General features: G+C 40.7%; 1 protein-coding gene across 2 annotated transcripts; it reads left to right on the top strand.

Annotated features, from left to right (window-relative positions):
• The first annotated feature begins 47184 nt into the window (after positions 1–47184).
• Positions 47185–132654, top strand: PAPSS1 (3'-phosphoadenosine 5'-phosphosulfate synthase 1). 2 transcript variants are annotated; one of them, XM_067568270.1, is made up of 13 exons: positions 47413–47445; positions 47580–47670; positions 59131–59245; positions 61380–61615; positions 63418–63556; positions 65193–65311; positions 91400–91513; positions 93387–93498; positions 98378–98583; positions 100837–100972; positions 104196–104464; positions 120520–120749; positions 131955–132654. In XM_067568270.1, exons 3-13 carry the CDS (start codon positions 59134–59136, stop codon positions 132091–132093), a joined length of 1812 nt encoding a protein of 603 aa, XP_067424371.1. In that variant the 5' UTR covers positions 47413–47445; positions 47580–47670; positions 59131–59133; the 3' UTR covers positions 132094–132654. The 2 variants fall into 2 exon arrangements, with proteins under 2 accessions (XP_067424370.1, XP_067424371.1); XM_067568269.1 differs by lacking the exon at positions 47580–47670 and having other exon boundaries at positions 47185–47445.
• Positions 132655–143273: the final 10619 nt, after the last annotated feature.

Raw genomic sequence — 143273 nt, 5'->3', positions numbered from 1 at the left:
CAGTTTTCTAAATATTACTTAATTATTTTTGTCAGTGGGATAAATCAAATAGTGTTAAATGCTAAACTAACTCTAACACTAATCCTAACTCTTATAGAGAAGAACTATGGGTAATAGGCAGATATTGCTATGTTCCGTCTTGCTCCCACAGGCAGAAAAGGAACTGAGTGGTGTCTGAGCCCACTCTGCCCTTTATGCCCTCAGGTGGAGGGATCTGAAAGACAGGCAGGGTGCAGGTGCAGCCCCATGGACAATGCTGGCTAAAAGAATCTGACCTTGGGTGCAAGAGGTGCATATGTTCCCTGGCTTAATTTAACAGTCTGTGAAGAAGTGTTGTGGTTTTATAAATCTATTTTAAAATTTGATGTCTTCTGGTTTCAAGTACCCTTTTCTTTTTTTCATTAAAGTATTATCATTCTTGGGAGGGACGGGGATTTTGGAGCAAGAACAGAAACACGTCCTATAATATATATTTTTAGAAAGGAGTAATTGAGTCATCAACACTTTTATGAGAAAATGAGGAAAGAGAGTAGATAGGCTTCATACACAGGCCCTTGGGTTTAAGAGTCTTTGCAGGATAGTGGAAACCACACATGAACCAGATCACTTATTCTTAACAGAATCAGTGTACAACTTTATAAAGGACCTTAAGAGGTTTAGAATATAACAGATGAGAAAGAAGTTCTAAAAAAACTCTTCCTTACTTTTTTTGCCACTTGACATATCAAGTAGTAGTCACATAATGTAGGTATAAACTATGGACAGAAATGAACACTTCAGCACCAGAGAAAATGACAACAAACATGGACTAAATCTTATGCTTCAGTACTGTGGATTTAGTCAGAGCCTTTTCCCACAGCTCTAATTTCAGCTGCTCAATTAATTTTGCAATACTTACATAATTTGGTGAGATCTTGCATCCCCTCTGCACCAATAACTCCTGATCTCAAAACCATAAATCTTTGCATTTGAATAACCCTCTACTTACTGAAATATAAAGGGATACTCTTTAAACTTCTGCAGTTCATCCCCAATTGATTACAACAGCCTCAGGGATGATGATAAACTAATTTACTTTGCTTTTGAGGGCCCTGGGAGAGAGAGATAAAACAAGAACACAGAATGCTCCAGCCATGCCTCTACCCTGGCCTGCACTCACCCTCTCCATTCCTGGACCTCTGATAGACCCTCTTTGGGGACTGGAGGGGCTGGCAACTCTGTGCTGGTTCAGGAGCCCCCTTACACAAAGGGTATTTCCTGGGAAAGTGGCCTTGGTGAAACAAAGTATCAGTCCCTGTAACTGTATTAGTGAATTCACATTAGTGAATGTGACTCCCCTCCCACCATGATGCTTTTCACATTACTGGAAAGATGAGGGGATGCATGTTAATTTTGATGATGATGACTGTCCAGAGCACCTTAAAGGAAAACTCTATTGTGTTTAGTGGGTTCAAGCCTCCATTACTGGAAGAAGACTGGATGCCAATTTCGTTCATTCATTCTACTTACCTAAATTTTCTCCCAAAGTTTGTGTTCTTTTTTGCTTCCTCTCCTGTCCTACTGTTAAACAGCTGCCACATTTCATCCCAGAGAGAGAAATCAATTTACCACCCACTATGGCACTATCTTTATGATATGCATGATCAATTATTTAAGTTCGTAAAGCATTTAGGGAGCTATTTGAATTAAAAGATGACACAGTAAGTATAAACTCATTATTATTCAAATATTTTTTTCAGCATGTATCAGTTAATGATGGGCACTTGATTTTCTTCCATCTCTTCCTGCTGAGTTAGAAATCACATGTACACTGCAGGAAAAGAAGAACACTTTGATTTGACAACTGAGCAAGTTCATGACATTCTACAGTACATGAACAGGGTCACTGGCAAAAAAGCACAAATTCTGCCACTCCAGGATGATGTACAATATTTTGCTTATGGATTTACTCCTTTACAGCAAAAAGAGAATGTGTTTCCCACCTGGGGATGATGAGCTGGTCATGGGATGGTTTGTAACTACCCTCTCTTTCTGTATTAAAGGGTGTTTCCAAAACCATGAAGAAGGAGGTCCTGAAACAATTTTCTGTTATAACATGGAGTCACAGTATGGAAAGGGTTGAGAATTGCTGCCTGCAACTTTGTAGCAAAATAGAGCTCTTTATACTTTAGGAGTCATAATATGGTTGTTCTAGACTAATTATTTTTAGCTAAAATGGAACTTTATTCTCACATTCATTTTTTACCAATGTAGATTAATTTGATAAATATTTTATTCTTACACCAGTTTTTGTATAGCAAGCAGGGCAATCAAATATGAAAAGATCAAAATAAATGGGAACAAAGGATCCCAGTCTCAAGAGAATGGAAGGGACATTACTTTGCGTAAGTTGTTACTTTGCCTGATAATAAACTATTTCACTATTTTTCTTTCATGTAGCACAAATTTTTAAAAATTGGAAATTTGAGTAATCTCCAACTCTGAAGTAATATTATTCTTACATATTATGATGCTTAAATATCACATTATTAAGGTCTATAGAAATATTAGAGAAAGATCATTTATTTATTTTGAGATGCTATAATAAATTGTAAGGAATATAACATAGTTATAGTCTGAATAGTATCTTCAGGTGTCTATCTACTCTTCAAAAATATTTGCCACTGTGTCAGTAGAAAAATAAAAAAACAGTAGTCTTCATCTTGGTGTGACATACCAAAAAGAAGGGCAAATTCCATTAGGACCCTTCAGAAAGCAGGTCCCAAAACTGCATACTTTTCTGCTGTCAGTGTAAACTGTAAGTGAAGATGAATGGTCCACAGAGAAGTGAACAGAGTTTCTATCCAATATAAATATATCCAATATATATCCAATAAATCCAATATAAAGTTGGTATTTGGCAATTCAAAAATAACATGATACAAGAGTTTCATGGAGATTGTAAAGCTTTCAAGAATATCACAAGAAATGACAATTAGGTATATTAATGGATCACAGCAATAGCCTTTCATCTCTAACAGGGTAGGTTCTAGGACCCTGCATAGGAATGCAAGATCCTTCTGCAGTTACTGTAATACCACATGCAAGAATCCTGTATAAAGATGCAGTTGTTTCTCATGCCTCACAAAGTTGGTCATATGAGTTCTAGTCATGAATACGAGAGATGTTTAAGAGTTTTTCTGGTGCAGAGGGAATAATAGAGTCTGGTTTGAAAAAACAGTAGGGGCTAGGTCCACAAGAGGATTTAGGCATCTGGGTTCAACATTTAGGAGTATAACATAGGTTCAACATTTAGGCACCACTGAGATTCCCAAAATGCCTGCTAAGGTGCCACCTAACTCTGTAGGTGCCTAAAGTCTTGTTAGGTACTGTTAAAGTACCCTAGAAACCTAAGTTTTTGCTAGTAAGTATGCACACAGCTGCCTCAGTCTAGGCATGTATCCCATATGTAAACCCCAGTGGGACCCTCAAACTAGGCATTCCTGTGTGGGATCTGATCAAGTAGACATTCTCAATGTATACCTAAACCTACACAGAACAGCCAGAGGAAGAGGAGGCCGGTTTCCACACTGCTTTTTAACCCAGTAGTTAGAGCATTTACCCATGGGGGATTTTAAGTTCTCCCCACCCCTGGTGTGTGTCCTAACTACTGGACTACAGAGTATTGTTGGGCAGGTCCCTCCCATTGAAACTGTTTTCTTCTGTGTAAATAATTAAATGTTCATTGGAGTAGAGTGTCTGTACCCTGAGCCTCCAGTTTCCCAGGTGAGTACCCTAACCTCTGGGCTAAAGAGTCATTCTCTCTCTCTGGCCCAATTTTGGCAAAATTTGTGATACTGGTTTAACTGTATGCAGAAATGTATGTAGGCTAAATTTTTAACTTCTCCCTGATTAAAATGGCTTTAAGAAACATCAATTTGCTTGCTTTTTTCCACAACCAGACAAATCTTGGTTACAGTATTATAGTGTAACTGATGGGCAGGGAACTCTCCACATATGCACTGTGCCATAAATTTCTGAGGTTTAAGTAGAAAGCCACAGCTAAACCCATTAATGCTGGGTGTGTTGTATAAGAAATACATTTTCAGAACATGCTGCTATTTGCAGATACTAACCACTTTAGGTCTGTCATCATCCTAACGTTGGGATTTTTTGGTATTAAACATATGCCATTTAGACAGTAGACTTTAATTCAAAGCTTTATTTACACATTGGTGACTCACAGCACTTGTGGAACAAATTTAGATTTGTCCTGCATTCTGTTGCTTATATTGATTGCTTAAGTTGCTTGACTTATGTGTCTCAGCCTTAAAAAATAACTTCTGAATCTGTCCCAAATGATTTAAGACAGGACTGCATAGCCCCATTCATACTAATGCTGACTTTGAACCCTATTTGTGACAATACAAGAGCTGGTTTTATTTTTTAAATGTGTTTTACCAAAAAAAAATAAATAAATAATAAAAAAAAATATTAAATGCATTTGAGTGAGCATCTATGTGCAATTACCCAAGTTGCATATCTACCTCTGGATAGTAGGGCATCTAACTACTTGCACTAAAAATATCCAATTTTCAAACGCACTTCTGAGTATTGAGTGCACAAATGTGTTGCTGTGGTAATGCACATGTAAAATACCTTGCCAACCTCCATTTTGAAAAATCGGGCTCTAACTGTCAACATTGTTACCCATTTCATTGCTGATCTTTTTGCCAGAAACATGCAGCTCTCCGGAATTATGGGCACAGTTAGAGAAAGTGAATTAATGGCTCTTGAGAAGAGCATATCCATTCTTTATATTTGTCTAATCATAGAATCATAGGGCTGGAAGGGACCTCAAGAGGTCATCTAGTCCAGTCCCCTGCACTCATGGCAGGACTAAGTAATATCTAGACCATCCCTGACAGGTGTTTGTCTAACCTGCTCTTCAAAATCTCCAATGATGGAAATTGCACAACCTCCTGAGGCAATTTATTCCAGTGATTAACCACACTGACAATTAGGAAGTTTTTCCTAATATCCAACTTAAACCTCCTTTGCTGCAGTTTAAGCCCATTGCTTCTTGTCCTGTCCTCAGAGATTAAGAACAAAAATTTTTCTCCCTCCTTCTTGTAACAACCTTTTACAAACTTGAAAGCTGTTATCATGTCCCCTCTCAGCCTTCTCTTCTCTAGACTAACCAAACCCAGTTCTTTCAGTCTTGCCTCATAGGTCATGTTTTCTAGACCTTTAATCATTTTTGTTGCTCTTCTCTGGACTTTCTCCAATTTGTCCACATCTTTCCTGAAATGTGGCACCCAGAACTGGACACAATATTCCAGTTGAGGCCTAATCAGCACAAAGTAGAGTGGAAGAATTATTATGCGTGTCTTACTTTACAACACTCCTACTAATACATCCCAGAATCATGTTTGCTTTTTTTTTGCAACAACATTACACTGTTGATTCATATTTGCACTATGACCCCCAGATCCCTTTCTGCAGTACTCTTTCCTAGGCAGTCATTTCCTATTTTGTATGTGTGCAACTAATTGCTCCTTCCTAAGTGGAGTATTTTGCATTTGTCGTTATTGAATTTCATCCTATTTACCTCAGACCAATTCTCCAGTTTGTCCAGATCATTCTGAATTATAATCCTATCCTCCAAAGCACTTGCAACCCTCCCAGCTTGGTATCGTCAGCAAACTTAATAAGTGTACTCTCAATGCCATTATCTAAATCATTGATGAAAATATTGAACAGAACCAGACCTCATCCCTTCAGAACCCCACTCATTATGCCCTTCTAGCATGACTGTGAACCATTGATAACTACTCTCTGGGAATGGTTTTCCAACCAGTTTTCCACCCACCTTATAGTAGCTCCATCTAGGTTGTATTTCCCTAATTTGTTTAAGAGAAGGTCATGCAGGACAGTATCAAAAGCCTTACTAAAGTCAAGATATACCACATCTACTGCCTCCCCACACCCACAAGGCCTGTTACCCTGTCAAAGAAACTATCCGGTTGGTTTGACATGATTTGTTCTTGACAAATCCATACCGACTGTTACTTATCACCATATTATCTTCTAGATGTTTGCATATTGATTACTTAATTATTTGCTCCATTATCTTTCTGGGTACAGAAGTTAAGCTGACTGCTCTGTAATTCCCTGGGTTGTCCTTATTTCCCTTTTTGTAGATGGACACTATATTTGCCCTTTTCCAGTCTTCTGGAATCTCTCCTGACTTCAAAGACTTGTCAAAGATAATCACTAATGGCTCAGATATCTCCTCAGTCTGCTCCTTAAGTATTCTAGGATGCATTTCATCAAGCCCTGGTGCCTTGAAGACATCTAAATTGTCTAAGTAATTTTTAACTTGTTCTTTCCCTATTTTAGCTTCTGATCCTGCCTCATTTTCACTGGCATTCACTATGTTAGACGTCCAATTGCCACCAACCTTCTTGGTGAAAACCAAAACAAAGAAGTCATTTAGCACTCCTGCCATTTCCGCATTTTCTATTGTTTTTCCCCCTTCATTGAGTAACGGGCCTACCCTGTCCTTGATCTTCCTCTTGCTTCTAATGTATTTGTAGAATGTTTTTTGCTACCCTTCATGTCTCTAGCTAGTTTAATCTCATTTTGTGCCTTGGGCTTTCTAATTTTGTCCCTCCATACTTGTGTTATTTGTTTATATTCATCCTTTGTAATTTGACCTAGTACCCACTTTTTGTAGGGCTCTTTTTTTACTTTTAGATCACTTAAGATCTCCTGGTTAAGCCAGAGTGGTCTCTTGCCATACTTCCTATCTTTCTTACACAATGGGATAGTTTGCTCTTGTGCCCTTAATTATGACTCTTTGAAAAACTGCCAACTGTCTTCAATTGTTTTTCCTCTTAGACTAGCTTCTCATGGGATCTTACCTACCAACTCTCTAAGTTTGCTAACATCTGCCTTCTTGAAATCCATTGTCTTTATTTTGCTGTTCCCCCTCCTACCATTCCTTAGAATCATGAACTCTATCATTTCGTGATTGCTTTCGCCCAAGCTACATTCCACTTTCAAATTTCAAATTTCAAACCAGTTCCTCCCTGTTTGTCAAAATCAAATCTAGAACAGCCTGTTCCCGAGTAGCTTTCTCCACCTTCTGAAATAAAAAATTGTCTCCAATGCATTCCAAGAACTTGTTGGATAGTCTGTGCCCTGCTGTGTTATTTTCCCAACAGATATCTGAGTAGCTGAAGTCCCCCATCACCACCAAGTCCTGTGCTTTGGATGATTTTGTTAGTTGTCTAAAAAAAACTTCATCCATTTCTTCTTCCTGGTTTGGTGGTCTGTATTAGACTCCTACCATAACATCACTTTCATTTTTTACCTCTTTTATCCTTACCCAGAGACTTTCAACAAATCTGTCTCCTATTTCTATCTTAACCTCAGTCCAAGTGTATACATTTTTAATACATAAGGCAACATCCCCTCCCTTTTTTCCCTGCCTATTCTTCCTGAGCAAGCTGTACCCTTCTATACCAATATTCCAGTCATGCATATTATCCCACCAAGTTTCTGTGATGCCAACTATGTCATACTAGTGTTTATTTACTAGCATCTCAAGTTCTTCTGCCCATTGATAAGCCACATCTTTATTCTTTCTTGTTACCTGACAGTGTAATTAGGAGAAATTTATTAGAACTAACAGTCTTTACATTCATTAATTGGTGATGTACGTATGGATAGCCCTTTCCTTAGCACAGTCATGAATTTCAGTTAGAGTTTGCATAATTTAAGGAAAAAAATCTGTATTCAATCTATATTAATGTTTGTAGTTCATTCTGGGAAAAGAACAGCATGGCATTTTGCAATAGCTGTTGTTTAGGCATTCACAGTAGTTGATATATTTTATATCTGCATTGATCCTTGATGGTGTTTTGTAAAAGAAGTCTATAAATTATGCATATCTAAGACAAATAAGGTACTTGAAGAGGACCTTACTGCAATCCATGTTAAGAGCATCAGAACTGTAAAGTCAGCTGGCTTATCTATAGTGATTTCTGACAACCATTTAGTTACTAATAATACTCCACCATCATGTCAAAAGCTATTAAACATTGAAAAATAAAGCTATTGATGCATAATGAGTACAACTGGACAAATAGTGAGAATTTTTTTCCTGAATATTTTTGTGATTTGTGAATCATTTTTCATTTTGCCACGTTTGCACTCCTTTGTCTTCATATTATCAAGAACACTTGTGTGGGTGGATTTTTGCTCACGTTAATGCTGAGAAAAGCCTGTTCGTGCAAATGCCTATATTTACATACTTGGGTATTTGTGTGCACATATGGGTATTCACTATTTGTGCTGAAAGTGCTGGCCCTGTTTATGTCTCAGGGACCAGAAACAATACCACATGGGCATGTGACTTAAATAATTAATCACATAGGGCCTGATTCTGTCATTCTTAATCACATTGAGTAGTACCTTACTCTGTAGCAGTCCCACTGAATGGGATTATGGGCCTAATCAACCCTTAAGGGGAATTGGATCAGGTTCTAAGTTTGTTGTAGGGTACTATTCAGGGTAAAGAAGGGTGGCAGAACTGGGAAAACATTGAATAAGAAGTAGCAAATAGTTTAAAACCTAGTTAGACAAGATTTTCAAAAGTGACTAGTGATTTTGGGTTCCTCAATTTTTGGGTATCCAGCTTGAGATATCTTAAAGAGCCCTAATTTTCAGAGGGTGGATGCTTAGCCAGAGCTGAATTTAGGGGCAGGTGACTTGGGAGATGCTTGGGGTGCTGGGCTGGGGGGGCACTGGGCTTGGAGGGCACCAAAGTTGAGATGTTGTTTTTATTGTTAGCGACAAAAGGGAAAATAGAACATTAGAAGTAAAATGTTTCAGGTACTATATTCCATATGTGGATTCATTTTTCACTAACCTCCTAGAATGTTCTGGACCTTTGAAGAATCTACTGGAACCTTCCAACTTCCTGAGAACTACATTTTCCTCAAACCTCCTAGAATCTTGTCAGCAATACCCTTGTGGGTATATAAGGCGTGGGATGTCACCAGTCAGTCAGTGAGATATAGGAATGAACTGAAGTGAAGTGAGAGCCCAGCTACAATATTGTGAACCTTGTTTTATTGTGTAATTGTGAAAGTGTACTTGAAGAGTGTAAGTAGCGACTAATAAAGTACATATTTAATGAGATGCCAGAGATATCTGTCGAATCCCTATTTACGCAACACTATAAAATAAATACTGTTACTTCTCTTGCCGTGCTTAACAGGTAATGTTTGATGACTTTTTAAGACTGCAGAACATAGACTTTTGCTCTCCCTAATACTGCCTGTCTGGTCCAACCAATGTTGGTGCACAGTTCAATTTCTTTGTTAGTACATTTTAGTTATTCTTAAAATTAAAAAGTTTCTATAAGCTTAGAGGAAATTAATTTTTAAAATTTTTTATATATGGCATGAATAAAAACAGATTCACAGATCCTAGCATGCAAATTTATCGTCTTATATGACAGGGATAAATCATGCATGCAAATCATGCATCAGAGTCATAAAATGGGCTACAAATGCTACAAAATATAAGGCATTCAAAAGTTTAACAAATGGAGGGTGGAGGGCACCATTTGGTCTAGGGCTGGACCAGTGCTCAGCACTTGCTGAAAATCAGGCCCCTTTAAGTTGTCTGAAACTGGGTACACAAAAATGGAGGCAGCTAAAATCACTTGTCTCTTTTGCAAGTCTTGGTCGAATTGAATAGTTCATGAACAATGCATAGGTTGAAATAAGTTTACTTTGTACCAAATCCAAATATTTATATCTTTACTCACCCTTCATTTTAGTGCAGCAGGTCTGGAAAAATCTGTAAAAAGGGAGGAAACCAATAAAATGCTGTTAATATTTTCTTATGCCCATTATGGAGTTATCCTTTCTAATTATTTAGTATTAGAAATCTGTCATCAAAAGCATTATTAATTATTACCCTGCCCCTCAGATATCACATAATTTGTCATTTATTCAAATGGGTCTCTCTACATATCAGTTTATTTCAATGGGAGATGTGTGTGTGCATGTGGACAACTGTTGCAGGTTCAAACTCCTCTTGATGCTCTGGGAATGCAAGGCATGGATCCAATAACGTGTAGCAAGTAAAAAGTATAAAATGCTCCCTATTAAGAAAATGAAGTGGACTGATATTCTTGTAATAACTAGGAATAGCTTGAAATTGGTAGCTATAAATATATCTTGTTGTCAGGCTATTTGCTCCAGAAATCTCAGAGCTGGATCCTGTAATCTAAAAAGATGACAGGTAGATATTATTTGCTTTTTCCATTTTGAAAGGACAGTTATTGAGGTATTACTTAAAGTTAAAATAACTCAGTGGTAGCTGGAAAATCTCTCCTTTTAATTTACTCCAACTGGCTTTCCCTTCAATCTGAACACCCACTAAAATGTTGGTGTAGGGTGGGGTTTCTTAGGAATTCTGGATTGCTACCACTGACTTGGCGATTCCTGGGGGAGAAAATGTCAGAGCATTTGTCTTGAGTATTTGTAAATGGCATAGTCTGCAGCTATACCATTTTATGTTATGATCTCACTGGATTTTAAGCCAAGCAGGTTTCAGTCTGGGGCAGTACTTGGAGGTGTTTTATGTAAGAGTGATAAGAATGTAGGCGTGCGCAGCACATTTCATTAGGGTGTGCACATTTTCATTAGGGTGCACTCAGGTAATCAGGGCTCTCAAACTCTACTTCGCCGGTGGGCAACATTTGAATTACCCGTCGGTGGAATTCTCGGAACATACTAGTCTCCGCCAAGAAACGACACGAGACAGGGTATTTCAGCGGCAGATAGCTCCGTCCGCTGAGAAACAACGCACCCGCCGCAATTTCAGCGGCGGCCTGAAACTCAGAGATGACGACACAGGTGACATACAATGTGTCCCTGGCACGGATACAAAAGGTATCTATGATTCCCCTGCATTAGGGTGTGCTTGGGCATACCCGGCACACCCTGTGCGCATGCCTATGGATAAGAAATCACAGAAAAGCCACTGTCTTCAAGTATGCAACAAGGAATTTTATCCGATATGAGACAATATTGTCCTGGAAGTTATTTTTTCTCTCCACTTCAGTTGTACCAGTGCATTCTGGAATGCCTGGAGTATCCATCTATTAGCACAACAGCATACCTATCTAGCACTTGGTTTTTGGGTAATTTCTAAATTCATGGTACTGTATTGTGTGATGGAGTTAGAAGGACTAGCTGCACTGAGACAACAACGGGGCTTCTGGCTTCCTGTTCACATTGGGGAGAAATTATTGTAGATTACACAACTTTACACAGACCTGAGCTAAAGACCTCATCAGAAGCTCTGAACCACCTGGTACAACCAACAGTTGTCAATAAGCATGATTGCATTTGTGTGTGGACATATAGGATCGTATAGCATTGCAGGCCCAAGGTGTTTCAACCAATGGTTTGTTTCAGTTGCTTTTTACAGCTTCTAAGTTGGCCTTTCTATTTATGATTCAGAATCATCAGCCTTCCCTGAAAGGCTCAATACATCTTTATAACTGAATTATTTTTCATAGCTGATGTAAGATGTGTGGTTGTTTTTTTGTTTGTTTGTTTTTGTGTTTTGGGTAGTAACTGTAAATTAGTTAATTGGCTAATAGGATATTTTACTACTGTGTTCCCAATAACGTTCCATTGACGTGCTGTCACTGCAATATTTTAATGAAGGGCTGCCACATACATTTTTCATTTTAGCTTTTGATAAACCCCATGCAGTCAGGGGTACATGTGCTTGCTGACATGAGAGGCAAGAACTGGAGAATCTATTCATATGTTTTACCATCTAAACTAAAAAGGCTTTCTCATATCCATAACTAAGGAGGGAGACTGCACCACCTGGCAAACAATTATATGAAGTGCCCTTTTGCTTGCAAAAAAATGTACCCTTTGGTCTTGAACATAATACATCCTGGTCTTCAATCATCACTTATATGAGTAATTCTTATGCATACAAGTACACTGCATGAGTAAACATTACTTGTGAGTAAATATTTCAGGACCTGGCTCATATATACTAAGTGTATTGATAGTACTATAGAGTTACACACTATTCAGCTTGTGTATTGTGAAGTGAGGGGTGCAGCTTGAGGCAGGGTGATGACCCTGTAAAGGAATGGGGATTGGGTGTATTCTATCACAGAAAAAAGTTTAAAATATTGTTGCTCTTCTGAAATATTTTTACGAGCTCCAGCAGTAAAAACTGTCTCAAGAAGGCATGATTCAGTAGAATCCAGAGTGTGGTGAATCCCACCAATGGAAGGGAAATTTCCCCAATCCATAACATTTTTATTACATCTATTGGTTATTAAAAATGCCATACACCAAGTGCTGCCTTCCTTATATTCATGCAAGTATAAGGAACAAACTATATAAAAATAAAATTCAATACTACAGGATCCATTCTCTTCCAGGTTAAAGCATCACAATATTAGCACTTTTTTCTCTTCGAAATGGAGACTATATAAACCTTACATCAATCTGTGAAGTAGGTAAATATTTCTCCCATTTAAGAGAGAGGGAAATGGTGTCGGCAAGGTGAGTAAACTTGTCACAGAAGAAGACAATTGAGCTATACTTAGAACTCTGGAAGTTCCTGGAACTTCCAGTGCTCTGACCTCTAACCCCCATATGTGTTTGGAACCAGCCCTGGTAGTTGGCTCCAGGAATTGGTAATTGATAGGCTGTAGACCTATGAATACCTCTAGGTTACTAGTTCTAATACATCACAGTTTGAAAGGGACCAAAATGCCTTACTGAGTCCTGTATTGATTTAGTTGGTGTTCAACGTCCAGTTTCTAGTGGACAACTGTTTACATCACAAACTATCACTGTGATTATGACTATTTGCAATGGTTAAAGTACACAAAAAGAAGGGAGAGGCTCTCACTGCACCAGCCAAGAAGAAAGGGAGCACTGCTTACCCTAGCTAAGGAGAGAAGAGGGAGCTGACCTATTGCTTTTAACAGGGGAAGTGGATGGGCACTCTCCATTAATTTAACCCTTGAGATTTGGAATAAATGTTGACAGTCTCAGAAGTTAGGCCAAGTTAAAAATGGACATGGAGATTGAGTTGCCCTCTCACCACGAAGATGAAACAGGTTAGGAATGAGCCACAGTTGTGAGGCAATGCAGGAACCTTGCAAGTTTTCAAGAAAACTACATTCACTAAAATAATTAAAATAATAGTAAATAAATCTGAAGCACAGATTAAGAATTAAATAAATGGAACATAGCATCATTAAATACAGTACAATGACTGTAAAATAAATATTTTTTTAAGGCCCTACCTTTGGAGCCTCTTTTCAGATGTATTTATAATGTGTGGGCCCTGATTCCCTCTCTCTTATACTGGAGTAATTCTACTGAAAACACTTAGTTACTCTACAGTATATAAAAAAACTTTCATCAATACGATTAAAAATCTATGTAGTTACGCCTCTGAATATCCTTAATAGAGATGCATTTAAACCAGTTTAAGCTGGTGTAAGCACAATTTAAATCTTTTTAAGTGCATCTACATTGTGGGCTGCATCATTGTAACTGGATCAATTTTAGGTTCAATCATGCAAGTTTTCTAACAGACAAAACCTAGGTGAAAGGAGAATTAGATCAATGAAGTTCTATCAGGGCTGTTGTCTAGTTCCTTACTCTGGGTGGCTTTAGTAATATCCACTAATTACTAGTTGTTAAAATCTTTGCATGTTCAACACCACAACACTGGGTAGAATAGCAACAGAGGAGTTTCAAATGTGTTGAGCCTAAATTCTGTCTCCCTTTGTATTTTTCTTTGTTTGTTTGTGTAGGAAGGCGCAGTGGCCTTCCTCTGAGCTGGGGCCAGAAAAAGGGCCACAAGCGCAGGGTTGGACAGGAAAAGGGCAGGTCGCCCAGTCTGCCCGGCAACCGGGAGGCCGGCTAGTGATAAGTCCTGCCGGCTGACCAATCCAGCACCAGAGGGGCGGAGCCTCAGCCAGGGCTGATGCTATAAGAGGCAGGCCCCACAGCTCAGAAGAGAACAAGTTGCCATCGGAGGCAGATGTGCGGCCCCGTCGGCTACAGCTGAAGCCTGAACTGGGCCAGGCCGCTGACACAAGCGAGCGCCTCCCGGGGCAAAGACCCAGGAGTGGCCCAAGAGACCAACCGCTAAGGGTTGCATAGGGCCCCTGGACCTCCTAGACTGGCCAAGGCCTACAGGCCCCCAGGACTGGGCCAAGCCCGTAGGCCCTAGTGATTGGACTGAGTCCCCTGAGCCGGAGGGCTGGGAGACCCCCCCAAAGGCCAGACCTGACTTAGAGGAGCTGCCTGAGGCCGAGCCATCCCCCAAGACGGGACAGGACCTAGAGGAGCTGCCAGAGGCCGAGCCATCCCCCGAGCCCTGGGACCCGAAGGAGCTGCCCCTTGCCGAGGAGCTTCCCGCCTTGCCGCCTGTGGACGCCGAGGGACTGGCGAGCCTGCCGTGGGCGGTCTACCCCAGTGACAACGAGGATCCTGCAGATGCAGGTACCTGGGGATACAGGGGAGAAGTAGCTCAGGGACAGCCATAGACAGTGGTTGAGTCTGGGTCAACCCTGTCAGTGTGTTGCGGTAGGAGCCCCGCCGACTCAGTGGCAACACCTTTGCCACTGCTAGGGCCCTGGGCTGGGACGCAGTGGAGTTGGGTGGTCCTGCGTCCCCCTTCCCTCCCCCTTATCCTTGCCACCCAGAGAGTGAGTACCGTCCCCTACACTCCTGACTCAAGGACACTGCTTACTCGCCCGCCCTGCCTGAGGGCCGGGGCGAAAGACGGCTTGCCCGCCCGCCCTGCCTCAGGGCCGGGGCGAAAGACGGCTTGCCCGCCCGCCCTGCCTCAGGGCCGGGGCGAAAGACGGCTTGCCCGCCCGCCCTGCCTGAGGGCCGGGGCGAAAGACGGCTTGCCCGCCCGCCCTGCCTCAGGGCCGGGGCGAAAGACGGCTTGCCCGCCCGCCCGCCCTGCCTCAGCTAACATTCCCCTTGTAGGAAGGTGCAGTGGCCTTCCTCCGAGCCGGGGCCTGAAGAAGGGCCACAACCGTGGGGTCGGACCAGACCCCGTGCTACAGTTTGTTTTTGTTTTTTCCCTGCTGGGCTTGAACATACTGGTATCCAAGGTTGTTAATTTAAAGAAAAAAAGTGTTCCTGTTTGACATTATAGGGGAAGGAAAAACATTCAATGGGAGGAAAATTCCTAAGCAGATAGTGTGTGTATGTGCATGTGTGCCTGGTGGGAGGATAAAAAGTTATTGAAAAGGTTTCCTTTTTCTCGCGTGAGATTAAAGCAAGGCTTGATTTATAATTGAAGTGTAAGTGAAAGGCATATTGTCAGTTTTAATTTTCTTTCACTCTACGCTTTTGTAATACTCTTCAGAACTTGAAAATACAGCTGCCTTTAACAGCATTATCTTTTTCTGTGTAGAAAACAATGCGTTTAAAAAGAGCTCAGTGATAGAGTGGAAGATGGCTAACTATGTACACTCAAATCCCAAAGCTTCACCAAGATGGTCATATTAAGGCCAGGAAAAGCAAATGCTGGGCTTGGAAACCGTGACAATATTTCAAAGTTCTGGACAGATTTCTCCTTATTACTGGTTTAGGGTATAGTTGTTTGGGACACTGTAAATGTTGTCTTTTGCTATTTATTTTACATCCCAGTGTACACATTTGTGGCTGGGAGGGAGGAGAGAGGGAATCTTCCTGTGCATTTATAATCTCCTGGTTATAAAACTTATCCCTAAACAAAACATTTTTAATCGCCCCTCCCCACTCTTGGGAGCGCTGGTGCACTGCAGTCATCAGTCCCCCACTGCGTGTCAGGCACCATGCCGAGGCAAGTGCTGTAGGGCTTTCAGTGGCTAGACAGGCACCTGGCAGGCCCCAGGCAGAACTCTGCCCAGTGCCTCCTGCCACCACTCAAGGGTCCCCAGGCACCCTGCCTCACCCCAGCTGCCACCCTGCTCCCACCAGGGCCCCAAGCACCCTGCCCCCCCACCTGCTCACCAACTGCCTTCCAACTGCCATGGCATCTTCCCCGCCTAGCGACCTGTATCTCTGCTGAGTAGAAATAAAAGAGCAGCAGCAGATTCACCCCTAGCAGATTCACCACACCCTGCTGGCACACTAATGCTCAGCCAGTTTATCCCAGTTTAGAGCCTGATCCACACCTGGCATCACTCCCATTGACTATGGTAGCCTCTGGCCATTAGTCACTTTTTGATAACACTTTTGTTCCAGATAAAACTGGTTTAAAAAAACCTAACCACTCTTACGCCTTTTCAACACTACAAAAGACAGGTTGCTGACCACAGGTGTCCCACAAGGACACACTGTATTCAGCACCACTTCAGAAACACTGATTTAAAAACTAGGTCTGAAATCTGTGCTGAACCTCCTGGAGGCACAGCACAGCGAGGCATAGACCAGGGGAAGAGGTGGCAAAGGTGGATTTATATCATCTTTATACTTATCTGATTCAGGCTGCTCTGGAAACCAAATCAGTCCCCAGCATAAAGCAGAGCATCCAGGAGCTGCCTTAAGTTATCCACCTTCCCCCTGCTGCCTATGGGCTGCTGCACAGCAGTGAAGAACTCCACAGCTACACACAGTAAGGGTGAAAAGGGAATTCTCATGACAAGCCCCCCATGCCAGGGCTTATAAGAATGCCTGTGCTGGCTAAGGGGCTTTCATAGTATTGTTCAGGAGCCGTAGTAGCAGTTAGTCTTTATCACAATGAAGGCAAACTCTTAGTTGCCTTAGTGGGAGCAAAAGCATAATTGCCAAAATGGAGGGACACACACTCAACCACAGTAGTGGTTTAGGAAAATGTTACAGTAGTGCAGCTCTTGGAACTGTTGAGAATGCTATTTATTATAGAGAAAAGAGACTAAACATGTTCTCTAAAACTTGAAATTGAGCCCTCACAGTTGTCGAGAACTGTTTGAAAATGTGACCCAAGTGCACCTGAAAGGTTCAAGAAACAGAAGTCCAAATGTATTAATTTGTTAAAATCCCATAATTTTTAGTGTGAGAGTTAACCCTGCTGGGACAGCATAATTTCCACAGATTCCACAATGCTAATGGGTGAGAGGTGATAAGTCTCTGCTTTCAAAGGACAGAGGTGTTAAATATCTTTCTGTACATCTGTGTGTGTAGTAGGAAGGCCAAAACCTCATGACCCTTCTAATTAATTGTGATGGTGTCAGTATTGCCTACCTAAGTGTTAAAAAATCATGAAACAGGTCCCACCAGTTGACCCAACAATGCAACTGGCCCTTTAAACATCTGCTTTTTAGGAAAACAAGCCCCCTTTAGAGATCTGCCTGCTGAAAGCATGGCCCTTGGGTCTGGCCTTCACCAGAGGCCATTTCCTCTGCTAATTGGCTTTGTGAAACAGCTCTTCCCTGAGCTGCCAGTTACTCTACTGCCTCTGTGAGCATCCCCGTCAGCTCTTAGTTGGCTTCCTGGTTCTTCAGGGCTACTTCCTCTAATGCCCTGCTCCTGAAGATTCATTTCTGTTCCCTCTGTGCTGACCTCCATGTTTTTGGTTTCCTGGAACACTAGTCTTGTCCCCAAATGCTCATCATGGAATCACAGAAATGTAAGGCTGGAAGGGACATTGAGAAGTCGAGGATGAACCAAGTATATCTAGACCATCCTTGGCAGGTGTTTGTCCAACCTGTTCTTAAAAAACCTCCCTTAGAGCTAAACTATCCCTATAGTTAAACAGATTTTCCTAATATCTAACCTAAATCTCCCTTGCTGCATGTTAAGCCTATTACGTCTTGTCCTAACATCAGTGGACAAGGAGAACAATTGATCACTATCCTCTTTATAACAGACCTTAACTTATTTGAATATTATTATCAGATCCTCCTACTTCTCTCAAGATGGAACATGCCCAGTTTTTTTAACCTTTCCTCATGGGTCAGGTTTTCTAAACCTTTTGTCATTTTTGTGGCTCTCTCTTTCTCTCTCTCCAGCCCTTTGCACAAGGGCTTCCTCATTACTCAAGAGTGGACTTTGTGCCCTGATAGCGTCAAAGCATTTTAAATCTGAATGGATAAGGCACTTCAAACATGTACTATACACTCTCAAGTATCGTTAATGGGGAAGCTCCAGGATGACTACGAGATTTGAAGAAAGTAGCACCTGGATGCACCACAAGAAATTGCCAAACATCTAATGCTCTAATGGGGCCCTGAAAGTTAGGGGGCTGGAAGGAGGAAAGATGTAGTGGGGTCAGGGTGACTGACCTGAACCTGAACCTGAAGAAGATTTAGATTCTATTCAGTATGAATTCAGGGGTTGTCCATCCCATTTTCTAGTCCAATGAGAGAGGTTGATTTCGTGGGTCACCTTGGGGCAAGACCTTGACCTTCCTGTACTTCAACCTAGCCTGCTGTAAATTTAACTAAGCAGCAAGCCACTGAAAACCAAATGCTGAATCTGAGCTAAACTTTCCTGAACAAATAACTTTAAAAGGGAGATGGATGGGAGGTGGAGGGAAGGTGGGAAGGCCTGGAAAGCCTATGAAGAAAAGCTTGTTTGTACCTTATACATTGGACAAAGTGTTCCTCTGTGTGAAAGCGTGACCCGTGCTATGCTGCCAACGGTCACCGTGACTTGCGCTATCTGGTGAGTTAGTACCTGTCATCTGAGTTAGTACCTGTCATACCAGATAAAGCTGCCTTTATAGTCTTAGTCTGGTTTAGATTTGTAGCTTCAGCTGCTCCCTCCCCAAGGTTTCAAAGAAGACTACATATAATTTGCTTATTTTGGCTTGCTCGACCCCCTTTTCTACTTTTCTCCTCCCTATTTTTTGACAGGCAACCCCTCCCCTGCTTACTTACATCTCTGGGAAATGTCCCAATTCTCAAAGGAAGAATGCATTCCCAGAGCCGAGATACATCAATGGGTGTTTTTAAAACTTTAAATTACACAGAAAAGCTATGGTGGACACAGTCATATGTCAAATCAAAATAATGTTTTATAGGCCGCTGTATAAATAGACATAGATGGGTTTGATGTGGTTTCCCACACTAGTTGCACTAGGCTCTCATCTGTTGTAATTTTCACTGACTGGGTTCATGCTGCTGCCATAACTACAGGTTCTAGGAAAATCCCTCTGTTCATTTTTAGCTCTTTATAAAGCCAAAAAAGGTTAGAACAAAGAGTCACAGTAGCCATAAAACAACCTTAAAAAGAATCCTTGGTAACTTCATAAGACTTTATAAAGTGACCAGATGTCCTGTTTTGTCCAGGACAGTCCTAATTTTTCAGGATTTTGTCCCAGAATATGGAGCAAGTCTTCCATTGCTGTGCTCAGTAGCTCCGTTTGTTCTTCTTCCAAAGCATGGGGTGTTGCTGTGGGCCCTTGGAAGCCATTCTTCCCAGCCATGTGGGGAGATTCTCTTCTATACAGGGCCTGATCCTGCCCATCTGACAAATATCACCCATTTGCCTTCCCACCCTCTACCCTGAGGGGCAGATGTGTTTTTTATTTGGAGAATTTTCTTCACTTTATATTGAGGAGGGAGTCGGGCCAGCCTGTTCCATGAAGTAGATTGTACTGTGGTAATATTTTTACATTTACAATAGCATCCTTTAGCTCAAAACACTTTACAAATTATGCCCCAGATCATCCTCTGTCAATCCACACCTGGAGGACTCTTTTCTTGTCAGGATTTCTGAATTTCCACAGAATAGTGAGTGGAGAGCTGACTCTATGGCCCATCTTTCCTTTCTCTGGTTCTGAGCAGATGTCCTCTACTCTCCTCCAAGAATTCCCCCATGCTCTGTGGATGCCTGGGAGCAGGAAGGATAGGAGGAGATACCAGTATGTGAACCACCATTTCTTCCTTTTTATGTAGATTTCCATGTAGAAATCTAGCCAAAAAGCTACTTCAACTTGGAGTTGTATCTGGGTCCCCTCTGCAGCTGTCACTGAGCAGATTTCTGAAACTAAAGGGGACAAATACCCAGCATCTTTGTTGCAGAGAGCTAAATCACATCTTAATTTGATAACTGTTCATGTAAAGAGAGATCCATAATGATAAGGACTGATTATCATGAAATACTTCATAAAAAAAGTGTTTTGTTAAAGAGGTAGTTAAATGAAGGGAGAGAGCGAGGGAGGTGTCTTAGTGCACAAGGAGACTGATATTGTTCCAGGCACATGAATTAGCATGAAATGTGAGTGGAAGAAAGATGTGAAGTAATTTTATAATATCGTGCAGTTTAACCAGATCAAAGGTGTTGGAGACAGATGCTCAGTATCACAGGGAGAGGAACTGTACCCAGTATAAACAATGGCTGGTGGCTAGCCAGCTGTTCACACTAAACTCTTAAAAGCAAGATCAGTCGCAAGCTAAATAAGGAAAAATATCCCCATACTTACCAAACTAGGGGGACAGAAATCAGTAAGAGTAGGAACAAACAAAAATCAAAACAGTGAATTTTATATGAAAATACTGCACCTGAATCAAGCAATTTAGAACATTGAGAGACGGAAAAGAATATTTAACTGCAAGCAGAAATGAAATGATTGATTTGGCGAGAACTTCTTTTCCAGTTCTCCCTGAGCTGCGCTTTGAGTTACCTTGATTAGAAGAGTTTGATATCTAAATTGTTTTTTGTTTGTTACCTATTATCTTCTTTGTCATAGTGGTTCCCATGATCATCACAGTTTATCATCTTCTGGTTTTGAAATTCTCCAAGGCAAAAAAAGAGTGTGTGGGAAATATACAGAGATAGATAAAATATCCCTTTAATATTTTACCCCACTCCATAGTCCAACAGCACACTTTGCATCCTACCCCACCCTCTGCTTAGCAAAACAATTTTTAAAAGTTTAGACTTTTTTTTAAAAAAAAGAAAACACATCAACACAAACTGTGCAGCCAGTCTTCTGATTTAGCCAGATTGCTGCTTGTCACGAGTGCAAGTCCGCCCATGAATGTATTACTACAGGAAGTATAGCTTGCTACAGAACCTTTTGTGCCCATTTGTTACACATTTTACAATATATACTTTGTATATGCTACAAAATGTATGCATAATTTTCCAGTCATCATTTGGGGCAGGGTGTGTGCATGTGCTTGTACACAAGTCAATACTATTGGTTTCAACACTGCTTAAATTAGGCTTATATGGAAGAAATCTTATATGTGAGTGTATATAACTTCCTGCCCCATTTCTATAGCACCATGCCTCTGAGGATCTCAAAGTGATTTACAAATTTTATTTAAATAGTATTTATATTGTTATGAAATATAAGTACTAGCTGTGGTATTAACAAGTGTGTGTTTCCAACATAATGGATATCTGTGCTCTTATCAGAAATAATAGAAAGTAGGCAATTATCTGCTAAAGGTGATTTGCAAAAGATTTTGTAATAGATACAGCTGCTCAGTATTGTGGTACACTAAACCTCTTATGCTTCTCCATAGCATCAGCTGTACCACAGGTTGGGGGCGTATTGCCAATAGAGAGGAAGACTGCAATATCATATAAGAAGATTTGAATGACATTGACAACTGGAGTAATAGAAATGGGATGAAATTTAATAGTGCAAAGCCCAAGGTCATTCACTTAAGGACTAACAACAAGAGTTTTTGCTATAAGCTAGGGATGTATCAGTTGGAAACAACAGAGGAGGAGAAAGATCTGGGTGTATTGGTCAATCACCGGATGACTATGAGCCACTAATTTAATGTGGCCATGAAAAAGGCTAATGCAATCCTAGAAAGCATCAGGAGAGGTATTTCCAGTAGAGATAAGGAAGTGTTATTACTATTGTACCAGGCACTAGTGAGACCTTATCTGGAATAGTATGTGCAATTCCAATCTCCCTTGTTTAAGAAAGATGAATTCAGTTGGAACAGGTGCAGAGATGATCAGTGGGATGGAGAACCTACCTTAATGAGAGGAGACTCAAGGAGCTTGACTTGTTTAGTCTAACCAAACAAAGGCTGAGGGGAGATATGACTGCTCTCTATAAATATATCAGGGGGATAAACACCAGGAAAGGAGAGAAGTTATTAACTTAAGGGCTGATGCTGGCACAAGAAAAAATGGATATAAACTGGCCATTAACAAGTTTAGGCTTGAAATTAGATGAAGGTTTCTAACCATCAGAGGAGTGAAGTTCTGGAAAAACCTTCCAAAGGGAGTAATGGGAGCAACAAACCTAACATGTTTCAAGGCTGAGCTTGATATAGAGGGGATGGCATCATGAGGTTGCCTACAATGGCAAATGGCCCATCTACTACTGCTGTTAGCAAATATCTCCAATGGCCAGAGATGGGATACTAGAGGAGAAGGGCTCTAAGTTAAAACAGAGAATTCTTTGCCAGGTGTCTGGCTTGTAGGTCTCACCCACATGCTCAGAGTTTAACTGATCACCATATGTGGGGTTGTGAAGGAATTTTCTCCCAGTCAGATTGGCATAGAGCCTGGGGATTTTTTGCTTCCTATGCAGCAAGGGACATGGGTCACTTGCTGGCTTGAGCTAGAGTAAATGGTAGATGCTCTGTAATGTGAAGTCTTTAAATCAAGATTTGAGGACTTTGGTAACTCAGCCAGAGATCATGGGCCTATTATAGTGGTGGGTGGATGAAGTTCTGTGGCCTGCAAAGTGCAGGTGGTCAGACTAGATGATCATGATGGTCCCTTCTGGCCTTAAAGCCTGAATCCTAAATCAGATGTCAGTTTTTTAGCATTGCAAGTGTTGTAATGATGCTTATGGATCACTGCCAGTTGTCTCTAAAATTTACTCAGGAAGAGCAATTTTATTAAGGGAGTAATGCTTGGTCTGCATAGTTTTACATTTCAAGCAGTTTTATCCTGATGAACTGCCCGAATGCCGAGACTAAGAGCAGATTGTGATGAGAGGGAGTGTGGAGGGGAAAATCTGAATCTGAATATGTTGATGATTCTGCTGGAGTTACACTTAGCTTTAAGAGTCAAAGCTTTCTTTGTTTTCTCCCTCTTTAGCTTTTAGCAGCTTCTTCTTTTGTGCCAGTTTGTCCTTCCTATCCAGATGCTCTCTTTTTATAAAGTACTGGGAGCTTTATTTTTCATTTTCTCCTAACATCTTGAAATGTGATTCTATGGCATAATTCACTTGAGAACAAAAACTCACTATTAAAATGTTCTTTTCCCTGCCTGGCCATACTGTACATCACTGCAATTCAATTCTGAGTCATAATTTTGATATGAAAAATTATCCACTGAGAAAAGAGAATTTCAAGGGTGCACAGTAAAATCTCTAATTTTTTTCTGGCCTAATTCAACTCTCTCAGGGCTGGTGTGGGGAGTACACCCTATCACAGCATGGCTCAAGTCTGACTATACTGCGGCACAGTACTTCACAGCTGATTAACAAAGGGTGAGACTGGTTGCTCAGAGTATTTTGCGGTCAGCCCCCCATCTCATGTTGGCTTGTTTCTGGAGTACACAATTCCTGGAGTACACTTTCCTTTTCAACTTCTAGATGAATATCAGTGATCCTCAGGTACACCAGATGTTCATAGTGCCCAGGGATTAGTACTGTCCTGCAATATCTGGAATTTTTGCTTGGCCTGATGGTGTTTCAGATGGAAGGCGCATGCTTCTGTCTTGATAGGGTTGGCATTCAGGGATTATGTATTTTCCAAGTATACTCAGGAAGACACTTAAAATGTGCTCAGTGTCCTCAAATCTTTTCAGCTGTTAGTGATGCAAAGATCATCTGCTTAAATTAATATTTGCACGTTGGAGAATTCTGGTTGGTCATTTGTGCGGACATTAAACAGCAAGAGTGATAGCACTGATCCTAGGGGAATTCTTTTGACTTTTCTGAAATTCCATCTTGATAAAGAAACATCCATTTTTTTTGAGCAGGGCAGAGAGGACCTGTATCATTTTGCTATTTTTTAAAATTCTTGCCAATGTCAGTAAACATGTACGATGGTTCATTGTTGTAAAAAACGAGCAGATCAGCAAACACATCCCTTGTAATTTTGCAGGTTTTGAAGCTATCTTTCATATACTGAGTTAAGTTTGCAACTTGGCTGCAGCTTGAACGTCCTGGGCAGAAACCAGCTTGGTCATCAGTCAGCTGCCCTTCCACTATTGCTGTTGTTCTACCCCTCCTCATCCACTGAGATAACTTGTGGATTGAGCTAAGTAATGACACTGGGTGGTAACTATGAAAAGAGTTAGGGTCTTTAAGTGGCTGGAGTAGTGCAACCACTTTGATCTGTCTTCATGGCCTGGACATCTGGGTTGTCTCTGTGCAAGAGTTGAAGTCAAGCAGCCACTTCTGTGCTCTCATCCTGAAGTGCAGTAATAGTCCATTAGATAGACCATCAGGTCCTGCTGCCTTTCCACATTTCAGGGTTCTCATGGCTATTGTCATCTCCGTAATGTTGAGTTGTTCATTGTGGACTTTGCTGTCTCTGAGGAGTGAGCTAACTTATTTGGTTCTGAGCTCTGAGGTTTGGTTTACCATTTAGGAGGAGTTGGTGTACAACTTGGTTGGGAGAGTCTGTGGCAATGTACTTTGGTTGTTGTTAATCCAGGTTCAGCTTAGAAATGTAGGCCCATGCTTTTTTTTTTTTTTTCTATTATAACATTGGTTATTTGTTTGTTGTTTCAATCAGCTCCCTTCTCTGGTTGTGCTGTTCCTTTCCAATCTCTCTCATAAGCATTTCCTCAAAGCTAATGGTTTCTTCACCAAAAAGATCCAGGTCAAACAGCTCAGAATTTCTGAATATTGTTGGTTTGTCTGTTCTGAAAGCGCAGGTATAGAGTGTCCACCATGCTTTTGGGCAGTCTTGTACATCAGGGAGACAAATTCTCCATCATGCTCATGGGTCAGAGCAATGTTACAGATGGATTCATGCAATTCAAAGGTAAAGCCTTTCCAGACAGCCTTTCTGAAGATGAATCTCAGCAAGTACTTTGTTTTCTTGGGATGTGCTGCCTCCTCTATTGTCACTTGCACTGGTCCATGCTACAAGCTTGGGATCACTGCTGTGTCCTCCCTTCTGAAGTTGTCTGCATTTTCAGAAGCAACAAGGACTAGGTCATACCCCTTGTTCCATCCTACACTTTAGAAGGTTCATTTGTCCTTGAAGTCGTAGAACAAGGTCAAGATGTTTGTTGCCACCCACTTCTCAACTTCTTTCCTACTGTTGTCATTCAGTTTGCATAATAAATAAAAGAGGGATCACATTAAACCCCTTTTTAAAGAAAGAGAAGTATATTCTTTTTCTTTTAAAACTGCGCAGCCAAATCAGACTAAAAATCAGGTGTTTCATCTGTTACAAAACTAAATTTACAGAAGGAACCTACACATAACCACAAATCATTCAGCCATCAGGTCTTTTTCAAGGTAAAGAAGTATCCAGTCTTTTGCATTTGTTTTTTGGTTTTGTTTCTGCTGTTGATCTTTGTCCTAGGGATCCAGGCTTTTGTAACATATTTTTATGGACTTTTTAAAGTGTTTTCTTCTTATAGAGTTATGATGGATGGATCATATGGACGATCAGATGGATAAATGGGCTAAGGAGAGAGACTGGAGAGATCCTTAAATGTCAGAGTCATACTAGGAAAATATTAGAACTTTTAAAGCTTTTGAGGGAAGACTGTTGTAGCAAACTCCAAGCAGAATTTGGGAAAAAGTGATGGAGGGAAAATTATTTAGAATAAAGTGCAGTTCTGTGAGTCACCAGCATCCTTTCAGATAACTGTGAAGCTTATTTGGGTCTTTGCACTCTGGAGACGGGTTTGATTGATAGATCATAAGCTGGGCTTTCTAGTCAATGGTTCATTCTGATTTGTGCCACCGTGTCTCTCTGCCTATTTCCACTGGTACTTTTTACAGGCCTCTCCACATGAAGTTTTAAAAAAACGAACAGCCTCTCCCCGGTATTTCTTCCTCCGCAGTGTTCCTGCTGCACAGTCAGATTTTCACCAGAGATCTGGAAGTTACAATGCCAAAATAAGTAAAGTTTTTCCAAGCTCTGGGAGGGACTGGTAGCATTTCCTGCTCCCTCTGACCAGTCTCCCTGTTATTTAGGACACAACTTCTTATAGTCTACCTCCTTTCTAGTATGTCCTGCTTTGGAAGACTACAATACTAGCAGCCCTGGAGCTACAATTCCCAGGATTCCTTCTGCCTGAGAGAAGAGGGGAACCAAGACTCGACTCTGAGCTGTTGACAGTCAGCAGCCTAGGTTCTCTCCCAAATCACAAACTGCTATCTCAGGACCCCTTCTGCTCTCTCAGGAGATGTTTCCTTTGACCCACTTGTCTATCCTTGCATTATACCCTGGAACAGGAGACTTCGCTCCACAACCATAGATCCAGTACAGCCTGTTACATGATTTTGCTTTTTTCTCTCTTTCCAGACCTAGATAATGAATCCATGCAAGCTCACATACAGTGTATGCTATACCTCTGAGTAGAATGCCAGAGCAGATCCCAGGCCTTCTGGAGAGGATTCTAGCTGTTCCACTTACTGAAGAGGTTGCCCAAGGGGCCAGAGCAACAACAACTCCATGCCCCCTTCCAACGGTGAGCCTCGTGACCTCTGTCCTAGCTCCGTGCATCGGAACCTCAGTGAGTTAACAGATGAGTCTGCAAGGCTATGTTTTAGTCTAGTGGTGATGATGTAATCCAGCAGGGGGCTTAAAGAAACGTTGATCTGTTAAAATAGTCTACCTGCTTTTTATATAGTATGTTTTATGACAGCAAGAGAAAACTTTTGAGTATATAGGTGAATGTCAGAGAAAGAGGTCTAGGAAAATGTATCAGCAAAGCAGGGATTCTTGTTCTCAAATATCAGAGGGAAAGGAAAAGAAATTATTACCTTGGCCTTTAGTGTACTAATGGCCTCCTGCGAGGTGATGAGTAACCTCAACTCCCTTTGACTTTGGTGGCGGATGAGAGCGCTAAGTGCATGATCCAGTGCTAATTGAAGGCAATGAGAGTGTTTTAGATAGAAGGGACCTTATAGGCCATACTCTAAACTGCCTTTGATCCATACTTACAAACTCCATTGACACCAAAGAGAGACCCATCACAGACTGAGGGTGGTATATGACCCTTATTCTGGAAACTCCTGCAAACTCGGAAGACAGAAGAGAAGTTTCTCAGAGAGGTCCTGAAGGAAGCCTCTCAGATGAGGCTATTTCAAGCCTGCAAGTCTGGCAAATATCTCCTGCATATTTCTTACCTTAAGGAAATGGTATCTGTAGGTTGATTAAAGATATTAGATTAGAGAAGAATTTAATCTGGCCTGCACTTAAATTACTCCTCATAAATGGAATTTGCAAAGGGTTTTGATCACATCTGTCAGCTTGGCCGTTGGCTGCACTTAATTGAAATGCATATGATATCACAGAAAGGTTTTGTAAATAAAATAATTAACGTTTAGCTCTTGCACAAAATTATTCTAGGATTTCAGAGCATTTTACAAAATTTAATTCATCCTGAAAACATCCCGGTAAAATAGACATGATTATCCATATCTTACAGAAAGGGAACTGAGGCACAGAAAGGCTAAGGGAAAAATTTTCAAAAGTGATCACTGATTTTTGGGGCCCAACTAAAGTATCTTGAGACACCATGATTTTCAGAGGTAATGGGCATCTACAGATCCTATTTTCTTTAACTGCAAAGTGGATACATGGCACATCAAAAATCAGGTCTAGATGTCTCAAGTTGAGCACCTAAAAATTGAGGGCACCAAAAATCAATGTCCTTTTTTGAGAATTTGAATCTAAGTGACTTCCCCAGTATTCCATGTCAGGAACTGAATGCACAGTTTCTAACTTCATATCCTCTGCTCTAACCAGTAGACCTTACTCCCTTTGTAGTTCTCTAACACATACTTCATAATAACTGTTTTTATGAAGCCACTTCTCAATGTTTAATGCTAATATGGTAACGGGCCACATGCGTTGTCTTTGTCTACACACGTGACATTTGTACTCTGTAAAATGTTGCATGTTATGTGCTTTTCTAACTCTTCTTCTTTGGTGTCTTTGGTAGCCTATTCTATATATACGTTATCATGAACTAGTTGCCAAGATTCCTTAAAAAAATTGAAACCAGTTTAAAACTTAAAAGCTTGAATGTATTTAAATTGATTAAACTTAATTTTATTCACTGGTAAAGATGACTAAAATAACTTTTGTAGAAACTTCATTTAAAAATTGCTTCTGGGTTAACTTTTTAAAATGATGTGCCACCGTTCCACTGGCAAATGGGACATCAAGCAATTGCCCCTCAAACTACTTCCAAAAGATAGCACTTAAGAGACACTGCAAAATAAGTGCGTGGGCTTGGGACACAGCCATCTATTTAACTATCCAAGTATCTTTTCAACATGGTTAGAGGTACAAACTGTGCTCCTATACTGTACTTAGGCAATGGATTTGCATGTAAAGGAATAATGAATTATTGAAAAGCACTCTGTTTGTAATGCTTTGCTCTCTATTTCCGACAAATCAAATGACTGAGGGAGACATTTGATTGTGAATGTAGAGAAAGTGTTTCTTGGTATATATAAAAAAAATCCCTTTGTATTATTATTACAAAAACTGCAGGGCTGGGCCCCAATACATATTTGGGGTAGTAACAAAGAAGATGTGGAGCACTTGGAAATTCAGACAGTGAGGCACCAGTTTAGTAGTCTGGAGACAGCAAGAAATGGTTATGCAAACATTTATGCACAGTAGAATGTGCAAGAGACATTCACTTCAAGGAGTCAAAAATCACTAACTGTCAATAATGTGGAGCAGTGGTTCTCAACCAGGGGTAAATGTAACCTTGGGTGTACTAGGAGGTCTTCCAGGAGGTATATCAGTTAATCTAGATATTTGCCTAGTTTTACAACAGGCTATATAAAAAGCACTAGCGAAGTCAGTACAAACTAAAATTTCATATAAACAATGACTTATTTATACTGCTCTAAATACCATACACTGAAATATAAGCACAATATTTATTCCAAATGATTTATTTTATAATTATATACTAAAAATGAGAAAGTAAGCAATTTTTCAGTAATAATGTGTCAGCCTCCCACATTACTTTTTTTGTGACGTGGTAGAAGTTGATTCCATGTTACAGCCACTATTTTTTTTAATTCAGGATATTTTTTGGTTATTGTCCCTTGATTTTTCTCCTACTTATTAAATACCTTCGGTCCAATCTTATAAACAGAACTCCACTTAATTCCTTCGCTTTCTTGTTTGATCGTGTCTTTTTGTTTCTTTTCCTCCACCTCTTTTAGTATTTAATAAACATGGCCAAATTCTGCATTCCATGTACTACGCAAAAATAGTTGGGCCCTCATGACCTAAGAAACACAGTTCACTGTTTAACAAAAACTCTTAAAGGCAGTTCTTCTAAGTGTAATCTAACAGCACATTCTATACTAATTCAGATAAATAACTTAGTCATGGAAAGATCCTCAATTTTGTTGTAGGTCTTACAGTACAATTGGAATAGGCTGCCAAATCTGCCTAAAAAGCTCTGAGAGTACCCTATATTTTCACTGCAGGCATTTTGACCAAAAATGAGAGAACAGAGAAAAGGTGTTTTTGAGTAAAATTTTCAAGAGAACCTAAGTGACTTAGAAGCCTAACTCCCATTGATGTTAGGTGCTTAGGGGAATTTTCAAAATCACCTAGGAACTTGTCTACATCTTTAGGGGCTTAAATGCCTTTTGAAAGCTGCCCTACATCCAATTTTCAAAACTGATGTAGGCACTTAGGAATCTGTCTCATTGACTTTTAATGAGTTAGACCAGGGGTTCTCAAACAGAGGTACACGTACTCCTGCAGATACACAGAGGTCTTCCAGGGGGTGCATCAACTCATCTAGATATTTGCCTAGTTTTACAACAGGCTACATGGAAAGCACTAGCTAAGTCAAGGCAAACTAAAATTTTGTATGGAAAATAACTTGTTTATACTGCTCTATATACTATACACTGATATATAAGTACAATATTTATATTCCAATTGATTTATTTTATAATTATATAGTAAAAATGAGAAAGTAAGCAATTTTTCAGTAACAGTGTGCTGTGACACGTTTGTATTTTTATGTCTGATTTTGTAAGCAAGTCGTTTTTAAGTGAGTAAGTAGTTTAAGTGCAACTTGGGGATATGCAAGACAAATCAGACTCCTGAAAGGGGTACAATAGTCTGGAAAGGTTGAGAGTTACTGAGTTAGGCTAGTAAGTGCCTAGGTCACTTTTAAAAATGAGATGTAGGGCTGATTTTAAAAGGCATTTAAACACCTAACGGTACAGCTAGGTGGTTTTGAAATTTCCACTAGGCACCTATCTGCATCTTTAAGCACCTATATATTTTTACAAATCAGGCCCTTAGCTCTTTTGTTAATTTTACCCTTTATCTTGTTAATTCTTGAGCTTCTTTGGAGGAGTGAATATTTCAGAGATATAGTTATGACAAACTATCAATCATGTCTGTGAAAAAAATGGAAATATAGTATCTAAACATATTAGGCCGAATAACCATTTAATCTCAGTATCATTTAAAAATGAGGTTCACCTCTTATTAGTTTGTCTTACCCTCTTGATGAAGAGGAAAAAGATGCTAGAGGTAGTTTCCATAGTGGAAATGAGATATATAATAATATTGGAGCAGATTAACATATTAATGAGTATACGTGTGAAGGTGAAGGACTTGGTGAGGTGGGTGTATGCAAGTTCACAAGCTTCTCCCTGCATTTTTGTGAACATCTGATACGTTGTGTGAACAACTGAGGACAATAATTTACCTCAGTTACACTGTTTGTAGAAGGGAGAAAAAGGGATTGTTTCATTTTTGCTAGGTATTTTTAGTTCACTTTTCAAACTGAAGTTTTGTGTGTGAGAAAATTTAAACATCATTGTTCATAATTACGTGATTAAAATGCCCTGTGGAAAACCTAGTTCTTTTTATCATATGTTTCAAATCATGGTTACTTTTCCACCCCCATAATACAAATCTATCTTTTTTTTTATACCATTGGAATGGTAGATGAGAACCTAGAATCTTCATTTAATTTGCCATTCCTGCGTTTTGTTAAAAGGAAGAAGAATAGTAGAGCAACATTAGCTATAATTTTTTTTTTAGAGGCAAACTAAACATCAGCAGTGTTAATTATTTCTCATTCATTTATGACCTCTAGTGGAGGACATACAGCATTACAGATTTCACATCCAAATGCCAACATGTAAGGATAGATCATCTTTTTTCTTTCCCTCTCCCCCTCTCCCCTGGTTTTTATTTTTTAAATGGCCCAAACTTTTCTGTTAGACAGTGGTTGAACCTAAGAGGCAACATCTCTCTCTCTGATACCATATAAACTCCTAAGTGCTCTTTCCATATTTGGGACTGCTTGGTTTTTGGGTGGTGTGAGTGGTCGTAGAAATTTGGGCCTAAGGGCGAATCATTCTCTGTGGCATCATCCACATAAAAAATCATGAGTTTTGATCCATTAATTTCTTAATCCATTCTTTTGCTTACCACTCATGATCTTAACAGCCTTGGTTGTATTAATAGACCTTCCAAAATGAAAAATGGGGACATTTTACAATAAAGGGCAGGGTGAGAGAACCACATTTATTCCTTTGTGATCCTTTCCAGTTCTCTCCTTGTCCTGACCTCTCCCACTTCAATCTAGTTATTATGGTGCCATCTCTCCCTGTCACAGGATGACTTGTCCCTTTAAGAGGAAGTAGTGGTGGTGGTGGGGTGGGGTGGGGTGGGGTGGGGGGAGGGGGAGTTCAGTGCTCCTGTGACTGATTACCTGCTGCCCAACTGGGCTTAAGGGGGGCATCTGGACCTTATAAAGGGGGAGAAAGCATCAGATGCTTCAGAGGGAATGAATAGAACAGGATAATTTTGAGTGATCAATCCTCTGTCATTCAGTCCCAGCTTCTGGCTGTTGGTGGTTTAGGGACACCTGGAACATGGGGTTCCATCTCTGACTATCTGGGCTAATAGCTATTGATGAACTTATCTAATTCATTTTTGAACCCAGTTATACTTTTGGCCTTCACAACTTCCCAAGGCAACAAGTTCCACACATTGACTGTGCATTGTGTGAAGAAATATTTCTTTATGTTTGTTTTAAACCTGCTGCCTATTGATTTCATTGGGTGACCCTTGATCTTGTGTTATGTGAAGGGATAAATAACACTTCCTTATTCATTTTCTCCACACCATTTATAGACCTCTGCCATATCCCCCTTAGTTGTCCCTTTTCTAAGATGAACAGTCTCAGTCTTTTTAACCTCTCCTTCTATGGAAGCTATTCCATATCCCTAATCATCTTCATTGCCTTCTCTGTACCTTTTCCAATTCTAATGTATCATTTTCTGAGATGGGGCAACCAGAACTGCCTGCAGTATTCAACGTGTGGGTGTATCATGAATTTATATAGTGGCATTATGATATTTACTGTTTTAATATCTCACCCTTTCCTAATGGTTCCTAACATTCTGTTAGCTTTTTTGATTGTCACTGCACATTGAACAGATGTTTTCAGAGGACTATCCAGGATGACTCCAAGATAGTGGTAACAGCTAATTTAGACCCTATCATTTTGTATGTATAGTTGGTATTATGTTTTCCAGTGTGCATTAGTTGGCACTTATCAGCATTGAATTTCATCTGCTATTCTGTTACCCAGTCATCCAGTTTAGATCTCTGTAATTCTTGGAATTCAGTTTTAGACTTGACTATCTGGAGTAATTCTGTATAGTCTGCAAACTTTGCCACTTCACTCTCTATCCCTTTTTCCAGATCATTTATGAATATGTTAAACAGCACAGGGCCCAGTACAGATCCTTGGGGGACCCTGCTATTTAGTTCTTTCTACTGTGGAAAATTGACCATTTATTCCTACATTTTGTTTCCTACTTGTTAACCAGTTACTGATTCATGAGAGGACCATCTCTCTGATCCCTTGACTGCTTAGTTTGCTTAGGAGCCATTGGTGTGTGTCTTGTTAAAGGCCTTCTAAAAGTCCAAATACACTCTACCCACTAAATCACCCTTGTCCACATATATGTTGACCCCCCACCACAAAGTCTTCTGATAGATTGGTAAGGCATGATTTCCCTTTACAAAAGCTGTGTTGATTCTTGCCTAACATACCGTGTTTATCTCTGTGTCTGATAAGTCTGTTTTTCACTATAGTTTCAACCAATTTGCCTGGTACTGAAGTTAGGATTACTGGCCTATAATTGTCTCTGGAACCTTTTTGAAAAATCAGCAATACATTAGCTATCCTCCAGTCATCTGATACAGTCGCTGATTTAAGGGATAGGTTATATAACCATATACTAGTTATGCAATTTCATATCCGAGTTCCTTCAGAACTCTTGGGTGAATACCATCTGGTCCTAGTTTTACTGTTTAATTTATCAATGTATTACAAAATCTCCTCTATTGACCCTTCAATCTGGTTTAGTTTCTCAGATGTCCCCTTATCTTCTGCAATGAAAGACCAATGCAAATAATTCATTTAGCTTCTCCACAACAGCCTTGTCTTTCGTGAGCATTCCTTTAGCACTTCAGTCATCCAGTGGCCCAACTGACGGGTTAGCAGACTTCCTGCTTCTGAAGTACTTTAAAAAAAATAGCTGTGTCCTTAGCTAGTTGCTCTTAATTCTTTCTTGGCCTGCCTTATTATACTTTTACACTTGACTTGCCAGAGTTTATGCTCCTTTCTATTTTCCTCTGTAGGATTTGACTTCCAATTCTTAAAGGATTTTTTTTTGCCTGTAACCACCTCTTTTTGGCATATTTTTGTGGTCCTCTTACTGTTTTTAATTTTATTTGGGGGTATATATTTAGTTTGAGACTCTTTTACAGTGTTTTTAAATAGTCTCAATGCAGTTTGCATGGCATTTCACCCTTGTTACTGTTCCTTTTATTTTCCATTTAACTAGCTTCTTCATTTTTGTGTGGTTCTCTTTTTTTGAAGTTTTAAACAACTGTGATGAATTTCTTCAGTATTTTCCCCCTTGCAAGGAAGCTAAATTTAATTACATTATGGCTGTTCTTACTGAGTGGTTCAGCTATATTCACCTCTTGGATCAGATCCTATGTGCCACTTAGGACTAAAGCAAAAATTGCCTCTCCTCTTGTGGGTTCCACGACTAGCTGCTCCAAGAAGCAGTCATGAATGGTGTCTAGAAATTTTATCTCTGCATCACATCCTAAAGTAACATATACCTAGTCAATGTGACAATGGTTGAAATCTGCCATTATTATTGTATTTTCTGTTTTGTAGCCTCTCCAATCTCACTGAGCATTTCACAATCACCGTCAACATTCTGGTCAGTATATTTCTAGTGCTATACTCCCATTGTTCAAGTACAGAATTTTTATCCGTAGAGATTCTATTGTACAGTTTTATTCATTTAAGATTTTTACTATATTTAATTCTATTCTTTCTTTACCTATAGTGGCACTCCCACACCAGCATGACCTACTCTGTCATTTCTATATATTTTGTTTTCTGGTATTACTGTGTCTCACTGATTATTATTGTTCCAAGTTTCTGTGATGACTATTATATCAATATCCTCATTTAATACCAGGCACTCAAGTTCACCCATCTTAGTATTTGGTTGTCTAGCATTTGTAGACAAGTACTTATAAAAATAGTGAATATTTAGTTGTCTGCCTTCATTTGATGTAACTGGATGGGACTCTTTCCTTTGACTGTTTCTTTTCAGTTCCTACCTTTCTCAGTTTCTATCCTATCCTCTTTACTAGGATATAGAGTATCCCTTCTAATAAATCCTCACCTCCTCCACAACTGTCACCTTTCCCCCAGCCCTTAGTTTAAAAACTCCCCTACAACTTTTTTAATTTTACATGCCAGCAATCTGATTCCTTTTGCTTTAAGTGGAGTCCATGCTTTCTGTATAGGCTCCTCCTTTTCCAAATAGTTCCTCAGTTCCTAATAAACTTAAATCTCTTCTCCCAACACCACTGTCTCATCCACACATTGAGACCCTGCAGTTCTGCCTGTCTAACTGGCCCTGCATGGGGAATTGAAAGCATTTCAGCGAATGCTACCATTAAGGTCCTTGACTTTGTACAGGTAGGTTGCAGGGCTGCTACTAGCAGGTCAGGTTCTTGTACTAGATATGAAGTGGATACAGAGCTCCTTTTATAGAGAACTACACCAGAGTTTCTTCCATAAGATCGTTGGATGCACTGCTGGCTATAGCTGTTACCAGCTCAGGTAAAGTATTGTATACATTGTGCCATCTAGTGGCTCAACAGTATAACACAGTTTAGCATTCCATTTCTGGACATTTTCCTATAAAAACACTCTGCACATAAAGGGAATTAGGGATATTGTTAAAATGAAAGTGTTATTTAATACTGTATATTTCAAATGCTTTAATTGTTTTTTTCTTTATTAAAAGGCAAATGGTAACTGTTGCTTAATCTCATGGCAGGCAGAAGTCTCCACACTTATAACCACAACCAATGTTTAACTGTTTAGTTTCTTTAGTTTTTTAATTTTTTTAACTGTTCCTATTGTTTTCTCTCTCTAACCAAGGTTGTGAGCCTTCCTGTGGAGGAGTGGAGATGAGTTATGGTTGTAAGAAGTTAGAATAGCTCCCTGTGCCATCCACTTGGAAAATTTCTTTACATATAATCTAGAACCATTTAAAATTTCTAATGAGCTCAGCCAGTATTTTTTTCATTCTAAAAATTAAAAGAGGGAGTCCCCTATATAATTTTATTGGATAAAGAATATTTTTTAAAATCATCCCAAATCTCTGTGGTATGTCCATTTATAATATGAGATCATTAAACAGCTTTTAACTGTTGATGTCTTCACAGTATGATGGCTGGTAGTTAAGGTATGAGACTTGAAAATGAGAGAGCTGGGTTTTATTCCTAGCTTTGCCACAGCCTGAGTTTCTGTGTCTGTAAAATTGGGATAATAATATTTTCCTCCCAGGGACAGTGTGATGCTTAATACATTAATATTTGTAAAGTGATATGAAATCTTCAGAGAGCGTTAGCTATCTATGATGTTGACAGAACCTCAGTCACTGGAGAACTGATGTGTCATAAGTGCAAAATATTGTGCAAAGGATTATGGGATGTGAAGGGTTGTCAGCTGTTGTGGAGGTTGCAGACTAAAATAAATTGAAACTACTGTTCTGTTAATGCTTCCTGCTGTGTTGTAGTATTAATCATCTGCACTGAAATTAAGTTGGTTTGTGTACTTGAGATCCCTTGCACTTCTCAGTGCTATTGGATATCCAGATAGCTGTGGTGGCAATAAACACCCACCCAGAGTTAGACATGGTTATAAGCTAATAAATGTGAAAAATGCTTTCTAGAGACTAAGAAGTACTTTGAACCAGCAATGTAGTTTTATTATGATTCTTACCACACTTCCTTCCTGCAAGATGGTCAGGATCTCTCACAGAGTCCAAAGTACTCAGTTCCTTTCTCTTCTTAGGTGAAAGATAATTGCCCCCCTCTTAGTGAACCTTTGAAATGGATTCTTCTGAAGGTTACCCCCCAAAGTAAAATTAATTCAAACTGTGAGAAATGAGAAGTGAGTCTGGTGGTGAAGGAAGTGCCATGCTGGTTTCTTCCTCCACTGGGGTTTGTTATAATGCAAACTGATCTATAGCTGCCCCCGCTGATGTAAATAAATGGCCACTTGACATGTGGTTGCCAATCAACTCTGATGACACCTGGCTGGATGGATCAGCTTGACCTTTTTGTCTGGGTGAAACCTGCTTACCCATTCTCCAGGCTAGTGTGGTAAACACATTTGAATTCCTCATTTCCTTCTCATTTGTATGGTTCCTGGGGCATTTCCTGCACATGCAAGAACATTAATGATCAGTGTGGTAGTTTTCCAATGATACTTTACATGACATATATCAGATACAGTTTTACATTAATGAATTGTGGTATGCTGAACTGGTCAGGCCAGCAGAAACTCACTACCAGATACCAGTAAATCCCTTGCCCTCTTATATTGGGTTGCTGTTTGGGTCATAGAATGCTCCTTTATTTTTATTTTAAATACTTTGGAGATGCTCAAATATTATGAAGATGGGAGCCACATAAGTATCTTGCTGGAACAGGATCGTCTAGACACTAAAACTCTACATAAATTTGTGCTGAAACCAGGTGTGGTGTTCCCCCCACTGCAATCTGGACTGGTGTGTAGCTGTGTCATCCCAATGCCTCACTCCTGTGACCCGACTTACCCTGCTTTGCTGGGTGAACCACCCGCTCCTGGGTTAGCCCACGCCCAGCCTCCTGCGAGTAATCGGTCCCTGACATAGTGAAGGCATACTTCTGGCCAGCCGTTCATGGGATAGACTCCCAGCAAACTCCCCCTGTCCCAGATGCAACCCTGGGAACTGCCATCTTGCAGGGTTCAGTGCTGTACACTGCACCCTGCAAGCTCATTTACATTTGTCTGTCAATTTATCAAAGAAATTGATATGCACCAGCTCTGTTACTCTAAGTGAGGTCTCTGCACACACTCAATCCACATGCACTGTTTGAGATAAAACAAACAAATACGTTTATTGACTACAGCAAGATTTTAAGTGAATATAAATCAGATTAATATAAATCAAGAGAGTAATAATGAGTCAAGGAGTTGGTTACAATTAACTAAAACTACACATCCTAAACTAAGATTAATATTTCAGTAGCTGTCAGTCTATAATGTTAGTTTAACACACAGGCTGGCTGCGATGCCTCTAGCAACCAGCCTCCTCTCTTGTGGGCAGATTCTCAGTCTTTGGGTGTTGCTTAGAAGATGGATTCCAAGGGAGAGTCAGGAGGCAAAGATGCCTCTTTCTTTTAACAAGTTTCCTTGGCATCCCCTGGGGTCAGGTGATCGTCTATGTCGGGCAATGGGTGTGATTTTTCCCTCTTGAGCCAAGGTGCTTAGACCAGTCCATTGTTCCTGTATGCATGCCTCTGCAGGGTGTGTACCTTCAGCTTTGTGTTTGTCTGCATCTATTCAAGCCATGTGAGACACATATTTGGGGATATGACATAGCAGAATTTCATATCTGTATATATGTATGATATGGTAGGAAACATGCTACCATAACAATAATGTTCAGTATGTCAGGAGCATTCCAAAAACACCTTACATGATGTACTTTGCATCAGATAATACACAGTTACATTATAAGGGTGAACATGAATGATACACAAAACACACCATAAGGGTGTACAGTGTGTTACATCAGGTTACCAAGAACTGTTTAAATGCAATCTGTACTTTGATTTATGCATAAATAAAACCTGCTGATGTTGCTGATTGTCTGCTATATCTAATCTAACTTTCTCTTTTTCTGTTGTCTTTTATGATCAGGCTTATAGCTATGTGTAAAGGAATCTATTTCAGGGATGGCTTTGGAAAAAAATGTCTGTTTTATTGGTTTTCTCTGAGGTAGTGCTACTTGTACGGCCAGAATAGCTTGTACTTGTAACCCCATCTAGCATTCCTCAGATCTTATGACTCGCCCTAAGACCATATAGTTTATGCAAGTTTCCTTGCCTCACGTGTTGGTGAGAGACCTGTAGATCTCTTGCCTTCATCTGTGTGCTCCCTATTATGCTTTCACCTTTCTTAATGCTCTTAGACATTAAGGTCTAAAATCAGTTTGCTTTCCTTGAGAGCATCTAGCAGTTCTTGTCTCCAAATTGCAAATACATATAAAGCATAATTCAAGTTCTGCTCTGGCTACTCAAGTGGCACAAAGCAGCCTCCAGAGAACTCCTAGGGCAAAGAGGAACTCACCACTGACACAGAGCTGGCTTCTGCATGAGCTGCCCCTGATTACCAGTGCAGGTGGTGTATTGGGAGAAGAAAGGAGCAAGGTCCATGGAGGAACTATGCTCTCCTGATCCTCCATAGGTTAGAGCAGTATCCAGACTGTTTTAACTCCTGCCAGAGTTGGGTTGATAGAAAATCAGGGAGCTGTTACTTCTCCCTGACTACCCCTTCCCAATCTCATATTCAGCAGAGCTCAGATGAATGGAAGAATCAAGCCCAAAATCTATACCACAAAATTCAGAGAGCTTAAAACAAATATATCTGGCATGTGTAGGCCAGGAACCTCTTGGTGCCAACTAGAAAAGGGTAATGGGGCTGTATAGAGTCTTACCAGGATTCCCTATGTCAGATGTGTGTGTATTTTACCAAAGGTTGGGATATGAGGTCTCTTCCAAGAGCCAATAGCTGACTGTTCATTCTAATCATTGTGAAATGTATATATGGATAATATTTAAGCAATTATGAATCTGTACTGAAAACTATGTTAAGATATGTGAATTAATGCAGATCACCAGAAGGTGATAAATATGCTCCTGTCAGGCAAGACAGAAAATGTTTCTCTCTCTAGCTGTCCATGTGTTTGCTTTACAATGGAGGCCTAGTTATAGACTAAGTCAAATGTTAATCAAGAGTTTGTGAAATCTTCAAGAAACGAAATTTCCAGAGGGGTAGCCGTGTTAGTCTGTATACAGCAAAAACAATGGGAGTCCTGTAGCACTTTAAAGAATAACAAATTTAATTTCTGAAGGCATAAGCTTTGGTGGGCTGCAACCCACTTCATCAGATGCAAGGAATAGAAATCAAATAGGAGGTATATATATATACATCCAATGGTAAGGAACAACAATGGGGAAGTTAGGTGTTAGCAAAATCCATTCAGTTAGAGTAGATGAGGCCTATTCAGAACCATTGATTAGAAGGTGAGAATGTGTGAACAGTGACAATAACTTCTTATAATGAAATAACCATTCCAAGTCCCTATTCAGACCCAGTTTGATTGTGTCAAGTTTGCATATGAGTTACAGCTCTGCAGTTTCTCGCTGAAGTCTGTTTTTGAAGTTTTTTTGTAGAAGTACGGCAACTTTCAAGTCAGCTACAGAGTGTCCTGGGAGATTGTGCTCTCTGACTGGTTTATGGATGTTAACATTTTTTATGTCTGATTTGCGTAGTGACAGTCCGGTTTGGCCAATGTACGTGACAGAGGGGCATTGCTGGCACATGATGGCACATATTATTCTTGTGGTGTGGCTGATGTGGTTAGGACCTGTGATGGTGTCACTAGAGTCGATGTGCGGGCAGAACTGACAACAGGGTTTGTTGCAGGGTTAGTGTTCTTGTTGTACGGTGTACGGTTGCTGGTGAGTATTTGCTTCAGGTTGGGGGGTTGTCTGTAAGCAAGGATAGGTCTGTCTTCCACTGCTTGCGCAAGTCAGGGATCATTTGCTAGGACAGGTTGTAGATCCTTAATGATGTGTTGGAGAGATTTTAGCTGGGGGCTGTAGGTGATGGCCAATGGTGTTCTGTTTCCTTTGTTGGGTCTGTCATGTGGTAGGTGACTTTTGGGTAGCCGTCTGGCTCTGTCAATTTGTTTCTTCACCTCTCCAGGTGGGTATTGTAGTTTTAAGAATGTTTTATGGAGATCCTGTAGGTGTTTGTGTCTGTCTGAGGGATCGGAGAAAATCTGTTTGTATCTTAAGGCTTGGCTGTAGACAATGGATCGTGTAATGTGTCCAGGGTGGAAGCTGGAAGCATGAAGATATCTATTGTGGTCAGTTGGTTTTTGGTATAGTGTGGTATTAATGTGACCATCCTTTATTTGTATTGTAGGTCCAGGAAGTGGATTTCTTGTGTGGACTGGTCCAGGCTGAGGTTGATGATGGGGTGGAAATTATTGAAATCCCGGTGGAATTCTTCAAGGGACTCTTTCCCGTGGTTCCAGATGATGAAAATGTCATCAGTGTAGCATAGGTAAAGGAGAGGTGCTTGGGGATGAGTTTTGAGAAAGCGGTGTTCTAGGTCAGCCATAAAAATGTTGGCATACTGTGGGGCCATGCGGGTGCCCATAGCTGTACCACTGACTTGAAGGTATAGATTGGCTCCAAATCTGAAGTAGTTGTGGGTCAGGACAAAGTCACAAAGTTCAGCTAACAGGTGTGACATATCATCATCAGGGAAAATGTTCCTGATGGACTGTAGTCCATCTTTGTGTGGAATGTTGGTGTAGAGAGCTTCTACATCCATAGTGGCTAGAATGGTGTTTTCTGGGAAATCTGGATCGTAGTTTTCTTAGGAAGTCAGTGGTATCACGAAGATAGCCAGGCGTGCTGGTGGCATGGGGCTTGAGGAGAGAGTCCACATAGCCTGACAGTCCTGCTGTGAGAGTGCCAATGCCTGAGATGATGGGGTGTCCAGGGTTCCTAGGTTTGTGGATCTTGAGTAGCAGATAGAATAACCCTGGTCAGGGCTCAGGGGATGTGTCTGTGTAGATTTGTTCCTGCGTTTCTTTAGGGAGTTTCTTAAGCAGATGTTGTAGTTTCTTTTGGTATTCCTCAGTGGGATCGGACGGTAGTGGCTTGTAGAATGTAGTGTTGGAGAGTTGTCTGGCAGTCTCCTGTTTGTAATCTGACCTATTCATGATGACTACAGCACCTCCTTTGTCTGCCTCTTTGATTATAATGTCAGAGTTGTTATTGGGGCTGTGGATGGCGTTGTTTTCTGCATGGCTGAGGTTATGGGACAAGCGATGTTGCTTGTCTACAATCTCAGCTTGTGCATGTCGGCAGAAACACTCTATGTAAAAGTCTAGTCTATTGTTTCGACCGTCAGGAGGAGTCCATGCAGAATTCTTCTTCTTGTAGCATTGGTAGGAAGGTATCTGTGGGTTAGTGTGTTGTTCAGTGGTGTGATGTAAATATTCCTTGAGTCGGAGACAGCGAGAGTAGGATTCCAGGTCACCGCAGAATTGTATCATGTATGGGAAGAAATAAAACAGCAGGAGGGGATCCTGTTTATGATTAAAAACAATGGATTGTTGGAGTACATCTTAGTGACAGAGGTACCCCCTGCACCTATCCCACCGAAGAGGCAAGCTGACAGCATGGCTTGTCTCATGAATGGAAGATCACGGTCAAGCCTGGTTATAAAATGCCAGAAGGATTTTAGATGAGCTTTGCCCTAACACAGGGGTCCCCAAATTACGGACCGCATCCAACCTGCCGACACATTTTGACCAGCCCACTGAGTCTAATGGCATTACAATTATGTGCGGCCCTTCATAACATAATCCAGGTGTCGGCAACCTTTCACAAGTGGTGTGCCAAGTCATCATTCCTCCCCCAGTCCCGCCCCTCTCCCACATGATGTGGGCCCTGCACCCTGGCCAGGAGCTGCTCCCGGCCCCAAGCAGCGCCCTGCGGCGGTTGCTCCCCCCCAGCCCTGACTCTCTCCTACATGATGTGGGCCCAGTGCTCTGGCCAGGAGGAGCCGCTCCCAGTCCCAAGCAGTGCCATGCGGCGTCCACTTCCCCCTCCTGGCCCTGCTCCTTCCCCCTGCCTCTCTCCCATGTGACATGGGCCCAACGCCCTGGCCAGGAGGAGCTGCTCCGCCCCACCATAAGAGCAAGACTGAGTGATGTGGCCCTTGCAGCTGAAAGTTTGGAGACCCCTGCCTTAACATATGTGACTTTAACTAGTTAATGCAATATAGTTGTAGCCATGTTGGTTCCAGGATATTAGAGAGACAAGGTGGGTGAGGTAATATCTTTTATTGGACCAACTTCTGTTAATAAGAAATACAAGCTTTCGAGCCACAAAGAGCTCTTTCTCAGGTCTGGGAAAGGAACTTGCAATGTCACAGCAAAATGCAAGTTGGAACAGGTTGTTTAGGATAAGTAGTTGGCACATATAGTAAAGGACCATTCAAAGTAGAGTGGCCCATTAATACCTCTGCAGTTATAGGATAAAAACAGAGGGGTTAGTGGGTTATAGATTGTTGTAATAAACCATAAATCCAGTGTCTCTATTCAGTCCATGATTTTTGGTGTCCAGAGATGATTTTTGGTGTCCATGGTTTATTACAACAATCTGTATCCCACTAACCCCCTTTTTTTTTTTTTCTTTTTACTGGCATAAGTGCTAGTGTAGATGGTGCTATGTCAGCGGATGAGCTCTCCCACCAACATAGCTACTGCCCCTCATTTACGTGGTTTTATTATGTCGGCAGGTGACCTGGCAAAACTTATGTCACTCAGTGGGATGTTTTTTTCATACCTCTGAGCAACAAAAGTTTTGCCAGCATAAGTGCCAGTGTAGACAAGCACTTATGCTATACAACCTGTTCCACCTTGCATTTTGCTGTGATGCTGGCAGTTCCTTTCCCAGACAAGAAGAGTTCTGTGTAGCTCAAAAGCTTGTCTGTCTCACCAACAGAAGTTGGTCCAATAAAAGATATTATCTGACCAGCCATGTCTCTCTAGTAAACTAGTTAAATAAGGCCATGTCTACACATACAGTGCTGCAGAGGCGCAGCTGCACCAATACAGCTGCTGCTGCAGCACTTCTGGTAAAGAAGCTGTATGCTGACAGGAGAAGCTCTCCTGCCAACATAGTGCTGTGCACGCTAGTGCTTATGTCAGTGTGACTTATGTTGCTCGTGGGGCTGGAATATTCACACCCAAGCAACATAAGTTTTGCCGACATAGGCAGTAATGTAGACATAGTCTAAGTCTAGGTTCTAGAATGTGTTATGTTTTTATTTAATATGTAACCATTTGTTTCCAATATTTCTTCTTGTTATCTTTTGAATTTTTACTATTTGTTAAATAAACTCTTGCTTATTTTCACTTTAAACATATTTAAGTGCTGTGTGTTAAGCAGAGCTGTGATCTGAGGTGTAACTGATAACCTGGGGGGCAGTGCTTAATTTATAATGAAAGAGTGCCGGGGCTCAAGCAATTAGGTGCCACAGCTCAAGCAATTTTTTTACTTTCATCACTGATATGGCAAGCCCAGAGAGGCCAGGGCTATGAACTGCCAAGCTTAGCCCTGGCAAGTCCTGGCACAAATTAAGCACTGCTGAAGGGTACTATTCTTTTGGGAACAGCAAATCTATGAATTCTGTGCATGTCCAGTGAACCGGGGCTTGGACACTCCAGGGGGTTGCTTGGAGTTCTTGATGGTTGTAGCATGTTTATTGCTAACTTGCAGAGGGACAGCAGAGCCTGTGCAGGTCAAAAAATGAGTGTCTGCATTGCTCGAAGCTGGTGGAGTCAGGGAGCTGACACACGGCAGGCACAGGCAAGGCTTCCACAGGCAAGGCTAAGGGCAGGTGGTAGCGAGGGGCCTTGTAACCCTGCCCTCTGGAAACATCACAGCATGCAATTGAAAATAAATAGAAAATCGCAAACAAAAATTAAGCTGAATACAATATCTAGACTAACAATGTGGGAAACAGTTAACTAGGCCTGACCTAATTCAGGACGGAATTTTTAAATCTTAGTCCCACAGCTGGATGCTCTTTCTCTGTCAATCTATGGAAGTCTGTGTGGGATGACTCATTAATCCAGGGACAGTATCCAAGGACTGTGTCTGTTAATTTCTATCATGGTCAGTGTGTCCCTAGGTAACAAGGGATCATCTGTTTATGGTTCTTGAAAGACTTTTTTCCCCCTGGTGTTAAGCTTCTCATTAATAGGCTGGATGTTACTTTATCATTCACTTCACAAATGCACGAATAATTGTATTTTCTAATTACCTATGAGTTTATTAATACTGACTTGCTAACTGTTTATTTTGGACTAGCACATTTCCAACAGTGTTTTCCTATTTCAAAGAACTCTTTGAACTTGTGTAAATGATTAAAACTTAACATGAATACATAAACCTTGCATGTTGGGATCTCTGAAAGTGTATCTTCCTAACTTGTGGTTGTGAATAAAACATTCTCCTTAGAGTATGGCCTTTGTTAGATAACATACAGTGTATAGACATGTCTGTAAAATATCAAATGTATATAGTAAATATAATACATATTAGTGATTCAAGGTACAGATTGTCAGTATCATTTCTCTCTTACATTTAGCACAAATGATAAAGCAGTTGCTTAGGGACCTGTGAGTTCTCTTTTCAACTTCAGTTAAGAAAAGGTTCCTAGAATACAAAATAACAGAAAAGTAGAGGTCCAATGGCTCTTGACTACAATAAGATCAGCCACTATGGGACTATAATTCAATATTATCATTGGAACACTTCAGTGATTGCTTTTAATTTTCTTTTTGTTATTTCTTTGCTTTTCTTCTTTCCCTGTTTTGTAAGTTCCCTTGGCCCCAGGACTCTCTCCACTGGTTTGCAGAGGTGACAAGCTACAGCTGGGAGCATGCATCATTCTAATAAGTATACCAATTACATAACCTGGACCTTTGATTATAGGCATCAGTGAATTCACTGCTCTTAGGTTCTCCACACTCCCAGCTTTTAATGTTATGTCAGATGATACTATAAATAAACATTTTAAGATGCATTTTAAAAAACATTTTCCTCCTTTTGGGCACAATTAAATAGAGCTGCTACTTTGTAAATCAGTCCTCAGAGGCAAATTTGTGTGTCACAAATTCCTAACACATGCACAACAATGCATTGCAAAGTGATGGTGTATTAAAATATCATCCTACCAGGATATAGCTTGCTGTTATTTTACAATCTGAGGACAATGCAGCAGAATCACACACTGTGCTGCAGTAAAATGATGTTACAATGCATCAAGAGGTGTCACAGTGTAACGTGACAATGGTGCAATATGGTGTGACAAGCTTTCATCATTCACGATGTAACATGGTGATGGTATGAAGCAATGTGTGTCCAAAAACCCTTGATGTGGTGCAATGATGTTGTGGTTCAACAGTGGGTGTTACGACAAAATGTCTTCACTTCCTTTTCTGCTTCTTGTTCCCTTCCTACCTTTGTCTTGTCTATTTTAACTGTACCCACCTCAATCTACAAGGCCTCATGCACCAGTCCTTGAGGCCTACTGGCAGTGCTTTGTATTGTACTGTAGTGTATTGTAATACAACTCATAATACTAAATCATTGAGCTGTGATACTATGTACTGACAGGGAGACCCAGTAATTGCTCCACTGAAGTGGCACAACCTCATGCTGTTGTCCCACTCTGGAGCCACAACCACACCTGAGGCAGAGTTATCACTTGGCTGGTATTTGACTAGCCTGGCCAGTTTTTTCATGAATTTTTCCAGTTGCCAGAAAAATAATTTAATCTGCCGGGGGCTTTCTTACATGGGTCTAAAGATCTGCGTTATTATCACAAGATACAGGGATAACTAGTGTTAAAAGTTTCTGTGTCCAGCTAAAGATGCTGCAGTGTTCTCAGTTCTGAAAATTTAGTGTTAACGGATCAAAACTGTTGAAAATACAGCAGCCGTCTGCCTACAACATACAAGCACTCTGCGTCTGTGTGAGAGAGTGGGTTTGAGTCACTGGAAAGGAGACGTGCAAGGCATATTAAATAATGAAAGATCAGGGTGATGATGAGAGCAATCTGACTCCACCTCTGGGAGAAAGCACTTGTATTAGAATCTGCACATTCAACGACAACTGGCTAAATGAAACATAAGGTACAACGACTGGCTGGCAAAATGTGCTGATAAAACAAATGCCTGTTTGTTATCAATCTTATCCATATGTGTGATCTCTTAAGAGGCTGCTGAAGGGTTGCAGAGTCGCCTTGTGATTGCAGTCAGGCATGCCTTTTGTGGGGGGAGGGGTGCCAGGTCTTTTTTCGCATTTCAAAGGTGCCAGCCCTAACTTGAGGCCAGGGGGCTGGGGAGGGCCAGGGGGGGCTGTCCCCCCTATGCGGGGAATGTTACACAGGCCCCCTGCTGCTGACAGGCAGGCACTGGCTAGGCTGGCAGGCGGCTGCTGGAAGTGCGTGAAGCTGGCCCTGGGCTGCGAGGGCTGGACCAGCTCAGACACCAGCACATCACCCATCTCACTCCCCCCCAGGCCTGGCGCCTTCCACGATCTCCCCCCGCCCAGACCTAGGGGACAATAGAGAGAAGGGCCGAGGGGGGGGCTAGAGCCTGGCTACTCCACACCCGTCCCCCGCCTTTCGCTTGGGGCGGGGGGAAGGGGTAGGGAAGAGAGGGTGAGCGAGGCCGAGGCAGCTTCTCGCGTCACAGTCGAGCACCGCGTGCGCGAGGATGGGTGAGGCTGGTGCGCGCGCGACTGCTCCTCCCATCGCTCTCTTCTCCTGTCACGGCGACTGTGTACTATCTCCCTCCCCAACCGCCGGCGCTCGCGCAGTGCGCGCCCGCGACTGAGAGACCTGAGAACTCGAGCAGCGGCAGGATCCGAAGAGGAGTCACTCTCTCGTCTCCCTTGTCCCTCCTCCCCACCGCGTTTGGAACCCCCCTCTCCTCGCGATGGAGCTGCCCGGGAGTCAGAGCAAGAAAGTGAAACTGAGCAACGCTGTGCAAAGCTGGGTGAGAGCGGCTGAGGCGCTGCAGCGCTGGCGCACGAGGGCAGGGATGGGCGGGAGAGGGAGGAGAGCGAAATGGGGAAGCTGGTGGCTTTCTGTCTGCTTGTGCTGATGTGGCATTGCTCGTCTCGTATGCAGAGCAGACAGACCTGGTAGCTGAGCTGGCAGGAGGCAGCAGCCTGTGTGTGTCCTCGTTGCATGTGCTGTGTGTGCATACAGTTTGCAAAAGGTGAGTGGCAGCAAGGGGAGGGTGTGTGTGTGTGTGTGCGTGTGTGCGCGCGCCTTTGCACAAAGTGAGTGTGGGAGGAATGGTAGGCATAGAAGTCTTTCGAGCGGCGGTCTCATTGAAACATCAGAATCTCCCTACCCACGCAGAGATTGTAAATGTTGCCTTAAAACTAATATACCCATGAAAGTCTGATCTCTCCACGCGAGTGAAACTGGAACTGGGTACTAGCATTGCTGCATTCCCTGGGGCTCTGCCTTCAGCGATCATTCTTTAAAGAAGATTTTAAGAGAAGAGGGGTTTGCACAAGGAGAAATGCAGATTTCAGGGTTTCACTCTTGTCTTTTGCATCTTGGTTCCTCTGCTTCAAATAATGTTGGAAGTGGGAAAGATTAAGAATTCAAAGTACAATGTAACTATTCATAAATCTGGGGCAGCTAGAGACTGAGGTTCTTTGTAATGTGGTGGCTAAATGGAAAACTGTTGTCAAAGCAAGACTTAAACCAAACAAGGAAAACCATGGTTCTTATTCATAGAGGTGTGGACATATGAGTAGATCAATTTACAGCACAGGCCCAGACCAACAAACTAGGAGAAAGAGGAGGCCTTCCTTGAGAACACTTATGTTATTTTTGATACAGTAGGTGAAAATGATTGGGAAACTGAAAATAATGCTAAATTTAAGCAGATGTGATATGAAGATCTGGAAAGCATTTGAAGAAGTAGCACCGATGTAAAATGATTTTTTAAAGCCTTCCTGTTAAGTAGGTCAGATCCCAAAATGAACATTAAAACTAGAATTTAAAAACAAAACAAATAAATATACCCTCCCTCTTTTCCCCTGTCCCAAAAAACCCCAAAACCCAAAAAACCCCAAACAACAGCTCTTCTACTATCTACTGTAAAAGAGGGGAGGCGACTTTCTTTCTTTTTTTAAAATTAAATGCAATGCTGTCTTTAAAAAGCTAAGAATGTTTGCCCTTTAGAAAGTATTTAAATATCAAAATCTGTGTGGAAATTTATGCTGCCCTCAGGATGAGGCTTGTGTACACGTAAGAAAGTAGTCAAAAACCTTTGTTAACTTTATCTTCATGAGAAACACAATAATGGAACCAATGATACAGAAGAGAACAAATTTAGTAGTGAAATAAAGAAATTCAATTTTGTATGGTGGTATGAGAAATAATGAAGAGTTAGAATATAATTATTTTCTATGACTCATTTTGTCAAAAGCCAAACCACGGTGGCTTTATCTAAACTGGGAAAATAGCCAGTGTTAAAAACTTGTTAACTAACATTTTAATTAATTGTGTTAAATGCAACTCACTTTCCAAGTGCTAAATTATGGCAAGTCCAGCATAAGTGTGCTGGTGGAGTGTTGGGGAGGAGAGGGTGTAAGGTAGCTCAGGCAGCCTTCCTCTGCGCTGTTTTGCAGGACCCAGGCATAATGCTGCTGTTAGTGCTCTTTATTCATGTTTCCCTATGGAATATTATTTAAAAACAACCAACCACACACCTCTGGTGCGACTGCACCAGTAGTATCTTTGACTTAGATAATGGTCAGGCGTCTTCTGACATCTCTATCATGTAATTTTACCTGAGAGCACGGTCAGGGCTTCCAAGAAGAGATTGGTTCTTATAGTGAAGCTCAGGTTTGTCCTCTTCTGTTTGAACCTTCTGTAGATAAGGACTATGCAAAACTTCAGTAAGGCAGGCTAAAGTAGCAGGGTTGGTCATGATAATATTACATGTCAATCCCTGTGTCCACTTTGTCATTTCGCCACCCTCAGTTCATGGACAGCTGAACAGGGATGAAATAATTGATACTAAAGAGTGTACTCTTCCAAGAAGAGATTGATTCTTATAGTGAAGCTCAGGTTTATCCTCTTCTGGATGTGGCACCTTCAATTCACCTTTGCTGCATAATTATTTTTACAGCACCCAAAAATGTGTGAGGTGCTTCCCAATACAGAAGAAAGACAAATCCCAGCCACCACACTTATTTCAAATTTGATGTGACAAGGGGTTAACAAGACAGTAAAGAGGAAGAGCAAGGAAAATATGTAGGCAATATCAATAAGGCTAATTGGCGAAGGCGAGTGCACAATATGATGGAGCAAAGAATTTGTTTTTGATGGATAAATACAGTATATAAATGGAAGACTTATCCAGCTAGTTCTTGTAGGCATCACAGAAGAACTTGGTGTTCATGATGGTTATAAGGTGGGGAGAAGTAGTGGGTTTGTGGGTCAGTTTAGGAAGAACTTTCCATGTACTTATAGAGGGCAGTATGAAAGAAAGACAAGTGTAGACAGTTGTGAGAAAAGCAGACAAATGGACCATCAAAACTGGCAGCTTCTGGCCGCCTTCATAGAAACTGGACTTCTTTTGTAGAGGGCATTGTAGTAAATTTCAGGTAGATAAGAAGAAACCTAAACTGTCCCTCACATAAGTGTACTAATTTATTACATTCAGGTAAGGATATTGAGATTATTCATATTACTTAGGAATGAGAAAACTACTAAATATTTTGATTACTTAAAATAGAAGATTGTACAGTCTGAAACAAAACAATGACTCAGAGCTAGATATGAAAGTTTGCTATTAACTCAACCCTATTGTGCATTGTTTCATAGTGGTCTCCAGATAAAGAACATTACAATGTTCTGCAATAGCTGAACTTGGTAGGTTGATAAATGGATGTACTGTCAGCGTAAATTTACTTTGTATTTCTCAACTTATCTTCAGACTCTTAGAATGAAATTTTCAAAGATGTGAAATGCACTGGAATGCGTACAGCTGTGTGATTAATTTGTGTACAAATGCTGTGTGCAAACTCTCAACTAAATGTCCTTTTATATATATATATGTGAAAATTTGATCCATAATATCATTTTAACAAGCTCTTTATTTTAAAATTTGTTAAAAACTCTTAAGGATAGAACAGATACCTAGACAGCACATTAAAAAAGCCATCATAATTTGATTTAAGTTTTAAATGAAAGTCTTTTAAAGTAGATCAAAACGAGTACTTCCTTTGTGAATTCTCATAGTGAATTCCGCACAAGATTGGGAAAGGAAATTGTGTGACTAGACTTTCTACTAACAAGGTGCTGATGATATGTGCAGAGCAGCGGTAAATTGGAGCGATAGGCCTTGCCATAATATGATTCCTTGCCATAATAATGATTGTGTATTTCTTACAGTACTATTAATATTGTAGAAAAAATCAAGTGGCTAGTGCCAAAATATTGCTTTGTAGTTTCCTACAAATTCATTTGTTAAAGAAACTTCAGCATTGAAAGCTACTATGTCTTGATGTAGCTAGTATGTAGTTTGATGTAGTACCAGGTGACTATCAGACAAAACAGGTGGGATCTCTGTTCCTAAATTGTGTGGTGTTCAACTTTTTCCTTCTGTATTATTTAGAGATAATACTGTTGATCAAAACATGTGCCGGCAAGTTGTTGCCATACTAGTTTATTAGATCAAATTCTGTTTGAAGCTCTTAATTCTGTGTCAAGAATGAAGAGCATGTGAAATATTTTAATCTTTTGCTCTTAAACTGTATGTTTTCAAGATATTCTGGCTTCTAGTGTAGGAGAACCTTCTGATCCAAAATATTTGTTGTAATTGATTGTAGTGTGCTTATACAGGAATGATTTGGCCCTTTGTATTATAAGTATTATAACATTTCTAGTATTTTATGGCATTCTTGGCAGCTGCATTATGGGAATACTGGTTAAAATGAAATATTTAAAAAAAATAAAACAAGTTACTAACAACTTCATATGTTTTTGAAATTTAAAAAACACTACCTCCCCCCTCCCCCCGCCCATTCACTGTTCAAGCTCTTCTTTTATTGTTTAACTGAAAAGAAATGTAGTAGGTAGTCACTCTTCTCTTTGTTTTATTGTCAGTTTCACTTTTTCCTGTTAATGTAATGCTGAGTTATAAATATTGCAGGGGTTGTTTCTGTTTTAGTCTCATCTGGAATTTTAACACCCCTCTTCCCCATTTCTGTTGGTGTTACAGTTATATAAGGTTATTTGCTGACCAAATCTAAATTGTCAGGGGCAAAAGTGTGTCACTTGATTTTAGCAATGTTTTCAATCACTATAACAGCTAATATCAATAGTCAGTGTACATTGTTAAGTTTTCCCTAGTACTGTATAAATACTTAAAACTGTGATGATGCTACTAACCTGCAAAGTAGCAAATGCCATTAGCTTCACCAATATGTGCTGGATGTCCCCCCCTGAGCCAGGCTACTGGGGAAGTCAGCATACTTTGTTCTTTAAGTTCCTACTATGTCCATCAATCTCCTATATTGATATGATGACCTGTTGTGCAGTGTGCTGCAGAGCTGGGAGGCTTCCCAGAGCACGAACTCCAGTCTGAGCCTGAAGGTCTACACTGCAGTTAAACAGTCAACTGGCACAGACCAGCCATGGGTTTTTAATTGCAGTGTAGACATGGCCTGTGATAACAATGGTTGAGCCATCAATTGGGCAAGATTCGACCTTTATGGCTCTGTTCAGGCTAGAATGGTTTCCTTTTTCCAAGACTAGATATGGGACCAGAGACTCTAAAAAAAAAAAAAAAAAAAGGGAGGGATTTTTTGGGTGAGATGAGAGAAGCTACCCCGAGTAAGTCAGTGAAAAAAGTTGACAGTCTGGGAAAACTCACTCAAACTGAAGGATCATGTTGGAAGTGACGCAGGCTTTTTTTCCCAGCTTAGAGAGGGAGAATAAGCCAGACTTGCCTAAGTTATAGGAATAGAGTGGTTGAGCTTAGGTAAGGAAATATAAGTGTAGGACTCCTTTATTTTATATCTGGACTTTGCACACTTTTTACTTTTGTATGTAAGAATAAACAATACCTTGTGTTGAAGTTGTTGTTCATTCACTTTAATCAGCTCCTGTTACAGGCTTCTAAAGGGAAATTCTTATAGGTTCCAAATCCCAGTTGGACCTGCAGAAGTAGTCCTGGTTGGTACCTAGCACGCTGTAACCCAGGTCCTGGTCCAACAGTAGTTGAACTGCAGAATTCAACCTCAAGAGAGAGAGAGCCTGACACCAGTGAGGGGTGGAGGGGTACACTTCATGAGACCCCAAGAAGGAACAGTAATGCATAAGCCCAATAACAGCGACAATGCTGGCTGACTCTCCTGGGAAAGATGTTGGAAGCATTCAGTTTACCTTTGAAAAGCATTTAGGCTTTTAAAAATCTTATAGCTATAAAGGTGCTGCTGAATTTGGCCAACAAGTATGACTCACTTATATAAATCTGATTCTATCCCTTTGGTGTTGATTCACATCTGTAGATAAATCTTATTATATTGGCACCATTCATTTTGATATAAAATAAAGGCTTTATCAGCATTTATATTGTAAAATATAAATCCTTGAATAAATTAACTGTTGGCTTCTTCAGGCTGAAATTAGACGTGCATAAACTTATAGCCAGGGTACACTGTAAAGTTGATTTTCCTTAGACTTCATGTACTTATTATTCTAGCACTTTTTGGTCTTTTTACAATCCTTCAGTCTAGAATTTGAAATTTTACATTTAAAATCAACTTCATATTTTGGAAAATTGCATATTTTGAGTGATCATTGTTAATTTTTCATAACATTTAAATGGGATATGCAAAGTTAAAGCTATTGCATATTGGGGACTTGTACAACACTAATGTTGATTTACGTAACTTTGAGGGCCAAAAAGTGGGATTTTCAAAGTCACCCAGGTGACTTAAGAACACAAGTCTTACTGACTTTCAGTGACTTACATGCTTTTGAAAATCCCATCCTAAATAAATAGTGTGCAGGTGTTATAAGTATGTTAACCTAAGACAGTAAATGTCTTATGTATGATATATGTTTCTCAGAGTCCTGTTCCTTACAAAAGAAAATTATTATGAAATACAAAAACTGGGACATCCATGTTGTATTGTCCTTGTAATGAAGGACTGTAATATTCCCAGGTCATTTTATAGATTTTTTTTTTCTTTTTGTATCGGTGATATATATGTTTTTTCTGGAAAATCAGTATCTATAGTGTGTGTCTGTCGGAACATTTACTCTTTCACAAGTAAATGGCTTATTTCTTAACTGAAAAATGTGACAGAGTAGGCAGGACTGAATGCATACTCCTGTTCTCCTCCATTGCAGTGCCAGCTGTTCCAAATATATATATTTTTTCTTTGAAATCAAGAAGTGGGTCTAGCCTATCAGCTCTCTGGAGTATCTCCAATTTATTATATCATGGAGGCTATTAGGCTATCAATGGCTATTAGTTAGGATAGGTAGGGATGCAAAACCAAACTTATGTTCTTATTTATATGTTTTTGAACTAGTTTGTCTCTTGAATATATTCCACAGTTGTCTGGCTACTGAATTAATATATTGGTTGCAGCTTTATAAAAACCTCTTTGTTAAGTTCTGCAGGCAGGTAGAGCAAGAATTGGGAAACCCACTTGCTTACTGTTCCAGTGGGAATCTCACATGGAAACTGAAAGAGTCTGAACCACTAGTTAAGTGTGGAATTCAAACTTCCATTTAAAAAAAGAAATCCTCATGTACATTGGTGCAATATTGTCTTCTTTAATGAGAAAGGACAACAGCCTGTGTGTTCCTGCTGCTGCTTAGTTTTGCTAGTACACTAAGATTAACTAGATGCTTTTGCATTTCAGTGCAACGCTATGGGCAGCATTAAAACTGGCTGGAATCGTGACAATTTTGCTCAGCTTTCCCAAGCACTGGAGCTGTTGCTGTGGATCAGGCTAGTAGCCATTAACTCGCATCCCACTCTACTCCCTTTTTTTGTTCTGTTACCTATCTGGTTGGTTTACACCTCTGACTCATATGTTTGGTAAATTTCAGGAGCCTTAAGGTTGACTGGAAAACATGCCCACAGATTATTTAAAAAACGCTTCTGTTCTGGAGGTATTTAAATATCCAAAGTGTACAAATGTAGAAAATTCTTCACCAAAAATCAAGCTGAACACAGACGTGTCTCAGCTATTCCAACCTGTCCCTTCTCCAGCCAAAAATGGTAGAGAATCATAGTTTGTTAAACATAATGCAACATGCCAAGTATAGAGGGCAAAACAAACAAGCCAAGGTTAAGATGTGGTACAGAAACTGAGGTAATTTTTTTTATTTAGAGCAGTGATGCTAGTGCTCCGGAGGCTATGGTGAATCATTCACTGTTGACAATCCCGTTTTCTGTAGCATGGGCTGCACGATTTGGTGGTAGACTGTCTAGACTAGGAAAATTTGTATTGCGTCAAAACTAGTTTAATTTCCCAATTATGCTCAATTAAGAACAAATTAACAAAGTCATTAAATCTTAGTGCAACTCTGTATTAAAAGCTGTTCTCAAGAGATTTAGTCTAGATCTAGCTCTTATTTGGAGTCAGGAGCCATTGACTTGAGAGGGAATAGTATTGAGCCCTTTGGTTTTAAAGGTGAGCTGCAAAATGAAAAATGAGTTGTGCTGTTGGGAAAAGGGGTGGATTTTGGGATTCATACCAAGGTGCTGTCTTTGGAGCCTGACTAGGGTTTCCTGTCATAGCTGCTATCTGGTAAGTGTTTATACTGAAAGTACACCCATAGAGCCTGCTGACTGCTGTGCTGGCTGTGTTTCTCTTCTACACTCCTTTAGCTTTCTGGTTGTGGAGTGTCTCTGCTAATTTATCCATGGTCAGACTCTGATTTTGAGTCTTGCTCCCCAGCGAATGACTCCAGCCCCTGTTTATGCTGCAACTCAGAGCTCTTTCAAGCAGCAGCAGAATGATAATGACCTGATCTTTGTCACTTTCACTGCTGCCTACAGCTTTCTGTAGAATGTCAGGGAAAACTGATCTGACTTCTGCTGCTGCAGCTTGGGAAAGCCAGTAGCAGAGGCATTGGAATGGTCTGTCCTGGTTCTTATTTTGACTTTGACTCTGTGACTATGTTTGCAGATTAGGGGCCAGCGACAATGAGGATGTCATTGTGGTGCTACTGGAAATAGTCATAATGAATTAATGCTTCTTTGAATAGGTTAATCAGGGTCTTCCTATACATATAACTGAGCAAAAGTACTTAATTTTTTGCAAGTTCAGGTTATTGTTAAAGCAGATGCGTGTGTGCTGCTTCCCACTCACTCCCCCCACCCAAAAAAATGTTGAGACTCTGTGAGATATGTATGTGGAAGGGGGAACAAGGTTTCCCATGCCCTTGAAGATATCTGAAGCAAAAGAGAGCACAGTGCTGATGAACATATTAAGTATGGATGATTGGTATTTTCCCTTTATAGTTTCTGCAGTTCACATTTTTAGTACTCTTGTGTCATATCTCTGAATTTCTCCTAATTAAGCATCTCGCTTTTGACGACAAACTACCTGTCCCCCATAAACCTTGCTTTAAAACTAACAAATTGCTGAATCCAGAAAGTGAGTTGAGTGATGTCAGTGTGTTTAATTAAGCAAAGTCAGCATTTTTGGGGAATCCTGTTGTGTGTTTATTTCTTTTTCCCCTTTATTGTCATCTTTCTCATGATCTGTTGTCTAATTACCTAATTTAGGCCTTGATCTTGCAGTGATCCATCCGTGCACACCTTTATGCCTTTGTGAAATCCCACTGAATTTAAGGGACTGCACATGCTGATCACTCTGCAACTTTAGGTCCTTAGATTGTAAGGTCACCACCACAGGAATGTCTTCTTTCTTGACTACAATGTGTCACACATGCTTATGCTACTATCTAAGTAGGTTGTTATATTCTAAAATAATTCTTAATGAAAGGCCTTGCCCAAAGCTATTAATCCCTCTCCCTGCAATCCCAACTCATTGATGGACGACGTCCTGGACAAATGGAAAACACATTATGAAAGTGTGCTGAACCATGTACCTGCTGACAACTGTTCAGAGCGATGGGATCTGGCAAGCGGCATGACTGCAGATATAGGGGCAAACACTGATCCTCTGTCACTTGAGAAAGTATGCAGGCCATCCCAAAATTGCAGGTAGTACATGCTATTGGACCTGATGGTATTCCACCCTGAGCTGCTCAGAAGTGCTTTGGAACCGGTGAGTGAGCATCAGTTTGCATCGACTGTTCTTAAAAGTGTAGGCATCAGACAAATTGCCAGCAGACTGGAAAGTTGGCATCATACAACATGGACTAAGGATCTCGCACTGAGTCTGGCAACTGTAGGCCGAGCTCATTCTTATCATGCCTGGAAAGGTCTTTGGTCACATTTTGCTTGGTAGGATGCAGCTGCTCGTTAAGAGACATAGTCATCCACAGCAATCAGATTTCACTGATGGGCAGTTGTCATTGGAAGTTGTCCCTATCCTTCGGCTCCTGGCTGAACTGCACTGAGACTTTAACTAGCTGCTTCATATGGCATGTCTTGCTATCAAAACACTGTTCAGTCTGGTTGACAAGTCAGCCCTTTGGCTCACACTGAAGGATTTGGCATGTCAGATATTTTGCTAAACCTGGTGCACTATCTTCACACCAGTACTAGTGTGAGAGGGCACTTTGGTTCACTGCTTTTGCTGTGTTTTGACACGACCTCAGGTGTGCAGCAGGGATGCATCCTCACCCCAGCACTTTCCTGTTGAGTAGTTTTTTGGATGTTAGGACTTGCTGCTCCACATGGTAGAATCAAGGTTGGTCAAGAAGTGTTCACTACCCAAGACTATGCCAGTGACATTGCCTTGCTTGTGGAGAAGGCAGAAAATTTCAGGCCCACCCCCTTCAAAGTCTCCAAAACACTGCCTGCACTTTGGGGTTGAACATCTCATAGCAGAAGACTATGTAGCTGGGCCTGAAGAACCTTTGGTGCAGATGGAGTCTAGTAACATGGAGAAATCTTGACCAGTTCATCTAACTAGGCTGCAAGCAGAGTTCAAATGGTTGCAGCAAACCAGACATTATTAGACTAGTAAGTGTGGCTGCCTCCTATCTGAAGTCTGTGTTTTACTTATGGACACAAAAAAGTCTTTGTGCTGAGGCAGAGTTCAGGATCTGTTAACCCTGTGTACTACCTGTATGGCTACTTGGGTCAGAAACCTGGATCCTCTTACAAGCAGAATTGGAGCAGCTAGAGGCATTCCATATATATTGTTGTCAAATCCTGAGCATAAAGTGGTTTGTCTGCACAAAATGTCATAATCTTCCAGCATTCTGGCCTTTCTTATTGCGTACTCTTTAGCAGTGTTGCCAAGATGGACAAAAACACTCCCGCACACCATGCCATCACATTTTCCATTGACGTACAAAGCGTTGCATGCCCTGATTCTGCCCCCGGGGTCTTTCCAGAGACTTGGATTTGCACGATTGAGTCTGATCTGGGAACTTCACTGCATAATGACTGCGGCAACATCATCCAGTGGTAGTCACTCTGTGTAAGATCCAGCAGATCTCGAACCCAGGTATACAGAGCTGGTAGGTAGCAAACCTCCACGTTGCCAGCCAGCAGCTGTGGTAGCCAGCTCACTCTCCATTCCCCATCATCTGCTGTGGACATAGACCACAGAAAGTCCCATCTGAAAGTGTCTGATGTAGTAGCCTCATGGCTCATGATTGGCTCCCCACTCCATATAAACCCTGGAGGCATTGAAGGAAGTGTCCATCATGGATCTTCTGTAGCTGCTGTGACTATTCCTGCTGTCTGCTCTTGAACTCCTGGCTTCAACCTTGGCTTGATTTAGACCTCACCTCCTGGCTTGGAATTGACCTGGTCTAGGAATTTGACTACAGACTCCTCTGCTACAGTCAGTTTTGACCCTGCGCCAACCATTTGTCCTGACTGCCCTTGTCAAGATCATGACATTCTGGCTGGCGCAATAGTCCTCATTAGATTATGCATATTTGATGATGGAAATCCCCAGTCCCAGTTCCTTTTAATGGCTTTTGTATTCTTTTAAACATGTTGTTACTTTTCCTCTCATTTAAAAGTCAGGAATTGGAAATGATAGTAGAAGGCATTTTAGAGGCTGAAAGCAGTTTTACCTAAAGACAGGGTCTTGTTGTTTGTGGATCACACATGCACAGTTTGCAGGGGAATGGACCTCTTTTTGAGGAATATACAAAGGAGCCAAGATTAAGCCTTATAACCGGAACCTTGTTACAATCCTGTGAGAATATTTTTTTCCTTAATCTAAAGAATGAGAGTCCTGCTGAAAAAATCCAACTGGCTTTCTAATTACCTAAATAAGGGGGCTTTAGTATCTGACATCTTATTTTTAGCCAGTCAATTTTGCATGCAATAATTGACTAGCCAGCCATCACTATAGTGGAAAGTGGGGAGTACAGTGTATGAGGTCCGCACAGGTTGTCTGTTTAACTATTTTTGTGCCTTTTGGTTTAGGCAACTGAGTGTGTTACTACTGTGTGTTATCTTTGCTTTTATTGGTTTGCTTTGTATGTGTGAATAACTTAACCTAACCAGCTGTCCTATCTACAGGGAATGCAGAGAGCTACCAATGTCACCTATCAAGCCCATCATGTCAGCAGGAACAAGAGAGGCCAAGTGGTGGGGACAAGAGGTGGTTTTCGCGGCTGCACAGTCTGGTTAACAGGTACCGTCAAACACTGTGCATGAATTTCCATTTTTTTCTTGTCACCTTTTTCCTGCTAAATGGGTTTAGATTAAAACAAAGGGGCTATTGCTAATTTATTGATTTCACAGTCATGGGGTAGGAAAAAGTTTGCTTATGTCCTAGAGAGAGGTGTGTGTTGCATGTAAAATGAGATATTCAATCCTTTTGAAGAGAGGTTCTTGGAAAGCGAAGTGTTCTGTAGAATCACAGATTTCACAAAATTTAAAAAGTTTGTGTAGGAGAGCAAATGTTTCTCTCTAAATCCATGCAGGGTGATCCTGGTCAGGCTTGCAGGAAATTAATGTAGAACAGACAATAACATGGTCTTTCTGCTTTGAAAATGATTTTACGTAGACCAAATGTCAGTTTACATTTATGTAAACAAGACAGCACCATGCCAGGATCAAGAACTTTAATTAAAATATCATTTGAAGTGGCACTGTTAAGTCTTTCTTTTTCACTTTTTAATGTCCTTTTTTAAGAGTTTTCAAAACGTTTCCTTTACTATGACTGTGGGTTCCTGTTCCTCATTTAAAAACAAAACAAAACAACGGCAGCCTGTTAAGTGGAGCTTCTGGCACTGGTCTGCGAGCTGCACTGGCTGCCCATTGGATTCAGAGTGAAATTCAAGCTGCTAAATTTTGACCTATGAAGTCCTAAATGGCTTGGTTCTTGCCTATTTATGGTACGGAGAGAGGTGGGCTCTCATTTTCACAGTTGCGGTCAGCTAAGATCCTTGAGCTTGATCCTCTGTTTCAAAATGAAAATAAAGACTGGGGACAGCAGCCTGCTGCTGGCAAAGCATTGTTGTAAGGGCCCTTTTTCTTTGGTATATTCTCACCCCCACATCTCTCAGGGCCAAGACAACCTGAATCTGATAATGATCCAGGCACAAAACAAAGCCCGTCTGTTTGAGTGGGCATTGGCTGAATGGTGGGATTTCTGTTTAGTGGGAAATGCTGTGGTGGTTTTAAGCTGTATTGGTCAGATGATCAGGTATAAAAGAAATCATAGGAAGAAGGGAGGTGCTGCTGCTTTGGATAACTTTGTTTCCCAACTCCTGTGGTAGGAAATTGGTTATTTTATTTTTATTTATTTATTTAAATCTATGTCAATGTTGCCCAGAGCTTTAAATACACACTCTGACCTGGAGTTTTTAAAAGCTGAAATTGAAACAAGTAAATAAAACTATTTACCCTGCTTGTAAACAGTTTAGATTGCTCTTGCGTGTGAACACATAAGATGTGTTGCTATCGTTTTAGGGGGAACAAACTGTATTTATCATGGGAAATTGCCCTGGTGTAAACAAAGCTTATGTGAAGAGTTCGATAATGACAAAGGTAGAAAAAAATGTCAAGAGGGAGCCCAGTCAAGCAGCATATTTGCCTCCCTTTCGAAGACTGAAAACATCTTAACCATTGACTCAGAAAATCCTTAATATTTATCCCCTCTCCAGTGGTTACTCTTTGAGCTGGCTGTTGCTCTTAAATTTTTTCACCCTGTTGCTGTCTTGTTTATTTTCTCAAGATCAGTTGCTTTTTAGTCAGGCCCTGCATCTTCATGTCTGCTTTCAGAATCTGTCATGTTATATCTGCATAATCATACAACACACAGTCAGAGGCTGTGGTCCAGCAAAATACCTAAACAAATGTGAGACTCCTATTGATTTCAGTAGGACTTCTCACATGTTTATAGTCAAACGTGCTTAAGTTCTCTGCTGGATTGGAGTGGAGTCTTAATGAGTTGTCTTCACTGAGTTCAGTGCTACTACCATCTAGTTTGCAAAAGACAGCTAGTGCACTGGAGACTTGCATGACCAGCACTTAATCTCTCTCTAGTATTTCTCTCATTCAGTAGTCTAAATCTGGAAGGAAAACGTATCAGTACAATAAGCAGCTTCTTATTGTAGACCAGGGAACTCCTATTCATAAAGCCTCTCTGACTCAATTTTCATTCATCTGCTGCAAAACATTTGAGGGGGGTGTGAGAGAGTGACTGAATAGGAGTAGAGGAGGCTGATGGAGTTTAAAATATTTTTTCTCCTAGTTCTTAAAGTGGTATATGTTGAATAATAAATTGATCTAACATTATTTGTTCTTTTTGGCTAATTTAGGGCTGTCTGGGGCTGGGAAGACTACAGTTAGCATGGCATTGGAGGAGTATTTAGTGTGTCATGACATTCCATGCTATACATTGGATGGTGACAATATTCGCCAAGGCCTTAATAAGAATCTGGGTTTCAGTCCAGAAGACAGGGAAGAAAATGTCCGACGTATTGCTGAAGTTGCTAAGTTGTTTGCAGATGCTGGTCTGGTATGCATCGCTAGTTTTATCTCTCCTTATACCCAGGTAAGCACACTGTCCTGATACATATTTATAGTGCTGCAGGATACAATAGTTTTGCTGTGTCAAGAATATGTTCAAATCACCAGTCGCACTGGAGAGAAAACACGTAAAATATATCCGTGTCACTCAAGGAAAATTTTTGAGCTGTAGGAATCCTCCATTTAACTTCTCCCCAGCTGATAAATATAGTATACAATTTTAATATGTAAGCTTGAATTTCTTTTGAATTGCCTTAGAGAGGCAACTGTAGGTGACATCTCATGAATTTCCTAGACAAGTTGAACTTTTTTCAGTATTAATACAGTACCTGCTTCTACTAAATTTAAAATAAGAGCTGCCTTTCAGTATAATTTTGTCAAAGCAGATGACATACAAATTTGGCATTTAAGACAAGAGGGAAAAGGAGACAAGATAGACCAAAATTTCAATTTTTTTTTTTACTTGTCCAGGTTAGATCCACCTGGATTTCTTTGTTTTTTAAATACTGAGAAGGTGGAGAATATGCTTCATCTGGAAAACATAATTCAACTGTTAAAACCCTTTTCCCCCCTCAAACACACAGCATGGAGTTTACTTCCCGAAATTGTGTCTAAATTGTGCAAGCAAAATATGCAGTTGAGCATGCAAAATGGGTAACTGTTTTCAACTTTTTCAGTTTGTTGTTGCATGCAGTTTTGCATGTGTATTTAGATGTGGGTTTTTGGAAGTATAGCCTAAATGTGTGTGTTCATTTTGCACTGTTAAGAATTTTTCAGTGTGTCTGTGGAAATGTACTCCATGAATGAAGGGGAGAGAGGTGATGAATGGACACCAGAGAGCATCTTTTAAAATAGTTTTAATGCACAAGGACTATAGTGTGACTGTTTCAAAATGAGAATTACCTTGGTATTTCTCTGGGTATTGTGGTGCAAACTATTCTTTAAAGAACAATTTGGAGAGTTCAGGATCCTGTAGCATGCCAGATGCTCTAGAGCAGTGGTTCTTAACCTTTCCAAACTACTGTACCCCTGAAGCCTGAGTCCCACCCCCACGGGGCTGAGGCATGTAACTTAGTTTCATGGCGCCCCTGTGGCTCCAGGCAATTACCTTTCTTGCCACCCCCAATACCAGCTCTGCACTTGCGACCCCTCTAAAACTCCAGGTTAAGAAACACTGCTCTAGAGAATACACTATTTTGTTTATTGTGTATTTGGTTAGGGATCAAGAAATCTAGATTTTAATATTTTAATGAATTGCATTTTAAAAGATGACTAATGATTGGGAGCCTTGTGAAATAGTATACTCTCAGCAGGACCATACTTGTAAAATGTGTGTGTGGTAATTTGGGCTGCACAAGCCTAGTCAGATTGATGCATACAGAAGGAAGGTGGTGTGCTGTAGAAAGCCAACAAAAAGAGGGGAGTTGTGAGGAGTTGGAGGATTCATGGACAGTAAGCGACATCCCTTCATGGCTTCAATGAGAGGGGGTAGATGTATTACTTGATGGGAAGTAACTCCTAATATTGGAGGAGGGGTAGGAAACAGAATATCCCATTGTACTTATGACTCAGTTATAAAAATCCATTTCTATATAAACTACCTCTGAATTTGGTGTCAATTTTACTATGCAAAGAGCAGCAGACCTACTAATCATATGTGGCTTGTACTTTATGGAAGGACCATTTTTTTTTTTCTTTCCTGTTGTGTGATCACAATCTTAAATAAGCTAATGTCCTTCAAATATTCTTATTTAATTATTTTTTCTGCTTCATAACTCTATTTAAAATCTGTTAATTCTTTCCCTCCCCTCTTCTCTCCCTGTTTAGGATCGTAACAATGCCAGGCAAATTCATGAAGGTGCAAGCTTGCCTTTTTTTGAAGTATTTGTAGATGCTCCACTGCATGTCTGTGAAAAGAGAGATGTCAAAGGGCTCTACAAAAAAGCCCGGGCTGGAGAAATTAAAGGTGAATCTAAGTGTAGTCACATCTTTTCTTTGCTAAACTTTTATTGTAGTAGTGATTAGCTCTATGAACAAATAAATAAATGGCACAATACAGGGCAGGCCACATCTCACTGTGGTGCAGTATGGTCCAGTGAATAGACACTGAATAGAAGAAAACCTGATTTCTGTTTCCCACTCTGCCCCTAGCCTGCTGTGCATTGTTGCATTGTCTCTCTGTGACTATTTCCCCTCCCACCTTTTGCCTGTCTTATTTAGATTGTAAGCACTTTGGAGCAGGAATTGTTTTTTTCACTCTGTATTTATACGGTGCCAACCACTGGGGCCCTGATCTAGTTTGCATGTCTAGGCACTACTGTAATGTTAATAATGACCTGCCAAAAAAGCAATGGAAAAGAAGTACATTCACAATCCTTCCTTTTGTAAAGCTGCATCATGAAAAACGTTTTTACAAATATAGGACATTTATTTTTGTGGTGTTGAAGAAGCTATGGCTGTGTGCTGATTCCCCCTTGCATTCTTAATACCACAAATAAGCCCGACTGGTCCACTAGAAAAAATTAAAATAAAAAAGCTGGAAAACATATCCTAATGGATTGGAATCAGTCAGCAGTTTTGTTTAAGGATAAACTCATAGAAGTGCCTCTTTGCTGGATAGTAGTCCTGCAACTTGTAGTGGATAACAATAGTCGTTCTGCTGATTTGGAAGCAAAACAGCATTGAACAGTATCTGCTTCAGTCACTTGATCTCATAGACTTCAGGCGCAGAAGGGACCATCATGATCATCTAGTCTGACCTCCCTGCACATTGCAGGCCACAGAACCTGCAACAGGCCTGTAACTTCTGGCTGAGTTACTGAAGTCCTGAAATCTTGATTTAAAGACTTCAAGTTACAGAGATTCCACCATCTTTTTCTCTAGAGAAGATGAAGATATCAAATCAGAGACCACTTAATGCATATCTGCACTTCCATGGAGGTGACCATGGGATTGCCTTCCTGGATGAGAGGAGAGGCATGATAGCATGATTGCTTAGAAGCTCCTCTGTTTCAAAGTAGCATGTTAAGTAAAGAGGGCAGAGAAGACGACACTGGTGTCTGATTTGGGATGTAAATACAGTCTTTTGCAGTGTAATAGACATATATAGGAGGCTTTATTAGCTCAGTTAGCTACTTCAGCTATATGAGCCAGGCCAATGTGCCAGAAAAACTACTGTGATATTTTGCCCTTCAGAGTTCTGCATGTTGAATCAAAAACTTAACCAATCTTGCATGCAGATAAGGAAAATATTTCAAGATTATTTAACAATGCATTCTGTATCAAAGCAATTATAGTAAGGACGTCTGAAAGGGTGGGTAACTAGTAACTTAAGGTCTGTGTACGTTGTGTACCTCTCTTCTTCCTCAGCCATAGTATATTCTGTTATTTACTGTAGAAGAGTTAATTTAGAGAGATCAGACAGTGATGATAAATGGACTTATTTAAAAAAGTCAGTCACCATACAAAATAGTGTCAAGGAAGTTTAAACTGTGTACCCTGCCATATTGTGTGTCTGCCTACAGCCAGGCAGCCACAGCTGAATAATATAAGGATCAGTCTGAAATGTAGAAGAATCTTCAGTTCTGTCTTCTGTCATGTAGGTTTTACTGGCATTGACTCGGAGTATGAAAAGCCTGAGGCCCCAGAACTAGTGTTGAAAACTGATTGCTGTGACGTGAACGATTGCATTCAACAAGTAGTGGAACTTCTTCAAGAAAGGGTAAGGAGAAGTGATGGTGTCTTCCGAGACATCCTTCTCAGAGATAGTATTGATTAAAATTTATCTCCCAATTGAATTTAAAAAAAATAAGTTTTAAAGAACTAAAGAGCAATAAAAACTTTTCCCGCAATTTAAAAAAAAAAAAAAAAGATACACAGGTGTCTTTTAAACACATCCTGCAGAGTCTTTAAAACAAACATTGCAGCAGTAAGAAGCTGAAAGTGGAAATAGACTGCGAACAAAATGAAACAGTTCATTTTCATAAGCCTAGCTAAAGATACAAAAAGTGAGGAGCTCTATATTGTTACAGCACTGACTGTTGTCAGTGTTCTGTCTAAATTTATATACTGTGATGGAATACACCCCTTTATTCACACGCTACACTCTAATGTAATACTCTTTGTACAAGGTTTGCCTTATGTGTTTTCAGATGATACCTCACAACATGCTGATCAGTTATGTTGTGGTAAAGTACGTATAGCAATATTATGTATATGATTATCAACATAAGCTGAAATCATGGCTGAAGTGTGTTTCCCAGTTAAGTCTGGGGAGTGATTAAACTAGTTTCTCAAGGACAAAAGACAAGTGGACGTCCTTTGGGAAGGAAGGGGGGCAGGGATAAATATTTGCATCTTAGAAAAGAAACAGGATCAAGTTTTTTCCTCCAGACTGGCTGTTTCCTGATCCCAGCTAGAAAAGCTTTTCAAACAGGAACAGGATACTATTTAAAAAAAAAAGGGGGGGGGGGACACATAAAGGGGCTCCGTCCCCAATCTGCATGTGGCATGGCACCTAAGAAGACAGAGGAAAACAGCAGCTGGACTCAGGAGGGAAGGGAAGCGGGCAGATCCTGACCTGAAGAGTTTGGTCAGTAATCTTGCTGGAAGCATGTGTTGAGAAATTTTGTTTCAATCTAATACAGTTTAAATTAGGCACCTAGTAAGTGTTTTATCTTGATTTTTCATGTAACCATTTCTGCCTTTTGTGCCTCATTACTTGTACTTACTTAAAATCTCTCTTTGTAGTTAATAAACTTGTTTTATTGTTCTATCTAATCCAGTGTGTTTAAACTGAAGTGTCTGGGTAACTCTTTAAGATAATAAGATGGTATATTATTTCTTTAAAGGAATAATAGACTTAATACATTTGAACAGTTCAGGAGACAGCTGGGCAAAACAGGACTTACATTTCTGGGGGAGAATCTGGGTCCAGGGGTATGTTGGCATCACCCTGCAATATAACCATGGATGGTGAGAGCCAGGGTGTAACTGGCAGGCTGCAGTTACACACAGACCCTGAAGGTGTGGCTTGCATGTGGATAGACTCTCTTTGAGTGACCAAGGTGGGAGCTACTTCAGCAAGGCATTGGGAGGCACCCAAGATAACAGGGCAGTGGTGACACAGGCCCCACTGGTCTGAATTTTACCCCGGTACGTCACATGTAGTCACCCCCTGTCCTTGTGGTGTCCCAGTGCCTCACAATCTTTAATGAATTTATCCTCGCTGGACCTCTGTAAGGCCGGGATAGTGTTATTTTTATTTTACAGTATATCTCTATCTCTCATATCCCCAAGTGACTTACTTAAAGTCACGGAGGAAATCTGTGGTAGAGCAAGGAAATGGTCTCCAAAGTGCCGGCTAACGCCCTAATCACAGACCATCATGTTCTGAATATTTTTCTATGGGGGAGAAGCATTACCTGCCATGCATAAGGTGCCAGTAATAACTTGATCACAGGGTCTCTTGCGCTTCCTAGTAGGAAAAGTCATCTCTGTTCTAAAGCTTCATAATTCGAGAGAAGTGAGCCCATGTAACGAGCCTCCAGCTCTTTGCTTCGTACACTATGTCCACTATGCTGAATAGGATTTAGCTTTTGTCTCAATTAAACAAGTAGCCCTACCCCTTGCTTAGGATATACTCTAGCACTAGTAAGAATGAGAGTGAATAACTATTCAGGGAAGGGCATGGGAGACTTTCTTGCCATTCCTCACCTGAAGGAGGAAGAGGGTGAATCCAGAAGGGATGTGAGTTTTGTCGTGCCTGAGATTATGTCTACACTCCATCATTTACAGTGGCTCTGCTGCAGCGCTTCTGGTGAAGACGCTGTAAGCTGACAGGAGAGAGCTCTCCCGTCGGCTTAGCTCCTGCCTCTGTATGAGGTGGTAGCTATGTTGGCGGGAGAGCTCCGGTGACATAGGTCTATCAACACTAACGCTTAGGCGGGTATAATTTAAGTTGCTCAGGGATTTGGATTATTCACACCCTTGAGCACTATAAATTATACTGAAGTAATTTGTAGTGTAGATACAGCCTTACTCTCAAGTGAGTTATGTATGTCTTAAGAATCTATTGGAAGTAGTATTTTGCCTTCAACAAGCATCTGGATTTTCTTCTTAAGCAATTTATTAGAACTAACAGAGGAAAAGTAGCAGATGGAGAGACAGGATTAATAAATCAATTTTGTTTAAAATAACTGTGGAGTGAACCCTATTCAGAATGTCCGTATGTCTTGCATTTCAGAAGACCAATATTTTGGAGGGAAACAAGCAACTTTGATGTCTTTCTGAAATCTTTGCTAAATGGCGGTAATTTAATAGCTACCCCAAAGCTAGGTAGTTCCAGATTAGAGGGGTATGTGTTAAATTGGTATAGGATTCCACCATAATTCTGTATCTTCCATTTCACTTGCTTTTAAAATTGAGTAGGAAGTTTCTGTAGCACCGAATCATGTCTGGCTTCCTGCGAACCTTGTCTTGGCTTGGAGATGTGCTGTATGTAGCAACATCAGCACAGGTGCTATCCTCCAGTAGGGGGCATAGAGAGCCACAAATAGGAGTAGAAGGAGAAGATGAGTTTCAGTGGGGAAGGAAGAGTCTAAGAGTTGAATTGGGGAGATATGCAAAAAGATGGAAGTTAGCAGTATGAAACAGCATAAGATGTTAGTTCTTGCCAGGTTTGGTCTCTAGCTCCCTACCAGAAGGTGGAGGCAAGGTTCATATCCTCTTTGGTGATCTAACTAGTAACTGAAGAAATAGCATCAGTGGGATTCAGGAAGGAGAGAGTTGCTGAGAAATCAACTCTAAAATGGGACTGTGTGCATGAAGAGGGGGAAGAAGATACAGAATATGTCTCCATGGGCTTCTGGGAGAAGAGGAGTGATGGAGACTAGAGAATATTAAGGAAGCATGGCAGAGAAATGAGAAATCGAAGAGGGTTTTGAACAAATCTTTACTGGAGAGCAGAAGGAAGGAGGAAAAGAAAGGAGTTAGGACACATGAAATGTAGGAATTTGGTTTCTTTTTGTTAGATTCTTGTCTGAAAAACCACAAGCGCCCTTTAAAGAAATAACCTGCTTACCACTGCCCCAAATATTAAAATTAAGAAACCTGAATGACAAGCTTGGCTATAACGTGCTCTCCCTTTACCAATATTCATTCTGCTGTAATACTGGTTTAACAATCCGTGAAAAGCATACCGCTCAAACTTCATTGTCTAACATTGTGAGACTAATGTTCTCATTGTTAAACCAGGAGGGGAGTTGGCTTGCTTGTGATTTGAACAGCCAAACTTACTGAATTGTTCTCTAAGGGTCTGGGTGTAGATCTAAGGGTGTAGATTTTTTAATTGCATTTTAGACATACCCTAAAGGGGCTTAATTTTACCAGCAATATTGTTGCTAGTTATTTTTTCTTTTGTTTATTGTTTAGAGTTAGCTATTTTCCCTTCCTTTGCTTTGTTACCCATGGTCCCGTAATGTATTCTGAGGAAATTCTCCTTCCAGTTGGCACACCTTCCAGGATGTGACATCCTGGATTCTTTCAGTTTTAATATGTATATTGTGTTTGAAGCACCATTCATTCCCTGTAGTTTTTTATACATTTCACAGCAAAGAATAGCTATTAAGAGGAATTCCAGAGGGGTAGCCGTGTTAGTCTGTTTTCAGCAAAATGACGAGAGTTCTGTGGCACCTTAAAGACTAACAAATTTATTTGGGCATCAGCTTTCGTGGGCTGAAACCCACTTTGTCAGATGCAGAAATCAATCTAAGACAAAATCAATCAAATAAGATTGAAGAAGTATTTCAGTGCTGTGCCAAAAGCCTTGACAAACAAAAAGTCTATTAGCCTTTATAAAAACAAAAACAAAAAACAAACCAAAAACTGATGGTAGCTGTGAGGTTCAGGATATTACAATAACTGTGAACTAAAGAAACAAAGATATGGGCTGAGTCTGAATCACAAGAGCCTTCAGAACTCAAAGCCTCTTACTCTCCAATCTACTAGGGTGACAAAAGCTCAGCAAGATACTTATGTCATGGTTTCTTAAACAAAAAGCCTTGTAAATCAAATACGTGTTAACAAATTGTTTCACTCTGTATTGATACTCTGTAGATATTCATCATTGATGATGTGCTGTCACATTTGGATCTAGGTCTGGTTTTGGATAGCCTGAAATAATGTTTTCTAGTAATACAGCTTCTGTGTCTGAAAGGGACGCACTTATGGTTAGTTGTTCGGGATACAAAAAGAAAAGCTTCTGTCTCTAGCAGCATCCTTGAGATGATTTAAAAAATGGCTTTGCATCTCCTGTAATCTTAGTACTGTAAAATCAGAGCAACTTCATTACATTTACTAGACTGTCTCCTCATCCGTAGAGTTATAATAGAGCAGAATTTGGACCTGTATCTTCTGGCTTTTTTTGTCTTGTGGCAAAATGGTATTGTCTTCTAGAGAAAATACAGGAAAGCATAGTTTTAGTGAAAGTTATTTTCCTGTAACTTACACAAGCTGTGGTGCATAGAACCTCTTTGCCACTCATTCTCAGTGTTGTTTCTAAGAAGCTATTTGTCACTAGGGTTCTTGGTCTCCTTCAAATCTCTTGTTGATCATAGTTTCACCTCCTCTGGGTCAGCGGTACCATGCAGGACATACATGGCCTATCCCTTCAACAATTACCAATACTGTGTCTGTATATAAAATGTATTAAATGCAAGTAAAAATATGAGTTTAAAGTGCAATGGTGTCATTGAGCCTTTTGCTGAAAAAGAGTGACATTGGGCCAGGCTTTGAGCAGTGACCACCCTTTCAGCAAAATAAAGGACAACTATGTGTGGCATGTAAGGTGTTAGTTTTGATTAAAGAAGACATCATTCAAATTATTTTTAGTTCCAGAGAGTGATATAGTGGTATTAAGAAATAGCTGATAGAGGATTTAATGTTGAAATTGATACAAAGGCCAAGAAAACCTTTGGGTGAACTTTTAGAGATACAGATTAGTGTTGGTTCTGTTCTAATACAGTACACTCCTTTTATAAGACGTACATCTGTCCTGGATGATTTGATTCTTATAAGCGGTTGATTCTTACAATCAAGAATTGCAAAGAATGGATGAAATCTCCTGTTATATTTTAAAAAACAGGCTTTTTTTTTATTCATTTGAGAAATGTCTCATTTACTGTAATTAAACTCTTTAGACTGTAAATATATTCAACATGGAACAAATCCATACCAGCCTTCTAACTGAGTAACATGCTATTATTATTATTATCCAATCATTTAACTGGAGCTTTTATTCAAAGCAGTTATTAATACTGAGTGTATAGCATATTACACTTCGTGTGAAGTTGTAAGTTAGTGGAGCAGTATACCTCTTAAGGTAAAGATCCAGTGATACAAATTTTAAAAATCTTTCAAATAAACTGCAACAAACGGAACATATGAAAGTGCATTACACTAATTTTTATAGCATAAACATAAATGTAAAACAATTAAATGGACTGTTTAACAGTATTGACTCGCATTAATATTTATTTTGGAGTGTCATCATCTGCATTGGGGGATGGCATATAAAGAAATTTTACTCTGGGGGGAAAAAAGTGAAAAACCTCTAAAACTAACTGAACTGAAGGATAAGCAACTGAGTTACACAGGCTAAAGTAAATAACTGAGTGATTCAAAGCAAGAACAGTCTGTGTGTGACAAGTTGGGGTGTAAACTTACCATGTGAATGCACAATGTTGCGGTGCAGTTACTTGTCCAGTGTTCCCTGGGTCATTGCATGATCCACAACATTAACTTCCTTTTCATGGTGATGCAGGAGGTCAAATCATTGATGCCCCGGTACAATAGGCCATTTGTCAAAGTTTTCATCGCATCCTTCATTTGGATCAAGGATGGGATGATTACCTTGTCATCATCAGAATCTGCCCCTGCATCATTTTCAGGTTTCACTTTAAATTGGTCTCTGATCTCAGACACAATGTCCTCCTCAGAGACAAGTTGTGTAACCAAAGCATTGACATGAATATCTATCCACTCTTCAAATTCTTGTACATTGAGTTCTCTTGGTGGCTCAACAACAATTGCTTCCTCCATGGGTGCTATGACCACACCTCTTTTTTTTCAGCAATTTCGGATTGCTGAAGCTCGACATCTGACCAGGCATTTGCAAGAATTAGAATGGCATATAAAAGACTGATCTTCCTGGCAATTTCCATTGCAGTAACTTTGTTGTTCTCATCATCAATGTGGTGCAATAATGTGCAAGCCATTTGCTTGTGAAAGTATGCCTTGGCAGTTCTGATAATTCCTCATTACATGGCTGAAGGATAGAAGTTGCGTTCTTTGGGAGGAATTCAAGTCAGATATTCCTTAGCGCTACATCTTTCATCATGTGGGTTGTGCAGTTGTCCACAAGTAGCAAAATCTTTCTCCTTCCCTGACCTAACTTTCGATCCCAGTCCTTCAGCTATTCACTGAATAGATACCCCATCATCGAGGCAGATGCATTGGCAATGAAGCAGATTGGAAGATATCTCACATTTTTAAATCACTGTGATTTTGACTTTACCCGATGATGAAAAGGTCCTGGAACAGATGAACAGAGTGATAATTCTTTCTTTAGACTTCTTTCCTCCTTTTTTATTGTCAAATTTAAAGGTGAGAGTATCATTAGGCAAGGCTCAAAAGTAAATCTCACTTTCATCTGCATTTCAAATATCTTCCTCAGCGAAGTCTTGTCTCATTTGGATCCTCTTGTTTTATAACCATTCTTCTCGTGACTTAATGTCTGCATCTTTGGCTTCTCCATTCTGTTTCTTAAAAATAATATCCTCTCGTTTTCTAAGTGCTCAAATCAGCCAGTGCTGACCTTTAAGCCAGTTCTTCTGCTTTCTGCATCACCAACAGCCCACTTAAGGGGTGCATTTCTCTGGCATTTCTGATCCACTTTAAAAGCATCGCATTGACAATAGGTGCCTTGCTGACCGCATTCTTTTTCTGTCCCCTTGGTTTTGTATGATGCTCTCCCGGTCTTTGAGAATCTTAAACAATGTAGGTTGTGGAATGCCCAATTTCTGAGCTGCATCTTTTTGGCTGGTCTTGGGAAGACTATCATAGGACTACAGAGGGTGGCATTTTTCATCTGCAGAAAACGTTTTTCTTTCTTGCAATGTCAACTCTCACATAAACATCATGACTTGTTTTTTCTACACAGGGATTAAACTTTATATGCGCTACAGGCCTAATCATGCAAGATGTGATCAAATTCAGAATAGCTTTATTGGCTTATTACGTGTCATTGCATTTGATTGAGTATCCTATTATTTGTAATTAATTTGTCCCAAAATGATTCTTATAAATGGACTGTTTGATTCTTACAAGTGGAGTATTTTACCATGGTTAATATAGGAATGATTTTATCTGAATGCTTTGATCACTATATGTGGTTGATTTTTATATCCATAATTCTTTTAAATGGAGTGCACTGTACTATGCACATAATTGTAGTATCTGAGCGCAGCTTACAGGTTCACTGCCTGGACCCATTTCTAGTCTCTGGAATCAGAAATTGCATGAAAGGAGAAAGACAAGTGGCCTTCTCCCATCCTTGAAACCTTCTCAGCTGAGAGGAATGCACAGGAAGAGATTCACCCTTTGTTTCACCCTTCCTTTTTTCTTTAAGTTTTATAAATTCCAACAATTTAGACTCTCAAGGGATTGATACCTTAAAATTGTATTGGTAAATTGGTACAACATGAAATGTGTATCACAACATAAATATCTGCTGTAGACCTTTAATGTAGTCTCAGTGAAGGGGTTAGAAATTAAATCTTAGTCAGGGATGCTGGAGAAACTAGATAACAATTAGTGCTGATAGCACAGGTCCTTGGAGTTTTTTTTTAGACGACTTTTGCTTGTCTCCAGAAAGCTGAACCCCTAATATCGCCAGGTATGGTAAACCCTCATTAAAAAGACACCTGGTAGGAAGTAAATCAATACACTGGTTTTTGGTGAAGTCCTTAAGGATTTCAAGTTAGGAGTTGCAAGCCTGTTTGCGCTTTTTTCCATCTTTGTAAAATAAAAACCAATAGATCAAAGAGATAATAGTGGTTCAGTTAGGAAATCAAATTGACAAAACATTCCTTTTGTATGATAATACCTAAAGTTCTAGAGTACAGAACTGAGCAGTTTATAACTATTTTAACTTGCATGTTTAGTAAAATTAAAGTTTAATTGTAGTTGTTTACTTTTATTAAGAATTGTGAAAGTTTTTTAGCATTAAAGTTGTTTATATATGCTCAATTATGGGACTATGCTTTAAAAATGGAATTACTTTTTACTGTTAGAAAATGTTCTAATCGAGTTTTAATTTTGGTTAGAGTAAAAGTGTCTAATTTAAAAATTGTAAAGTATATTTTGGTGTCTGGAATTGGAATGTTCATTTGATAATGAACCATGGAATTTGTTTTGTTCTGCCTAAATTAGGGATAAAGTTTCCAGTACTTGAAGCTGGATTAGATAAACTCACCTGAAACCATCAATGAAACTGAATGGAAAACTTATGCTTAAGACTCTCACCAACTCAGGTTGGTAGAGTAGCAGCCTCACCTGAAAATTAACAGATCCTGAGAGAAGAGTCATCTTGATCCTCCCTATGAAAGTAGTCCTGAAAAGATAATTTTGCTTTCCTTGAGAGGGAGGAATTTCTTTACCTGAGTCCTTCATGGACAAAATCTGTGGAGGATTTGGGTACTGATCTCAAACTGCAACCAAAGCTACTTAGGGAAAGACACACTTTCCTGAAGGTTGTAGACATCACAGGGACAGTTAGTGCACAGTAGCCAAGTGCAAGGTAGATTTACACTCCAACTTGTCACACCTGGACAGTTCTTGCTTTGAATCACTCAGTTATTTATCTTAGCCTGTGTAACTCCTTTTCATAGCCTTCAATTCAGTTAGTTTTAGAGGTTTTCCATTTTTTTCCCCTCAAAGTAAAATTTCTTTATATGGCATCCTCCAATACACAGGAAAAGATTTTTATGGTGATGTAATGTGGGACCACCTTCCTGGTATAGTCTCATAACTACTATGAGTACTTTAGACTGTTTTTGTGGAGCCTGAACTAGTTCTGTGAGAAACAGTTAACAGTTCTGTCACTGATGGTTTCTCCCAATTGTCAACCTTGACAGTTTTTGGTAATTTTAATTTTAAAATTATCTAGTGCTCAACCCCTTTGAAAATACCACCTTTTCACCCTCACATGTGAAAATAGAGTCTAATAATCTAACATGGGTAATGCGTTCTCAAAAACAAAACAAATTAGTGTGGGGTAAAAATGCAGGAAAAGGCTTATTTATTATTAAGGAATAGAACACCATGTTTAAGTTGTACTACAAAAATAATCCCTTTGTGTCACTTTGATTTTTATCCTGTGAGTGTTACTGAAATACTGAACAGTGTTTTCTGTTAACTGGATGAGGAACACTAGTCAACAATAAGCCACAAAGAGTCACTCTGAGTGGTGGGACATTAATGCAGGGATAATAGATAAGTGTCCAATCTCCTGCTGTATTTATTTGGAAGAAGAAGAATAAATGGTTTAACGTGATAGCTTTCAACCCACCTTAATATTGGTCTATTTTCTTCATGCTGAGGTCCACAGATCCATTACAATGGTACTGCACCTTGGAGGCAGAACCAGACCTGTCAGTTACTGACAACAGAAAGAATGTCCCACTTTCTCAAATTCCCTACAGTTTTATCTGCCTCTGCCGCAGTTGATGGCTTAGCCAGACCTCCCTGCTGCAGAACATTACTGAGGAAAATTCCAAACTTCATTTTCAATTTTCAGACTAATATTTCAGTTCAATTTGACCGTGTTCATTCCCAGCTGTGTCCAGGGCTACATTAGATTCTTGAAGAGATTGCCTCTTAATTTCCCTTTTCTTTTTGCCCACCATTTATTTCCTTCCCTGGTCTCCATTTTATAAGGCCAGAAAATTCTTGTGTGTGCAGTCAAAACTTAACCCGGTACATGTAACAAAGATAAGTGTGGCTATTTGCCAGGGTGGCCAGGGAGTTGACATCAACTAACTAGGGAAGATTTTTACCTGAAAGAGTGGCCTCTTTTGCTGTACAGGCCCTTTGTAGGCAGCCAGGTCCAGGCAGGCACTCTTTCAGTCCTCTCCTTTTGAGCATAAAATCTTAGGTGGCATCAGTGCAACAAAAGAAATTATGAACTGGACAACATGTGCCTCAGCGTGGTTTCATCAGCAGTGCGAACATGGGTGGAGAGTATTGCAAGTCTGGTCTCTCTCAACCTAAAAGTCACATGGCCTAAGGGCTTCTCTGTTGGGTGTTAGGGAGAATGGGATTCAGATCTATTTGATGCAGATGTATGGAGCTTTGCTCCTTGAAATCAGGTGCTCAGACCATCAGTTCTGAGTTATTGTGGTGATACAATTGGAAACTCTATGGAGGGCTGAGGTTATTCAGTCATTAGAAAAGTCTGCTTAAAATCCTGACTCCTTCCAGACCTAGAAAGGAATTTTTTTTGAAGTAGTCTGAAGTGCAACAGGAGAAAACACCTCTTTGTAAGTGGTGGTTAGATCACATGCAGGGTAAATAGTTGCTCTCTTTTGCCTCAGCGCTATCTGCAGGTCCTTTAACTCACCCTAGCTGTCATTAAACCCTCGCTTAGTGCCAGCTATCTCAGTTTGGGAGAAAAAGAACTACCTATAGATTTGATCATATGAGGTCCCTGGACACTACTTAAAGATTCTATCATAAAACATACGCACAAGGGGGGTGAATTAAGGTTTTCCAGGCATCCTTAATTCTGGCATTTCCTAACTTTTGAATGCTAGACTTTGTAAACTGAACATTTCTTTAATGGAGCTTTTTTTGTATATAATATGATATGGAGAAGGTAACTTAGAATAAAAGAACAATGGGAAAGTCAATGAGATTGAAATGTTACACATTTTGAACTGAGAAACTGTTTTACAGAATGACTGTAAAACTATTTTACTGAGGACATTTGGGGGAAAACATGAGACAGGAAATAAGGTTTTATCTAAAACAACGATTCAAAATTTACTAAAAGATGGATATAATCAATTGGGTGTCAAATGCACTGTATTGCTTGCCTAATTTATATTAAAATGATGAAAATGCAATGGATTCAAGAATTGGTATGTTTGCTTTTTATTGGCAATATTAGGCTCCTATGCTTGTAATGGCCTAAGATTCTCAATAAAAGAATACTGAATGATTAAATTTTATGAGACAGGTGGCTATGCAGAGTGCCTTTAATCTTATTTTCCTGATTTTTGAATGTGTAGGGTAGACAGTAGATCGCTAACTCCAGGAACATATTGTGCTTCGCGTAACAGAGTTCTATTTCTGTTACACTAACCAGATAGGTACAAATATAAAATATAGCACAGTTAATACAGACATTCTGTATATGTTTTTGCATACTTACAACTGCGTATTTTCCAGGAGCCATGTAAGACCTTGAGAGCCTGATCCTTCGGTTCTAACCCAGCAAAGTATTCCTACAGATCTCACTAAGAGCTTTCTGCACATAAGGACTGGCTTCCAAGTTTCTGTTTTCTTTATAAAGAAAGCCACCTTAGGCTATGGCCACTTGTGACTGTTTCACTGGGACAAGGTAGGTGAGGTAGTATCTTATACCGGACCAACGTGTGTTGGTGAAAGGTACATGTTTTTGAGCTACAGAGAACTTATTTTCAGGTAGGTCCAATAAAAGATACTACCTCACCTACCTTGTCCTTCTCTTGTCCTGGCCCTAACATGGCTACAACAATATTGCAAACAACTGTTTCACTGGTTTAACATAGCCCTTTGTCTATTGTTTCCAGATGCAAAGAGATCTATCAGCAGCCCCCCGAACTGACTTTAAGATATATCTGGGTGTCGCAGCCACTCTGCTAATCTGGCTTCCTGGTGTTCATATCCACCCTTGGTGGGCAGTGCACATAGAGATAGGAAAGGATCCCTTTCATGATAGCTGTGCAGAAAATCCTTTCAGGCACATTGACTGTCACGGTTAAAACAAGTCCGTTATCCATGGATGGAGCGGTGCTCAGAGACCTCAGTGAATTACTGTGTTCCAGCTGGCGGATGGCCGGCTAAATTGGGTAGATGCCTTCAAAAACTCTGATTCTTTGCATTCACCAGTGGTGGTAATGAAGAATACGCAACTGGGTGTCTCTATGGATAAGATGGGGTAAGATGGGTGTAGAGTGGGTAGAAGAAGAATACTGAGTTACTGGGTAGGTATATGTAACAGGGTGTTCTAACCCTTTAAGGACCAACAGGCCTGGGCCCAACCTACCCTGTTCTGAGTCAGAGACCCTTTACAAATAGGTATTTGGGGCTGGTGGAGGGGATTGTCAGATCCAGCTGGGGTGGGTTAGAATGATGATTACAGGAATCAGGTGGTGATCAGGCAAAGCTCAATTTCAGGAGCAGGGGTTGACTCCAGTGGATAGAAGGATCGGGGAAGAGCTGCCAGGAGCAGGGAAGCTCTGGCATGGAAGCTCCTGGGTCAGAGGAAAGGTAGCTGTTGGACTTAGTCTGAACAGTTTTCTTTTGTGGTTGCTGAAAATTATCGATGCAACCATTAAAGGGTGTCCTGAAGGAAAGGCCTGAACAGACCGGGCACAATGTCTAATCCTACTTGGGCTGAGGAATCAGGCCAGCAGCCTGACATAGGCTCCCTATGCAGTAAATGGTTACAGATAGGCACCTAAGAAAGGGATCCACAAAAGCCAGTATGCTAGGCAGGGAGCCACCTAAGGTAGCCAATAGCAAGTGGCAAGGAAAGGGGTGTGCCCTAAGCTCTGCCCTTCTCAAGGAGTTAGCCACCTGAGTTCAGGCTGGAGTTAGGTGCTGCCTCCTGCTCAGGATCCACAGTTTCTCTCTTGGAGTTAGGCACTGAAGCAGTTTTTTCCCAAAAAATGCCAGAGATGGTGTGGTGATGCCTCCTTTATTACTTTTAGAGCAGTGATAAGAGCACTCACTCAGGAGGTGAGACATCCAAGTTCAATTCTTCCCTCTGCTCGAAGGAGAGAGAGGGTTTGAACAGGGCTCTTTCACTTCTCAGGACAATTTGAGACAGAGATGATAGCCAGGTGGTTAGGGAACTCTCCAGTGAGATGGAATACCCAGGGTCCAGTCCTCCTGCTCCAAATGGCTGATTAATTAACCAACCAATGTGGAACAGCTTTAATAGGAGAGATTGAGAGACCCACATCAGAATACCCCATGGCTCAGTTTTAGGGCACTCTCCCGATTTGGTGGGAAACTCCAATTCAAATCTTTCCTCCCCATCAGGCAATGGGGAGACTTGAGACCCAGGGTGCAAACACAAGTTCAAATGGTAATGATCTAAGTTGTGAAAAGAAAGAGGCTGTCATCCAGATGCAAAACAGAATTATTCGAGGACAGTAAAAATGGGAATGCTTTGAAGTTAAGCCTTTGTTATGAATTTTAGGTGTTTCAGAGTCCTGCTCTTTGTTCCACCGTTACTTATTTATTTTGTATTATTATTATTATTCACACAATTGATTATACCCATCTTTTAGTAAATTCTGAATCATTGGTTTACATAAAACCTTGTTTCCTCTCTCTCACACTCTCCCCCAAATATCTTCATATCCAGTTGTATTCATATGCAGTCCCAATCCTTAAGATTCCATGTTTTAGTTAATTATCTGTCTCAGAGGATAATTGGATGGATTTTCAATGCAGTGATAATAAAAAGTTAGCATTTGTAATGTCCGGGAAGGACTTATTGGGAAAAATGTAACGCACGGGAAGAGATCTGTTAAACAGCTTGTTTCTAAATCTTCAGTATATGCCAGCACTGCGTACCCTGGGATATCAGGAAGATAAGCTAATGAAGAAATGACCTTTGTTGCTGTGACAATGATCTGCATAAAGTGGAGAAATGATCTGAAGTAAACAGGATGAAATTCAATAAGTACAAATGCAAAGCACTCCACTTAAGAAGGAACAATCAATTGCACACATACAAAATGGGAAATGACTGCCTAGGAAAGAGTATTGCAAAAAAGGATCTGGGGGTCATAGTGGATCACAAATTAAACATGAGTCAACAGTGTAATGCTGTTGTGAAAAATGTAAACATCATTCTGGAATGCATTAACAGGAGTGTAGTAAGCAAGATCAGAGAATTCTTCCGCTCTACTCTGTGCTGATAAGCCCTCAACTGGACTATTGTGTCCATTTCTGGGTGCCACGTTTCAGGAAAGATGGGGACAAGTTGGAGAAAGTCCAGAAAAGAAACAAAATGATTAAAGGTCTAGAAAACATGACTTTTGAGGGAAGATTGAAAAAATGGGGTTGTGCAGTCTGAAGAAGAGAAACTGGAGACATAGCACTTTTCAAGAACATAAAAAGTTGCTCCAATTAGGAGGGAGAAAAATTGTTCTCCTTGACCTCTGAGGCGAGGACAAGAAGCAATAGGCTTAAATTGCAGCAAGGGTGGTTTAGACTGGACATTAGGAAAAGCTTCCTAGCTGTTAGGTAGTTAAGTACTGGAATAAATTGCTTCGGGAGGTTGTGGAATTTCCATCATTCTAGATTTTTAAGAGCAGGTTAGACGAGCACCTGTCAGCAATGGTCTAGATCAGTGGTTCTCAAATGGTGTTCTGCGGAACCCTAGGGTTCTGTGGGCTGAGCGGAAGGGTTCCACAAAGAAGACGTATCGCTCCGCTGAATTTAAAAAAAATCTGGTGCCGCCGATCAGCTGTTCACACGCCGCTGAACAGTTGATGGGGCTGCCAAAAACGGCCTTGAAAGCGCGCCGCCGAATCAAGCAAATACCGCGCCGCCGAAAAGAGGAAGATTTCCTTGACTTTTCGGCGGACGGTATGTCATGTGTGGGCAAGGGTTCCAAGGGCATGGTATGGTCGGGCAAGGGTTCCGTGGGTGGAAAGAAATTGAGAACCACTGGTCTAGATAATGCTTGGTCCTGCCATAAGAGCAGGGGACTGGACTAGATGACCTCTCAAGGTCCCTTCCAGTCCTATGATTCTATCACCTTGAGATTTGTAATTGTGTAATAAGATGGACAGTCAACTTCAGTAGTAAAGGGGAGAAAATGACAACACAGTGGATGGCAACCTTTTTGGCTTGAGGGCCAGAGATATAATTTTTACAACCCTAACGGGTCACCAGTCTCTGTCAGTAGCCAGGCAGAAGGAGCAGCCTCCTTGCTGATCTCCTGTCTCCCTTGCTGCAGAATGGAAACTGCACGTGTCCTGTAGCCCCATGCACTCCACCTGGGTCTCTAGGCAATGGCCACCTTTTGCAGCCAGGGGGATGGAAGATCAGTGCTCCCCTTCCTCTGGCTCCAACAGGAAGTCAGAGCTCTTTGCTCTCTGCTGGAGCCTCGGGAGGGGAGCACTGATCTTCTATCCGTCCGGTTCCATCAGGGACCCCAGCGCCTAGGGACCTCGGCGGAGCGCTTTGCCATGCTCCCTGCTACAGCCAAGGGGAGGGAAGCGCTGATCTCCTGACTCCTTGGCTGCAGGAAGGAGCCTGCGCCGGTCTTTTGGCCCTGCGGAAACATGCTCTGCCTGGGTCCTTAGGCAGCAGCTCCCTTCTGCAGCCAGAAGGAAGGGAGCCACGGGCCATTTTGAAAGCCCCTGCAGGCCACTTTTGGCCCCTGGGCCACAGGTTGGGAACCACTGACTTAACATAATGGTCTTAATGAAATACATTGCTTTGCATCATAAAAATAACAGCTATATTTTGATGGGAATGAGGGGGAAATCACGGGTGAATTGGTTTAGAGAGACTTCTCTCTAATTCATAAAATATATATGTATACTTCTAAATTTAAGTTTTGAACACACAACACATTGTAAATATATACCACACCACTGTGGGCAGAGAAGAGCCTGCATCATCATAAAAAGTGCTCATAGTACTAAGTATGATGAAGAATTTATTTATACTTTAAACTTTACTAATCTTCACACCAGATAGTCAACACAAAAAGTGGATCTCTTCCCATCTCTATAAAATTGAACAGCGCACATGGTATTTAAGTTGCATAAGATTTCCTTATCTTTACAAAATAAACTACAGTGTGTTGTTGGATATGCTGTTTGGTATAATTAAAACAAAATTGCAGTTGATCAAATGAATAAAATATAGGTATAACTGTTTTGAGTTAGTTAACGTTCTAATTCACAAACTTGCACTGAATCTCCCAGTCATTAATGAGCTTCTGGTGTGGTTTCTATTTTATCCAGTGCTACATTCTTTCAATGTATGTCATGTTGTCTATAACTTCCATAAACAAGGATCAAGAGAGGACTGATTTGCTAATGAAGAAAAGGTGTAGGAGTGAAACTTTTTTCCCTCCTCTCCTCTTAAGTTTTTTGGTTTTCTAGAATATGGGTGAACTTTGAAAACGTAGGTGCCCAATCTGAACCCACTGTGTATTTAAACAAATACTTACATGTGTAAAAACAATTTGTGGATGCATAAAATATACATGCATGTTTGTATATATGCATACATTGTGGTTGTAACTGTTTGCAGTTTTGATCTAAAATATGTATATTTGTCTAAATATTATTTTCACAAGGGAAAATAAGTGTATTTAAAATATTGATCCATAATTGGGGAGGACTCTGAGTGACATAAGGTACTTGCTTTCAACACCAAGGCTGTTTAAAGCAGAAAATCTCATGTGTGTCTTGTACTTAATGCATGGTGCTACCTGTAGGTCACAAAAACTTTTAAAATACCAGTGAACACAATATCATTTTAATACTATAAAATGCCTGTGACTAATATGAATATATAGTGGTCACCATTAAGATCTTGAGACTTGTTGCACTGCAACTCTGACCTTGACCGTGGTATCTTTGGTTTTCTTTATACTTAGAATACTGTAGCAAATGCTGTTTCAAGCTGAAAGTATCAAAACTTTAATGGTAATTTCAGTACAGCAAGTATCTGCACTACTATATTTTAATATCTGTTTTTTTAATACTCAACTCCATGTTAGTTGTTAACTTATATTACAAGTGCCCATCTATTAGTGTAAATTAGCTGGACTGTTTCTTCTCCTAATAGTGTAATGTTTTGTGCTGCTATCTGTTAAATAAATGCTTAATAAATTGCTTTTTAAATACAGCATGTATTCTCTTGAAACATCTAGTTTTTATTTTTGTATTGGTTTGGCATATAATTATATAAATGCACAGAAAAAGGGAAATGCTTATAAGCAGTGAGGGATGTTCAGTGCAACCTTATCACCTTAAAATGGTCACTAGATGGCCCACTAGCACAGTCTTTTTACTGAAATTTCATATGGTTTGAGGACATGGATTCTTCTTGCTGCTGTTTTTAATCTAAAGTGATGTTTTAAATACTATTTTATATCTACCAGTAACACTAGATTTACTAATGCTATAAGTTATTTAAATGTCTCTCTTTGTAAAATGGTTTAATGTTGCAAAGTGAATTTTACACTGCACATAAAAAACAGGTTTCACAAACGAATTTTAATGTGCTGTCAAAGATATCATTGGGTAGTGTCCATCCACTTGGGTGGTGAAGTGTGTGTGTGTAATATACACATGCAGTTCAGATAGTAGAGATTTTAATAGACAGAAAATATTAAATTTAACTTTCAAAAGCAAATTTAGGTGTAGAAAATGAAGAGGTAGGAAAAATGTCATAACTTTATGTAAGAGCATAACGTTGTTATATTAACATACCAAAATGTATAAGGAAAAGGCTCCTTCACCTCCATTTTATGCTTATGGAACAGACAGAAAATTGTGCTTTTATTTCTTGATTTTCTGGTGGGAGGGGGAACAATGTTTTAATTCTGTCATTAGATGAAGCTTTTATTTTCTTGTAGCCTTCTGATGGAAGTTAAAATGAAAACAGAGGCTTAAGCATTAAGATGTATGAAACATAACCAAATAAACAATGCAAAATTTTATTTTTAAAAATGAGCGATCTGGCAACACTAAGAAAGGGTTATGTATCATTGACATGAAGTTGTAATTCTTAGCATGATTTTATGTAGCGTTTTCCCATTTAATTATTAATTTAATTGATTCTATATTTTCTGATTATATTCATAATTATTAAAATGGAATATTTTCAGTTTTTTTGTGTTCTGTCTCTGCAATAGATAACTTTAAAAATTATTTTTACTAAAAATGTAATGGTAAAAAAATGTAGGGATTGTGCAAAGTGGCACCCTGTGCAATTTAAGGTTTTTGTTAAAATAAAGACTGTAGTATTTAATTTTTCATATGTACAAACACATCAGGCTTATAACAATAACTACTTGACTGTTCCCATGAACAGATTATTATCACGTGTAATCTTGTTTATAAACTGTAAGCATTAGTAGGTAGGTCCTGGAGATTTCTTAGGTACCATTTTGCTCAAGTGGAATTGTCTAAATGGTATTTTTGTGGTGATAGGGCTAACTAGATTAGATTCTTCCCAAAATACTCAATAATTTTAAACTACGGGAACATACTGACATCCTAAATGTTATTGATACACTTTTTACTCTTCCCCTAGCAGACTATGCAATCCTGGAGCTTTTACCTCTAGAATCCTCCCTGTTGCCTGGCTTGCAACATTCTTATGAGGAGAGCTAGATGATGGTCTCATGGATCGTGCTTGCCAATATCGCTCTCAAATTGAATAACTATTGAGGTCCTTGAGACCCACTCCTTCAGTTTTGCCCAGAAGTGTAGATGACTACTAATAAGTTCCTGGGTTAGTCCATAACTCACGTTTTAACAAGATTGTCTAAAATGGTTCTTTATATGCAAGTGGAAGATAACAAGTATTTCTAATGTCAATATATGCCTTTTGAATCTATATACCTTAGCATTTTATGTTGCTACCCATCAGAATCAGATGAGAGATTTGATCATGGGCCTGATAGGCTCACAGTGGCCTAAACTGTGGAGAAGATGGGCAGATGCTTTCTGTACCATCTGGAGTTGTACATAGGCTTCACATTCAGCAATAATCTAGCCCAAGCGTGACAAATGCATAGATCCCAGGAAGACGAGACTAACTTTCCTAGTGAGCTGCAGGTGAAGGAAGACATTTTTAGAAACTGATGTTTCCTGCTCATAGAATCATACAGTTGGAAGGGACCTCTGGAGGTCATCTAGTCCAACCCCCTCTGCTCAAAGCAGGACTAACGAGGACTAACCTCAGCTAAATAATCCCAACCAGCGCTTTGTCAAGCTGCAGCTAAAAAAACTTCCAAAGATGGAGATTCCACCACCTCCCTAGTTAACCCACCCTCCTAGTGAAAAACTTTTTCCTAATGTCCAACTTAGACCTCCCCCACTGCAACTTGAGACCGTTGCTCCTTGTTCTGTCATCTGCCACCACTGAGACCAGCATAGCTCCATCCTCCCTGGAACCCCCTTTCAGGTAGTTAAAGGCTGCTGTCAAAGCCTCCCTCATTCTTCTCTTCTGCAGACTAAACAAGTCTAGTTCCCTCAGCCTCTCCTCATAAGTCTTGTGCTCCAGCCCCCTAATAATTTTTGTTGCCCTCTGCTGGACTCTCTCCAACCTCTCCACATCCTTTTTGTAGTGAGGGGCCCAAAACTGGACACACTACTCCAAATGCAGCCTCACCAATGCCGAATAGAGGGGAATAATCACTTCCCGCGATCTGCTGGCAGTGCTCCTATTAATGCAGCCCATTATGCTATTAGCCTTCTTGGCAACAGGGCACACTGCTGGCTCATATCCAGCTTCTTATCCACTGTAACCCCCAGGTTCTTTTCTGCAGAACTGCTGCCTAGCTCATGGGTCCCCAGTCTGTAACTGTGCATGGGATTCTTCCATCCTGAGTGCAGGACTCTGCACTTGTCCTTGTTGAACCTCATCAGATTTCTTTTGGCCCAATCCTCCAGTTTGTTTAGGTCCTTCTGTATCCTATCTCTACCTTCCAGGGTATCTACCACTCCCCCTAGCTTAGTGTCATCTGCAAACTTGCTGAGGGTGCAATCTACCTCATCCTCCAGATCATTAATGAAGATGTTGAACAAAACTGGCCCCAGGACCGACCCCTGGGGCACTACGCTTGTGACCGGCTGCCAGCTAGACATGGAGCCATTGATCACTACTCGTTGAGCCCTATGCTCTAGCCAGTTCTCTATCCATTTTATAGTTCATTCATCCAACCCATATTTCTTTAACTTGCTGATAAGAATACTGTGAGAATACTCATTCAGGCTTACAGAGGGGTCAGAAAGTACCCTGAGGCTGTCTACCATTTTGATGAATGGAGGCTGTGGACCGTCATGGAATGTGGAGACAGTGTCTCATAGTGTTTTTCAGGGCGTCTTGAGATTTTCATGAGTGATGGGGCCAAACTTAGCCAGGCACAGTGGATAATACTGTCTGGCAGGGTGGATTGATTTAAATCAAGTTGATTTAAATCATGATTTGAATCACCAAGAGAAAATCATTGATTTAAATCAAGTTTCCCACTGATACTTCTTCACATATTTCTTAAACAATGGTGCAAATCTGATCACTAAAACATGTTAATTTACAGCTCAATACAGCATTTTACAACATCTAGGAGGGTATACTTTGTGTAATTTTGGATAACTTGATTTTTATTAATTTAGGAAATAGTACACAGTACTCATTACCTGTGTAAAGCTGCAGATGCAGCAACAGTACATTAGGAATGGTAAGAACTAAATCACACACACAAACACAATAGCACTTATATTTTATTAAACTAAATCTTAAATGTTACATAAATGTTTCACATTTGCAGTTTCAGCAGTCTCCTGAGTTACCGGCTGATGGCTGTCCTTAAACTCTTTTTTTTTTTAATTTTCAAATTTTATTAACTCTAACAGGCAAGTCATCACAACACTAAACATATGCTGACCTTAAAACTTCTACAGCTAGCTCTCATCTTCCCCACTCCCGCTGTCATTTTTATTCATAGACTGAAACAGAAATACAAGTTTTCCTGTTTTTTCAACTCCTAGTTGTTGTCTTAGCTTTGAGTGAATAATACCAAACAATGAAAATATTCTCTCTGTGCCTGCAGAGGAAGCTACTGTTGGGAAAAGTTGGCTTAGCAACTGAAGGAACTCTGTTTCAAGGTGCCTGGCTAATGATTTTCACCAATTCAGGGAAGTGACTTTATTCAAAACATCATTAGTAAACATGTACTGTTTTTAAATGGTTCTGCTCCAGCCCTGAAATTCATTATGACTGGCATAATTGAGGAGTGATTTTGAGATGCCCATGCCATGGCAGCATCATCTTCTTCAGAAGTTAGGCATCTACTTTTATATCTGAGGTCAAGAATGTTCGCAAGAAAATGAGATGGAGTTAGTGCTTGAGCCATTTGCTTCTTTATTGGCTGCGGTTTAACTTTCTGGTGAGGTATTTCTTTCTTCAATGTCTCTTGAAGTGCCTTCCAAATTTCAACAGCATCGGCAATGCAGTAACAATTTATCTGAAATTTGTTTAAGGCTATTGATATAGGCGTCAGTATACTGAGCATATCCTCTACATTCCTCTTTAATCCAATGTTAAATACTTTATACAAGATACTTCCATCTATTTTATCACGGTTTTCTTCCCAAAGTTTTATGAGAATAAGCCAGTTCTTAGTAAATGGTTCAAAACAATCAACCACAGAATTCTATCAAACATCTTGAGGGAGAGTTAGTTTGGATCCTTCTGCTCTCTTCAGTGAAGCTGAAATAAAACTGTTGTTATAGAAGTATTTTGCCACTTCAACAACATTTTCTTTTGTTCCTGGAGAAGATGTACTTAAGTCTTTGGCTAAAAGATGCATTAAATGGGCACTGCAGCCATATGTTATTAAGGAGCATCCTTCTGTTTCTTCTTCTAAGTATCTTCTCATCTTTGTCATGTTTGCAGCATTGTCTGTGACAAAACTGTGCAGGTGACAGTTGAATTTTTGTTGACAGTTTATTATAGCTTTCACTGACACTTCTTTTAAATATTCTGTTGTGTGGGCTTTTCCCGATGTATCTGCTGTTTCTTGAAAGATATGCAACCCTATCTTCTGTTGTCACACAGGCAGATATTACTGGATCGTTATGTACATTGCTCCACCCATCCAGGCTTAAACTGGCAAATTTCTCCTCGATATTTCTTGCACACTGTTCAAGTTCCTTCTCATACACTGTATCTAACAACCTTCCACCAATGTCTTCTCTACCAGGTGGAGTGCAGACTGGTCGTAAGGACTCGACCATGTTAATGAAGTGTTTATTGTTAACAGTGCAAAGAGGAGAATTTGTGGCATAAATGAACCGAGCCATTTTTATATCTATGGTGTCTTGTTGGTATTTGCTGGTCCTTACTACAAACCCATCTCTGGTGGTGGTTTTACTGGATGATTGAAATCTTTTGCTTGCTGCTGATACTTTGTTGTCTGAAATATGTTTAGTTGCAGCACTGCTGCTGAAAGTACCAATGGATGACTCTGAAGTTGTTGCAGATAGACAGTTACAGTCAAAGTCTCTTATGCTTAAATGGGATCCTGTAACAAAATTGATTTTGAATAGTCATTCTTCTCAGTTCTTCTTACTGTTATTCAGTTAATCATTTACATTTTTTTCAGCAAGGATGCAGATCCGATTCCAAATTACCAAAAAAGCTAAGACTGATTGCACTTAGAGTACACTTAATTTGGGAGTAAGCCCCATAGAACTGCTATCACTTCTGTTTTTTGAGAAAACAAGTATAGGATGGGGTTCCCTTGGGAAAGCTGAGTTACGCTAAAGTAAAATAGGGAATAGATTTATGGCATCACCAATATGGTCTGTGGCCATGATATTCCAAAATAAGGGGCACATATTATGTAATATAAAATAAGAAAATGACACCCAGTGGCAGCTGGCAACTCTAGATTTCTCTTACTGCAGCTTTCTGTACCGTATACTTGGGTGATAGATTCTAAATCTAGTTAACTAACTAAACAAGCCATAAGGATTAGCTAAGCTAAACTTCTTTTTTCTAGCAACATCCAACATAGCAAACAGCTTGGGAATTTACTTGTTAAATTACACTTATACTAAAAGGCATGGAGAGAGTCTTGAAGAATGATGAATTGCAAAGTGAATTATTTACGTTACTAACCAGTTGATCCACATTGTTCTTCAGACATATCCACATCATTTTTCTCCCAATAAGCAGTTTTCATTATGATCTTTCATTTTTGCAACTAGGCCCTGCATCTCGTTTTTGCACTGCTTACACTTGACACGTTTTCCTTTTTTACCTCGGGAAGGAATTTCTTCAAAATATTCCCAGATAGGGAAGCCATGACAGTTTTTCTGTGGCAAAAGTGAATGGGAATATAGGAAACTGTGTGTGTATTCAATAATGTCTTTCCTTTTTCTTTCCCGTTCACTCCAGTGTTCTTTTCTATTCTTTAATTAACTCCTCTGCTTTGCTTGGCCCAGTCCCTTCACCACATAAGCGGAGAACAACAACAGTCCTATTCAGCCTGTGTCTTTCTTTGCACATGTAACTTTAGTCTGCTGAGAAACAGAAACTGAAAGCCCAGAACTTTCAAGAAACAAGAGCTGGTAGTCAGACTGGACAGACTAGAGCCATTAATTCATTTTTATGAGACTGTAAATGTAGGTTTGGCATGTTTGTGATGAGATTTAATTGTAACTGTTATTTTTTTAAACGAGAGAGAAATTTAGTATTTTATTGATGATTTTTAAAAAAATTAAAAACATTGGATTTAAATAAAACAAATCCGATTTTTAATTTAAAAAAAAAAATTGATTTTTATCCAGCCTGCTGTCTGGTCAGTGGTGGAATCTTCTTTCCCATGTAGTGCGATATATATTCAATTGACTTTGTCAGCAAAGTATGCTGACTGCTCTTCACATCAGTCGATGCTTGGGTATGGTGTATGGAACGTACAGTCCTGGTTGATAAGATGGTTTATTATGCAAAATAGCTCTCTTGGCCATGATTCTGCTGTGTTGTTTGTGGAGGAGTAGAATGTTCATTTTGCCTCCTTTCATGAAGTGGTATGTATTTGTAGTGTGAAAATCTTAATGAACGCCAAATAAAACCAATAGCTTTTGTGCTGGGTACATTAGGTTGAGCTTTCTTTCTACAAAATGCCATCTCTAAGAACTAGTTGAAATCTCCACAGATGACTGCACATAAACCATTGGCCAGACGTTCCTCTTTCTTTCTGTAACTGCTTTATCACTTACTTCTCTTTTCCACCTTGACTTCTGCACATGGTACCCATTTTCTGTCATGCTGTCTTCTCAAATGGTGCCAGTTGCCTAATATGCAGAGAAAATTCAGTTTTGCAACACTTAGAACAAACTTGCAGCAAATTAAAAAGCACCAATCTGGATATTCATGGCAGGGAATGGAAGAATTTAGGAAGAGATTTATATTTATGCTATGTTTTTGATAATTATTTATTTTAAAGCTGTCTGCACCAGGTCTTGTTTCCTGCGTCAAAGCATGACTAAAAGTTTTGCAAAAAGGGACACCGTAATCTAAAAATTAGCTGATTGAGTGACAAATGTTTCACTGATTTTAGTTACTTATACTACTGGAACACTTGGCTGTTTTTTAAAACTAACCCTCATTGGAGAAGATTTAATTTTCTGGTGAAATTGTAAGATTCTCTGCTTTTCTCTGTTTTAAATATTTATCTTTTTTCTTCTAGGATGGTGAATGGACACCTTGTGTGTGTCCTGTATATCTTGTGGAATGTGCTAGACAATAGATATTTTTAAATAGACAGACATAGAATAGACATTTAATTTTTATTTTAGACTTTAAATGAAGTAGATTTACATTTTGGGTCATAACAGAAGTCCGTCAGGGTACTTTTATTGTTGTTACCTGACTGCCCTGTCATACATCTTGAATTTGGGACCATAAGAGCTAGACAGAGACTGGGGATGACAATCAATATACCAAGAAACAGAAGAGGAGGCTTGAAATTTCTTCATCTGTGCAGTTTGCCTTTGTGAAGACTTTAGTTCAACCCTAGGTCCCAATCTTACAAACATTTATGTACATGGATAACTTTATGCGTAGAGTGTTTGTTTCAATTGAAGTCAGTAAAAATTCTTGTGTGTAAAGTTTCTCATTAGTGTTTGGATTGGGGCATTTGTATTTTCCCACTGTCTATATGTAATATTTAAATTTATGCCTGTGCTTTGTGGTAATCATATTCGGTTAAGAAGCATATTTTGCCCCTGCTTTGTTAGCCTTGCTAAAGTCACCTGTGCAATTAGTTGCTTAAACTTTTAAACCCCAAATTCCAAAACTAAGATATTTTTAACCTTTGTTTACTTAAAGCAGAAAGAGAACATTATATGCCTTGACACTAGCTAATTTTGTAAATGACAAATACAGTACTAGTGAAAATTGTGTTCAGTAATAAATAGTTACCCTGAAGTGGCTAGAGTATATGCCATGCTAGATAATTATAAGAGTTAAGAAAAGGGTTCCTTATCAGGGCACTTCACCTATGCAAAACCTCTAGCCAACAATTTGGCTAGCAATATTTCATAATTTTAGATTACTGTTGGTTTTCAACTGAATAAAAATGATTTAAGATGTATACTACTCAGTGGAAAGATTCTGCAACAATAAAATATTACCTTTGACCATATGTTCAGCAGCTGAAAAGCATTTTGAGCAAGTATTGATTTATGATTTTTCTTTCATGTAGGATATTGTACCAGTGGATGCCTCTTATGAGGTGAAAGAGCTGTATGTGCCAGAAAACAAGCTCAAATTGGCGAAAAGCGATGCAGAGACTCTGCTAGCACTGGAAATAAATAAGGTAGAAGAATAATGGTATTGTGTTTGGGTGATTTGATTTCTGAAGCTGAAGCCAGAGTCTAATCTGTCATTCAGGAGGTATAGCATAGTACCTAAGCTACTTACAAACAGTAACTTTTAAAAGATTGCTACAACATTTGCTTTTCTGATCTTTTGGTATCTTTGAGTCTACATGGCTTCAAAAATAATCATTAGCATTTAAAATAAATTTTAGTTAATTCCCTTAACATCCTGTGACATATGAGTTAGATGGGCTGGCTGATGTATGTTTTATAAACAAAGCAGTCTCCTACCTGCTTTTTATTCATAGCTTTTTCTACAAGGTCTTAATTACTTCATAAATGTTCAGATTTTTTTATTTTTCTTGAAGACGGATTTACACTATAGACGGTGACTTAGTAATTTCATCCTTTTTATTAACCGAGTGAGATTTTTTTCTTGTCACTTATTTTTCTTTTATGACTTTGACTATCATGAGCTCATGCTGCTTTTTTGCTCTCCTTGGCTTCTCTGCTGGCTGCCTTGTCCTACTCTGTTCTTGTTTGATTAATTTACTATTCTTCCAGTTCAGATTTGAGCCAGTCTTTTGAAAACCCAGACTGGCTGCTTTTTGTTCCTTATATTCTTCTTTTTCAGAGGAATTGGGCCATGAGCCAGCAAAGCACTTAAATACAGACTTTAACTGTAAGCACATGAGTTTTCCTATTAACTTTTTAACGAGGTTACTAGTGCTTAAGTATATGCTTAACTTTAAGTGCTTTGTGGGATCAAGGTCTAAGTCTATGTCTTGGAAGGATGTTTTAAGATCTTCAATCTTTTTTCCACACTCATGGATTTTAACACTTCCTCTCACTGCAATTTACTAGATTCCTTGCTCTGCTGCCTTCTCTGAAGTTATTTATTGCTTTGCTGAATTAAAGTAGCTTATTGGTCACTAGTACCAAGCTTCCTCAGTGTTTTATTCTAAATTGCTTCCTCTCTATTAGTAAGAAATAGATCAACCCTGGAAAAATAATTCTTACCGACCCTCCCCCCCCCTTTTTTGTTTTTTTTTTGGTTACTAAATACCAAACAAGTATACAACATAAGCTGGGGAAGAAATCTGCATCTTAACTGTCTCAGCATGAGGTAAACAAAGGAGTAAATATTAGTCATGTACTTGTACTACATGCTGTCTTGCTCAACAGACCTGCACATGCTCCGCGAGCTCTTCCTTATGAAAAGTTCTTGACTCAGTCTCATTAATGTACATACAGAAATAATAAAACAGTTGTGATGTGTGGCATTTATTAAATGTTAAGGGAGGAAATTCCCTGTAACTGATGTCTCTTAAACTAAAATAAGTGGTGGTCTGATTATTATGAGGCTGACGTGGGGGGAAAGGCTTAGCTGCTTTTTGCTATAAAAATACCACTTTTAATTGTTTGAAAGATTAGACATTTTAACAGTTACTCCTAGGAATTTTTTTCTGTTTTGTGTGTTTGTCTCTTGTTCTTTTGCTTAAGAACGTAAGTAGCCCTGTGTACAAAACATGGCCTTTTTCTCTGCAGAACTATGTGAATTCTGCTAAATTGAACTACTATATGTATACAAACTAATTGCAATTGATTTATTTATTTCTAATGTTGCACTGGAAATTCAGTCTAGTGATATGCTAGAAATGTGAAAGGTAGCTCATATTTTTAAACTGTGAGAAGGAAAAAAGCATTTTTTCCTGAATGAAGAAACTTTGAACTCTATGCAACTGATAAATGCTCTGTTTTAAAAGCCAAGCTGTAGTTACATACACATTAAATTTAGTATGGAGGATATATCTGTATTTTGAAAAAATTCTCAAAGGTGCCAGCATCTGTCTGTCTCTATCTCTTTACTAGGTGGACATGCAGTGGGTGCAAGTACTGGCCGAGGGTTGGGCGACGCCACTTAATGGCTTTATGAGAGAGAGAGAATATTTGCAATGCCTTCATTTTGACTGTCTTCTGGATGGTAAGGCATTTCAGTTTAAAAATACTTTTAAAAACCACTCTTAGAACCCAGCTTGGTAGCTTTGTTGTGGTACCTTGATTTGTCATGGGGGAGAACGGCATTAGATATGTGGATGACTCTCCTGAGGACAGAGAATCAATACTTGCAAATGATTAAACTTAATATGAAATACTATCCTGCTTTCTTGTGACTCAATTAGTTTTATAAATGAAAACCCATCCTTTGCCTTCTACATTTAACAATTATCTTCAGCAATGCACGTGTCTGTCATACTCTCCTATCCACCTTTAAAAACTTTGTCCTTCTCCAATTTTGTTCACTTTCAGTATTCAGCATTACTAATAAATAATTGTTAGTATGTGGCTCTGGACCAAGATTGTGCAAAGACATGTTCTGCGGCTATGCTGGAATGAAGGGACTATAGAGTGACTCTCTGCTGTGGCTCGGAGCCATGGCACACAAAACCAATGTCCCTTATGGTCCTATTTGAGGGTCATCCTGCCTCCAACCCTGTCTGATTTTGCTTTTGTCTCTTACAGCACCCCTTTGCTACAGAAATGACTGCTGTCTCACCATTTCCTTCTGCTCTTCTTTGTGTCTGCCATGCGGCCTCCAACACCTGTTACTCCTGTCTTAGCCCAGTGTTCCAGATACCCATTCTCTCTCCATGCAAATACCTCTTTAAATCCCCTTATTTCTTCTACAAATCTCTCAAATGCTAACCTGTATAATAAAATGCTGTCACCATTCCATTATTTCATACTCTTCAGATTTGCACTATTCTCTGAGATCTCTTTCCATATCACTCCATGTCTTTGTGTCTCTGCCCTAAAAAACTCTTTTGTACAGAGACTTCAGCTTCTTTTTGCATCTTGTACTTGATTGAATGTGTTGCTGTTTAACAAAATATATTACCTTTTATAGTGGTACCATAAATGCAACTAAAAAGATGAGTGAAAAATGTTTTAAAATGGAGGAGTATTTTAACATTCCTTGGAAAAATATCTGGTTGCTGTTTTTGAAACAGAACGTATCTCTGTCTGCACGTAGCTTTCCTGCAATTCTGTTCTTTTGTCTGGCTGTATACGTAAATGCAACAGCTTTCCGCATTGCCTCTGTATTTTTCTTTGATTCTTGTTTAGGTGAGGCATATGGAGAGAGTAGCACTGTAGGTTACATGTGGGAAGAAAGATGTTGGGGTGAGGGATAGAAAACAGCTACACCCCTCTCAGTACACCTACAATCTATCCTTTGATCAGATTTTCAACATTTCAGAGGCCTGTCATTTCACAGATGGTCATTTGAGGGCTGGTCCTTCAGTGCAATAGAAAAGAAACTTCAATTTTCTGATTGAAGGTAGAGAGGAAATGTAGTGCCTAAGGAGGTGATTGCAGCCATTTGGTGGTGCTAGTTTGGTGGTATTCATTTTGAAACATGCTTTTGTCCCAAATCATGTCTTCTGTTCACCTATTCTGATCCTCATTCTTTTCTTCTGTGTGTATTACAGGTTAATTATGAGCTAAAATTATTTTGCAACAAATGACAAAATGCATTCCCCTGTTTTCTCCATTCTGTACGCGAATAAAATTTACATCAGCACAATACAGTGTCTAAGGACGTAGCCCCAAAACTTTTTCTTCATAGCTTTAGTTTACAGCACTAGACCTGCTGTCACAGTTATAAAACGAGCTGCGTGTTAGACCCCTTTACAGTTCTTCTCGAGTGCACACTTCAGGCAACAGGCTATGTCACCTTCACCTTTCTGTGTGTGGAACCAATGATTCAATCACTGGATCTCTGGGTTGCAACCCTCACTCGTCCCAAATGATGTTAACACAACAGGCCCAAACTGTGTTTAACATCTGCATAAAAGTTCTGCCTGGGAAGCATTATTTAGTCACCTAAAGGTACATAGCATTCGGAGATGTGAGTTAAAACAACAAAATACCTACCTGTCTGGCTCTTACCTAAACCTTATCCTTTCCCTAGCAGTTTTTGGGAAGTTTCACTCAGCCTAGATACCATGACTTCTAGGCTGGGAGAGAGACACTGGCCACCTGCATTCTTTCTCTCTCCCCCACTTCATCTCCTCTGAGCCACTGCTTTCCACTCTTCCCCGCCCTTCTTTCTGTAGGCAGGGTTTTTTAACTGATAATCATTTTGACCTCTAGGTTCTGGCCTTGGCAAAACAGCTGTGTAATTTGTCTCATGCCTGGAAACAACATCTTCCCAATTAATAGCCTAACCACTGTCACTTTAACTTTGAAGTTGCTTAGCCTAATGGTGTTGTTTCTGTTATTTCATTTCCTGTTTGCTATTCCTAACAGCTCCTTTGATTTAATTCTTTATAGTCAGACTGAATAATGTGAAGCAGGTAAACTGTGATACATATCGTAGTCAAACAATACAATATAGATATCTCCCTCATTTTCCATTCTTGCACATGTGAAGTTTTAATAAACTAGACACAACCTAAAATCAGATGTCTTTAAAGGGACAAATCAATATGAAACCTAGTCCTTTTTATTTATTTATTTATTTTAAATTTTTTTCAGATACTGCACATGCCCGAGTGTCCTCTGTACCATTTTTGGTTTTTGCAATCACATTTTCCAATTAAAAAAATTTCTCTCCTGTTGCTGCATGTAGGGCCCAAACAGTGGATGGAAACTGATTCTATATAAAGTGCTTTCCAGTGCACAAAGTGAACTGCATGTGTGACTTTTAGGTAGATACGTTTAATATCAAAGTAACTGTGTTAATTAGGTTACAAGTTTTTGTCAGGCTGATTATTATTTTTACATTGTCATTTGCAAAACAAGGAAAAGTGCAAAAATCAGCTTAAATTTTCAAAAGTGACCAGTGTTCATGGATGCCTCAATTCTTGGGGGTCCAACTGGGGCCTTATTTTTTCCGAAGGGTGGATGCCCAGGCCCTTGTTAAGAGGAGTCAAGTTGGGCACCCACCCTGCCTTAGTTTTCCCACCTATGCAATAAAGCTACTTGACTTCCAGGGGTATTTGTAGGTATTTATTAATGCAGTTTTGCAAAATTGTAGTAAACCAGGGTTAGCAACTTCTTGACTATCAAGCGAAATATTAATTATATAACGTGGATTCTTGCAACCAAGCCTTAGTTATTCATCATGGTAAAGGTGGGCAAGTAGAATTTGGTTGACTTAAAGGTTTGACACTTTTGCAACACAGCAAATGTTTCTCTTTTTGTTCAGCTTGATAAGTGCTACCTTATCCCTGGTTTGCTTTGCAAGACACAGAATCTGGATACTAAGGCCATGTCTACACTAGAGAGCTTACAGCGGCACAGCTGTATGGATGCAGCTGAGCGGCTCTAAGATCTCCAGTGTAGCCGCTCTATGCCGATGGGAGAGAGCACTCCTGTCAACATAATAATCCACCCCCAACGAGCGACGGTAGCTATGTCCGCAGGAGACGCTCTCCCGCCGATATAGCAGTGTCCACATCGGCGCTTCTGTCTCTGTAACTGATGTCACTCAGGGAGGTGATTATTTCACGCCTCTGAGCAATATAAGTTAAACCAACAAAAGTGCAAGTGTAGACATAGCCTAAGACTAAACTTGGAGTGCAAGTTTGCAGCACACCTTTCATTTCAGATTATGAGAGAGACTGGGTATAAAAAATTATTGCATTTTCTCTTAATCTTTTTCAGCCAACTTCATCATTTTTAACTTCCTGACTCTAGGGGCAGGTTTGAAAGGTTTCTAAATGTTTTTGTCCAAAGATGTGAGTTTAGCATAGGGCCAGAGGTGAAATTCTGACCCCACTGAATTCATTGGCCAAACTCCCACTAACTTCAGTGGGGCCAGGATTTTGCCCTAGGTGAAAACCCTGGAGTTTCTCACTCTTATGGTAAGTTTGATGTTTAGACTTCAAGCCTTTGTGCTTAATTTACAATAACTAGTCCACTTGTTTCTCATAACCTAACTCTCTTGTTGTTGTAAAGAAAAACAAGACTTCCAGCATGTAGTAATGAAGTAAATCTTTAAAAATGAAGAGCACATGTAGCTTTAGAACTGATGTGCTCTGGGCTAGTTTTGTGGGAAGTTGACAGTTGATAAGATTGCAACTAAACAAACATATGCTAAATGTCTGACCAACTCAGTTGTTAATCTATTTTGAAACATGTGTGTTTAAGTAGTTCCGTCTGAAAATATGGTTGATTCTCTAAATATAATAGTAGTAAAAACTTAACTTTTGAAATAATTTAATAATGTACGCTAGCTGTTTGGATGTTTTTGACCACCTCCATCACACTGAACTTACCAGTTATCTAAAGTACAGCTAACAAAAATGTTAGTGGGATCCAGGGGTTAGAATGCAGATTTGTGCCTGAATTATTTTTAAATGATTTCCTGATTTAAAAGGCAACATTAAATAAGAAGGAAAGAGCCACTCACTGACTGTCACTTCTAGAGCCACATTCCTTGATATGCAAGGCCTGTTCTGGCAGCCATAAAAAACGGAATGTCTTCAGACTCCAGGTATTTGTGCCCAGCATCAATTTTTTGACCAATAGTTCTGTCTGTATAGATTAGAGGGTTTTGGTACCAGTTTTGTTGGTGCACGTCTTGATTGTTTCATAGCCAGTTTTCAAACATATTGGCTTCTTCTCTAAGGCTTGCTGCATAAATTACTCTATAGCAACCATGGATCTCATAAAGGAGCACATTCTCAAGTACTTCATTCTAGAATGTGCCCCTTTAGCACCAGTTAAGTGTAATTACTTGAACTATGTGTCATGGAATGTAAAGCTTATATTATAACTTGTTAGAAAGAGAAGATTGGGTTTGCATACGCTGTTTGGTAACAATTTGTTGAGAATATATATTCTTTATCCTACAGGCGGAGTTATTAACTTATCAGTGCCTATAGTGCTGACAGCTACCCAGGAAGACAAAGAGAGACTGGATGAATGTACAGCTCTTGCGCTGGTGTATGAGGGGCGTCGTGTGGCCATTCTACGTAACCCAGAGTTTTATCAACACAGGAAAGAGGAGCGCTGTGCAAGACAGTGGGGAACAATATGCATGGAACATCCTTATATCAAGGTTGGGTGTGACAGCTGTGTTGTTTAGCTCTAATTAAAGCTATCCTTTTTGTAGAGTTATAGTTGCAAGTGGAGTAGAAGTGACGTCAGCAATTTTAACCTTGATCAAAAATTGTTTGCTCTTCTGTTCAATTTTTAGACAAAATTAAAGGTTTTTCAGTTTTATGCAGCTGATCTCTATTGTGTACTCCACACTTGTTAGAGTGTGATATTCTAACATCAATGGATGATCTGCATGTGAAACGTGTAAAATGTGCCATAGAGTCTGCAATAGATCAGAGAAGAGAACTTTGCCCTTTGGTATGCTTAGGAAATAAATGCAGCCTTCTGTTCAAGATGGACCCAGATGGGTCATCAAAACGACTCAAGCAGCAGATGAACATGGTGCATATGGGGTGTATCTATCCTTCCTGAATATATAGTGGGTAGGAATCACCTGGTTTGACGATATTAAAACATTTAGTCTCCCATCCCGTAGAGATAATTAACTTTCCTGTCCCCTTGCACTCTGCTATAGGTCTCTTCCTACCACAGTGCATGTTCTGATCATTGAGTAATCTTCATGACTGTGTCTTAAGGTTTGTAAAATCTGTGTGTTAGGGTTTGTAATCTGTATATAGATACTGCATTAAAAATTACTTGTGTTATCAAAACTCAAATAGATTGCTTTCGCTTGTTGAGATGTTTTTCAGCTTCTGCTGTTGGCATGCTGATGACTCAAAACCAGCTTATTTTTTAAAAACTCAGACTAACTGTGAGTTTGTCCTCAAAAAGGAAGAGTCATTGATACGTTTAAAAAAGTCTGTACAATTAACACACAAATTTGAAAACTGTAAACTGCCCTAATTTTCATTAGCCTTTTTATTAATAGAGTGCCACAATCAAGCTGTTGAACATTCTTGCGGGAGTGTGTCTGTATCTGGAATATTGCATATTTCATTAGATTCAGCTAAAATTATTTCAATGATCATGCATTCCGTCCTGTACAATGACAGGTCCTGTGGATATGGCAGATGGATGGTGAGATTGCAAGTTCAGTGAAAGCTGACAATTGTATCGGTTAAAGAAATCCAAGACAATGGAATGCATACAACAGGTGAATGCCACCTTATAGTATGCCACCAATCGCAATATGACTTGGTTAAGATTGGTGTAGAAAATATGGGCCCCCTTCTCAGGTGTGCTCTGGCAGCTTTGCATGACATTGTCAGCCCAGAGCCCTGGATCTGGCCACTTAGAATTCCCCATAGTTAAGGGAAATGTCTAGGTGTCAGAGCTGGTGTAGTTCCTACATGTTTTTCACATGCCCTCTTTTTTCTGCCCCTAGACCTCCAGTTCATCAGGCTTTTTCCAGAAAAGGGCATCGTTTTGGCATTCGTAAACCCCAGTGGTCCCTAGCTGTTGGAATCGTCCTTTGATGATGGTGGTTAGGGGCTCTGTTGCTCATTTGTGTATTCTTGCAAAAAATGCAGCCCATTGTACTTTTGTCCCTAACCTTTCAAGAATGTGTATTTCATACTTTGATTTTCCCCCTCCCGCCCCCCCACGAGTTTGGTGATAAAGGATGAGATGACACTAATAGAATATGTCTTAAGTTATAAATAGTTAAATACCTGTTATTACACAAATCAATAAATGTCCAGGCAAAATAAATCTAAAAGTTTCAAGTTCCTTAAGATTCCAGTTCTGTTCACAAATGTAATTCATTGTAATGGATGACTAGTCAACCAAAACTTTATTTCCTTATTTGCTACTAAATGCTTGTTGTTACTTATTGATTTTGGTTTGACCAGAGTTTTTGTAGGCTTCCGTCCAATACTGGGAATGAGACGTTTGAACAACAATTAAATGTCATATGACTTGAAGTAGGGCACTTCCCAGACATCTACATCTTTTGGCTGTGGATGTTGAATAATTATGCTGGTTAAGATGTTGATTACTTCACATTTCTATGCAGCAATCCATTCTGCAGTATTTTGAAGAGAAATACACATGCCAGTCACGGATTAGTTATGCTCACCTTCTTTGCCCTACACTATAACTGATTCAGACCACATTTCAGTGATTTTAAAAATTACCAGTTAGACGCAGAGAGACTCTATAAAACAGAATTAACTCAAAACAGATTGTGGCCATCGAGTACTGAAGTGCAGTCCTTTGGATGCTCAGGACAGCTGACAGCTGTCTTTTGGAACTGAAATGTTTTTCTTTTTAATTTATATGCTGACAAAGTCTCTTCTGGCCTTTCTCCTAGATGGTGATGGAGCAAGGGGACTGGCTCATTGGTGGAGATCTACAAGTCCTTGACCGTATTTATTGGAATGATGGTCTTGATCAATACCGTCTTACTCCTGCTGAACTAAAGCAGAAGTTCAAAGAAATGAATGCTGGTGAGTCACTTTTGCAGCTGTATCCTGATATTAGCCATATTATCCAGACGTTTGCTGCTGCAAGATTGAAAGGGCTTCTTGCCCAGCAAGGACAAACATCATTTGTGGGACATTTATTTTAAAAATGCTTTCAGAGTTTTGGAAGATGTGATATTCTCTCTATTTTAAAAACGGACAGGTACTTTTTAAAAATGTGTAGGTGAGCTGTGACTTGTCCAAGGCCACGTAGCAAGTCAGTGACCCTTGAAGTTCTGTCTTCCCAGTACCCTTCAGTAACCACTAGACAGCTGATCTACAACTACATTCCACAACTCAAGAAAAGAAGAAAATATCACCAGATTTTGATGCAGCATGCTTTTAAATGATCCTAAGGTAGATGTACACTAAACCTCTCCCCACTATGTTCCCACCTAGATTAAAAAGTGCAGTTCTTTAGAACTGAAAGAATTCACTTACCCATTGCAATATTGAACAAGAAAGATAATCTTCAAAAACAAGGAAGTGTGCTTTTTTTTGCTCCTTCCTGATGTATAGAGAGCCTGAGTGTTTTCAAAACTCTCAGCTTTTGTTAGAAATAATGTGTGTCCCCCTACCTCCTCCCATCTGAAGAGGACTGGATTGGCATGACTAACTAAAGACTGAAATCTGAACTATTTGGAGAGGAAATTATTTTTAATCAGACTGTCTAAAATGGTGGGTTTGATGTGTTATTATCTATGAAACTCAGACTTCTGACACTCTTGGCAGGGTGGAGAGTGGTATTTGACTTTTTCCTGTGAAAGATTTGGCATCCCTGCTCCTTCAGTTGAATGCCGAGAACACTCCTGCTTCAGTTCCCTAGTCCTTGAAGTCATCCAGCAAAAATAGGGACGGGGACACGGACACACACACAGACACACACACAGACACACACACACACACACACACAGACTCTCTCTCTCTCTCTCTCTCTCTCTCTCTCTCTCTCTCTCTCTCTCTCTCTCTCTCTCTCTCTCTCTCTCTCTCTCTCTCTCTCTCTCTCTCTCTCTCTCTCTCTCTCTCTCTCTCTCTCTCTCTCTCTCTCTCTCTCTCTCTCTCTCTCTCTCTCTCTCTCTCTCTCTCTCTCTCTCTCTCTCTGTCTCTCTCTCTCTCTCTCTCTCTCTCTCTCTCTCTCTCTCTCTCTCTCTCTCTCTCTCTCTCTCTCTCTCTCTCTCTCTCTCTCTCTCTTCTCTAGCCAGATATTATTGGTGTTCTGTGTGTTTAATGTGTTTGGAATGCCTTTTTAGTGTTTTTCCTTACATATTATCCTCATTGCCTTTTGCGCTCTTTTTAATTAAATCTATTCCATGCTGCTCTTTGGAAACAAAACACATGAGCCTTGCAAGGAAACTAGCATAACAAAAGGTATTGCAACTGTTTTGAAAGTATTTGGGATCCAATTACTAGCTTCACATCAGAGAAGGAGTAACCACAGTGTGTTAGTTTATTTGTTTTCCGTTTTTAGAGGTTCGTGTTAGATAAATAAGTAACAGACCAAGTGGTAATGGCTTGGCAGTATAGTTGTTTGTTCTTTGCTCTTCTCGTGGGTCAGCAAGAAGCAGGCTGCAAAGAAAGCACTATAAGGTGTAAAAGAGGGAGATGAAAGATGGAACACAAATCAGCTAAAGCCTGGCTTTCTCTTGTATAATAAAATTAATTGAGTGGTCCCATATATACAGGGTTTGAGGTAGAGAAGTCTTTCTTTAATGCTTAATTATCCAGTAAGCAGACATACAATTGTTTGGCACCTGAAAAACCTGTTATCCTCGCTTCATTGTTTCCTTATAACAACGCAGTGTTACTATGCAGTCATACATGATCCTCTTGTCCTTCACTGATTTTCAATGGAAGGAAAAACATTGGGGTTTTTTTTGGTTTGATGCATCGTTGAAATGACTTTAAGGTAATATTAACTCTAGTCTACTTGTGTCAACTGATTACACTGCATAATTTCTGCTATGATAATTAAAGATGGAAGAGACCTATTAGGTTGTGTCAAATCCCCTTGCAAAAGGTAGGCTACATTCCTTTTATAGATGTTGTATCTTCTAATAACAGAAACTGCATTTGATCTTAGTCAGTGAAACAGGCAACATGTTTAAGCTTTCTCCTAAAATTCAGTTCCACACACTCAAGGGAGCGTGAACAATCCAAAGGAAGAGATTGTAGTGGGTGAGGGGAGATGAGGGATCAGGAAGCGAAGAGGGAAATTAGAAAAATTCTACTAAAATCTCAGATAGTCTGAAGGCTGTGTGCTTTGTCAAGTTCACGGTCCAGTTATTTTGTAGACTAGTTCATTAAGCCCTCACTATTCAAAGAACTTTTATGTTCTGGGATCACTGCTAATGTAATGCCTGTTTGGTAGAGTTTGCAGCAAGCTACTGGATTTGGATCACTCTGGCAGCTTTATATTCAACAAATGCCATTGCTGTTGCTTTTGGGGAAGAGTTTGTATATTCTAGGTAATGGGGGGCATATTACATAACATTTTCTTTTGCAGATATTATGTATACCTAAAACAAAACCAATATCGTAAACTTCTAAAAGTTTCTTTTAGAGTGGACCTTGTTTTAATAGAGAGATCATATCGTGGGCCGCTTGATCTCCTGTTTTGTGATTACTGGCATAGTCTCCCTTCTCATTTATGGTTATCTAATATCCCTGTGGCAACTAAAACAATTGCTTATGTGGAAAAAGTGATATTAGCAAAGTATTTTATCTATTTTTGCTGTCTTCTATGCAATTCAGCAGCTGGAAGTAAAGAGGAGGAGCCAACACCATGGAACCAGCCATCTTTCTATCGATCATGATTTGAGAACTTCTTGGTAACCAGTGCAGATCACGGGTGCAATCTGCTCTTGGGGAGATGCCCTACTAAATAAGCAGACTTGTTTTCTAGTCTGACTTTCTGAATATATTTAAGAGGGTGTAGCCCTGTGTAGAGTTTATTGCAGTCATCTAATTTCTGAGTGATTAAAGTAATTGTGTATGCAATCCATTTACACAGCTTGATAACCAAAACCAGTAAACTTATTTTTGCCTCTGCATTGTGGCTAAGGTCTGAATCCACACTGTTTGGCTAGTTCCAAAATGCTGATAAAGTACATAGAGCAGTGATTGCAATTTAACATTGTTGAATCATGCAGACTACTGTTCATGGCCTGAATAGTAACTCTAAACATTTTGGCCCTTTTTATTTCCATAGATGCTGTCTTTGCATTTCAGTTGCGCAACCCTGTGCACAATGGCCATGCTCTGTTAATGCAGGATACCCATAAGCAGCTTCTAGAACGGGGCTACCGGCGTCCAGTTCTGCTCTTGCATCCACTTGGTGGCTGGACAAAGGATGATGATGTTCCACTGATGTGGCGTATGAAGCAACATGCGGCTGTACTGGAGGAAGGAATATTGAATCCAGAAACAACAGTGGTGGCTATCTTTCCATCTCCCATGATGTATGCTGGACCAACTGAGGTAGATAAATTGAGAGAGAGTAAAAACAATTCCAACATTACGCTTTGTATTATTGCACAGTGTATTGTTGTGCTGTGGATTTTTTTAAAAAAACATAGCAGTTGAGCCTTTAATAATCATCATCTCTTCCATAGCAAACAGCACCACAGAAATTTCTTTGCTATCCCGGCAAATATCCATGTTTCTATGCAGAGAGTAATTCCAGTATGTTTTAGAGGGTTTATAGTGGGAGATGGGAGACAGATCAATGTCAAATTTTTAGATGCCATTTCTTTTTTTTAAAGTTAAAAGGACATAATGATACATTATCTCTTCACTTTTCTTTTTAGATGAAGTCATGAGATCTTTTAACATACTGAATAATTGCCAAAAAACACAGAGATTTTAGAGATCCTAGTTTTATGTCCCAATTAAAAATGGCACAGTGGTGTGTGTGTGTGTGTCTGCCTGCCTTTGACAAACTTAATCTAGGGAGAACTGCTTCATGGCCTTACACAAAAATGACTATAAAATAACTTTTGGCAGGATTTTATTTAGAGGTTTTCATTCAAATTGAACCCTCTAGAGGTTGTGGGAGGCAGTGAAGAGAATTAAATGTTCACATTTGGAGGAGATTGTTTGGCTCAGGGGACATTGGTTCTATATATCATTACCTCTTTTTTCCTCCAGGCCGCAGGAAGTTCAGATCCTGACCAGGTTCACAGTAACTGAAAATTAACCATCTGATGGCTTTTTGTCTAGTTGGTGGCCTTAGTCTAGTTACCAGAGACAGGGAGTCAACATCATAAAAATCAGCCATCACATTTAACATTTGATTAGCTTTCATTATTGGCAGGCAAGGTAGTTTTGGAGACTGAACTGCTTTTTCGCCCACAGAGAAAGATAGCCCCAGATCACAGTTGGGACGTTAGGTATGCACTGTGGGAATCTTGTGCTGTTGCCTGCAGTGGATGTGTTTTGAGGATAAACAATAGTCTTTAGCCTTGAGTGTCACTAAAACTAGACTCAAGCAATTTTAAAAAAAATGCTCTTTTTTGACGTTAGTAATGTTGTTGCTTTAAGATTTCAAAAGGGCATTATGCTTTTGGCGACTTACTGTACTCTGTTGTGGTTTAAGAAAACCAAACACCTGTAAATTAAGTTGCTTATGAATATAGTGTCCCTGTTTCCATGTTTTCCAAGTGCGAATCTTGAGTGTGTAAGAGGGATTTGAACAAAACTCTACCCACAACCTTCAGTTATGATCTTGAATAAAAGAGGAAACATCTCCTAATTTATGCAGCATTTCCAATGACCTCAGAAAACAGCCTGCCAGTAGTGTGTTGTAGCCAACTAAGAAAAAACAAGACACCCTTCCTTTAATCATTTTTTGTAGGTCATTTAGAAGACCTTGGTACCAGATTTGTTTCTTTAGTGCAAATGATTTACAGAACAACAGGCAGCTGTTAAGCCAGTATGGTTATCAACAGGATGTACATGGTTTTCCAGTCTGTAAAGATTTAATGGGCATGTTTTGTAGGCCTCAATTTAGGCTTTTTGTACTTTAAAAACCTCTTTTTACGATGTGTTGGGTAACCAGCTAGGAAACTATATTTGCAGTCCTGACAGTTATCTATAAAGGAAAAGGATCAACTCCAAAAAGGGCAGATGCTGTATTAAAAACCTTAACTGCTTCACCCACTGGGGAAGATGAGCACATTGCTAAGGAATATGAATACATTGAACTTGGACAGCAGTTACTGATTATGTTCTTACCTCTCACATTTTATGTTTTATATGATTCTAAAGCTTTGTGAAATTATTCTAATGAAACACCAGTTGTATCCTCCACCAGGTCTCGCTGTGGCTGGGATTTCTTGGTTGCTATTAGCCATGTGGCAGTATAAAACATGCTTTTCCTGATCTCTAATGGAAAATTTTATAACAGCTGTAGTGGCCCATCTTCATGTCACTTGTGTAAGTGATGGTGTGCTCATAGTGCAAATGTGTAAAATAAGTGGCACACCTAACAGACTTCAAATGCTTTCTTTGCACCCATAGCCCTCATCAGCAATGGAATCCAATACATGTGCTGTCTAGCTGTGGTCACGGAGAAAATTCATGCCAGTTGTACAGTGGTAATTCTGTAATTAGTTCCCATATTTGCATACCAGCTTTCAGAACTCTTTTCCACAGTACTTATATATACTATATGAGCTCTCCTCTTAAATGTTCAATCCTGCGTTTCTTGCCCTGTTAGCACTGGTAAGACTTGCAGTATACTTTAATGCAGAATACAACATCATGCACAGTAATGAACATCTAGGATATTCATCTTTCAATAGGAGATCTGTGTATGAAGCAGCTGAAGAAGCAGGCCCTTGACTCTTAAAACTGTAAAAATGCAAATTTACATTTTTCATGTAAATGTTTGAAGTTGGGAGGTGATTATAGGTGTCTGCAGCCGTCTGTTGAGCCTAGTTTTTTGCTGACAGAATTAATTTTGATTTCTAAAGTTGCATGTTTATAAGTAATGTGACAGTCTCACCCTGATTGATCTTCTGTATCATTTCTCAGTGGTTGCCTGGTATTTTCTTTTTGAGACATTCTAATTACTCTCTACCTCGATGGGTCTATTTTATGTCATGCGGGTTAGTTCCTAGTTATTTTTAAGAGAGTGTAAGAATGCAGTTTTTAAATTTTGTCTTCACACTATCAAGTACAATATTCTGTAAACTGCACTCTTGGAATCTTAAAAAGTTGCCTGCCCTGCAGGGGGTTTTCTAACTTGCATGGTGAATTCTGTTCATTTCCTATAAAAGACATTCCCTTCCTCAAGATAGGTAGAATTTTAAGGCATCAGGATTGTACACTGTACAAAAACATGCACAATCGGCTGTACTTGTTAAGCTGTATTTAATTTCCCCCCCTCAAAACATAGTTACAGCGGTAGCCATTCTGAATACAGTCTGGTTGAGGTATATGCACATCAAAAAGATGTTCTGATTAAGGTGCGAAGGTTTGACAAATGTGAGACTATTTTCCATTAGGGGACAAACTGAAATCTGCAGAACTGCTCTATCATTTTCATTCAGTTATTTACTATATTGTACAGCTAAACCACATGCTGAAAATACAATGAAACAAGAAAACTTGCTCAAAATCTGATGGTATAACTGGGTATCTGGAAATCAAAGAACTGCTACTTGGACACAGAAAAATCTAATTCAGTAAGAACCAAATATATTTTAATTGATAGGTGTTTCTTGGTCCTATCAGAGATTGTCCAAAAAAGACTCTGAGTGGTCTCGCTCATAACACACCTAGGTTGGGGTTTTGGTAGGGAGGGAATGACATGCTCAATTTCCAGTGAATTTCAAGGGGATTTGGGTGCCTAAATCCCTTAGGTTTATTTTGAATACTAGGAAAGCTAGAAAAACTGTCTAATACATACATGGAAATACACGGTATGTTACACTTTGGAATCTGGAGAATATTACATTGAATCTGCTATCCAACTATTTAACTTTTGTCTGTAGATAATCCCCATTAATATAAACGAGTTCCTCGCTTCTCTGAAAACAGTTTTGTGTTTGGCTGTAGAGGAAGATCAGTTCTGTTAAATGTGGCATCATCTGCATAGAGTTTACTTTCTAAAGAAAAATATTTCTGCTTTCAGTAAATAGTTTAGCTATAGAGAAAAAATATGACAAAGGTGAGCAGGTAGAAATGAGTGAAGCACTTGTAACCATGAATGTTACCAAATTTTTTTCCCCCTACATTGTTTTTGTATGTCTCAGTTTTTAAAATGTGTGGGTGTATATAAGTGTTTGTTTAAAAAAAACATGTTTCAACATGTCAGTGCTGCTTTTAAGGTTGAAATTTTAACAAAAAGTCAGGAAATGCAAAGATAAAGCTTCCAATAAGTGTTAATTCCTTCCTTTTTCATTCAGGATATATTTCAGTCTAAGAAATAATTAGAGTGCACAGTTGCAGTTATGGCAGTGTTTAAAATTGCTACGGGAACTGTAACTTTTACATTTTCTTACTGTTGAGATTTACAATCTTAAAACTATATTCCTTGGTGTAGGGGAAGTGACTGTAGTAGTGTTCTGTTATTTTATCTTATTGAATCTTTCTCTTGACAACCTAGTCCGCCTGAATATGTTACTAACATAGAAATAGCAGAGACTTTGGGACTAAACAAAGGCACAGTATTTCTAGTGTACATGACATGGGGAATATCCATCTTCTAAGACTTTTAAGGGCCAGATTTTCAAAAGAGCTCAGCATGCAACAGCCCCTGTTTAAATATCTAAATGAACTGGCCAGATTTTTCATTTGTGCTCAGCACTTGAGCCTAATGGGCTCTCTCTTGAAAATCTTGCCACTTCAGTTAGATATCTAAATAGGTGCTGAGCTCATAGAAAATCTAACCCCAGTTTTGGGTACTGAGCACTTCAGAAATTGTATCCCTACATCTTCTGGATCTTTAGAAGGCCACTTGCATGCCAAATGGAAAAACTGTTCATTCCTTTGCCTGTGTTTGTCAGTTTGGGGCTCTTTTGTATATCTTGAAGCAGTTCTTGCTGAGAACTGCTCTTTTACACAGGAATTGCCTCACAGAATCAGACCCACCGTCTGTCTAGTTCAGTGTCTTGTCTCCATCAGAGGGGGGCATAAAAAAGCTGCCAGAAACTGCTTGATAAATTGATATGCGGGTAATCTGGCCCCATGAAAATCTCATCCTAATCCTTAATGGTTAGACTATCTTCAACCCTGAAAAGTGAAATTTTATCTCCTTTCTGCTGCAGAGCTTCTTTCCTTGTTCATTACTAATGGGCAATAGCACCGATGGAATTTGGAGGTGGTCCCAGTGTTGCTGCTGGAGACTCCAGGACTAATTCCTGCCCTTCAGCTTAGACCACCAGATCTTCTGCATCCAGTGGCATAAACAAAATGGTGGTTCAATTTCTCCTGACCATTTTGTCTTAACTTTAAGTTTTATTTGTTTTTGTGCAGTGGTGACTTCATTTCAGCTCCTAACACATCTCTTCCTCACCTGAGGTGAGGCATTACCAGAGTATTGAGGCTCTAACCCTCTGGCTTCTGTGGTACAGCATCTTTTGAGTGACCCCTCTCCCACCCCCCATGCTCAGCCTTGCAAGCACTGAACCAAATCCAAGAGCTGCTGTAGACAGCTTTTCAGGAGCCTCAGAGAGTTAGCTGTCTTGATGCCATAAATGGCAGACCTTTCCTTTGACAGGGTACAGCCTTGGGAAGGCAAACTATGCCCAGTAGCTCTAAGCCACCGATCCTTGCTCTGCTGGGATGTGGGGCTTTGACTGAGGCAGGTGTGTGGGCAGGGTTGAGGCTCTAAAGCCACAACTCTAATGTGGGAGGCTCAGCCAGGAGCATGAGGATTTTCATAAGGAAGAGAACCCCTCACAGTCTGCTGAGGGGTAAGTCTTGTGAACTCCAGAGACTGCATTTCAGAATGCAGTAATTCATACTGTTAATGAGCAAGTGTGGTTTTAAACCTTTTCTCTGCCTTCCCATCCTGAGGAAAGGACTTGCTGGGGCTTTTCTCCTCACAGACACATTTTCACAGTGCTGGAAAAGATTCATACACACCAGATGTTCAAAATCAAGATTCTTTTAAATCTGATGCAGAGAATTATTCACCCAGAGGTCAGAACAGACATTGCTATAGACATAATTTTACCATTATGATAAAGATGTGCAAAGATCCAAAACTTTGTGGTATCAGCTACTTCCTGGCAGTGGTCATCCCTAGCCAGTTATCTCCAGCAGCCAGGATTGTTGGTGCCATATTTCATCTTCATCCGCTACGGAGAATTTTTTTTCAAAATGCCCCTCCAGAAATGTCTTCTGAGGACATGGAACCACTCACTGGATAGAGTGGAAAATTAGGTGTCATTCCCGGATCACATCTGAATGTCTCTTTGTGGGCGGTCAAGTACAAACAACACGCTGACAGGCAGCCCAATTCTCGCTTTAGACTCATTGCGGAAGCAAGCCTCGCAGGTAGGACAGCATGTTTGAAAGACAAACTTCCAGAATCTTAGAGTACACATCCTTTTAGTTCACTTTGACAGCTCTATCAGTGGCGTGCCTGAACAAAAGCGTACAGCCACACAGGTTCAGACAGTGTCCATTATAATATCTGTATCTATGTTCAGTAGCATTTACTTCAGAAGAGTGTACATGAAACCATGTAGTGGGCAGCAGTGGGGCTCACAGGGGAAGTTTCCTTTCTCTTTTAGTTAGAGGTTGGTTTACCTAGGATTGAAGCATGAGTGTTCATCTCTTACAAAATCAAGGATTAACCAGAGTTCAAAGCCTCTCTGGCAATGGACATAGAAAAGAATCTGCTGTTTTTCAAGATTGTTTACATAAAGGGTGCAGACTAGAGGAAGCGGGAGAACTGAAGTCCTCCTCCTATTTCTCCACTAGACCAGAAGGCACTTCAGATTTGATAGATAGGAACCTCCATTGCACTTTTAGATCACACCAGATCTCTTGAAGCAAGAACTCCTCCTTAATTTGGAGCTAGTCGACCTACAGCTAACAGCCTGGACATGGGAAGAGAGGTGTAGTTCAACAGGGATTGTCCATTAGCCTCATCAGTATTTTTTGAGTTTTCAGACAGAACTCAATGAGGAAATTTTATTTATTGATCAGATGAAATCACATTTCTGAGTGGAAGCAGAAAGCTCTCTGGGCAGGAACTTTCTCTTTATTTGTATAGTGCCTAGTACAAGGGGAGCCCTCACCTGTAGATGCTACAATAATACAAATAACCATAAATTTCTGGTGATCCTTGCTACACTAAAGTTTCTCCAGGCCAGTTGCTTGGGTGCTTGGTTGTAGAAATCCAAATCAAAGTGGGAAACAACCCTAGTGGCATTTTTTATGCAGGCACATCAGAGTGTCAGAGGGCAGGTCTACACTACCATTTAAGTGGCTCTAACTTATATCACTCAGGTGTATGAAAAAGGCATCCCTGAGCAATGTAAGTTACAGCAACTTAAGCACTATTCACACTGGCGCTGTGTTGGCAGGAGACACTTTCCCGCCAACATAGCTTCCGCTTTTCGTATAGAGTGCTTCTAGTGTAGACCTGCCCTGAGTAAGACAAGCTGGTGGCTGGTCTTCCTAGGTGCCATTACCTACAAAAGACAGGCTTTGGAATTCTTCTATCCATAGAAGAACCACACTGCCATTGTTGTGAGGAAAAGATGATTCTTATCGCTTCAGGAACTTTTAGAACCAAAATGAATTCTTCTTTCCACAATTAGTGGGAAATAATTCTCACATCATTTTGTTCCAATCCTTAGCACCCCTTTTTGGTCATCCCTAGAATGCTAAAGACATGAAGTACACATACCAGTTTTTCATCTTATTCTATCCAAAATGGCACAACCTAGGTCTGCAAAGTTGTTTCAGGCCAGATGTTAAAATCCTGCACCAACTGGAATGCTAGGCATCTGGAAAACAATTTATGAAAAATTCACAGCTCCCACTGCAGTGTTTCTAGTGACTTTGTGGGAAGCCTCATCTGAGGAAGATTTGCAAAGTAGGTTTCCATTCCCCTACAGAAACATCCAGTGGTAGAAAGTGCTACTGTGTTGGTTCCCATATAATTCCCTTAAATTACAAATCTCTTGCTGTATATGCCGGGGGGGGGGGAAGAAGGAAAGGAAATGTCTGTGTCTGCCTGTAATTCTGTGACAGTAATTAAAACTCTGCTTATTCTTTCCCTCCCCGGTTCTGTGGTATACTACTTGACATTAGTGATAAATGAGGAGAAAAGCTGTGCAACATAGTGAGAAATTTCTGACCTGGTAATTTTTCTTTCTGTTAACAGATTCTCTCCTTATTCAACCTACCCTGGTGATTTGGCAAATGACTAGAATACAATTTGCAACCAATTGAAATTTTTCTCCAAAGGAGACTTGAACATTTAATTGCATTATGGTTATTATGTATAAATCAAGTTATTATTTTAATGCTAATCAGTTGCTGGAGGATTTTTACAGTTTTACAAGAACTCTTCTGGTGGCCTGAGCTGCAGGGGGGGTTTAGTGCTGGAGCCTATAGCAACATTGGATTGCCTCCAAATTTCTTAGGTAAATGGTGTTAACCCACTAGTGATGCATGAGGTGAGAAGCTGTTAACAGAAAATTATCAGGTAAGAAATTGCTCATTCTAATATTACTTTGATTATGGTCTAAAAGTCATTTATCAGAAGTTGCCATTTTTATATTTTATTGCTCAATTCTTGTCATTTGCTGACTTATTTTACTGTGCAAACTCCTTATGATAAAAGGATAATGGGGAATATGCAGTCCTTTGGCACTCTGCCTTACTAGCAGTCCCTCTAGTCTCTTGCCATCTTTCACAACTGGCTAATTGATCAAACTGTCTTCAAGATGCCAGATGCCTCCTGATCTACTTTGGCCACCCAGTGTAGTTTGGAAGGCCAGGGGAACGCAGATGGAGAATTGCTTTGGATTTGACTTCAGTTTGGCAGAAGTTTAACTGCTGAAAGTGGGTAAATGTTTGTTTCATAATACTGATTAACCTATAGTAATGCTTGCAATTAAAATGTTTATATGCATATTTTTTATTGCTCTGATGGGATTTTTGGCAGCAAATTTCTGTGCTGCATGTCTTTTAGAGGAAGAATGTATTTCATTTAAAAATGGAAACACAGAGCCAGATCACATTTCATTGATGGAAGGACTTCCTTTGCATGAATCTTTCATTCTTCTTCGAGTGCTTGCTCATGTCCTTTCCACTATAGGTGTGTGCACGCCTCCGTGCACAGTTTCTGGAACTTTTTTCCCCTTAGCAGATCCCCGTAGGGCTGGCTCTGGTGCCCCCTGGAGCCCCGCGCACATGCCACAGTATATTAGGTTCTGCCGGCCCTATGCCCCCTCAGTTTCTTCTTTCCGCCCGTGATGGTTGCTGGAACTATCCTTGCTCTCAGCAAGTACTATTCCCCTTCTTTGAACTTGTTAGTTATTCTAAGTAGTTTAGTTAGTTAAGTAGTTGTTAAGTGTTGTTAAAAAGAGTAGTTAGAGATAAGGCAAGTCCCTGCGGGGACTTAGAGCGGCCAGGCTATGCCCCGGTCGTCGGGATTCAAGCTGTGTGCCTCCTGCGGGAAGGCCTTCGCGCTCAGCGACCCCCACGACCGCTGCCTTAAGTGCTTGGGGGGGGGGGGGGCACACAGAAAAGAAAAGTGCAAGATCTGCAGGGCTTTTAAACCAAGGACTCAGAAGGACTGAGAGAGATGGTTAAAAAGCCCTGCTGATGGAGGCAGCGCTCCGTCCGGCATCCAAGCCGGCCCGCTTCAGTTCGGCACCGAGTGTGACCTTGGTGCACAGTGCACCGCCGGCACAACTCGCACCGAGCAACATTACCGGTACCAAAGAGCGCCTGGAGCGCAGACACTCCCCTGCACTATCGATACGGACAGGGTCGAGTACAGAGATGCACCAGACCCGGCCCATTGAGTCTTCTCCGGTGCCTGCATCTCCGATCAGGGAGCCTCCCCTGACTCCTGGGAATGGGAGAGTGCCCCTGCCGACGTCTTCAACACCAGAGGCTTTTCAGTCAGCAAGAGCCTTGTTGGCCTTGCCTACACCATCTCCGCGCCCCCCCCTCCCCCCGCCGAGGGAGAAGGGGCTGGTGTCACGGGGGAAACCCATGTTGGGTCCCCCTGAAGGGCGGTGGAGATCCCCAGTACAGGAAGGAAGATCTCCTGCCAGACGGCTACCGGGGATAGATCAGAGACGCTCCCCCAGCAGTTGCTCCAGGTTGACGTCGTTGAGCCGGCCTGCTTCGACTCAGGACGCAGAGTCTTCCTCTCGGCGCCGACGTCAATCCTGAGCACCGGAGGCAGCGCAGGCCAGGAGGTGGCACCGGTTGAGGTCTGCCAGGTGGCACTCGGACAACTCCTGTCTCAGTTCCCCGGCGCTGAGGAGTTTGCCTGTGCCCACATGGCGCAGAACTTGGTCGCTGTTGGCGGACCTGGCACCGCGCAGTCCATGACGTGGAACCTGGTCGCTGGAGTCTGGCTCAGCGCTGAGGAGCTCGGAGTGGCGCCAACCTCGGTCACCAAAAGGGTCTGCAGGGCTGCATGGGAAGTGGTACTGGAAGTCATCAGTACCAAGACGATGCTCCTGTACCTCTAGCTCTTCGGAGCACACCTCCGTTCATCGGCACCGTTCGCAGTGACAGAGGCAGGCCTCGTCGTCGTCTAGGTCGGAGGTGTCGAGAGGGCGGTCCCCAGCATGGAAAGATGCCTGGGACCAAGAACGTGCACGGCACCGCCGGTCCAGTGACTCGGGGTTTCCCAGGGGGCACAGCGGTCAGGAGACCTCCTCACCAGACGAGGCAGAATCCCGGGACCACTCGGCGCCACTGGAGGATTTCAGGGTGCACAAGGAGCTGCTCAAGAGGGTGGCCTCCAACTTGGGGCCGCAGGTGAAAGAGTTAGAAGAGGCCGAAGATAACCTCTTTAATGTGCTGGCGGTGGCTGCCCCAGTGAGAGTGGCCCTCCCCGTCCACGAAAGAGTCCTTAAAATTGTAAAGGCCCTGTGGCAAACCTCTTCCTCAGTCACCCCTACGTCAGAGGTGGCCGAGAGAAAGTATTATGTCCCAGCCAAAGGGTTTGAATATCTGTTCACTCACCCTGCCCCGGAAACCCTGGTGATAGATGCAGCTAACCAGCATGACAGGCAAGGGGTCCACTCCCAAGAACAAAGACGACAAAAAGCTGGATTTCTTTGGGAGAGAGGTTTATTCCACGGCAAACCTGCAGTTCAGGATTGCCAACCATCAGGCCCTCCTGAGTAGATATAATTTCAACTTGTGGGATTCTGTCAGGCGGTTGCTGAGGCCCTGCCACAGGACAGGCCGCAGACTTTAATGCCATCATGGAGGAAGGAACCACAGTGGCTAGCGCAGCACTCCAGACGTCCTGTGACGCTGCTGACTCGGCGGGCAGGGCCATACCCTCTGCCATGTCCATGAGAAGGTGCTCGTGGCTGCAATCCTCGGGCCTGTCCCAGGAGGTGCAGCAATCGATTCAGGATCTCCCTTTTGATGGGTCAGCCCTATTCTCCGACCAGACTGATGCGAAGCTGCATGGTCTGAAGGACTCCAGGGCAACACTTCGCTCCCTAGGCCTGTACACGCCGCAGGCTTCCAGGCGTCAGTCATGGCCCCAGGGGCTCTGATCGGGGGAGGAGAAGAGGCTCCTGCACATCAACGTGAAGGAGCTGAGGGCCATTCGCCTAGCATGTAAGGTGCTCCTCCGGTCCATGACAGGCAGAGTGGTGCAGGTGCTGATGGACAACACCGCAGCTATGTTTTACATAAACAGGCAGGGTGAGTGTGCTCCTCGGCACTCTGTGAGGAAGCTACCCATCTGTAAGACTTTGCCGTGAGGCACGATTTCCACTTAACTGCCTCTCACCTCAGCAGGTCGTTTCTACCCCGCCATGACTGGTCGTTGCACGCAGAGGTGGTGGCTACGATCTTCCAGAAGTGGGGCGTTCCCCAACTGGACCTATTTGCATCAGCCTGGAACGTGAAGTGTCCAAGGTTCTGCTTGCTCCGGGGTTGCGAGACTGGTTCAATTTCCGACACGTTCCTCGTGAACTGGACGGGGACCCTCATACGCATTTCTGCCCATTCCGCTCCTGCCCAAGGTCCTGCTGAAAATAAAGAGGGACGGGGCAGACGTTATACACATCGATCTGGCCTGGCCGAGATAGCACTGGTTCAGCATGCTGCTGGATCTTTCGATTGCCCCACCCCTAAAGCTCCCGAAGTGACACCACCTTCTGTCCCAGGACCACAGCTGCCTGTTACACCCGTACCTGGACTCCCTGCACCTCAAGGCCTGGAGGCTTTGTGGCTGATGGAGGGAGAGAGCCCTGCTCGGTGCAGGTCCAACAAGTCCTGCTGGACAGCAGGAAACCTTCTACACAGGTCGTGTATCGGGCTAAGTGGAGATGGTTTACCTCTTCGGCGGAGTCCCAGGGTATCCTGCCCAGCCTATCACCTATACAGGCAATCCTGGAGTACCTGCTCCAGCTCCAGCTCCAGAGTCTGGCGCTGGCCTCGCTGAAGGTTCACCTGGTGGCCATTTCGGCCTTCCATCAGCCGCTAGAGGGGAGATCGTTGTTCTCCCACCTCATGTCAGGCAGGCTCCTCAAGGGGGTGGAGAGGCTCTATCCGCAGGTCCGTGCCCCGGTGCCTCCCTGGGATCTCAACCTGGTTCTCTCATGGCTCACGGGGCCCCCCTTTGAACCCATGGCTTCATGCCCCATGCTTTCATGGAAGGTAGCCTTCCTGGTGGCCATTACCTCAGCTAGGAGGGTCTCTGAGATTAGGGCCTTGACCTCGAAGCCCCCTTATACAGTATTTTATTCGATAAGGTGCAGTTGAGCCACATCCAGCCTTCCTGCCCAAGGTGGTTTCCCAATTTCATTGAAACCAAGATATTTTTCTCCCCGTGTTTTTTCCCAAAACGCACGGTTCGGAGGAGAGGGCATTCGCTGGACGTCAGACGAGCCCTGGCCTTCTACATCGTGCGTACAGAGCCATTCTGGAAATCAACGCAGCTCTTCGTCACAGTGGCTAACCGGATGAAAGGCTCACCTGTCTCCACCCAGTGCATCTCTTTGTGGATTACATCATTCATCAAGTTCAGCTACAAGCAGGCGAGGGTGCTGCTTCCGGGAACCATCACAGTGCACTCAACCAGAGCTCAAGCCTCGTCTACAGCCTTCCTGGAAAGAGTGCCCCTGCAGAACATCTGCAAAGCCACCATCTGGTTGTCGGTGCACACCTTCATGTCCCACTATGCCATAATTCAGGAGGCGAGACAGGACGCAGGATTCGGCAGAGCGATGCTGAGGGCAGCTCACCTGTAACTCCTGCCCACCTCCAAAGGTATTGCTTGTTAGTCACCTGTCGTGACTCAAAGAAGAAAACAAGGTTACTTACCAGTAACTGATGTTCTTCGAGATGTGTTGCTCATATCCATTCCACACCCACCCCCTGTCCCCGCTGTTGGAGTTGGCAGAAAGAAGGGACTGAGGGGGCGTAGGGCCGGCAGCACCTAATATACCACGGCATGTGCGTGGGACTCCAGGGGGTGCCGGAGCTGGCCCTATGGGATCTGCTAAGGGGGAAAAATGTTCCGTGAACCATGCTGCACTCACTATAGTGGATTGGACATGGGCAACACATCTTGAAGAACATCAGTTACTGATAAGTAACCTTGTTTTATCCTGTAGGCTAATAAATTACCAAAAAAAGAAAAAGGAAAGCATTTTCAGAGAAATTACTAAGTATTCCCAAAAAGATAGCAAAACAATTAAAGGTTGCTTAATTTTTCTCCCCAACTGTGTTAAACAACACAAAAACAAACACCCACTTCTCTGCCCCCAACCAAAAAAAAATTAATAGTGTGTCTATTAGGATTTATAGATGGGATTTTCAGAAGTGCCTAAGGATCCAATTTGCAAAGGTATTTAGATGCTGAGAGATGCAGATAGGCACCTAGATGGATTTTCAAAAGCACCTGAGCGAATTAGGTACCTAACTCCCATTGATTGCTGAGTGAGAGAGGCTTTGAGGAGCCAGGGATTTAGCAGCGATAAGCAGAGGTATTGGGGGAAGGGAGGCCAGAATCTCATCAGAGCTGCTCACTGCCACCTTCACTCCTGCTTTGTCTCTCAGTGAACCAAGCAAGAGTGCCAGGGGTGCAGAGTATTTGAGCCGTCTGTGCATTAAGGGTTCCCTACTTCTATGCAAAAAGGTACATTTACTCCAACTGTGTGGTTAGAAATAGCTGTTTTCTTACTGGTTGGTGGGTTTAATTGATGCATTGAAGTAGATGGCTAATGTTTGTATGATGTATAGATCTGAATTAATGGTTATGTTTCAGGGTGTTGTACTGGGTGGTTGTTACTAGAGGGAGTTTTTTAAGTAGCAATAGGTTGTTGTGTATCATTATTATTGCCTGTGAAGTGGTATTTTATGTGTAGCTGTTTTTTCAATAATTGGCATTTTTGACTGGAGATAAATGTCGCACGTGTTATGCAGTGATGAAGAGGAAAGACATGCATTACGGTGGGTGTAGCTGGGTGAGATAACATAGGTATGGCAAAACAGTGATGTATGGATGAGGATTTAGGGATTTCCTGTGTGGTGGCTTTTTTATTTCCTTTTTTAAATTGTTGTATTGGTGATATATGCAGTTGATCAACCTTAACTGCCTTTTAGAATTTTTGTTGGGACACAGTATATTAAGCTTATGGATGATTTTATTTTTTCTTTTTGATACCAAATAAGAAGCATGGTTAATTGAACACTGGTGCTCTTTTAAATGTGCATTTCAGAATTTTGCTGTTGAAAAGAACATTCTGAGATAATGCACAATCTTTGAGAAGTACATTTTATTCTGCCAGATTAACTTTTAAATTCGACAGGAATTTGGTTTTGAAGAACATTGAGGATTGCTCCTATGAATTGTAATATTATGAAACAGAGAAATAGATTGTGCTTGGGCCTAAACCATTGCTATAATTTCTTTTAGTATTTATAGTATTTTAGTATCCTCAGGAATACTCCAGGATATGTGCTCCCTCATGTCTCAGACATAGTGTTCCAAACACTATACTAAAATTACTGTATTCTAAATGTGTAAAAGACCCAAGGCAATCTTTAGATGTCCTGGGATTGCCTGGAGATGAAGCAGTGCTTATGGGCAATAAATATAAAATTGATGCAGATAACTGATTTTATTTTAAGCTAGGTCTAGATGAAGAATTATGTTTTCATATTTAAATATTTGAGGAAAAACTCGGGATGTGTGTGCGCTTAAGTAGGATTTGGAAGTAATTTCCGTATTATCAGTCAGAGGCTACCTACCCACAGTCATCCATTGTTTGAAGGTAGTGCGACACTCTTCTAACATGGTATGATACTTCAGTTACATTTCTTGATTTTTTTTTTTTAAGGTTATCCGAACAGCACTTCTGCATTGCTTTCTACATGCAGATTAATTTTGACACTGCTGTTAAACATTAAAAAAAGTAGTGATTTACACATTAGATCTCTCTGTTGTAGTCTGTTGTCTCTTACAGTAGGCAATACGACATATTTCAAAGGAAGGTGTAAAAATCTCTTAAGTAAATCTACGTTAACACTGCAATTTTTCACCTGAAGGAGAAATTTTCTTCCCTAGCTGATAAGCTTATGATTTGAAGGCTGAAACATGACAACTCCTTTAATTTCATTTTTGTTAATACAACTATAGATGCTCTTATGCATGTGAATAGCTAATCTGTTTTGAATCCTATTCAGCTATTTACTTCCCCACTATCCTACACAAGGGAGTCCCATAGGCTAATTATATTACTTAGCGTTTGCTCTTATAGATTTTTTAATTTAGTTTCTTTGCGTTTACAGGTCCCTGCTGACCATCCCATTCATTATTTTAGACATCTGTCGTGTCAACCTATTCTTTATGCTATATAGTCCAATTAATCTCCTACAGAAGCTTCTCACTGCATCTTAGCATGACATCCCTAGGGCAACTACAGCAGTTGCTTACATGGAAAAGTAAGAGGGAAATATTCAGTAGATTGACTGTCTTTTTTTAATTGAACTTATCAGCTGGAAATGGAGAACCGGCACTGAGACTATCAGGTCTTCATGAACCTACTAGCAAGTGCTCTGTTGAACAGTCTGTTGATTTATATCTTGAGAACTGCTTACCAAACTGATATGTACTATTGCTTTCATGCAAACTCGTGTTTTATATTTTTACAATAGAACAACAACAAAAATATATACACTGATGCACATTTTATTTTCTTGGGAAGCATGAGAAGCCAGAGCATAGTTCTATGTCATAGGCAGTTGTGTTAGTTTAGCAGTAGTGATAGCGTTGTTGGTCATCCCCTTCCCTCTTCACAACTTCTCTTTGTCTCCTGTTCCATTTATTTTCACAAATTGTGTTCCAGGTTCAGTGGCATTGCAGGTCACGGATGGTAGCAGGAGCTAACTTCTACATTGTGGGACGGGATCCAGCGGGCATGCCACACCCTGAGACTGGGAAAGATCTCTACGAACCAACCCATGGTGCAAAAGTGTTGACTATGGCACCAGGCCTCAAAACATTGGAAATTGTACCCTTCAGAGTTGCAGCTTACAATAAGAAGAAGAAGTGCATGGATTATTATGACTCTGAGCAGTAAGTTGTTTTCATTTTAAAACTGTTCAGCATTCTGAGTAATGTGAGGTTTGGGTTGGGGTTTTTTGGCCAAGTTTTTCTGCATTTATTACCTAGTTTTTGATTAAATAGGAGCTTCTCAGAGATATGAATGTCTAGGTCTGCTTATAGATCACGAAAACAGATTGGTTTGGAAACACTTAGTCTCAGTTCACAGTTCTTAACATTTTTCATGATCTGCATATAAAAAGTGATTTTTCACTTCCACCTCTCTTGAGGTTGTTTTTCACTGTATATGTCCAAAAACCAATTCTGTAGATATTACTGTGGTGCCTACCAGTGCAGTGCCACTGTAGGTGATCATTTGCCATTTCGTTTTAAACCACTTTCTTCAGGAGTTTTAAACACAACTGCCTTCATTTGATACTAGTTCATACCAACCACAAGCTGTAAGGCTAGATGCCTTCCCTTTCAGGGAGTATAAAAAATGTGTCTGTTCAGTTACCAGCTCAGCCACAAACTTCGTGTGACAGGGTGCAAGTCACTTAATTTACCTCGTGCCTCAGCTCCCCTTCTGTACAATGAGAATAATATCTCCGAATAATACCTAGCTCTCAGGGGTATATTGTGAAGATAAAATCAATCAGTGATTATGAGGCATCCAGATTCCATGGTTCTGAGGGCCGTATAAGGACCCTAGGTTGACTCTCAGCTCTATAGCTCAAAGCTCTGTCATGTAGAGAACCAGTGCTTTTTTTTCCTCCCACCATTTGTTTTTGGCTGGTGCTTGCAAGCCCAGGCAGCAGCTAAAAGAAGAGAGAGGTGACTGTCTCTTTCTCAAGGCCAAATTATTTTTTTATTAGAGGAGACAAGGCAGATGGAAGTAGGGAGGCGTTAAGCTGGTATTCTGAAGAACTGCTAAATTCTACAAGACAGAGTGACTGAAGCTGTGGGGTTTTTTTGGAGCAGAATAGCTCCATAGGAAAATGGCTTTTGCTCTTGCAGAGCTGAGCAGGAGCTCCCCTTCCTTTCACTCCCACTGGCTGACCTTGGGGGTGGAGAAGAAGAAAAGGTGGGCAGACCTGTTATGTTCAGCCTAGCAGGAGGAAGGGTAGTTGTGCAACACCAACAGAGATTCTATGGCAAATTTACAAGGGAAATGATTCAGCCATTTGGACAGCCCATGTAACCATATAGTACCTAAGCCCTGTATGATATTTGGATAATAATTTGGGATGATTCAGTAGTTTTGGATGTCTACTGAGCTTGAGTAAAATTTTCAGAAGTGCCGTAGGTGCTGAGGCACCTAAAGTCCCATTGACTTTCAGTGAGACTAAGTGCTGGTCTTCACTGCCAAGCGGGGTAGGCTTATGTATGTCTCTCAGTGCTGTGAAAAATTGCATCACCTCACCTGTGTGATGTAATGAAGTCAATCTAAGCCCCAGTATAGGCACATCTAGGCTGATGGAAGAATGCTTCTGTTGATCTAGCTACAGCCTCTCATATAAATGAGAACTGCTCACCTGCAGAGAAAACGTACCCTAATTATTTAAGCTAACTTTTGGTTACTGTAAAGCAGCAAAATGTTTTCACGTACTTAGACTTGTCTTTCTGTCCGTAATAGCAATAGCTATTGAAGATGAAGCTCTAGTTAGATTGTAAGAACTCTGGAACAGTGTCACGTGGTGACTGGTCCCTGTAAGGGAAGTCGGGTCCTGATTTGCCTGTGACTGCCTGCTGAAGGCCCTCCTGGGAAGTCCGTTACTCCCAGCCTTTAGAAGGCAGTCACTCTCAAGCAGACTGGGCCCTGAGTCCCCTTAAAGGGGTCATTTACTTCAGGACAGGAACTGTTTCCTCATTATTTCTGTATACAGAGCCCCTGTGCAGTGGGACCCGGATCTTTGATTAGGGCCTCTGGGCACTAATGCAGTACAAACAATCAAACCAATATAAATGTCTTGGGAGAGGTGTGGGAGGGACTGGATGGCTTAGGATAACTTGTAATGATTTTAAATATTCAGTAAGAATCCAGTTCATATCTTTAGTTGCCAGAAGGAATTGTCTATATATAGATTAAATACATTAGTCTTAGTCCTGTTCCTACAGAACATGGTTCTGCATCACAGTTCACCTTCTTATGTGATTTCAGTTATTTTGGCAGTCTTAGCAAACAAACAAACGGACAGGCCCAGGATCGACTGGGCCATGGAAATGGGAAATACCCTTTAACTCCTACATGTGAGCATCCCATGGTGTAATAGGGGTCTGCGGAAGATATATTGTGATGCATTTGAGATAGTGACGTGGCGGGGTTGGTTAGGGCTGCTTGAGGAGTAAATAGGTTATGTAAGTTGTTTTGTAATCCATTATCTAGTTGTACTTTGTGTTAAGGAAAGCAAAGTGTGAGCAAGGTCAGTTGTTGTACATAAGCCAATTTCTGCGGTTCCTTAGAGTAAACATGCTATGCTGTTTAAAAGCCTAACATGCAAGTAATTAAATGAGACTCTGCCATGATTCCACTTGGAGTGCGTGGCATCGATCCCCTGCAGCACGCTTGTTAGGTTGTTTGGAGTGTAAGCCATGATTAAAGCTAAGTGTACCTAACTGGTGTGGGCGTGTTTTTATTCCTCACCTGGTATCCAGAACCTGCAGGCAGCTGTGATCAGCTGTGCCTGGCATAACACATGGTCAGGGTTGAAGTACATTGGGAAGGCAATGGGAAGAACCTTGCTCTGCAGCTGCCTGTGTTGTACTTGCTCTGGTGATAAACAGAGGACTCCAGTGATATCATTCTGGCACATTGTTTGTGAAAAAGAGCTCATTTATCAAAAGGATTATCCAAAAAATTTTATCTATTATTCTTTCTATATTTTAGACTGAGGTAAAATACAGAATGGAATAAAATAACACATAGAATAAAATTTTATAAGAAGCAAAAACTGGCTGTCTTAAAGACACAGTTACTGATTTTACACATGAGATTTGTTAATGTTCAAGTAACAGAAGTCATGTAATACCAGGATGTATCTGAACAATCAGTTATTTTTTATAATTTCATATTTAATAAATTAAATATCCCTGTAAGCTGAGATTAAACACTAAGCATACACTCTCTTGGAACAGTGATCTACTGAACACTTGCTTGATAAAAGCCAGCGTTTGAGTCTCAGGCAGTTAATGTGTCATGCAGTGCTAACAGTCATGTTGTCCCATGTACTATTACAGAAGTAGTTGAATTTAGCAGTGAGCAAATAAAATCCATTTTTTGTCCATTGGAAACTACACTAGCTTGTTAGGTATAATACAATAACTTAAACAGGTTAAAAATATTTATATAAGTTACACATATTCCAATCAGCAGGACCTGATGTAGTCTATTCTAGGTACTTAAGGAACTAGCTGAAGCAATCTCTGAATCATTGACAATTATTATCAAGAGCTCATGGAGGAATGGTGAGGTCCCAAAGGACAGTAGAGGACTGGACTTCCTATCTTTAAAAAGGAGGATCTGGGGAATTATTGACCAGTGAACCTAACTAATACCCAGAAAGATATAGGAACAAATAATTAAAACAATCAATTTGAGTAGCCAACATGGATTTGTTTGGAACAAATCATGCCAAATCAATCTTAATTTCCTTCTTTGATAGGGTAACAAGCCTAGTGGATGCGGGGAAGGAGTAGTTGTGATATAGCTCAATTTTAGTAGGGCTTTTGATGCAGTCCCATATGACATTCTCATAATCAAGCTAGGGGAGTATGGTCTAGATGACATTATAAGGCGGGTGCACTGCTGCAATACTCAAAAGAATTTATCAATGGTTTGGTGCTGAATTGGGAGGGCGTATCCAGGGGGAGTCTCGGGGTCAATCTTGGTGTGGTGCTATTCAATATTTTCATTAATGACTTGGATAATGGAGTGGAGAGTATGCTTATAAAAGCTGGAGATGAGAGGGATTGCAAGCACTTTGGAGGACAAGATTAGAATTCCAGATGATCTTGTTAAATTGGAGAATTAGTCTCTAATCAGTAAAATAATGTGATGCTATTTCAAAAAGGGCAAATGTCATTCTGGGGTGCATTAACAAAAGAGTTATTATATAAAATTTATGGAGGTTATTGTTCCATTCTACTCACGGTGAAGCCTCAGCTACAATACTGTGTCCAGTTTTGGGCACTACACTTTAAGAAAGATGTGGACATATTGGAGAGAATCCAGAGGAGAGCAACAAAAATGATAAGTAGTTAAGAAAACCCGACTTATGAGGAAAGGTTGAAATAATTAGGCACATTTAGTCTAAAGGTAAAAAGAGTCAAAGGGGACATAAGTCTTAAAATAGGTAAAAGGTTGCTATAAAGAGAATGGGTGATCAGTTGTTCTCCATGTCCACCAGTAATAGGAAAAGAACGATAGACTTGGGCTACATCTACACTACGAGCTAAGGGTGTGATTCCCTGTATAGCCACGGTAGCATGGGTAGTGACAACTGAGGCACACCTTAGCCGTACTGGGTACATACCCACCTGAAAACAGTGAATATGTACTTGGCATGGCTAAGCAGTGCCTCTGCTGCTGCTACTGTGCTACCATGGCTACATTGCTGTTTATATTCATGCTAGCTCGATGAGAGCTCATGCAAGTATGTGTGTGTGTACACAAGCAGGGCAATCACACCCCTAGTGCATAGTGTAGATGTAGCTGCAAGGGAGATCTGGGTTAGATATTAGGAAAACTTATTAACTATAAGGATAGTTCAACACTGGAACAGGTTATCTAGGGAGGCTGTGGAATCCCTGTCATTGGTGGTTAAGAACAGGTTAGACAAACATCTGTCAAAAATGGTCTAGATACTTAATCCTGCCTAAGCATGGGTAGGAGGGAATGGACTTAAATGACCACATGAGCTCTACATTTCTATGATTTTGTGATTTACCACTACACAACTATTTTTGTAATGTGTACAATTGATTTGTGTAGAAAAAAGGTCCAGACCCATTGAAGTCAAAGTAATGAAATTAGGATACATTTAATTTGCAAGTTTGGTTTTTTTAGTTAAGAATATCTCACCCCTTTAACTAGGTCTATCACTTCTAGCATGTGTATTGCTAACCACTGAGCTGTAGTTGGGTCTCTACATTTGAGTTCTGCTCAGTTAGTTAATGAATGGAAAAATGTGTTCCAGGAGACCTTGTTCTTTTTTAGTAGTTGTTGGTGCTCTATAATCATCCCCAAGAGGGTCCCGTGACACAGTGAAAAAGGAGCTGGCGAATTCTTAAACACCCAAAATAAGTGGTGTGATGGTCACAAATGCCGAGCATCTAACTTCGGAATCAAGAATTTTGAACAATGGGTATCTAAAGTAATTTAAACGTCTGTCCTAAACACAGTTTTACTCGACTTACGGTTTTGACTAGTCTGTGACTAAAGAACAATTTGTATTTTAGAAGTATGATAGATTGATATACTGGCAATTGCAAAAGGTCGATAGGTACCATTAAGAGAGATGTACATTGGAGGCTGGCAGATCAGCATTATTTGGCAATTTAAGGACAGGTGCTGGATGCTTGTGTGTTTTTTCCCATAAAGAGGAAAACGTTGCAGCAGCATTCTAGTCTGGGACTGCTGTTGAATGCTCTCAGGCTTCTCTTAGGAATGTCGTGCAATAGATATTTCTTCCCAAGACACATTGGGGATGGAAGAACTAGATTGTGTGACTGATTCTATCTGTGTGCTCTCTTAAACCTGCCTTCCATTAGGAGGAAGCAGTAAAGCTTAGATGGGTGGGACTCTTAGGGTATGTCTACACTGCAAAAAGTGTATTCTTAACTCTGAATATCTAACCAGCATTAGCCAACTCATGTTAAGAACACAGGATTGTGGTTTTTTAACAGTGAAGACCTACCTGTAAAGTATGAGTTTAGTTAGGTTTGTTAAGTTTGACACACCCGCTTAAGTCATAAGGGTTATTATTTTTGTCCTCAGTGTACATCTGTTTTGGACATTTCTAAAACTCCCCTTCTGTATACATAATAACTGGGCACTGGTGTAAGTTTTATGCTAGTGCCTTGAATAAATATGCAGGCATAACTAATAGATTAACCTACTATTTAAGGGGCTCTTGCAGTTGATACAGTAGCAATTATATTCAGCCAAATATTGGGCAAGTCAAGAGGAGTATTCATGGAAAGGGTAATGTAAAGAGTAAAAAAACTACAAATGTCAGGGCTAGGAACTAGATAATTAAGCAACAGAGAAATGTTTTCTTTAGTTGTAGTGGAAAGGAGCCAGCAACAGACAGCAGAACTCCCATTTCATGTGATGGAGAAATGTTTGCAGGGTGAAGCAGTGTCAGAAAAGGAGGTGCCTAGAAAGCTGAGTTTTAAATCCTTTCACAGAGGGAATGCAAGTCAACCACGTAGGTCTGAGAGAGCTTGGCATTCCGGAGGGAAAATGGATTTTAATGGGTTCTGTGCTTTTCCTTTTGTCAAATAATCAAAGCAGAATTGTCTAGTATTCTGTGTTACTATTTCTTTGCATTGCCAGATACCTGATCTAACCTACATTTCTGCAGGAAAACTTGAGCATTTTCACTTAGGCAGAACATTTGTAGAATTTTCCCACAAGAGTACATTCTACTTCAGTCAACTGTTGCATGCAGAAATCAAGATGGTACAACACCATAATCCTGTGCTAACCTTAACTTTTAATATAAAATTTTATCATACTTACCCATTGATAGCTGAATCAGTTTAACATTAGTACAACCAAGAGGCTGGTCTTGGCAGTTAAAGAGCTGTAATTGTTTGGGAGAGGAGAGATTCCCAAGTCTTTGTAAGAAGACTGTCCTGTAAAATTCAGCCACCGATTGCTGCTGAGAAGAAACTCTACTAAAAAAGGAAATTTGTTTAACAATCAGTTGAAAGAAACCACAGCAATTTTTGGAAAATGAATAATTCTGTCTTGACAGAGAACACTGTGAGATCCTTTTAGCCATAGGAAGCCCATAAATACAGCTACCGGAGCAGGCTGTTTATCCTCTGTAAAATGTGCATGAAGTTAGCTAGTGCATCTACGTATGCAAGGAGTGATTATTATTTTGTTCTCAACTGTTCTGCTGATGGTCTAGGACTCTTCTTTAGCCCCCTCTGTTGGCTCTAATAATGGTTTTTGGTGCTGCCCGTGGAAAATGGATAACTTAAAATGGTAAGTACTTAGTTTAAAAGTTTGGGGGAAACTTTGATTTGTTTAAACTAAACATTGCACTTTTCTCAGCAGCCTGCTATAGTTCTGCTATGAGCAGATACTTTCCTGGAGGTTAAGGCACCAGACAGAGACTGAGACTCTGGAGATTTGGGTTCAGTTCCTGGCTGTGCCAAAGACTTCCTATGTGACTTTGGCCAAGTCACTTAATTTCTGTGCCTCAGTTCCCCATCTCAAAACAGAGGTAATATTTCCTTTCTCCTTCAGTCTTGCCTATGTGGACTGTAAGCTATTTGGGGTAGTGACTGTCTTCCTGTTTTTTGTATGTAAAGCTCATAGCAGGGCACAATGGGACCCTGATCTCTGCTGGGGCCTCTCAATGCTACTATAATACAAATAATTCTTGAATGGTGAAATTTGTAATCTTTAAAGAGAGAGAGAAGCCAGCCTTACTGGACTGATAAGAACTCTGGTCTTGAAAAATTAAAGGAAAGAATGAAATGTTAACAATCTAAGTTGTCTGGCTTGTCAATTATCACATACTTTGTTTGGTAATTTTTATATAGGGATTATTGGTATAGTCCTACCTACTGATGTACAACATGAGTAATGTGAAGACCAAGTGGATAGCACCAGATTGTTCTCCATTTGCCTGCATCCTAATAGAATAGAGTAGAATATAGGTTTCCAAATGTAAAATGCTCCTCCTCTCTCTATCCATATTGTCTTTGTACTTGAGTTATTGCCATTTCCCCCTTACTCAACTGCCTAGCTCTTTAGAACTGTGCTGCAACAGACTACTTGCTTTTGGATCTCAGGCTTACACCAGGCTATAAATGTAGTGCATTGTTGACCTTCAAATGCCCTTTCAGCTATAAATGGAGGCATGAGGAATACTATGGAGCTTTCTTCTCCCTCCCTTGCCCCGTCCCTCGCTATGGGTTTAATAGAGCAATATACCCAAAACCCCAATGCCAACTAGCAAACATATTTCATTGCACTCTCATGGAGTGATTTTACTGCTTCAGTATAATAGAGTTCGAGTACAGTATGGTTTGGAGAAAATTTCATTGTCTCACTGGTGCATATTTTGAAGATCAGGTTTTCTGTTTCCCACGCCATTTTGACAATTTTCATAGTTGATTTATTCTTGTCTCTTTGGAATGTGTGTTCAATTGTAAAGTTTAAGTGGAGTTGTTAATCCTTGTGCAGATCCTCCATGAAATTTCCTGCTGTACCAACTAATCCATATATTTTCTCCTCAAAACAAAAATAGTTTGTGTTACCAGGCTAAAGGGGAAATAAACTAAGGAGAGACACTCTTTTTTATTGTTGTTGGCCATTTCTAAAAGGCAATGGGTGACCTTTATTCTTTTACTCTATTACATCAGTGCTACAATCTGAAACACAATTGGCAGGAAAATAATTGTAAATAACTAGTGGAAGCATATACTGTAATATAACTTGGCTCAAACCAAGCTAATTCCATCCGATAGGTATAATGGTCAAAAGTGCCTAAATCCCATTTTCAAAAGTGATTTAAGCACCTTGGATCCTAAATTCCCTTAATTTAAATAAGACTTAGGCTTCTAAGTGCTTAATTCTCTTTTGGAAATAAGATTTATGTGCTCTTGAAATGTTTACCCAACATCAACTTTACTCTGATGGTAAAGATGTCTTTCTTTCCCCTTCCTCGCCCCCATTTATTCCTCCCCAATTTCTCATTCTACAGAGTTAACGAGTTAAAGAATTCCTAACTCATCCAGCAGTCCTCCTTAGCAATAAGTAGTACTCTTATTTTCTCAGGTAGCAACATTTCACCTGAAAGCAAATTTTCTTTGTCAATATGTGTTATTTCAAAAAAATGTTGGGTTGTATTGAGTTAGTTTCAGTAATGGTATTGGACAAGGCTTCCTTTTCTTGCTAGTTGCATCATCCATTGCTACTACTCAGTGGAGATCTGATCTTTATCATTAGTGTAAATATGTCAACTTATGCATGGTTGAACAATTAAGCCACTTTTATAGTATTTTCAGTTTAAAAATGGAAAACTTTCTAGCAACAAATACAATTTCAAATCAAGGCTTATGCAAGGAGCAAGCAACCATTGGACCAGATCAGTAGCTGGTATAAATAAGAATAGCTTATTTATGCCTTTTGAGAATCTGGCCTATTGATTTTAGGGAAAGCCATGTATTAGAAAAGAAAATGTTTGCTGGAAGAAAAAAGAAAAGCGAGGAAGAGGAGGAATGACCAAACCAAAATTTAACCTTATGAAAATTTGTGTAAATTTTTTTGAGATGTTGACACTTCCAGTTTCTTAAAAAAAAATAAATAAAAAATAAAACTTTTTAATGCAACAAAGGACCCCATACCTCTTTTATAATCGTCCCATAATTCTTTAATCAGATGCTCTTAGCCATTTGACATATCTTGCCTTACGTCTTCAGGTTTGTGCTCTATTTGGCTTCTCCTTAGTGGTGCTGATATTCAGACAAAGAGCCAGGGAGAGGTCAAATAGTGCATGCATTTATTGAGAGGCACTTAAATAACATAACTGAGTCTCTTTAAATCCAAAGGCTGGTACCCTCTTTTAATCCCTTCTGGGAACTTCAACCTCTGTTCAAATTCCCACCCCATTCCCTGCCTATAAACAGCTAAGTATTGACATATAAATTGTTTGCAAGCTTCAGAATTAACACCCCTCTGAGTAGGACATGGGGAGTCCATTCCCCTACAGCAGTCATAAGCTGCAAACTCTATATTATTTTATTCACTCTAGGAAATTAACCTGGATGCGTCTTCCTGCAAACTATGGTAGAAAACAGCTGCTTGTGAAGAGAGAATAAAACTCTTTCCTACACAGTTATTGAGAGGTTGATAGACACCAGAGTCCTATCTATACTAGGGAAGAAACTTGATGAAAGTTTCCTATTTTTCAGTCCTATTGAGAGCATAGGTTTTTTCCAGTCTAGAACCCTCCCTTTAAACAATAGTTCAGTTAAGTTTTCTTATCTGATGCGTGTTATATATTCTGTGTAGTTGAAGTACGTGTGTGTGTGTGTGTATATTTCTCCTTTATTGCCACAATCTGGGCACCAACACTACTGTGAGATAGTTGAGCATAGGAAGATCATTCTAGGCTTTACTGTTGTGCATAGGATTACAATCCAAATAAAAAAGTTGTGCTGCTAACAGCTTGTGTAGTGTGCATTGTGAAAGGGGACTGTGGAATGCTTTCTGTACCTTGCTAACCTCCATCTCGTACTGAGCATGGTTTAGCACTTAAAACTAAACCTTGCCCTCTGATGCGCACACTTGTCTCTCATTTGTTTCATTCTAAACCATGTGCATGTGAGGTCAATATTTGGCTTTTATTTCAAACAGACCAGTGAAGAATGAGTAACAAATACATGTAGCAAATTGAACAAATGAAATAAGTAAAATTGCTGTATTTAATTTAACAATAAATCACTTTTGATTCGGAATACTTGGTAAATTTTCTGACATTGTGTCATTCTCAACTGTGTTTAACTCTTCCTCAGAGTTAAATCTGGTTAGAAGAAATCTTGACATTTTTCATTCTTGTCACCCACTCTGACTGGATTACTATTGCCTTTTTTGGTGTATAAAATACTGTAGAAGCTGATGATAGATAATCCTGATTGTCCTCCATTTTCCATCTGTCCTGCTGAATTTTATCTTTAAGAATAACAGCTATAGGAAGATAGATAGTTTCATCCTGCTGTAGCACCTATCTCGAACGCATTTGGACATACGCACATACCCCTTATTTAGCTTAAGAATATATATTGTATAGGGTGTATATACTTTGAGGATTTTCTGTTATTCTTCATTAGCAGCATGTCTGAAACTATAGTTGTGTTCCCAAATATTACCCTCCAAGGTTGGGTTTTATTAAAGTGTAGTATAAAGTAATTATCAAAAAAAGGAGGCAGTAAGATCAGTCTCAGCTGTAAATTCCATCTTTTAATTTCTAATTATTTTGTTATTTACTTTTTTAGCCATGAAGACTTTGAGTTTATATCAGGAACCCGCATGCGCAAGCTGGCTCGGGAAGGACAAAATCCTCCTGAAGGTTTCATGGCACCCAAAGCCTGGACTGTGCTGACAGAGTACTACAAATCCTTGGAGAAGGCTTAGGCCTCTTATTAACTGCAGATCAACCTTTGACGTTTGATTTATTACCAAGAAGGGGACCACACAGTCACCGTTCATGCTGCTTTGTTGTGGTGTCTGTCAGGAAGTTCTTTCCTGGAAACAGACTCTTTCCCCCGAACTTAGCATCATTCATTGCCTGTCTTATGGGTTCTATTATGTATTGGCACCTAAAAAACTGCTGGTTTTAATGTCTTCTCTTTTATTACAGTCAATACTCTTGCAGTAGGATTTTTAACTCTTGTCTTTTTTATATTATTTTTATGCCTCTGTCCTATGAACTCTGCAGCTGTTACATTGATGCAGGTTTTTTTTCATACTCTATTTAAGCAGTCTGGTAGTTTTTGATTTCATGGTTTACAGGATGAATGTAATGATGAGATCTTAGAACTATGGAAGTAAATGAAATATTTTAAAACGGTCCTCAATACTTTTCTGTCAATTAGTGATCACAGAAGCATTGTAACTTTAAACTCTTGTTATATGTAATCTCAGAGAAAACTTCTTTATGCAGCTCAATTAAACTTCTTTGCTTTCTGTATTAAATTTTTGGAGTTCATTATTTTATTCTGTATTTCTCTTCCGCACTGGAGCAGCAAAGTAAGAGAAAATGCATAACTCATGAGTAGAGGAAAATATAGGCTTTACTATTAATTATATTTAATGCTTATCCCAGAGATTTATGGTGGATTGGATTTCTTTTATTTGTTTGTTGCCAACAGTGTAATATGTTGTTAGTGAGAATATTTTATCCAGTTTGATTTTAAGTCTTCCCAGTATTTGCTGCCAATTGTCTCATGACCCTAATACTTAAAAAAAAAAAAAAAAAAAAAAAAAAAAAAAATTAGTGGGAAATCCTGCATCCATTTTACTAGTTATTTATATTTTTGCATATGTTTCTAGGCAGAGAGTTCATTATCACACAAAAACTTCAAGCCTTGGCTACTGTTGCAATATAAATACATGTCTCATGAGAGAATTTAGCCCAACATTTGAACTCCCTATTTCCATCGTTTCAAGAGCTCCCGATGCAAAATAAAATCTAGCCTTTTTCCCTTAAAACTTCTCAGCTTGTGAAAATGATGATGTCCACATGCACTTCAAGGGTCCAGTAAAAATCTTTAACTAGTTTAATTCAGTATCCAAAGCAATATTTATTGCAAAAATTACAAAAAGTAAATTCTCAGAGTGAGATACAAACACCTACTTTCCGGCTCTCGAGCCATTTTTCAGTATAAAACAACACTGAGCTATTGGGATTCCATCAAGTCTTTGCAATACTCTGTTTTCTTCATGGCTGCCCTATTGTTAGCTGTGAACCGTTTTCCCCCTCCCTTTCCTCATTGCCATTCCCATCGCAAAAACAAGGTATGTGGGAAGAATCAAAGTAAAGTCATATTTTTACATGAGGACACAGGCTTCATCATGAGATTGAGTTGTGTCTGTTCATGTAGTTTCAAAGGAGGCAGTAGTTAATGTAACTAATGGATTATTAATCACATATTTCAGCTACTTGTTCTCAATGGAATTTGAATAATCTACTACCTTTATCCAGTTCTGAAACTATTTAAGGCACTTCAGTCTTGTTATGGGAATTGAAAAGTCTTGTGGTGTGCTCTGAATAAGATTGACCTTACCCTTCTTCCTAAGTTTCTTTAAACATCCGACAGTGATATTTATGCCTGTGTAAAAGGAGCAATGCTAACAGAAGTTATCACCATTTACATTTACAAAGAGCGCAGTGCTGTCCCAGAAAGAAAAGAGGGGAACTCCGATTGCACATCAACAGCTTCTAACCAATGTATGAGTGAGGGGAGAAATTGTAAAAGCTTATCATTTTAAATTGGCTATACAGATTTTCTTCAAATTTTGCTTTCTTTTAGATCTTGGCAAGAACTACAATACATGTAGTTTGAACAAAATTAGCTCAGGTTTTTTTAAGTTACACATGCAAAGTTTCCAGTTGGAATATGTGGGTGAGCTAATGTTTGCAGAACCAGAAATGGGGATTACAGTGAAAGTTGGACCTTGGCCTTCAGTTGTCATGTTTGCTACCTCCATTAGCCCCAGTGTCAGATAATTACAATACTTTGACACACTATTGGTGTAGAAATGCAAACACAGAGGCTTAAGCTCTCAATTTAAGAACTGGTACTATAAACATATTGTTTCCACTATATGATGTAAGGATCAGAAATCCAGTGTGAGCAGATAGGCAGGCTCAAGAATGTGACCTATTCTACTTCGTTCCAGCTAGAGAACAGAATATCAAAAGAGTAATTAGCAACTCTGGAAGCCTTCCACACTTTGGCTGCTTTGAGGCTTTGAGGTTGTTAGTCCTGGATCTCTCTCCTAACCAGCCCCTCTATTAAGAAATCTTTCAACTTTACTCTTGTTTTAAACAAGCAGCCCATACCATCCCCAGTATCTCTTATAGGCCCTTAATGCCCAGCTAGTACCAGAGGCTGATCTGTCTGCATGGGCAGCACTGGGTTCTAGTGCAGCAGCTCTCTGGTCCACCATGTGCTTTGGCTGTACCTTAATTTTCTTTTTCTCAATCTCCCAGTGATGAAAGTGCATGATTAATGCTGCTTCTTCAGCTTCTCCTCTGTAGACAAACTGTCTCTTCAGAAGGCTTTTTCTGTGTAAAGAGGCTTACAGCAGAAATGCTACTCCTTGCCACAGAGCCCTCTGTGGTGTCTCATCCCTTACTCATACATGCCTATACAGTGACTCAGAACCCATTATATGGCTGCTTTCCAGCTTAACTCGAGGAGCTTCTCGAAGTCCTTAACTGTTGGGTGGTGACATCCTTTTCTTTACCGTGGGTGCTGCCTACCAGGAGGCCATAACTGAGAGCCGTATGGAGAAACTAGCAATAAGTGCCTTACAGGAGGCAGCAGCAGGACTAATTAACTACTGAGGTAAATGTATCCCAAACCTGTCCACCTGGTTATTGGCACTTCATGTAACTGAAAACTGACCAGAGTCTTAAAGGTTAACAGGAGCTCTGTTTATCTAAGGAACAAGTGAAATTAACTTTTGGAAATAGTGATGTGGCTCTGATTGCAAAAAGATAGAGAGTTTGGATTGGATACAAATTTCAAGGTGACTTTTTTTCCCCCCCCTCTCGCTCTCTGGCTAAAATCCTTACAAATGGGCTGTGGCCTCCCCTCCTGATCTTACACAGGGGGACCATATGGCTGTTCTCCCATGCTTTTTGCACAGCCCTGGAACTCTTACTTGCCACTATCAAATCATTCTGACATATTGAGTGTAATGGCTTACAAAAGTAATAAAACACCAGAAAAAAAAACCTCTTCCCTGCTGATTTTAAAACCCCGTATCAAATGATACAAGGACAAACTGGACCCAGCTTTCCAAAACATAAGAGTTAATGAGGTGGATGGAGTTTACCAAGTCCTGGTCTTTGGGGTTGAATAAGTGTTACAAAATGATTACAGCTCCTCAGTGACATTATTTATTCCAGATGATGCCAATTCCAGCAACATACTTTGAGCAACTTGAGAAAATTGTTTGAGTTTTCCTGTGGAGTCACCAGGAAGCATAGAATGAGGATATCAAAACTTTGTCAAGCTTACGGAATGGAGGACTCCGGCTGCCTATTTTAATGTTACAGCAAAGCGCTTGGGAGCGTAAATTGTGTGGGGTAATGTTCCAACTCAGATGCCATGGTTTGTGATGGAAAAGCAGCTAACAAAGACTGAGGATTCTGGCTCCTCTCTGGATTTTTCAATAAGGGATCTAAACACTAACAACTCAGTAATATGCCAGACATGGAAAATGTGGAATAGGTTGCATAAACTATTAAGGCAAAAGCCTGGAGATAACCCAAATTTCTACATCTGGAATAATTCTTCAATAAAAATCAGTAAGAACCAAATATACTGAGTGTTTTGGATGAGGAAAAAAGGGATTTGAGTGATCATAGATCTTAAAGTGAATCTTAATTGCTATGGGGCCAGTCCTGCATGTGCTTTGTATCTGGACCATACATGGACTTCAGTTTTTCCCTAATTTATTGACTTCAGTGAGAGTTCCATGAGAGTTCCTTGCAGGATCAGGCACAATGACGTTTAATGATCTGAAGGAAAAATATCCCCGAGACCCTAGTGTTTGTAACTCAGGAAATGCTAAATAGGAGGATCTGGCCCTCCTGACTGTTCCTGATGGACTGTGAATTAAGCTACCTCTGCATTAGCAGCTCTACACATGTCCAGGCGCATGGTGTGCCATAACCCCCTCTCTTCCGCATCTAAACCCCTGAAGTCCGTGTATGAAGGCAAGTACGGGGCATGTAAGCCAGCACGACTGAGCAGTGTGAGTGTGTACACACCTCGCCCTGGGGCACAGTTGCACACACGTCCTACAGAGCACTAGGAACAAGGGCAAGGGCCAGTACCAGGTCCCAAATTTCCATAGTTCTCCAGCCCCATTTCTACAATGCAGTGAACCTTTTCCTTGCCTGATCCAATCTATACAGGTCCCTGTCCTCCCTGACATCCCCCCCCCCCCGGTCACTGGTGGTAGTGAACTGTGCTGACCAACTGAAGGTATGTTTTCCACTGCACACTATTGATCAATACAGGGAACATGGCTCATGTTCGGAGAGCGGCTGCCTGGTCCACCAAGCACAGGAGTGCTGGTCAATGTGTGGTTGGAATACACCATCCTCCGTGATTTCTGCCAGAGCTGCAGGAACTTTCATCTGTCCTGGGAAACTTCACAGAGGCTGCAGGAGGTGGGCATTCACTGGACTCTGGCTCAGTGCTGGGAACACATGAAACACCTAAGGCACCTGTACTGGAGCACAAAATAGTCACTCCAGGAAGGGTCATCACACACGCTCGTTCTATTATGAGCTGGACTGGGTGCAAGCCAGGGTTCCCAGAATAGAGCCTCGAGTGGCTCATGACCCCCCACCTCAACCCCGACAGCCTCCTCATCCTATGGGCTACCAGTGAGGGCCAGGGTAAGGAGGCAGCAGGGACTGTGGAGGAAACCGCAGAAGATCCAAAGGAAGAAGATCATGTCACTTTGCACCTCTACCCAGAGAAGACAGTTGAACCAAGCCCCACTGATGATCCTGCGGAGGACCCTGAGCCAAGACAGGAATAAGCACTCAAGGCTACTAAATTACAATAGATCCCCCTCCTCGCCAAAATCCCCTCATGCTCCGGTGCTACATGCCTGATTTTTAAGCCTAGCCCCTGCTCCACTCTACCCCAAAATGACCCCCAAGTAAAACATGACTATAAATCAATGATTTGACTGAATTCTCATGAAGCACTATTATGCAATTGGCAGAACATGACTATATATATGTACCTTCTTCCTGCATAGGCTCCTCCTTTCCCAAAAGGTTCCTCAGTTCCTAGTAAACCTTAAACCTAAAACCCCTGTTCCCTACACCATTGTCTGTCCCTTTCACCGCATTAAGACCCTGCAGTTCTGCCTGGCTAATTGACCCTGTGTGTGGAACTGAAAACATTTCAGAAAATCCTACGTTGGAGGTCCTGGACTTTGATCTCTTACCAAAAAGGGTAAATTTGTCCTCCAGGACCTTTCTCCTACCTTTCCCTAGGTCCTTGGTACCTACAAGTACCAGGACCACCAGCTCCTCTCCAGCACTGCACATATATCTGTCTAGATGTTTTGTGAGATCTGCAGCCTTTGCACCCAGCTGACAATTTACCATGCACATTCTCCTGGTCATCACAAATCCATTATAATTGCCTGGCTCTTACTAATAACTGGGTAAAAGGGGTATCCTCCATGTGAGAGGATTCTCTGACCTCGTCTGGAAGGAAGGTCCCAACAATGGGATTGTTTCCCTCTGCTCCAGCTTGATGTTCTCTTTTCTTTGAGACTTTCATCAGACTTTAACAGCATAGAGGCTGTCAGACTGGGGGTGGGACTGTTCTACTGTGTTCCTTAAAGTCTCCTCTCTGTCCCTCTCTATCTCCCTTAGCTTCTCCAGTTCAGCCACTCTGACCGCAAGAGCCTGTACTGTCTGAGGGCCATGAGCTGCTTGCACTGCATGCACACACAAACCACCTTTCCATGAGGCAGATAATTGCATGTGCTGCACTGAGTTCAATAAACTGGATAGCCCCCACTCTGCTGCTGGTCTTCTGCCTGCTTTATTTGTACTCCTGCAATTTTTTGAGGTTAGGGGTTGGGAGGGGGAAGGGTTATTGGCCTATGGCTAGAGTATGTTTGTTAGGTGTATCTGCCTCTCATACCCCTTTGCAAAACTACTCTGTTTGCTGTTCCTGGCTTTTTAAACCCATTTTCTCCCTGAGTTAGCCCTGCCCGTCAAGGATCCTAAAGGGGTCAGGGATTGAAGGATGGCAGGCTACAGCCTCATTAGCAAACTTTCTTCCTAGCCTACCAGGCCATTTGGCTCAGCACACAGCCCCTGGAACAGACTGCACTATATTTTTCACACAAGCAAACAGGCAACAAACAGATAGACAAACAAATTAACAGACAAACTCACCCCAAGGGTCACATAGTCTCTCCACCTTCAGCTGGAGATCTCCCTCATGAAACTCCCATCTTTGCTGCTCTTGTTCACTAGCTCCTAACCTGAAACTATAAAATAGATTATTAGTGGACTATCATTGTGCACCGATGTCTGTGCCTTTTTCAGCCAGCATGCTGTCAGTGATGGTCCTGGGGCCCACAGACTGGGGGAAAGGGAAAGGAAGGGTTTGGAAAATGCCTGGTTGGGAATAGGACAGTTGTAGGAAACTTATGGTTGTCCACAGTTACAGCTGTCTTTGGCTTCTTTGAAGATTACAAAACGTTTTAAATGAGTTCCCTGAATTTCCCCTCCAGGCCCTGTCTTACTGTCCCCTTACAAATGAGAGTTGCATGGAGCTGAGGGGGTATAGGGTTGGTTAAGTATGGGAAGGAAAAGGGAATCTTTTGGTTGTCCAAGGAGCGTCACAGAAGTCTTTTCTCCCTTTGAAGATTGGTGGGTTTTTGGGGGTTTTTTTAACCATTCCCAGTCCATGGTGTCTGGTTCTCTCCCTGCTCCTAGCCGTGCTACAGAAGCCGGGAGAGATGTGTTTGGGGGTGAAGTATCCACTTCGGCAGTTGCACAAACACAATGCCTGTATTCCTTTGCAATAGAGAGGTGAGTAGCTTGTGGTGTTGATGGGAAAGTTCAGGGAACACAATAGAGTTGTGAATCTCTCTCCTTCCCTGTCCCTTTCACTGCTGTTCGCTGGATACAGGGAGCCGCATTTTCTGGTGATGCAGGCGCAGTTGGACGTGGGTGAGCATTCTTAGTGGTTTGCTTCTCTACTTCCAAGAAAACTCCATCCACATGGAATATAGTCAATTTCCCGTTGAATTGCCTCCCTCTCCCAGAAGCATATTTCAGCAAATTTCTGGTGTAGCAGAAATTCCAGTTGGTTCTTGAGGTTCAATGCAGTACAAATGTGGTTCACCTTCATATATGACCAAAACCCTTCATTCAGCAATATGTAGAGAGGTGATCATTATCAGAGACATCTCTCTGGCATAGACTGATGAATCACATCCCCAGGAAAATGGAAAGCCACACCTCTCTCTCCTGTTCTGGTACCTTGAAAATTGCTACGTTCTCCAAATACTGGCCAGCCTTTAAAGAAGAAATTGGCAACTGGTAATGCAGCCCCTCGAAGAAACTGAACTCATCCCAACCGCCCACTTGAGACACTGTAAAAATTATAGATTTTTAAAAACACTGCTTTATGTGTCTTACCATTATTAGCCTCTGCTCTTCAGGGGGGCTGCAAAAATTGTCTGAGAAGCAAGGACAATCTAACAGTCACATTCCTGAAATGCTAAAAAGTATCAATAGTGTGGCCTTCAATGGTAAAGTTATTATATGGAGGGATTTCTTAGCTTTGTCCAAAAGAATTTTAAAGAAATAATGCTACCCTTGTAGCAGTTGGTGAGAGAGGCAAGCTTTGGAACTACCCACCCAGAGCTCTCCTTCAGATATTCCCTCTATCGCCTTCTCTCTCATGAACTCTGCAAACATGCATTTAAATGAGCAGCTCCAGAGGATCTCCTCCAGGGGGTCAGGGAATGTGCTGCAAGGGTGTGTTACCTAGCAGCTCTGTGTTCTTGGGGAACCAGGGCGCAAAACCCCAACTCTCTCTCTCTCTGGCTCACCTGAATTACCCCCCCACCAGCCCATGCTTGAACCAGAAACCAAAGGCATTTCAATATCAAAAGGCAGGAGACACAACTGAAACCCTCCCATCAAGGGTGAGACCATGCCCCATAAGCATCTCAGTTAGCACATGAATGGAGAATGGAAGCCTCATCTACATGGAAGATGGAACACGCACTGAACTCTGGGATTGCTGAAGCAGGGAAGCACTGCATGTTGGGAAATCTCTGCCCTTTGGCTGCTTAGAGGAAACTATTCCACTAGGAGAGCAGGAGCAGCATCCCAGAGACAGCAGAGGCAGATGGAGAAGGACCCTGGAGGACCTGCTCATTGGTACAAAGAGAAGGAACCAGGAGCTGTTTCAGTTCCTTTGGGACACAGGAGATCGGTCTCTTTAGCCGGAGGAGGCACTGATGAACCGGTTCCTGGAGCACGATGCCCACCACAGGGAACGGGTGCTTGCCCAAAAAGAATGGGACCCTACCCCAAAGGAACGGGGGCCTGCCCTGATGCAATCACTCATACAACTAGTGGCTGAAAGAATTTGGAGCCTGCCTATGGCTGTGGACACTGCTCCTCTCTGGGAACTGGTACCGCTTCCTCTTCCAGCTGTGGTCCAGAGTGCTGCTGTGGCAGAGAACCCAACAGCCCTGAGTGACCAGGAGGAGTCTGCAGGACTATGAACACAAACACCTCTCCATCAGTCCCTGAAAGCCCTTACAAGGGAATGCCCCTGAGCATGCAGGAGGGGAATGATGAACACATCATTGAGATGAACACAGTCTCTGAAGCCCAGCAAGTGTTCAGCCTCTAATCTCTGTCCAGGAGACATCCCCAAACAGTTTTCTGTAGCCGTTTCCCCTCTTATCAGAGGGAGGGGGGAGGATAAGGAGACAGGTTCACGAGCATTAATGCTCAGGGAGGCAGATGCCCCTTGTGCTTTGACATGCAGTTCCTCTTAAAGTTTCACTCTTATGTTACATGTGTCGCTTCTAATAAATGTTACTGTTTCCTTGGCTGTGGACCCTCCTTCCTGAACAGGACATTTTTTCTGGTTTGGGATGGGGCCCCGCGATTCAAAGCTCATGACTTTGATTTGTGTAACACTCTGTGGTGCCATCACACTCCAAAGGAGTATCCTTTATTCTTCCCACGTCCACTTCACCCCCACCCCAATCACAGGCTGTAAATATCCAAATTCCAAAGAATACACCAGAGGGATGGGTCAAGTGACGTGTTCATAGTGCAGTGGTAGTTTTAACAGGAGCAGAAGTCACAAAAATGAGAAAGGTTAAATAAACTTATTTATGGCTTAGCTCATATACATGTAAGCAGGGTCTGAATGAGCTTTCCTGCCCCACTCCAACCCTCCCCCCGCCCCCATATCTAGTGATGAGCTGTGGGAAAAGATTCCAGGAAGAGACCGTATTTGCATAAGCACACCTGTGCTGCTTAGGAACTCAGCAGAGGGAACTGCTTGGTCCAAGTGATCAATTTTGATTGGTGTTGGATTACAAATCACTTCAGTATTGAGCGTGGGGGTAATGAAATGTTATCCTGATTGTATGAGTAAAGGGCAGCAGAACTGTACTTAGCCTTCCCTGATTGAAGGGGTCACCCTCAGCTGAACCTCATTCACTAAGCAGGGAGTTGGGATGACAAATCCCAGTGAAAGAGAAGAAAAGTGTTCCTACGTGGTGGTGTAGGCTCTCAGTCAGAGTTACACATACCCCTGAGGGTACACAGGTGTCTTTCAGGAGGTGCTCAACATATTTAGATCAGTTATTCAATGTGGGGGTTGCAGCCCCCAAGGCAGTCATAGGATGGGTTTAAGGGGATCACAATTGCAGGGCTGGCTTGGGGGGCAAGCAGGGCAATTGCCCAGGGCCCCATGTGACAGAAAGCCCCGTGAAGCTAAGTTCAACACTACTGCCTGGGGCTCAGGTTTCAGACAAGACTCATAAGTGAAAAAGAGGCTCAGGTATCACACTGAAAGGTAAGTACAATATTTATAGTCCAATTGATTTATTTTATATTTATATGGTAAAAATGAGAAAGTCAGCAATTTTTCAGCTGTGACACTTGTATTTTTATGTCTGATTTTGTAAGCAAGTAGTTTTTAATTGAGGTGAAACTCGGGGTATGCAAGACAAATCAGACTCTGAAAGTCTGAAAGTGTACAGCAGTCTGGAAAGGCTGAGGACCACTGGTGTAAGCTTTGCCTAAAGCTATGTCTACACTACAGACCTTACAGTGGCACAACTGTACTGCTGATGTCACCGAGGCTGTCCTGCTACAAGTCATAGAACGGAACAATTCCCATTTGCTGCAGGCTGTCACGCATCATCTTCAGTCCGTGGAGCGCTGGTTCTGGTCCTGGGAAACAAGCAGTGACTGGTGGGATTGCATCATTATGAAGCTGTGGGATGATAAGCAGTGGGGTGGTCGGGAAAGGTGCATGACGTGCGCATCTTTAGGAACTCTGGTCTGTTCAATAAGATGCAGGGGGGCACTTTCTTCCCTGACTAAAAAATAAATATTGGGGATGTTGAAATGCCAATAGTGATCCTGGGGGATTCTGCCTACCCCTTGCTCCCTTGGTTAATGAAGCCAGGCACCGGGCACCTGGACAGCGAGAAGGAGCATTTCAATAACAGGCTCAGTAAGTGCAGAATGGTGGTTGAATGTGCAGTTGGCCATTTAAAAGCCAAATGGAGATGTCTCCTTACTAGGCTAGACATCAGTGAAAAGGACATCCAACCTGTTATATCTGCGTGCTGCGTTCTCCATAATTTGTCTGAAATGAAGAGGGAAAAGTTCCCCCAGAGTCGGGCTGTGGAGGCTGATAGGTTGGCTGCAAATTTTGAGCAGCCAGATTCCAGCGCTATGCTCGGAGCCAACCACGGAGCGCTTCACCTTCGGAAAGCATTGAAAAACCAGTTTCGCAATGAACTGCAGTAATGTATGTATG

Source organism: Emydura macquarii, unplaced genomic scaffold (genome assembly GCF_026122565.2).
Source record: "Emydura macquarii macquarii isolate MOO-44397 ecotype Brisbane River unplaced genomic scaffold, CSIRO-AGI_Emac_v2 contig_2863, whole genome shotgun sequence".
Taxonomy (NCBI): Eukaryota; Metazoa; Chordata; order Testudines; family Chelidae; genus Emydura; species Emydura macquarii.
The sequence above is the reverse complement of the archived record's forward strand: the minus strand, read 5'-3'. Positions and strand labels throughout refer to the sequence as shown.

Coding starts and splice junctions, on each gene's coding strand:
- PAPSS1 (XM_067568269.1), top strand. CDS start 47,386: ATGGAGCTGCCCGGGAGTCAGAGCAAGAAAGTGAAACTGAGCAACGCT. Junction 59,246..61,379: donor CTGCACAGTCTGGTTAACAG/GTACCGTCAAAC, acceptor TGGCTAATTTAG/GGCTGTCTGGGGCTGGGAAG. Junction 120,750..131,954: donor GATTATTATGACTCTGAGCA/GTAAGTTGTTTT, acceptor TTACTTTTTTAG/CCATGAAGACTTTGAGTTTA.